The 134,243-nt window shown below is 41.3% G+C and overlaps 5 protein-coding genes across 8 annotated transcripts; 1 reads left to right on the top strand and 4 right to left on the bottom strand.

Moving 5' to 3' along the window:
• Positions 1 to 439: 439 nt before the first annotated feature.
• On the bottom strand, positions 440 to 5,276 carry ccdc169 (coiled-coil domain containing 169; the record flags this gene model as incomplete). The annotated part of the gene is made up of 8 exons (XM_080509550.1): positions 440 to 689; positions 1,386 to 1,462; positions 2,066 to 2,119; positions 2,638 to 2,736; positions 4,045 to 4,085; positions 4,665 to 4,775; positions 5,011 to 5,093; positions 5,200 to 5,276. The coding sequence occupies 8 exons, from the start codon at positions 5,274 to 5,276 to the stop codon at positions 440 to 442; spliced, it is 792 nt and encodes a 263-aa protein (XP_080365676.1).
• A 273-nt stretch (positions 5,277 to 5,549) lies between these two features.
• Positions 5,550 to 11,405, bottom strand: sparta (spartin a). 2 transcript variants are annotated; one of them, XM_080509548.1, is made up of 8 exons: positions 11,313 to 11,405; positions 10,328 to 11,090; positions 9,122 to 9,316; positions 7,966 to 8,122; positions 7,632 to 7,826; positions 7,309 to 7,470; positions 7,094 to 7,184; positions 5,550 to 6,212 (listed from the first exon to the last, which is right to left on the bottom strand). In XM_080509548.1, exons 2-8 carry the CDS (start codon positions 11,087 to 11,089, stop codon positions 5,909 to 5,911), a joined length of 1,866 nt encoding a protein of 621 aa, XP_080365674.1. In that variant the 5' UTR covers position 11,090; positions 11,313 to 11,405; the 3' UTR covers positions 5,550 to 5,908. The 2 variants fall into 2 exon arrangements, with proteins under 2 accessions (XP_080365674.1, XP_080365675.1); XM_080509549.1 differs by having other exon boundaries at positions 6,090 to 6,882.
• A 1,161-nt stretch (positions 11,406 to 12,566) lies between these two features.
• Positions 12,567 to 14,622, bottom strand: ccna1 (cyclin A1; the record flags this gene model as incomplete). Its single annotated transcript, XM_080508872.1, has 8 exons — positions 12,567 to 12,676; positions 12,778 to 12,911; positions 13,004 to 13,117; positions 13,224 to 13,428; positions 13,579 to 13,802; positions 13,949 to 14,061; positions 14,166 to 14,355; positions 14,464 to 14,622. The coding sequence occupies 8 exons, from the start codon at positions 14,620 to 14,622 to the stop codon at positions 12,628 to 12,630; spliced, it is 1,188 nt and encodes a 395-aa protein (XP_080364998.1). The 3' UTR covers positions 12,567 to 12,627.
• Positions 14,623 to 34,238: 19,616 nt separating this feature from the next.
• Positions 34,239 to 34,580, top strand: sertm1 (serine rich and transmembrane domain containing 1; the record flags this gene model as incomplete). The annotated part of the gene is made up of 1 exon (XM_080508359.1): positions 34,239 to 34,580. One exon carries the CDS (start codon positions 34,239 to 34,241, stop codon positions 34,578 to 34,580), a length of 342 nt encoding a protein of 113 aa, XP_080364485.1.
• Positions 34,581 to 37,843: 3,263 nt separating this feature from the next.
• On the bottom strand, positions 37,844 to 124,759 carry nbeaa (neurobeachin a; the record flags this gene model as incomplete). Of its 3 annotated transcripts, XM_080509256.1 has the most annotated exons (62): positions 37,844 to 37,934; positions 38,558 to 38,709; positions 38,789 to 38,985; positions 39,124 to 39,225; positions 39,326 to 39,496; positions 39,751 to 39,906; positions 40,296 to 40,367; positions 40,897 to 41,089; positions 41,896 to 41,985; positions 42,445 to 42,609; positions 42,720 to 42,872; positions 43,386 to 43,505; positions 43,601 to 43,741; positions 44,012 to 44,124; positions 44,955 to 45,070; positions 45,171 to 45,273; positions 45,458 to 45,575; positions 45,806 to 45,942; positions 46,248 to 46,280; positions 46,368 to 46,520; positions 46,605 to 46,729; positions 47,458 to 47,624; positions 47,863 to 47,971; positions 48,345 to 48,409; positions 49,782 to 49,843; positions 50,498 to 50,631; positions 51,444 to 51,563; positions 52,812 to 52,938; positions 53,797 to 53,951; positions 55,396 to 55,532; positions 55,848 to 56,248; positions 56,607 to 56,775; positions 56,884 to 56,952; positions 57,064 to 57,188; positions 58,384 to 58,564; positions 59,274 to 59,357; positions 59,776 to 59,799; positions 60,297 to 60,450; positions 60,578 to 60,795; positions 61,413 to 61,862; positions 62,069 to 62,755; positions 63,157 to 63,349; positions 63,474 to 63,597; positions 63,865 to 63,946; positions 64,033 to 64,141; positions 65,908 to 66,000; positions 66,643 to 66,740; positions 67,136 to 67,198; positions 67,681 to 67,760; positions 73,698 to 73,866; positions 75,568 to 75,720; positions 77,134 to 77,242; positions 77,970 to 78,103; positions 78,820 to 79,017; positions 84,055 to 84,201; positions 85,378 to 85,497; positions 87,092 to 87,218; positions 89,734 to 89,855; positions 90,123 to 90,218; positions 92,185 to 92,285; positions 95,449 to 95,680; positions 124,418 to 124,759. In XM_080509256.1, 62 exons carry the CDS (start codon positions 124,757 to 124,759, stop codon positions 37,844 to 37,846), a joined length of 9,231 nt encoding a protein of 3,076 aa, XP_080365382.1. The 3 variants fall into 3 exon arrangements, with proteins under 3 accessions (XP_080365382.1, XP_080365383.1, XP_080365384.1); XM_080509257.1 differs by lacking the exon at positions 46,248 to 46,280; XM_080509258.1 differs by lacking the exon at positions 46,248 to 46,280 and having other exon boundaries at positions 46,368 to 46,514.
• Positions 124,760 to 134,243: the final 9,484 nt, after the last annotated feature.

The raw sequence follows: 134,243 nt of genomic DNA, 5'->3' as shown, positions 1-134,243 counted from the left end.
TGAAAAATTGCAGTGACACGAGAAATGTCAGACTCAGCAGGCTGCTGCCACATGACGAGATGGCCTCATTACACTGAACGCTGCTCGTGGCCCCTAAAAATGTTTTACCTCAAAGCCAAGTTGTTATATTGAAATAAAGAAACACAGTCCAGATTTCATGAATGTAGAATTTTATAGCATCAATGTAATACTGGATTGATCATCAAAAGTGACAAAAAGTGATAAAAAACAACTGTCAGTGATATTTTGGGGAAAAAACAAAAAAAAAATTACATAGATACTAGATTATTTCCAAAACAATATCACATGCCATTGAGCTATGTGAACAAAAGCAAGTAAAAAATAAAACCGAATGCGTGGTGAATATAACCCCCCCAGTATGACCAAAAGAGAGAAACATTACCTATTTTTAAAAAAGGGCAATAAAACCCAGTTTCGGTTAAGGACTATGTTTCAGGTAGTGCTTTAGGGTGGGTAACCTCCTCTCTCTTTGGGATTTCTTGTCTTCTCTTCTCTCTGTTGTCCCTCCTCCTCCTCCTCCTCCTCCTCCTCCTCCTCCTCCTCCTCCTCCTCCACCACCACCAGCACCACCACTTCCTCCTCCTCCTTTCACATGCACTCCTCCATCTTCTTGTCCCTCCTTGCCTTTCTTTGAAACTGCCTCTGCCTTCCTGCTGGACTGTTTCCCTCTGCATGCAGAGATAGAAAACAAAGAGACGTGTGCCATTGAATGAAGTCACGATCTTACAGGAGATTAAGAAAATAAAAAAACTGAAGTGGGAGAAAAATGTATCTCTGCTTCATGGAGTTAACATAACTATGGATTTCCAAACGTTCTGCAACAATACAGAGGATGTTTAATTCATTTGCTATGTTCTGTATGAGATTGAAATACATGTATTCAGAGATAAATCACAGTATGTCACATTGACAATAACAAAGTTTAGAAAATCATTAAACTAGTTTGAGGCTGTTCCGTGTCAAGGAAATACAAAATATTCATTGTGTTTTGTGTTTCCTTTGAGGTATCAGCCGGCTGCTGTAACAAAAATGTAAATAATCAATAACATCACTTTTATGTTTCATCTGTTGGCATCATTTTGTCTATTATTCTGTTAGTGTAGGGCAGCACAGTGGTTCCTGTGTGAAGTTTGCATGTTGTTCCTGTGCATGGGTGGTTTCTCTCTGTGTGCTCTGGTTTCATTCTACAGTCCAAAAACAGGTGTTGACAACATGTTTGACAACATGTTTGTCAACACAATATGTTTGTGACACCTGTACAGAGTGTGACCTGGCGTTACCCAAAGTCAGGTGGGACCTGCTCAACCCCTGATGATGGATGAAACAAATGATTGATGGATTTTGAATCGCCGTGGCTCACGGACCTCATGTGTTTGGTCTCTGGTGCCCTCTGTGGCTGAGTCAAGTACTGTCTTCTGCGAGCTTCATGGGTAGAAGATAGCTGTGGTGGAGAGCAATTGAAAAAAAATTATTTTTCTGTGACCTTATTTTTATTTTCAAAAAAGAGAACATTGAGCCTAACGTCACAATACTCGAAGGATGGATGGATGGATGGATGGATGGATGGATGGATGGATGGATGGATGGATGGATGGATGGATGGATGGATGGATGGATGGATGGATGGATGGATAGATAGATAGATAGATAGATAGATAGATAGATAGATAGATAGATAGATAGATAGATTATAAACCCACAGGCCCCCTGAAAGAGAGACATTTTCTATTCCAATGTTTGTTAATCTTTAATGTTTTCAGAAGTGTGATATATTGTCACGTGACATATAAATGCAATTATTTGTTTCCAACGTGGTGTTAACATTTTCAGCTCAGTAGAAACTTGTTTTGTTGCAACAAACACGGAGACCTTGACTTACTTTTCCGCCTGAACCTACTTTTTTATTACATAACAAGATTATGAATGAGAAATCAGAACTAGAAGCAGTGTGTTCTTTATACAGTATACTCCTTATGTCACTGAAATCATCACGTCCTTAAATTATAGGTTAACATGAGAAATAACATTGTCGACACTTACTTACCTTTCCAATTTCTGACAGGTATGCCCGTCTCTCATCATTGGTTTTGTGAAATGCCTGATTTAAAAGAAATAGAAATTATCCAGTGACATTTTCCATCTGCGAACTAAAACTACATCAGACAGAAATCTGCCTGCTCATAGCCATAATGCTTATTATCATTGGAGTGTGTGTGCATTTCAGAAGCCTTCAATGTTAACGAGCAACAGATTAGAGCAGGGATTACTGGCTGCACATGCTGCATGCTAAACCTTTATTCAACTAATATCTCACTGTTGTGCAGAACAATAAACAAAGAACCAAGCTGCTAAACTAAGAGCACATTTAAAGGACAAAGGTTGAGGGCTGACTTTGTATCAATGGTTGTTGAAAATACGAATGTAAAAGAAAAAAAAAAACTGAGACAAAACAAAACTGAGGCTAATGATGGATATTTGTGACTGGGATATTTACAGGCTAGAAAAACTGCAAAGCAGCTTTTCTAAGAACTAATAAAACAGGACAAGCAGAAATGGTTACACTTATAATTGGCACAACATCCCTCTTGGGGTTTTCTATCAGCTGCAAACTCACACCTTTCCTTCTTGTTCAATTTGAAGATGACAGTCCATCAGCTGCCTCTGGAGATCAGACTTCTCTTCAGTCAGCAGCTTCAGGCTTTGTCTCAGTGTTTCCTGTGGCAAAGTATTCCCTTTAATTAGGAAATGTGTCACACTGTTCATGCCTAATTACAAATCAATTTGTGCTTGAATTGCGCAGCTCAGATCAAACAATAACAGGATAGTTAGTGTAGGAAACATGAGTACAGAGATGGATTAGGCTCATACATTATTCAATAACGAGGCAAACACATTAGTGCAGAGACAGAAGGCTGCATGTGAGATTTATAGCATAGAGGAGCGAAATTATCTGGTATTTTTTTGTATTTGGAGCACCTTCTTGCTTCTTACTGTGACATAAAATATAAACCTCTAATCGGCATAATGAACACGATAACACTTTAATACAGGGTTGTTGTTGTTGGGGGTTTTTTTTGTTTTTGTTTTTTACAATTATTGCAATGCTTTTGGATGACCCAACTGAATAAAATGCCTACAAGTACTTAACAGTTGGTTACATGATGCAGGCGAGGCAGGCATTTATACATGGATGTAAATATGTATGTATATCACTAAAACTGAAAAAGTTTGTTCTCAGGACGTCAAAGACACAGTGGATGGACTTTGTATTCTTTACTTTGACAGAACATGTTGGTGTCGCTGCCCAAATGAACTAATAATATATATTCTTCTCACATAATCTGTTTATCTTACTGTCACACTCACAGCTTGTCTTCTGATCTTCAGTTCACAATCTTGCAGTCACTTCTTGGATACACTAATGAGCATCTGTTAGTTCTGCCCTGCGGCACACGGTCACGCACACATTTAGACTGCATTGTGCGACCTTTTCAGCGTGTGGTATCTCTGTGCTTGTGTGTTAACGCTTTGTAATTAATGTGCATTACTCTCCCATGGTTTGTAATCCTGTGATTACAGTGTTCTGATTAAACTCTAGTTCATTCAGCTTGCATAGCTGAGGAAGATGGAGAGCAGCTGGCATCACATCTCTTCAGTCCTGTCGGCTCTTTCTGCCTTTTCTTTGTCTCGGGCTCTCTCTGCTGGTGTGCACTCTTTTTGTTTGTTTCGTTGGTGCTCTGTCTCTATCTGTTCTTTCTCTGTCTAGCCCTCTAACACCAGCTGGTAAAGTAGAGGGCCGCCAACTCTGAGAATGGTTAGGTAAAGGTTTCTCCCTTTGAAGGGAGTTTTTCCTTTTTACTGTTGTCTGAGATTTCTCTGTAAAAGTACCTGGAGATGACAGTTGGATTTGTATCAATAAAATGAATTGCTCCTGCCTTAAATGCAATTTCTAAACTGTGCATTGTTTCATTGTTGACTCTAACAGAAAAAAAATCCCATCAAATAGATGCCTTGTGAACTCACAATTGACATGTCGTCATAAGATCTGATAGACGCCAATCGATCTGTATAAAAAAACAGGAACTGGTGAGCATGTGGATGAAATCACACAGAAAACACTATTATTCTTATTCTCAATCTCAGTATCTACAAAGACACTTAATGGGATGGCTGCAGCCATGTGAAATGCCAAAATGATATTGCTATTTAATCTTGCATGTAATGCAACAAGCATTTAGGATGTAGGGGCTTAAGGTAAAACAAAAGCATGAAAAAAGTGGATTATTCCAACTAATACTTAAGGAAAGCTAGTAATCACCACATCCTTTACATAATATATTTTAAAACAAATTATAATTATACATGTATTTACCATTTGCTAATTAAAAAATGTGGTTACAAAACAAATATTATTACATACCACTTATTAATGTGGTTTGATTTATATCTAGGGATTTTATTTCACAAATTCAGCTACACTTCCAGGATACAGTGTGTTCTGTTTGTATTTTTCCATTTACACATTGTTCCAATGAAATTTACTCAGAAAGTGCGGTTCTCGGACCAATTTGAAGTACTAAGTTAAAATATACCGAGTTAAAATATGCGCTATGAATGTTTCGAGTGGCTCCATGGAAACTTACCCACCGGGTTTCCTCTTATGTCCTCCAGTCGCTCGTGAATGAGTGAGATCTGTCTCTCCAGTTGTCCATTTAGCTCAATCTGAGTCTCATACCTCGTCTTCCACTCATTCCCTAGAAGATCACAAAAGGAAAAATGAATGAATGAATGAATGAATGAATGAATGACTGACTGAATGAATGAATGAATGCAACAAGCAAATGCACACAAAGCATTATCATCCTAAATGATTCAGGACATAGTTCCAAGAAATGTTGGCTGCCATACATCTGTGAATACATTTAAGTGAATGAGAACGACTTCCCCTCAAAGTATACAGATCTATATTTAGGTATAATGTTGACCCACCTTCTCCATCCACACTGTGCAGTCTTTCTTGCAGTTCACACATTGTGCTCCGAAGATCAGACACCGAATCTTTAAGCATCTCTCTACACTCAAGACGCAGAACATGTTATTCATTCACATTTAAACTCATAGGTAATAAAAGGACATGCAAAAAAACAAAAAACAAAAAGCAAAAAACAAAACCCTTACTTCATCTCTTTTTCTTGCTCCAGTTCTGCCCGCAGCCGTGCGAAGTCGTATTTACTGTATTCACAGTCTTTAGTCATGTTTGAAATGAGAACCGTTTGTTGTTGTGGGTTACCATGGAGACCGTTTCCGGGTTTTGTTTTGTTTTTCAACATAAAGGCTCTTTGGAGGAATTTCTCAATAAATGTTATATTAATACCAATGTTGCCGTTTCCATTAAATTAGGCTCATCTCGTGTGAAATTACACTTGAAAGTAAATGTCCTAAGTTTGTAATCAGGCATCCACCATAAATGGGACACAAGGTCATTTATTGTCATCCAAAAAGTTTAAAATTGCAAAGGAAAATAAATATATCCACCCTTCACACAGAAGTCACAATTATTCCTTATGAAATATTAGTTCACAAAAAAGTAGAATTTTGCATTCACAACACATCATGTACACATTATTGGAAAGTTCCCAATTTATTGCTGAGGATACATGTTTTTTCTTCCTTCCCTTTTTAGATGATTGCAAATTAGATAATATGTGGGAAAGTCCTCACACCTGCACATAACATATGGGAATGTTTGACCTATGGAGACGTGAATAGCTAATCGGGGGGGGGGGGGGGGGGGGGCTGAACTGAACCTTTTTTATATTTTTCATACAAAACAAAACATGAACTTCACATTTCAAGAAGGGACTTATCAAGCTGTGAAAATCCTGTCTCATGTCTTCTTCTCTTCCTCTGTTTTCTTCTGCACATCCTTTCCATCAGTCTTTGCTGGAACCTCTTTTTTGTCCACATCCGTCTGAGCAGCTTGAGCATGAAGTTCTTGTTTTTGCGCTTCCTCCCCCTCTGTTTTGGCAGCTTGACCATCTGAGCTTTTGAACATGGCCTTGGCTGTCTTCTTGCCTGCAGTCTTCAGGAAGGCTTTGATGCCCAGATTGTCAATGTTGTATGCAGCCAGGCCAACATTGGCCACTGAGTGCAGAGCAGTGTCAGTGGCTTGGCCTGCGTCATCACCATACCTTCACCACGAATAATACACAGTTAGACAGATATTATGTGTTGAAAAGAAACAAAAGAAGACGAACATTTGGGGGGGTTGCACTCTTCATTCACATTAAAACAAGCCAAGAAAAACAAAGTCAGATCTCACTTTGTAGTAGTTTATTGGTAACAAACCAAAGGGAATAATGTCAATAGCAAGAGCTTCACCATGCAACACAAGCTCGCGGGACACACCCAGAAAGACACATACCAGAAGCCGTCATGCAAGCAGCACATTAGCCGAGCAGCAGCAACCCAGTTATGCATGTTCAGCCACAGTGCAGAGCGCATGGCTGCTTGTGTTTTCAAAGCACTGAGAGCTGAATACACAACGACTGCAGCTGTACACATGAGCATTTACAAAGGCTATGTAGACAAGGCTTTAACAAACAAAGTCAAAAAATAACTCATAAAAGCATAAATTATTATTCCAGCATCAAAGAATAATTGATATGAGATTAATAATGAAAATCTTGTTGGCGTTGTATTTTTACTTAATGTCATTCTCTGACTTTGCTTCGGTTAGTGGAAACTTAAACAAGAAATATTTCAGCAGAATCCATTGTTAGTTCAAAAGTCTTTGCCTTCAATCCCTCGTGTAGTCATATCTTTCTGGACAAATTAAAAAGACTTGCTAAGCCCCTAAATCTGAAAAGAAACAGGTGTGAAAGTAGATCAGTGCACCAACATACCAAGAAGAAAGAAACGCGGTTACTAAATAATATGCAGGTTTTTGATCGATCAAATTACTGTCATTTGAAAGGAGCGAACAGATTCAGGAAAAGCAGAAGAAGTTAGAAATACAATAAAGTAAATTAATTAAATAGCAATGGATAAAAGAGAGCAAAATGTAACTTACTTGTATGTCACTGTTGTGACAGTCTCCGATGCAACACTTTTGACAACAAGCTTTGCTCCAGTCTCCATGCTCGACCATACAGTAGTGAAACCTGGTTTGGCAAAAAATAAACAAATATTGACCCTCGAAAGAGAGCGAATACTAAAGGTGTACTTCACAATTTATGTTAGATCAAAGTGGCAGTATAAGCTCATATCGTAAAACATTGTACACACCTTGCACACTGCTGGCTGCTACATACTTGGCTCCATCCATCTTGGAGGGTTTGCCGTCTTCTTTCTTTTTCAGGGACTCTGGGATGAGCTTCGCGCCATGTTTCTTGACGTGTGGTGCGACCTTGTCCGCTACTCGTTCAGCCACATTACTAACACCATTTACTATAAAGCAACAAACAAACAAACAAACAAACAAACAAACAAACAAACAAACAAACAAACAAACAAACAGGGCATGCAAAAGAAAAAAGAAAAGGATTTCAGGAGAAAGAGTGAAAACAAAAATGTGAAGAACGATTTCATGCACTGCAGCGAATGCTTACCCAGGTACTTGCTGACTCGAACAGCACCGTCAGTGGCCTGTTTGGCCACATGCAGACTTCGATTGACATGTGGACTGACTTCTGAGGGAGTTTCCTCGGGTGTCATGTGGTCCCGAATCTTGGATGCTCCTTTTTGAATGACCCTCCCGGTAACCTCTGCTCCTTTCAATAAGGACTCACCCAGTTTTGCCGCCCCTACAGAGACATGATTTTGGGCAAGAGTCACAGTTTTTGTGGTGCAAAAATCCTAAACTACTTTCGGACTCAATTCTGTTCAGGAGACTGACAGTGTATTTGATCTCCTTTCCTATTTGAAACTCACTCACACGCTCACCTGATATGATTCCTTGGCCCATTTTCTCACTCCATCCAGGGAGTAACGGCCTTTCCTGTTCTCCTGCTGGTGCTGCCAATAACGTTTGTTTTACTGGAGGACCAAGGGGAACTTTTGTACTCAAGTTGATGACCTCTGACCCTGTATCTTCCTCATCCTGTCAGGGAACCCAAGACATTCAGAAATGCTATTATGTGAGGGAAAACAAGCACAACACATGTTTTCTTCCTCTTGTTAACTTTATTTCACTATAGTCATGTACATGTCCTCACACATCAAATCACTAGAAAAGCACAGATTACACGCTTTTGAAAAACTCTTCTTTAGTCCACAAACCTCAAGTGTACTACGTGCTTGCATCTCAGAAGTGAAGTACACACATCTTGATTGCCCTCTGCTGGCTGCTTGTAATATAGGCCAGAAACTCCCTCCACATTACGGACATGAGCCATAAAAAGGTCAAATAAACTAAATGGTTACTTCTAATACAACATATCCCTCCAACATAGGTTTGCTGACATTTCTGAGGTTTGCTTACTGTACACACTTTCTGTGAATATTATACGTGTTGCAGAATGAGAACATAAGATAGTAGGAAACAGAGGGTTGATCATTTCTTGCTGTAACTCACATGTCGAAAACAATGCTAATGTGCTTAGCTTAAACATAATCAAAACCACAGGAAAACAATATCCCCTTGTTTTTCAAATAACTATGTAAACAAACATTGCATGTAAATTAATTGGCATTGATATAGCCATGGATTTTATTTTCATTCAATAAAACTGTCTTTTCTACTCAATTATTATTTTTAATTCAGTGACACTTCTGCAATTCAGAAAAAGATTTAAATACTGAATATCATTTGTGACATTGTGAGAGACTTTACCGATCTGCAGTGACTCTGATGTAGCTAGAAATATTTGGTCAGGTCAAATGGAAATAACAGCAAAAAATCTTTATAATTCTCTTTGTACCCCGATTAGCAGACTATTTGGAACCTATTTTATGACCTGAAAAGGTTTGTGACCCTTCACCACCAGTTCCTGCGTTCATAGTTGACCTCCCCATGCCACACTTCCCTAATCTTTTGAGTTTCTAATATGAACCGCATGCCCATCCTCAGATTTGCTTCAGACTGAGGGGAAACACTGACCTGGATCTTGAGTTCAGCTAGCTGCAACAGGAGGTCCTGAAACATCTGACGGTCAGCGGCAGGCAGCTCAGAAGACAGCACTATCCCCAAATAGGAGCCTGGCACCCCTGACATGGTGTCGGGGAACATGAAGATCCCAGAATTAGCCAGCAGCACTGGAGTGTCCACTGTGAGCGGGTACAGCCAGTCACACACCTAGACAACACAAAGTCAACAGAAATCATGTGGGGAACAATGACAGCTTTTGATAAGAGATCATTATGACAAATTAGTGTGCAATAACTGGATTTGTGTCATTTAGTTTAATATTCTAACATTTTAGAAGACTGGTATGTTGATAGTTTGTATGCACTTGTGTTGTGAAGTTTATTGTGGGATGTATAAAGCCTATCTTGACTTATTTCAATAATAAGCAGGTACCTAAACCTAATACTATAACCAGCGCTGTTGGTTTTCCATTAAAATTCAGCGTATGGCTGGTTTTTAAGTCTGCTTTGCTTGTTTATTTATTTATTTATTTATTTTAACACATTTAAGTACTGTCAATTCCACAGTCTTCCCTATTTCTTCTGACCTCTTCTCAATAGATTTGAGCCACATCAAAAGCCGTGTCAGTTGTCCAAACGGACATAAAGCAGATCGGCTGCACGTTGGTGAGCTGCGTGACAGAATAGCTGTCTGGATACTGACCAGCAGCATAACAGAACCGCAGAGTCATCTGTTAATGGGACCATTGTCTTGTTGGGGAAACAAAGCAAGGCCAGAATACCAGGGAGCAGCCCACCAACCTCAACTGGTGGGAAACACGTGTCATGGGATGCTGTGAAGAATGCAGCCGAGCATAATACGCACTTTGTAAACGGGCAAAAACGTTTTGTATTTTATATTGATGAAATAAAATAAAGCAGCACCAAAAGGCTAAAATTCAACAAAAACAGGTTAAAGGCAGATGAAGAAATATTTTTGGATTGGTGGTTGTGCCCAGGAAGGCAATTTGAAAGGTGGGTTTAGAGACATATGAAGTCAAGACATAGTTCAGTGAACAGTCAGCGCCAGATCTACATATTAACTCCATGACTCATTGTTAGAAAACTCTATTAACAACAGTGTCTTCCCCGAGAGACACACCTACTCAGCTCTCTGACACACACCAAAAGGAGAGAACAAACATAACCGCATGATGAAAACAACATAACATATACTTACATGTAAAAATCCTGTGGGTCTTTCACCAGCGGCGTCATTCTGTTGACTGTCAAACACAAAAACACGGAGGTAGCCAGGATGGGACAGTGAGCTGACCTGCCCATTCTGTGCCACAAAAAATAGCTGTACCCCAGAGGGGATGAAAAGTAGCTCGTTTCCATCTCCTCCTGCTGAAGCTCCACTCGCTTTCTGTGACCCGAGCCCGTGACCATGACCGAGGCTGAGGTGCCCATCAGTGGGCTGCTGCGTGTACACTGGAGGCTGGTCCCCTGGATTAGACATGGCTGTGTTTTCTGATGCAGCTGCTGGGACTGATTCTGTGTGTGCAGCGGCAGCAGGGGGAGGAGGACGCTCGGGGGGTGTATGGGGGGTTGGGGCTTTGTCCTGAGCCAGAGCAGGTACAGTAGGATACAGATGGTGAATGGATGAACTGTCTGGAGGAAGACCCTTTAACAGTAAGGCCCTCTGCTCCGCTGTTGTCACTTGAGATGTTTCCAGGGTGGAGAGATGAGAGTCAAGAATGCTCAAAGTGTTTCTCATCCTCTGCTGAAGCTCCCTGGCTAAGTCCCAGTGTGGCCCCTGCCGCCTCTCCCCCTCAGTGGGAACTTCCACTCCCTGAGTGAGGTGCAGTTGACCCTTCTTATAGTACACCAGAGCATCTTCTCTGTTATCTGCCTCCTTGGCTGCCAATCCATGACTTAGAGCCTTGCGGGCCGACTCATACTGGTCCTTGATGACCAGCAGTTCAGCAGGTTCAGCCATACTGAGAAGCACATGAGAATATTCTCAGTTAAATGATAGAACTCGAAAATGTAGACAAAAAAAATTATTTAAAAAATCCTTCAGTGTAGCAATACAATCAATTAAGCCTTATTTTGAGAGAATTTTCATTCATAAATAATACAGCACAAAGTATTCATAGTGAACAACAGTATAAACTACAGTTCATTGAAAATAAAAAAGTAATAGAGTAAGAGTAGCTTACCTGTTACCAATGTGAGCGACGCCTGACCAGAGAAATGGTGTGTTTCATTCCTTAAACACTCCAACAGCACCCTCGGCAGCTCATATACCCTCCTGTGAAGCGTGAATTAGAGTACTAAAGAAAAATGTCAGTCATGCGTGTGTTCTTGGCAGCTGTGACGTGTTTAGACACATCCGGTTTTACCTGAAAAACAAAGTTCCTCAGAGACCTCAGTGAGAAAGCATACACATTAAAAGCCACCCTGTAGTTGACTTTTTCAAATATATTTATCAAATCTTCCAACTCGTCAGTCTATGTTAAAACCCCACAGATCACTGCTTGACCATTGCAAATGACATCTTTCAGCTTACAGTCAAACTTCTTTGTCTCTTTGTTGGAGAAAAACAAACAAGTGCATGAATAAATAGATATCGCGTTTCAGTTTCCTCAGAATTCTTTCATACGTTAAAATGAAATATGATACACCTTCTCAGCTTCAATTTCTCGACAATTCTACTACGTCTTATTAAACTGTACAGCAACGGCACTTTTAGCAGTTACACATTACACGACACGAGAATACAACTATTCAGATGTATATTTAAAGATTATGGACACACAATGAAAACAAAAATTCACACTAATTTTGAGGTGTTTTATTTTTGGAAAAGAATGCTGTCGTGATTTACAAGCAGCATCATTTTGACAATGAACAACTGATGACCTTTATACATCTCATACAAGAACTAAAATGATGATAAATCCCCCTCCACTTAAAAAAAAAAAAAGAATCAAAGTCGCTTTTTTGATATTTTATGTGTTGAACATTAAAGGGCTGCTGAGTGGATGTTTCTCAGTGCTCACTTAAAATGTAAGTAAGTGTAAGGCATAATTAGTGTCAATACCTGCTTTTCATAGTATTTCTATGACAGAGAAAACCGCTAATGTCCAGGTGATAAACTCTTGAAATCTATGGTGCTCATAGGACTGCAATTCTCCCAGTGTAATTTCTCATTTGATCGTTGACCTTTTTCTGCAGAATAAACACGCCAGACACCTAACGTTCAAAGCAATATTCTTTCAACATGTGTGGAGGGGGTCTCCGTGAAATCAAATTAATTTGTTTCAGTAAGTCATTCACAAACTGTTGTGTTTGCACAAACCAGACATGACATAAAAAAACAAAAACAAAACAAAAACAAAAAACTCTCAAATTAATAAAAGTCCCGGACGGGTGTGGCATAGATGGGACTGATTGAGGAACCTGCAGTGTTTGCTTTGCTCTGAGAGTAATTATGTTTTGGCAGATGCATCAGGAGGGTGGGGCAGTGAGTCACTAGAAAGGCAAGGCAGCAGGTGGAGTCAGCAGTGAAACTTGACAGCGCCTGTAAATGGAAAGATGAACGCTCTTACGACAATATCTATTTATGGTGTTTATCAAATAGTCTTAAGTTATATTTGAAAAAACACAAATCTCATTCCTTACCTGGAACTTCTGTATTTGTTCCTAATGGCCTGTTGTGGACGGCTGTCTGCACTGATGTAAAGTTTGTGAAGGTCATTCAGGCACGGTTTAATTTGATCCAAGGTGTAGTCCGTGAAATCCTCCAGAGAATCGGGCTAAAATATAAAATTAGGATCCATATTTAGTCAGTTAAAATACCCAAAACATGGAAGAATAAGTGCAAAATTATCAGACTGAGCAAATTTACCCAGAGGGATTGGTTTACAGTGTAAGCCGCCAGGCAATAGGCACCCGCTGCCACCAGAGACGGGGTGTACTGTTGGAACGGATCAATCTCCAGCAGGCTTAACTCCGCTATATACTAGAAGTGGGAAAACAAATAAAGAAAATGTGGTCAAAGAAAATGGAAAATTGCATTCTCTAAGGTAGTTTGCATAAAACAATGGCTACACATGTATTTTACTCACTTGGGCAAGGTTCTCTGTGTTGATACAGACTGAGTGGATGCACATGTAAAGGCGAAGGAACTGGTTGGTCGTGGGCGCTGCCATCATAAAGGACAGTATCTTTAAAATACCATACTCCATTTGGACTACTTGTGTCTTATCGTAGGTGTTATCCGTGATGTACACAAATTCATTCACATCTGGGGGGTCGATCTCCTCGTATTTTCTACAAGAAAAAAAATTATCAGATTAAATCTGATTTTAAGCGACCGTGTGAGTTTGACCTCAAGTCAAGCATGCTACTTCATCTAAAGGTGGGAGTTTGTTTTACGAGAGCCAGAAAACTGAAGCAGTACTAAATCGAACACATTCTTACGCGGCGATCAGTAATGCAGCCGTGCCAATCAGCTGCAGCTTTCCTCGTTTCATGAATACGGTACGGGACAGAAAGCGATCCAGGTAGTTGACAGCAAGGTGCAGAGTCTCAGAATGAAGTCCGTATTCCTGAACGACCTCAACAAGCCAGTCTACCAGAATGACCCGCATGTCACCGGTGATCTCTGGGTGTCTATGTAAATAGGGCTTTGCCCTAAGCTTCATCTGGCATCATAAAAAAAACAAAAACATTTCACATTAAACATGTACCGTGAAATGAGAAACAAAACAACACCTTTGTGCCTTAATGATGACTACAAACTAGCACCAATTTAAATACATTGAGCTTTTACAAACCAAAAAATGCGCACCTCATTTTCCCTCAAGTGCTGGTGAATACTTTCAGCATACTCCGTAGAAAACATTCCCTCTGACAGCAGGGAGTTTTCTGGTTCAGACTGAGTAGAAGTATCCTGATATGAACCTGCAGTAAACAGCAATAGGGTTAAAAAAAAAAAAAAAAAAAGACAACATGAAGTTAGAATAAAGTTTTGCAAGGTTGATATATTTTTAACGAGCTGAACTCACTTGAACTCAGATCCAGCAGGAGTCTCGCGTCTTCATTCTGCAGCGCATCGCTCTCAATCACCTCTTGACCCGAAGTTGCAAGAACAACTTCACAAGCCTCTTCGACATAAACGTTGAAGCTGGAACTGGAGTGACCGCCGCCAAAGTGAGAGCTGTCTAAGTGAGAACTGTGTTTGGAAAAGTGGCTGCCCTGAAGGACAAAACATTAAAGAAAAAGAAAAAAAATCTTTGGAATCATGATAGGCTCAAACAGAAATGAAAGTGTGATCAGTCAACGTTGACGGTAAATGTCACTTGCCTCACTGAAGGATCGACTGTGCTGCTCATTTTCAGACAAGACACCGAGAACTGTCCGCTGTTTGGTCTTCCTGGCATGCGGTGCATCCGTTTTACTTGAAGGTGGGACATTTTCTTTGTGAGAGAAATCGCCACGATGGGCATTGGTATCGAAGTTCATCTTGAAATCAGAAGATGGAGATTGACATTATAGATAAATATGTGGACAGGAAAGACATAACAAAGAAGAAATGCAAATTGATGATGGAGTTAAAAACTGTGATTAAGAAATTACCTCAGGAGAAAGGCATTGTGTTTTCTGATTAAGCCAGAGAAAGTGTTTAAAATATAGTAAAAAAAAACAAAAAACAAAAAAAACATCAAAATATAGAATAAACCATTGAAATTAATTGTTTTCCTGCCAAAGCACAAAACAAATCACTCTGATATCATAGAAGAGGCACAAAGTTGAGAACAATCTCATTTGAGGTGCATGGACTAGTAAATAGCTATAATATTGGGTTGAAATCGTTCGTTTATGAAAAACAGTTGTTTGACGTTTTCTGCCTTCTCTCAGAAAATATCACCGATAACCAACTGAAACACTTGTGTAAAAAGAAAAAGAAAAAAATAGCTGAGCAAGTATATGTCAGTAAAATACTGGCCTTTTCTTTACCATGCAAAAAAACAGCAAGATTCCTCAAAGCCTGATCCATCAGGAAACAAATGTGATGTGCCAACATGCAACTCTGCAGATATTCTTGCGCATGCCCAAAAGACATGCTGAGTAAACTGACAGTTTAAGTTCACAGGTCTGCAGTAATCCTTTCTGATATGGTAAACTGATCCTGTCAGAAAAAAAATGTTGCCATGGTAACAAGAAGCCGGCCGCTCGACCAGATCTAAAAAGAATAGTCACATAAATTAGGAAAATAAACAAAAATATGACAAATTAACACAAATCAGGTGGTCAGTAAAATGCACCACTTAAATTGATCACGCACTGCATCACCTTCCTATATAAAGGGCCTGTCTCTCTAAACGCACCTTTGTCAGGATAGATGTTGACAAACTATAACGCTTCAGGGTGTAAACTGACAACACGTGCATGAGGCTGTAAAAGAAAACTATGAAAGCATTTGGTTTTTACTGACTTGGACTGTTGTTTTCTTCACACTGCTCGGTGCAGATTTCCTGGACGGATGATGTCTCTCTGTTGTTGTTGTTGTTTTACCTCAGGAATTTAAGTCATCAGCTGTTGACTCAGGAGTCTCTGTCCAAACACGCGCCTGAACGCTCGGGCGACGTGTGACGTCATCGCGTCATCGCATTCGACGTACCTGCGCTGCTGTTTATGTATTAATAAAATAAAAGAAAGAAAAAACATGTTAAAGTACTCTTTTCTTGTAATTTGATTTTTATTCTGTGTCGTTTTGACTTTTTTCTTTTTTTTTTCTTTTTTAAGTTTTGCTTAGCATTGCTCCCCAAACAAGAGTAGAACAATAAGATTGTCGTCCATAATAACGTCATTTCTATAGTTTATTTTCCAGCATACTGGAATAGTTTTATAAAAAGACAAACAACAAACAAATTAAACTCTACCAATTTAAACATGGTCAATATCAGGGGTTTTTCTAAGTCAAAATATACAAGTGTGTACACAAATGTGATTAAAAAGAAAAAAGAAAATAATTGACTGGTAAAAGTAAAAAAAAAAAAAAAAAAAAAAAAAAGCTGATTCAACTTGTTTAAGAGACACAGCAGATGACAACAGATTCTTGCAACAATGACTGATTCAGAGTCTGAAATTGAATCACTTTCCACGTTCAAAGATAAGGAAGAAAATCAAACTGAAGCTACATAAAATAAAACATTTTGTTTAAAAGGTTCGTTTTGGAATAACTATAATATCGGAACAAAAACTGAAAAGCTTTGTATTCCTTCATCATCAATGCAACTTGATATTGCTTGAATGTGTAGATTTCTGCAGTGGATAATTTATGTGGTAAACGACTTTAGTTTTCGGCTTCTTTGTTTTAAATGGCTTAACTGTTAGACTTATAGTTTAATATTTGGATTGTGTCGTATTTTAATGAATCCGAATCACACCTAATACATAATACATATAATGAAACAATTGATAGCTAGATACTCGTTATTTTTATCGGTATCATCATTATTATTATCTCTCAAGAACATTCAAAATCATGAAACCCGGAATAGGATAAAGCTGAAAGGTTGAACAATTTGGAAAATGTGTGTTTTACTTATGAGTGAAATTCTTGCAAAAATTCATAGCTGAAGTTTCAGTAATCAAAGTTCATAATCTCAGTTATGTGACTATTTGAAATGTGTCACTTTCACACCTTAATAAACAAAAAAATACAGTGTGTCAGCTTTGTAATGTGAAACTCTCACATTAACTTCAGAATCCCTCATCATTAAAGAAGCATTGTGAAACATCTGCTACATGACGGTATTTGGGGTTTATCTGTTTCTCACATCAAGAGCACTGTCAGTGTTAATATTCCTTCTTCTATCTCCAGAAGATTAAAGACCTGTACCTGAGAAGGAGCGTTAACTTTTATTTCTCATACATTTTTAAGAAATGTATTCAGGCTGTCATGCAGGATGCACTTGACTGCAGGTACTACGCTTTTCTGTTGTTTTTTTTCTCCTTACAAAAAACACTGAGGGCAATTAAGGATGCCGTGAACGTTTTTTTTTTCCCCTTTGTGTTTGTCCTCAGCTCGGGTTCAAACTTGAGCTGCATGTTTTCCTGTATTTGTCTCCACTGTTGTCTTTGTTCTGCTTGAAGCTTTGGCTGCATCGTACATTGGTGAAAAAAATTTTTTTTTAACTTAAAGGCAGACACTATGCAGGACATAATCAAGCAGTCTGTGTCATGTTAATAATGCAACAGTAAAGTGCATCCAGCAGACATGATACTGATGAATAAATGGCACACTAAGAGCGGAGGAATCCAGAAATAAACAGCTTCCCAGATCAAAGACACTGGAGAGCAATAAAAGAAAGTTATGAAATGACAGTAAATAGGAAAATATCACCGTGTCAGCTGAAGAACGAGAGCCTGCAGGTTCAACTATGTCCATCAGATGGCAGAATTCATCTTCAGTAATATTGACGTGTGATCCAGATAAAGTTTAGATTTGGAAAAAGAAAAATATATAGTTGACCAAATAACATTATGATGCTTTTCTATATACTTTTACTAATCACCCCTCAGCTTTTACCCTCTCAGAAATAAATAAATAAGCACAGCAATTGTACAAAACAACAGCAGACAAGAAATCATTATTTCTCTGGCTGCTGTGGATACCTTTATTCCTTCATGTAATTTTTAATTATTGTGGTTCCTTTTGATTATCTTGTCATGATAAGAACTACTGCATGTCGGATTTGGGCTTAAGAGAACAGGAAAGGTCTACAACCATAAGATGCCATCCTGTTATGTTGCTGCTGAGAAGCTCCAGTGGAGCAGATATGGATTAAAGATTTCAATCTGTAACTTGGGTTGCTTCTTGAACTTTCAGCCAACCATTATGCTGAATTCGTTCCTGGCAGCTATATTTGATGGAAAACGCATATACTTTTAACAGCCCTGTGTCATAATAACATTTTCAAAAGTTTTCTTCTTATTAAATGTCAAAGATGATAACGCAGAATGGAGCAAATACTCGAGGAAACATGTCAATAAAAAAAAGTAAATAAAAAAGGTTTCTACAAAGTTTCAACAGGACCATTTTTGATGGCCTTCTACTGATGTATTACAAACAACTAAGTTACTGACATTCTCCATCTATATTCTATATTGCTTTGTCGGTGCAGACAGACATCAATACACCTGACAAGCATGTCGTTAGGTTGTAAGAGAAAACCAGAATAACACAAAGAAAGAAAGAAACGAGGAATTGACACCATGGTCTGGTGCTCTGAACGTGACATTGACAATACAGCTAAAGTCAGTTGGATAATATATCCACTGAACCAATAAACCAATGAAAACGTCCTAATATAGAACACAATTCACTTAAAGTTGTCAGAAGGCAGAGCTATTGTCAGTGCAACAATGTACAAAGTTAAATAAATTAGAATTAATTCCTTCTGAAATCCAAATGGAGAATAAAAGTAATTAATTTTGAATATACATAGACAATTCAGCGATAAAATAACATGGTATAGGGATGAAGAAGACATCAACACCAGTTGTCAATGTGAAGATAAATCAACAGAGAAAAAAAAGTGAGTTACAATAAAAAGCGGAAGTAATTTTCTCTCTGACAGGTGAGATGTATTGGAACTTTGTTCGCGCAGAAACCTGATAAAATATCCTCACCTATTTGGCCGAGCAGAGACGGGGATAAGGTTGCCTGCTGTGACCATTTTCTTCTGTCAAAATAAAAATCAATATGTGCTCACATTGCACTGAGATGAGGAGAGACTGCACCAACACACACGCACACAAAGAAAAATTACACCTGCTCAGGGGGGAACAAAGTGCTTCTGTCTTCTTCTGTCTCCTCATGCCTCTTCCTCATTTCCGCTCAGGCCCAAAGCAGATGCAGATTGTGTCTGACAGATAGCACTGGACCGGTGCCATTTCATTAGCGTGATGTATTGCAGGTGACAAGCTCGGGCCAGGCGTACCGGGTGGATAGAGCATCACCTGTAAAATACTGTGGCTTCCAGGAGACTCCGGGCCAAGGATGGACACATCTCATCAGGAAGCGCTCTCATCCCAGGGTGGTAGTGCTGCAGGGGGCAGAGCACTGCTGAGATTGTCTCGCAAAAGGCTTTGTCTGGACATTTATTGTACAAATTTCTTATCTGGGAAGCAAACAGTCATTCAAAAAAACAGTTGTTACATTTGTGTTAGTTTTTTGTTACACCTTTAGGTGCCTGAAAAGTTACTTTGAATGGTGGAAGAGTGGAGCAGCAGTTAGCATTCTCACCTTGCAACTGACAGAACCCCATTAAATCATCATAGTGAGGAGACTGTGTATGGAGTTTACATGATGTTCTTCTGCCTGTTTGAGTTATCTTCAGGACCTTACAACTTCTTTCCATAATTCAAAGACATGTGTGTGAGTTTAAATGCATAATTTGAAACCATAGGGAAGAAGTCCTTTGCATTTGTTTATTATTGTAGTAAGCAGTGATTCAAGCATGGGTCATACTGGGTTTAAAGCCTATTTTCCTCTTATTTTCCTGGTCCTGTCTAGAGGTTGGGGGGGGGGGGGGTTCTTTTTTTTTGTAATGCTGTATTCTCACGATATTTAGAAGTCATTTAGATTTTAGTATGGATCAAAGTATTTTATAAATAACTTAGATGTGGAACTTTAGTGCCAATCTCTATCATTAAAAAGCCCATCAGTGAAGTGTACCCAAGGCATTAACAGAAAATGAGTATGAATAGGAGCAGTGTTTTAATGCCTGTTTCTTTTAGGGGAAGGAGACTGTTGGAATCAGGACGCCATAACACACAAACTTGGATAACCACGGGGCAAGACTTTCTGGAATATTGCAGCATGTCACAACGGCATCAAAAACCTTTGATGAAACTTTAATCATTTACTTTTCGGGGTCTGGTGCCATTTTTCCTTCTATTCATTAACCGTTCAGAGTGATTTAACGAGGGAGTAAGAAAGAGGGACATAAAGTAAAATCAACCATTTGATATTCGGCGTAAAAAAAGACAAAGTGACTCGGTGATTATAAAGTGTTGCGTTTTCCTCTTGTATGAATAATATGATAACATATAGCCAGCTTGTGCATCAAATATCTCCCAGTCAGAACTACGGAACATATGAATTATGAATGCTTATGCTTCAGCCAGAACATGAAGGCATTTTTTTTTTATTTGCAATTTAAGGGCCCTAAATCTTTTGGCGAAATAAATTATTCATATATTCAAATTAATCTGACTTTGAGGACATTTTTTTTTCTTTCTTCCTCTCTTTTTCATGAATTTAGAGTATACCCTTTAGAGGAATAGCGAAAAAATTCCCAAGACAATTAGTGGTGAACGTTTCTAATGTTTTTCTAAAGGATTCAGTCTGCTGGTTACACCTTTTGCTCATGTGTTCTTGCACCCTGTTGTTTTTGGACTGTTTTCCCACTCATGGGGGATGTTTCTGAGACAGAGCCAATATCACATCGCCATCTCTCATTGTTATTCTGAACAAGTGCTTGCCTATCAGGCTGCTGTCCTGCGTGTGTGTGTGTGTGTGTGTGTGTGTGTGTGTGTGTGTGTGTGTGTGTGTGTGTGTGTGTGTGTGTGTGTGTGTGTGTGTGTGTGTGTGTGTGTGTGTGTGTGTGTGTGTGTGTGTGCTCTGCTCTGCTCGATGTCCTTGGATCTATGGGGGTCATTCTGTGTGGCACCCCACCTTGACAACATAAAAAGTTAAGCGTGCGTTTGGGGGGGGGGGGGTCTTTTTTGGCTTTCTTTTCTATTTTTGTTAAAGCAACACTGCATCAGAGGCAACTGCGGGAATCATGGAAGCACAAGCAAGAGATATTTTAGTTGTCTGTCATAGATAACAGAGGCAAACCTGCTGGTGTAATTAAGAGAAGACAAGTGAAGCAGTCTCCCTGTACTTCTTCTTGTCTTCTTTTTTTTTTTTGCCTTTCGTGAGCCTCTTTCTCCATGGGGTGCTTAATAAATTGGTTCAGATTACCAGAGAGATGTAAATCACATCAACCGTCACATCTCGAATTCACATAGCACATTAGCAGCTAATACCGAGACCCTCGTCTTATCTTTTACCTCAGAGTTTCAACTCATGTTCACATGGGTTTACCAGATTAAGCATGTCCAATCCCCAAAATATGAGCATACAAAATTCGGCCCAAAATAGTAGCCCTCATTGCATTTGCAGCCCCGTAGCTGCAGCAATACTCTCCCTCATTATCATTCAGTGCAGAGACTGGTGTCTTCACAAGGGCAGAGCTGGGATGGCATGGAATCAGAACAGGCCGGGATGTCAGGGAATGACACGGGATCGGTGGCCACTTCTTCGCCTTCTGGGATTAGTGACAAAAGCCAGTTGAGGCCAGAGCTCTTATCTCCATCCTTCAGTCTTCTCTCATGGTCACACACACACACGCGCACGCGCACACGCACACACGCACACACACACACACGCGCGAAACGCAAATTCACAGAAGAACGCTTGAGTTTGCACAGAGACAGCCGTACCCACACTGCTTTAATTAGCAAAGCCGGATATATTCCCATTTTAGGAAAATGAGAAGTATTGTACATGTGGAACAATCCCTGCGATGAGCTGGGAACTTGTCTTGAAGGGTGTAATTAGTCGAGTGGAGGTCAGGGAAATAGGACAATTATTGTTATAATCAAATGATATGCAGTGTTAGTTTCCTCTGTCCTTGACTTCTCTGTGAACACAGTCAACACCAGTGAAGCTGCCTACAGCACCTTATTAAAATATTTATCAACGTGTTTTTTTTCTTTTTCCTCTTGTGGGGCTGGGATTAAGAAAATATTCACAAATGGATAGGCTCATCCAGTAGTTTCGAAAACAACTTCACATAGCTGTCAAATCTTTTTTTGACTGAAGTACACATGAAAACCAGCAGCGAGATGTTATTCTGGATTTGGGCGTGAAATAAAGCCATCTCATCTCTGTTCCCCCTTTGCGCCATTCCTCCCTGGTGCTGGCGTCAGCGGGCAGATGGCAGCAGACAGGCATCTGTGCAAGAGGAGGTTCTATCTTTTTTCCCCTTCACGGAGCAGGGACAGGTGTCATCTGCTGCACAATTAACACCTTCATGAATATCATTGAGGTGCTAACAAGCTCATATGAAATTCAGAGTCATGCGCAGAATTTATTTTGGATCAGATAAGGCTCCACTTCCCTGAAGAGCGTTTCATTCCAAAGTGAATTACCTACTCTTACACCGTAAAAAAAAAAAAAAAAGTACAGATCTGTAAAGTGTTGGTTTAACCATGTACACTTTTTATTTTTTCTTTGAAAAACATGGTGTTCTCCGGGGATGTCGGCGCTACTGGTGACTGAGGTCTTTGATGAAGGTCATCTGAGGATAAATCCTCACATTTTTCCCTCCTTGATCCTGCATGTCTGCCTCCGGCATCCCATCTTCATGGTAAAATAGTAGTTATATTTAGAGAAAGCAAGTTATGGTTCCCTGGTTAGATATCTTTATTATTTGAACATCACACTCTAGTTCTCATCAAACTCAGGTTTTGATTTCTCAAGGACATCACCTCAGATAATGACATCAATTAATACGATGACTGCATAATCAGTTATGATTTTTTTCTCATGAACATGTTAATATTCCTGCATCGACATTCAACTTGAAGCACTTCTGAGCCTCACAGGTCGTCTTGCTTGATGTACGGTTACTGACCTGTGGTTGGAATGTAAATGTAGACAGATCAAGGCCAGAAGGAGCAGGGGAGCGATTTTAATAATGGGAAGACTGAAAATTAGACTGTAACCATGTTACTTTTGTCTTAATACCGATTGGCTACGAACACACTACTGCTTGTATCACAGTGACACAATATTTTATTAAGCGTTATAAACAATAGTCAAAAATCATGATGTTGGGAAAGTACTATGAGTTCGTAATTGAATAGTTTTTAAGTACTTCTTTAAACGTAGCTGAGTTACTTTACTATGTTATGATACTATGATGTTGTCTAATTTACAGTCCCTTAAACAGAAAAATAAGTAACTTGTGTGTTAATTTACCCGTCCGTTATTGAGGATTTTTATTTGTGTGACTCAATATAATGTCAGATTGACTCTTTAAGTTCAGCTGAAGTTACATGAGTTAGAAGTCAAACAGTGTTGAGCTTTTGTTAATTTGTTAATCAGTCATTCGCCCCCATAAGAAGGAAACAACTCCGATCTACCTGGGAATCATCTATCTGCAAACAATTCAGGAGCTCACATAAACTCCAATAAACGCATGGCTCTTGTTTGCTGTATAATCAGTTACAACTTTTTAAAAAAAACAATAGAAAACGATTTTCTTTTAACTGTAATTTCTGTGCATTAAAAGGGTATTTCTGCAGCTCAGTCTGTCCTACAGAAAACGGACACGGGGTGGAGAGGACGGAGGATCAGCAAAGAGAGGGGAGTGAAAATACAAGATAAGAGCTTTCAAAAGAAGAGAGGCGAGCAGCAGAACTGGGTTTCGAAACTGAGAGGTGTTAAAGGCTTTTCTTTCTCTGTGGGCTGCCCTTTTCCATTCATCTGCTGGTTTGAGGTCTCATTTGAGCAGTTCAGTGTGCTGGCACAACAGGAGCTGCTTATTGTTCACACTGGATAGTGTCCTCTGATGCAGTTTGTAGAGAGCAGAGAGGAGGTTGGGGCAAAGGCAGAAAAACACACAGGCTCATATTATGTAGCGATAATGACCAAAAGAGCATTTCTTTCACTGTTGGTGTATGTTTTTGAAAAAAAATGTGTTTCCAATTTGCACTCTGAAAATGAGCATCTGTAAGAGACCCATGGATAGTTTTCAGCATTGGAGGTGGAGCAAGCAGAGAGAGAGAGAGAGAGAAGTGGGAGGGAGGAGGATGAGCTCCACTACCTCACTTCTTTCCAGTTCAACCGTTCTCCTTTCTTCTTCACCAGTTTTCAAGGAGCAAAAAAAACAAACAAACTAAACCTCCATCAGCATCATTCATTAGTTGCAGCTTCCGTTACAGGCCGTTTGTATGCATGTGTGTGAGTTCATTGAGAGAGAGAGAGAGAGAGAGAGAGAGAGAGAGAGAGAGAGAGAGGGAGGGAGGGAGGGAGGGAGAGGGAGGAAGTAACGGCCAGGAAAGATCTCAGGGGCAGCAGATCTGGTTTGCTCGACTGAAAGCCCAAACGTGGGATGGATTTCTGTGCGACATGAGCGAGGAGCGGCTGCCTCACACATAGAAAAGGTCTGTAACTGTTCCTTTGTCTCTAATAAATCAATGTGTGCCGCTGATGCTTCAAGCTGCTTTTTATTAAATGCTTCAAGAGGGCTGAGCAGAATAACCTGATATTAACAAAGGGGGGAGGGGGGGGATTCCTGCTGGGTGCAAAGCGTCAGTATTCACCTTAAATAGATCTTTTCAACATCAAGTTCATTGACAGGTTTATCATTGCATGGAGCACAGGAGCAGAACTACTATTGCAATGAAAGGTGGCAAAATAAAGGCAGGCGAGGGAAGAAAAATGTGCTAAATGTGTTTGTTTGGGTAAATCAAAAAGAATTCATACATGTATCATTCACTGACTTTAGAAATTAGCATCACTATGTATGAAAGTGGGAACAAAAAAAGATGAGGTGTACGTGATGAGTGAGACAATTGTACATCAACACTAAAGTTATTTTTCATCTAAAGAGAAGAACATGGTTTGTTTGTGCTTCATGTGTTTGAACTGATACGTGACTCACTCTCCTCATCACAAGCAGAGTAAATGAGCCACACGCTGACACCGAGTCGGCGTCGGAATTATCGGCAAATGCACTCAGAAGTATCGGGAGTAATTATCAAATATGAGAATGAGGCGTAGAAATACACTTCACCACAGGGATGAACAACTAACAGAATCTTACATGCACACGCACGCACACGCACGCACGCACGCGCACGCACACACGCGCACACACACACACACACACACACACACATAGAAACATCAAAGCCCAAAGGTTCATTATCTACACTGGCCAGCCCCCCCTAAAAAAAAAAAAAAAAGAGTCCAACACATCCTCCTCCCCATAATGATCACCGTGTCTGATCGTCTGCTCTGATTTAAATTTGTTACCTGACCGGTGCTCATAATAAGGTCTTTTGCAACACATTTTAGATCCCGTTTCATTTTGGCCTTTTTAAAGTCCTCACTGTCATGCTCTGGACATCTGAGAGAATTGGTTGAACAGCTGAACAGCGATGCTCGACCCCGGGAGCAGCTTGGAGTGCTCTCAGGTGTGCTGTGAGATTTTCTCATTCAAATGTTAAAATGATGAATAAAAACATCAGTTTGTAGCTTCAACCCCAATTTCACTTGTGTTTCTTTTCTTTTTTTTTCTCCCAAGGTTTAGTTTCATTCATAAACGACTGGCTCATTTATATATATCTGTGATTTGAGTTTGTTTGGACATGAAGGTATATTAACATGTCTTGGAATAGTGGATAAGATAGGAGTATCTAATGCATATTGAAGCTTCCACACTTACTTTATGCTTTCATCAGAGATATGAACCATGTTTGAAATGCAGGCAGGCAAGCTGATATTTGAGCTGAAATTCTGTTCGGGTGTGTGTGTGTGTGTGTGTGTGTGTGTGTGTGTGTGTGTGTGTGTGTGTGTGTGTGTGTGTGTGTGTGTGTGTGTGTGTGTGTGTGTGTGTGTGTGTGTGTGTGTGTGTGTGTGTGTGTGTGTGTAAACTCAAAGTGGTATTTTCACACGCGATATGTCCATGATTATGAATGAATACTCCTGGTATTTCTGCTTTCGACTCAGTTTCCCTTTGTTTATTCAGGCATCTGTGAACACAGTATTAGAAAGTATGCACACACACACACACACACGCACACAAGAGAATATATCTCAAATGCCATGACATTTCACCACACATGGATCTCATCCGTTATTCATGAAGTGAACAGCTAAAACCAGAAGCGAGAGTTCTCACTGGGAAGTTTGGATTTCAGTAAATACCTGCTCATGCTGGATTAGTAGATTCCCACGAGTGGACAGCATTGTTTTCTGGCACTGAGATTTAAAGGCTTCAATAACAAATAATAGAGGATTTAAATTTGAAACTGTTTGTCTGTAAATTGGGAATTATGATAAGACGGATGACAATAAGACAAATTCCCGAATACCAAGTTTTCATTTGACTAGATACATATGAGCCTAATAAAAGCTAAGCCTCTACCAAAAGTAAACAACACTGGGCAATAACGATGCGGACAGAATAAAAATACGAATGCATCATTGACATTATTGAGACATTGTGAGATTACGATGGAGGGCGTCGGCCTAGTGACAGATGGAGAGAGTGGAGCAGAGGAATCTGTGCAGCACCGTGTCACTGGAGGAGTTTCGTACTCCACACGCAATGGATGGGTTTGTTCGCGGAGGGACTTGCAGAGATTGTACAGATAAAAAAAAAAAGAAGAGGTGAGCACTTTGGCACTCTGTCTTGAGATACAGAATAATGGGGCACGGAACGCATGCTCAAATCAAGTTCGAAGGGGCAGAGGTGCAACCGAAAGAGAGGAAAACTGCAAAAAGTCATACAGAGAAAAATATGAAAAGGCGAATCAGTCTGAAGAAAGTGCAGCAAAGAACTGTCAAAATATAGGCTCTTGACATAGCCCAAAACCTGTCGCTGCCTGGGAAAAAGGCTGAAATATATAATCAGGATGTAGTCATATCTGGGAGTGAAAAGGCAACACACTCCTTTAAGAACCCACTGAAGAGCTGAAGGCTGGAGGGCTCAAGAGGGAGCGGGGGAATAAGAAGCGTGAAAGTCAGAACAGCCTGAAAATACTCAAACTCCATACGACCCTGACTGGCAGTGAGGGGAAGAAACTTCTTCTATGTAATGTAGTTAAAGGAGTTGACAAGTGACGTCCAGACTCGGTCCGTCCTCTCAGAGGAGCAGCAAACCAACAGCTTGAATAGTCGTTGGACAGGCTGTCCAACGCTGGAGGCCAGGCGGAATTGTGAAAAGCTGCTCAGAGGGGAAGTGGAGGAGCTCCAAGATCCACCTGAGTGAGTCTGAGTGAGAAAGACTTCTGTCCTCTGATGGGAACTGACAGTAAGAAATGCAAGAATAACATCTATTGAACCTTAAAACCCGCCCCGGACTCAGTCTGTGATGTCAGGTGACGTGCCGAATGAGCAAATATCATCAAGCTTCACAGAGATTCAGTAGCATCAGATCGTACATCCTTTGTTACGGGTTTTATGCTTTTACTGCAGAACCTCATGCATAAAAACTATTGTGAAAATGTTCATGTTTTAATCTGAACTTTTAAGAAAGCAAATGTAGCTGTTTACATTAAATATTCACATTTATGGCATTTTTTCACAAAATCTGAATTTTTGTTTTTAAAATGACATAATCCCTTATAGGCCACTTCAATAAAGCCTAAGTAGTTTAGGGCAGTAACATGTAATAGAATGTGTTGTAAAACCTACCAAAGTAACTGTTATTAAGAAATTAAAAGTGATTTTAAAGTTAAAATGAAATATCATTGCAATGTGTTTCTTGCTGGGTTCAGCTGCTAAAAGTCTTTATAATGGTATTTGCAAAGAATTACTTTATTATTGTCACTAGAAATGTGCATTTTTGTATCTTTGCACAGCTTATCATTTAAAAAAATAGTATTTATCATTTTTGTTCATATTTTGAAGAAAATATAAGCGAAATAATTATCGGAATTTGTGGGATTAGTTTAAAGGTGAAGATTTCCCAATTTTCATCAATTCTCACCTACTTAAGACACACGTCTTAATTGTATAGAAATCTAATGTAGAACTCTAATCATTCAGTGATTGTTAGTAAGTTACTGTTTATAATTGAGAAGAAATATGAAGAAAGAGGAAGTGGCAAAACAGATTCACTTGCCAAATAAAGAATTAAACTCATTATAGGAACTCCTTCAAATATTTGCAAATCTAAAATGTGAAGTACAGATTGTTGTTCAAGGGTTTTTTCAGTGCTTCAAAAGTCTTTAAAAGAGTTTGAGACACTCAAATAAAACTGAATAAATACGCCTAAGAGCCATTTAAAACACATCGGAGGGAGAAATGACAAAAAAAATGCACATTACTTTCTATTTACTTCAAAATAAATCTCTAAATTGCACATTCTTTTCACTACATTTCTGTGTAGGATTGGCAACATACGACTGTGTACCAGTATTATGATTTAATGTGTTTCCCCCCAAAGAATACCCACAGTAAACATTTTGAAGCGTAAGATATTCGTTTTAAGAGCCCGTGTTTAAGCACACTTCATTATAACTCAAATGTTAAATCTACAATCATTAATTTGTAAGTAAATAGGGGAGTTACTATGTTTAATCACTTAATCAATACGAGGTTAAATGCTTAGATGAAAGCTGCTTCTCTGAACTATTAAAGAATACTTTCACACTCACAACAGAGAAAACTTCCAAATGTGAGGGTTATGCCGCAGCTGAAGATAAAACAAGGCTTTTGTTGGAGACTCGAGAGCAAATAACTTTACAACTCAGTGAAACAGAGACAAAACAAAGGAGGCACATAGTCCACAAGAGATGAAGTCGAGTCTATCGTGTGGCTGCAGGACAAACACAATGAAGAATTCATTGGACCCTGGTGTTATCATCCTTTTAAATAATTCCATGTGATGCTATTTCTGTTGCTCCCTGGTCCCACTAATTTAACCCCGAACGATCGCCGAATGTGACATTGTGTATTGTCTGGTAATTCGGCTTGTAAGGTAGCCATGTTACCACTGCAGGTGGAAAACAATGCTCCTTGGGTGTAATGAAGTAGACCTTGATCCTCGATTGCAAGTGAGTTATTCCCTCGGTTGTACAAAAGCGATGCAAGAGAGTTTATGGGCTGATATAACAAAAACAAACACAGTCAGCTCAGTCAACTGGAAGAAAAATTATTTCTGAAAACAGCATTATTCAATATTATTATAACATGTTATTATCAATGGTTCTGTTTTAACTGCAACTTTTTGTTGCACATTGAGAATTTATACAAAAAGTGCATTATTATTATTATTATTAAAGCGTGTTCAAATACAATATTATACTGAATTACAGGGAGATGTACCGTTACCGTTGTTAAAAATAAATCCAATAAAAAGCGCATTTTTTAATGAAATGACTCCAAGAATGGCAGTTTATTTTTTATTGATTTAAATTGGATTGTAATATCTGCATTCTCAGATAAAGAAAGCTAAAAAAAATGACAATGTCGATCTGAATATTTTAAAATAAGAACTGTATTTGTTATTTTGCAGAATAAGAAGGATTGAAATAGATTTTAAAGTTCTCAATAGTGACTTAAGATTTCAAAAGTATTGAGTGTAAATTCTATTCAGCTTTTGCCGACATCCATTTCATTACCATTCTACTCACTGTGGCATCGTTAATTGGAGAGGTCACACGGCTTCTTCATTTATATAAATCAAAGTCACCTGAAGACGCATGACTGGGATCGTAGTGACGAAACTTGGCATTGGCTGTATGATGAGGTGTTGATGGCAGCGCTCCCAGGAAGAATCCCACACAGCAAACCATAAATGACCTGTGTGTTATCCTGCAGCAGTGGTGGGTCTGCCAGAGAGTCGGCGTGAAGCAAAAACACAAGATACACTCTTCACATTACTCATGTCAAGCTGGACAGGGAGGGCTGAAGTTGTATCATCCCTGCCAGATTTGATGGTATTAGAACAAAGTTGATTGGTGCCGTCTGAACTCAGAAACACATCAAACAAGCAGGAGGACCATCAGAAACCAGTTTGACTGGATTGACTGTCACTGTAAGGTGTTGATTTGACTCCTTTATCTTATTTTAAGAGGTTATTGTGCTCTTAGCAGGTAAAAATATCAGCACAATTATCCCACATATGCTGCAACAGTGCAACCCAGCAAGCAGCTTTGTTTGCGATGTTATGTCAGAGAATGTGCGTCACACCGGCTGAACAACATGCTTTTTTTCCCCTCTTCTTTTAATCCAGTATTAAAAATGAACTGGTCTGGGGTGTGAACTTGACCTTCGTTTATCACAAGAATGAACCAAATAAAACTTGTAATTTATGGGAAAAGCATGTTACTGTGTGTAGTTCAGAGTTACCAGAAGTACACAATTCCTTACTGAAGTAGAAATACAGATACTTACGAGTAAAAGTAAAAGTAGAGATTCAACTTAATTACTCAGGTGAAGAAATGTATTGAAGGGAAAGTAATTATTATCCTATGTGCATATCTCATTTTAAGTGAAGAGCAGAGTTTATCCGGTTTCTTTGGTTGATGAATGGTCAGAAATGTCTTATAAGCTCTGATTAAATGCAATGTTTTGTAATAAAAGCAGAATAAACAGAGACTATGTTTTCAACTGGGAAAAAAAATGAATCAGAGGTGAAACCAGTGAGTGGTTGCTTTTGAAGGAAACGCCACAACACTTCTGGCCAGTTAGAGACGTAATTTCTTACAGCCAATATTTTGTCAAATGCAAAGTGTTTCTCTGTGATGGACTGCAATCATGAGGCCTCATATTATCCAGCCCTTGTCACTGTAACTAGAATGAGAAGTGTAAAGCAGAGGGACACGGGATTAGATTGACGGACGGCTGGATGGTTTAACTCGTGCACAAGACACTTTTATAATTCTTATGGTAAAGATACATTATGTTTTCAATTAGTCCTTATTTTCTGGGTTGCATTTGCAGCTAATTCCACAGAAACTATTGGTATTTAATGTGAGTAGGCGAGTGTGTGTGTGTGTGTGTGTGTGTGTGTGTGTGTGTGTGTGTGTGTGTGTGTGTGTGTGTGTGTGTGTGTGTGTGTGTGTGTGTGTGTGTGTGTGTGTGTGTGTGTGTGTGTGTGTGTGTGTGTGTGTGTGTCTAACCTCTTCAGACTCAGCAGGACTGCCCTCTTAAAGTAGATTAGCTTGAAAAAGAGGTGAGCGTACCTCGTTGCCTGGATACAAAAAGCGTCATTAAGCACAATTATCAGCCACTTCAGCTCACAATGAACAAGCCTGATCACGATTTCAAAACAACATATCATTAATGACGGCAACCTATACAGAGCAGGAGGGAGAGTAGGCTGGAAGGACACGTCGATGAGATGAGGAGGTGTGAGAGAAAAAGGGAGGGTGAAATAATCCGAGGAGGGGTCAGCGGGCAGGGGAACAGTGTCACATTCAGGGACAGTTCAGAGACGCACAAGTAGACTTCCAGAGTAAAATTACAACTGGAGCTCTCAAATGTAGTTAAAATACCAGCGATCCAGATGGTGAGATGATTTCAGGAGGGAAATAAACACCGCTCCTGTTGATGAATTGGTGTTGGCAGAGACAAACGACGAAGCAGAAACATTGGAGGGACGCAGCAGATGGAGGAAAGGGCAGAGCCTGAGCAGCACATATCAATACTTTCTCCAGTTAAAATTGTATTTATTTTTTTTAAAAGAGTGCAGAGAGACAGACAAATAGCAGGATGACCATATATTCATCTGGCTGGGATAGCCACTGGAAATATTTGATAAAGAAAACAGAGTTAAGGCATGAGGGCATGCAATCACAGAGCGACTGCTGCCTAAATAATCCCTCCTCATTATGCAGTACGTCCCCCTGAAGGGCCGTTGGGCTGTAAATTAAAGAGAGCAGAGTTCTTGTCAGATTTAGCATCCACCAAGAAACAGAGTTGAAAGAAGGGAATAAATAAAGAGAAAGTGAAGTTTGGAAACAGAGTCTTTTTTAATAAACTTTATAAGTCACACAAGAATTTAAGACAAAATGAAAGTTACTGTAACAAACTTGCAAATTGTTGTAAGACGTAAAATTAATGGATTAATGTAAGACAACGCAAGATGCAATCACATGAAACCGGGAAGTGGGAGATTACTGATTTCCCAGTGGGGAAGTAAACCTGAACAGGGAGTTGAGGGAAACAGATTTGGCATTGCTTACCGAGGCTGCATCTGCTCGTCTTCTTTAAAACCTTCATTCAACTCCAGGTCATCTTTGGGCCTGAAGAAGATCCCAGTTGACTTCGGATGAAGGCAGGACACAATGTGGACAAGTCACATTTACACACGCCGGCAGTTTGAAATCACCATTTAGCCTCAAATGCTTGTTTCTGGACTGTCATAGGAAACCCCACGCATACACTGCAAGAACATGCAAACTGCAAGCTTGTAATGTTAACTACTCATCAGTACTATTTCTGATCAATGGAAATACTCAAAGCATACAAATACAGAAGGGCCTTATATCCTAAACACATTGTTTTCATAAATGAAGTGGCCATTTTGTTATGAAACTTTAGAGGGTAGTCAGAGAAACTTGAGAGGCCCCTGTCTGAAATCAAACCTGGCTTCTTCTCACGGTGAAGGAAGGATGGCAACCACGGCTCCACTGTGCTGCTATCACATGCTTCAAGAATATACTGTATATTATGTACTGGTACGAAGAACAGTTTACTAAACCCTGACCTCTCGCCATCAACCTGGTTACAGTTAATGCATGCTTCACTTTGAAGTGTCTCTCTCCACTGCCACAGGTCAAGTCAAGACACAAGGCCAGTTTAACCCAAATACGACACAATCCTCATGCGGACTCGTGTCTCCTCCGTCTGTGTCCCTCACTGATGCAAAACCCAGTGGATCTTCTGATAAGACGACGCCCTCGAGTGTCGTCCAGTCAGCCGCAGACACTTGTGACGAAACATTATTATCAGCGTTAATACACTGCGGAGGAGGACTGGCTCTCAGCTGTCTTTGTGAAAGCTGATTATGAGGAGTTTAATTTCATCTGATAAGGACGCCTTCATTTCTCAACTGCACAGCCCCATGCAGGCTCAGAGGCACACAGGCACTGAGTGGGGCAAGTCCGCCCCCTGCTGGCCAAACATGCAGCTCCCACTCTCCTCTGTGTGAACTGAAACCCCCATACTGTCGTCGATGGTCTGTTTTCTGATAGAACTGCTGGAATTATTCACACAGTTCCATCCAGATTAGTTTATGATAAAAAAAAATGTTTAATAGTTTTTTTTTAAAGAAAATGAATATATTGTCAAACACAGAGTAAATCAGATAATAGACCACAGAAAACTTTCTCAGATTGATTTCGCTTGGTCTTTTTTTTTTCTTTCTTCACCCAGCAGTACCTCTTCTGTTGCTCACCGTTTGATTTAAAACGGAATTTCCCCTCGGTGGGCGAATACAGTCAAACAAGTGTATTAAGGTGCAGTTTATCTCAACACAGGAAAGGTTAAGCAAGACATAGGCAGCTGGCAACTCACAGGACATGTGAGGCACTTTTAACTGTGCTGTGCAAAATCAATCAATTATCACCAAGTACAAAGATGTATAATATTTGAATTAATTAGAGGCATCGGTAAGTCATTTTTGCATAAGGAGTAGCCGCAGTTCTCATATGTGGGAGAAATGTTTCATCACAGTTTTGCCTTGTGGTATTAAAGAAGTGAAAATATCTCATCGAAGTTGTCATATTTTGGCTCTGTGATGCTATACTTAAAATTCTGAGGCCCTCAGGAGGACCAAAGTGACACATCTGTGATTCGGGGCATTGCAGTATTTCTTCCGTGTGTCAGTAACAGCGTGTATAAGCCAATTTGGTGGTTCCTAAGTTTTCTCAAAGCCCCATAGGTTGTTCCGGGACGACCAAACAAATCATTATTGTTCACTACCGTTATTTGATAGAAGCCTGTTCGCCTCTTGAAGTGAAATGTTGGCCTGAAATCATAAAACCAGAATGGCTTTTTGTTTTTCCTCTAATCTCCAGCCAAGGCTGCTTTGAGGGAATGTGAGGATGTGGGTGAAAGCTCTTGTGTCAGCAAGCATCTGCCATGTTGACAAGTCCTGGAGGGGAAACGCCACATTTCTGGCAGCTTCAGCATGAGACAAAAGAGAAATTTAACCCACAAGGTTATTCAAATAATGAATGCTGTGTGTCTGTTGTTTCACAATGAATCTCACATATCTCGTCTTTTTTTTTTTTTCCTTCCTTTTTGATCCGGCGGTGAAACGTCAGCCAGGATGTCAGGGATGGACGCCCCATTGCAACGGAATGACACTGGAATCTCTTCAGCAGACAACGGGACTTTCCTCCGATTCTCACCGACGTCCGCCTCCACGTCGGCCGCCGCCGCCTCTTCTCCAGGACACCAGGGCAACGTCTATGTTTACGTGTGGCTCTTCCTCGGCCTGCTGGTGTTCCTGCTGACGCTGCTCATCATTTCCCTCCACAGGCTGAAGAACTTAATCTCCTCCTCCTCGTCGGTCCCAGACTGCAGCAGCGAGGGGGGAAGCTCCTTCACCAACATGGAGATCTGCAGCATCTCCTCTCAGAGGTCAACCATTTCTTCTCTCTCCACCTGAGGGGGACGGGATGGTGCACTTGAGCCGATAATGATAATGTCAACAAGGAAGACGTACTGAGACTCACCATGTGATGAAGGTGTCTTGAGGGGTGAAATTGACGAGACCCTTCTCAGCCATTCTTCCAAAATTAAGACAAATGAACCCGAGAAGCATTTCCCCTTCTGCGGGGAAAAACCATAACGAGGAAATATTATCTTCCCTCCTCGTTTTTGTGCCATATCTTCAACTGTACTTGTGCTCATTTAAGAAGAAATACTGTTGCATTACAGATATGATTTGTATTGTATTCATCCACATGCTATGTATATATTGGATAATATATCAGAACAAGAATTAAAGAATGTTGCTTTGCTCAGAGACAACTGCCGATGTGCAAAATTTGGGACTGGAAGGGTTAAACTGGTGCACAAACCTGCGGGAATAAATGTGCAAAAAGGTGATAACAGTAGCGATGCAGTGTGTGTGAAGGTGAGAATGAAACGAAGGATGCAGACAGTTGACAGACAGGCTCCCTGCGACAGCAGCTACAGACGCACCAGGTCAAAAAGGGCATAAATTACAAGATGAAATTTGAGTCCTGACAGACGAATCCACCGGCGTGACGGATTACCTCCTCTTGCCTGTCAGCTCACATGTCGGCTGATCTGCTTAAAGCTGAAGTGACGGCTGTTCCTCTTCAAAATGCATCAATTTTGTTCAAGTAACGTAGGGATGGAGTTTATATGACACTGTGACAAACGACATAAAACTCAAGTAAAGAAGGTTCAACTCATCTTTTTTCATACATTTTCATGAAACCCAATAAACTCTAAAGGACACAGTGGGAGGAAACAAACGTATATCTATCACTGCACAAAGAAATCTGCATTGTTCTCTCATTAATCACACAATGTGAAAATCCCAAAGGTTTTCTTGCGTGTAAGCTTTAAATACGTCGTCCCGTATGAGGATTTAATGCATATCTAATATCAGCGGGTAAAGAGTTAGCGTTGAAAATTTACCATTTCAAATATAATCAAGAGTGTTCTTTATCTCTTGCATGTTTAATATGTCAATTAAATCAACAAAATAACACAAAATGAGCAAATGTTCTGTCAACCACCTCTTGATATTTTCTCACAGTGGATCTTCTTCTTCAGATGCAGCTCATCCTCAGTTTCCCTGTACGGAGCCGATTCTTAATCATCTTAATCATCAAGTCAAAACATCTAAATAGAAAAGGTCCCATTTTTGCAACTGAATCCCAAAAAAACTGCTGGCAACAATGTATTTCAATGTGAAACACATTGAGGAAGTCCGGCAGTAAACCAAAACTGTTAGAGATGAAGATGCCAGCATTTGTTTCCCGATGTTTCGCCAGAACCTGGTGCGTTAATTGAGCCTTTGGTTGATTAAATTACCAAAATAAAATGCTAATTATACATATTAGGTTGTCACAATGAATTGCTGAAGAGTAATTAAATCTTTCAAATTCAAAGGCACTTTAAATGCTGTAGATTTTGTAGTTTCCTCCTTTTAAATGCCAGAGTCCACATGAATCATTTTAATCTGTAGTCTGAGAAAAAAAACAAAAACCTTCTTAATGGATTAGACACATCTTTCAGTTGAACAGCATTTGTGACCAATAAGAAGTCAAGTCATCAAATTCTTTGCATATTTTATTTTTCTTATCATGATTTTTTTTTCAACTCACACATGTCATATTTTACATCTTTGCAATAAAACATGAATACAATAGTTTTTAGGGTTTCATAGATCCAAAAATATTTAACCTTTTTTTGGATACGTAGGTTGAACCTGTCGATAAGAGTATGTGCATGTGCGCATTTGATCAAGATGGCTTCACACATACAGTACAGCTCACATTTCATCCTCTCTCCGCCCGCCCCCCCCACCCCCACCCCCCGCGCTCACCTCTATCAGCTACAGAATCATGATATTGCTTACAACTGTGAGGTTGTAAAACTTATAATCACACATGAGCTCAACGTTTTAAATACAAACATCAATGCACAAATAATCCCGTAGGAAAATGGACCTAAACAAAATGGCAGCCGACCAGAAAGAACCAAGCTAATAAATAATGACATGTGATTGGTGCAAAGTGCAAATACAAAACAAACTTTTACATTGATTTGATTCTCTCTTTTTTTTTTTTTTAAATAATCAACAAATGTGGGTAAGTGAAGGTTTCCTTTGCGCTTCCAGTCTTATTCAGCTGATTTAAGTCTCCCACCGAGCCTGAACCAAGACTATATGTACATATTTGACAAAACAATCACCAAATATACAAAGGAAATCATGTCAGTCTTGTGGTGGTCGTCCTTGGTGGCAATGACTACAAATCTTCACCATTCACCTTTCCGGGCAAAGCAATCACCATCCTCCACACCACTGTTATTACCATCAGTCTTGTCAACGTTATAATTATTACACAGTATTTTACATACAGCAAGTCATTAATAAATTAAAGGTGATAAGCGCAATTTGTGTAGTGAAAGAACAAGTGTAGACTCTGAAGGAAGCAGAGTCTTATTTACATAGAAATCAGAGTATAACCCCGCTGAGGGCAAAAAGAAAAGGAACAATAGAAATCAAACAAAATGAAATTATAACCCCCAGGGTCGTTTTGTTTTTTTCGTTTTTTTTTTCAAAGGTGAATTTAAGATTAAGCCAATAGCACCGGTTTCAAAAGTCGTGGGTGGGGCTGGTTCAGATCTGAACATTTCTAATCTGTTTGGACACATTGAAGGAGATTTAATCAATTGTGCACACAAATATTACCCACACTGAAGTCCCGTCAAATAAAAAGCTGGAAACACAAATTTGAGAAGGGTTTAAAAAAGAGAAATTAAAACAAAGCTTAAGTTATTTGTGAAGAATCAGCCATACCAGGAATGGGTAACACCAGTCCAGTGGGTGGTACGCCTACGATCGACCTCTACCAGGTCCTCTCGACTTGCTCTCTCCCTCCTCACTCTGCAGTCTTTCTATTTTATAAGCAGGTTTTGGTGTGTATCTTCTGGGTATTATGTGTCTGTGTGGTTTACACACATGCGTATGCACAGAGGAGGCCGTTTCCACCAGCGCTGTCGCATCCTCAAATCAAGTGAACTTCGCAAGGGAATAGAGCCTAAGGTCCGCTACTTGTTTTTCCTCTCGTCTCGGTACCTGTGGTTTCCCCGTGTCGCAGATACACAGCAGAAAGCACCACCTCCTCTCCCTCCCTCTCCGTCCTTCTCGTCCTGACACTGTCCGCCTCAGTACCTGTTCTGGTGTTCGTAGTGCCAGCGGTTGAAGTCTATGTTGAATGCCACAATGCTGCCGGACGCCATGCCAGTGATCAAAGTCCTAAAGGCAGAGAAAAACACAGAAATACATGCGGTGTTGGTGACACAACATTCCACACAGGCGTAGCTCAAAAATCACAAAGATAGAGAAATCAAAGACACATTGTCTCACAATATTTGAATATTTCGAAGGATCAGTCGGAGTCTATCAATATTGTGATATAAATGTTAAGCCACATGGTGGCGTAGTGTTTAGCAGTTGACTTGCAGGAAGAATATCCTTGGTACAGACTTGGAGTTGTCGCTGGGTGAAATTCTGGTTTCCTCCCACATTTGAAAAACATGGAATGCTTAATTAGTGACTCCGAATTGCCCGTATGTTTGAACGGGAGTGTTTCGGACAACATGTCTCAATGTATTTACTCTTTAATAAACCCAAGACCTGTCTAGGGTGTGACCTGTCTTTGCCAAATGTCAGCTGGGATTAAAGCAAACTCCTGAAACAATTATCTTTTTTTTAATTTTTTTATGTGCATCTGTGAAAACATCTTTATTAAACACATCCCATTAGCATGATTGGATTATCTTCACTGGCTCTGTTAAATATTCATGTATAACTGTGCTATTTCTGTTCTGCCTCTGGGGCTGATCAAGTTTCCCTCTGAGGCGGCCGCTTTGTTTTACCTCTGGTCATGTGAGAGGTCCATGGCTCGGATGCCCGCGTCACAGCCTGGATAGATGTAAAGCTGTTTGAAGTCGCACGCCTGCCACACCTCCACAACTCCGTTATCGCCTCCTGTCACCAAGTTCTGTCCATCGCTGCTCAACAAGATCGCCTGAGGAGTGCAGAGAAGCAACCGTGACGTGTCCACTGTGTTGGTCTACGCCGATTCTTTTGGTACTAGCTTGGCTTACCCGTGTAGAATCGTTGACCTCCATTTGTGCCAGAAGTTTTCCGTTTATGCTGAAGTTGCAGAAGCGACCTCGCTCGTAGTAGATGATGCAGTGTCCTTCGCTGGACACCGAGATGAGGCGCGGCCGTTGGCACAGCTCGGGACCCTCCAGGGCCCGCAGGAGGTCCCCTGTGATAGTGTGAACCAGGCAGGGGCCCTCTGACAGGGAGGAGGAGGAGGAGAAGGTATCAAAGATTTTATCCAGGCAAATAGCTCTATAATGTTAAATATTTCAGATATTTTATACGGCTAAACATCTGGATTTACTCTAATAAGACGTATAGCAGACAGACAAACCTTTGGCTCCACTGATCACCAGTCCCAGCTCCGCACAGACAGACACACACACCACCTCGTGGTCGTGGCCTGTCAGTACCGCTCTGGGTGCAGGGTAGTCGCCTGGGGAAAAAACAGATTGAGACACACCAGAGACGCATTAACACACACCTGAGCGGAGCAGACATTCACACATGCCACCTCTCATGGTGTCAACACTCACTGTTGTTGGGGTTGTCCCCGATTATGTGGTGCCGTCCGCTCCAGTACCACAGGAGAAGCGTGGCGTCTCTAGAGCCTGACACGATGTAGCAGTCTCCGCCGATGTACGACTCCGAGCGAGCCAGACACGTCACCACGTCCCAGTGACCGAAAACTATCTGGGTCAGCTTTCCTGTGCAGAGGAATTACAAAGACATTTAACTCACAATCAACAATTACTACAATTGTTGAAGATAATAAATCCTCTGACAAACACAGTAATTCTTTGTATAATGCAAATCTCTTCTCGGTCGTAAATATGCAAAATGAGACGTTAGACAGAATTTTAAATTTCAACTTCAATGAGGAGTTTAAATGAAAATCTCTTTATCGGGCTTCCTGCTCAAAAGTTCTAATCTGGCTCTTAGAAATAATAGAAAAACTAACCAGTTTCAGTGGAGTAAACACGGAAGCTCTTGTCCCAGAAGCCGCAGACCAGGATGTAGCGATTATCAGCAGTGACCACGAAACAGTGGGTGTTGATCTGGATGCTCTGGTCCACCAGGTCCGTTATCTGACGCTTGTTCACGCCTGAGTTATTTGCTACACAGAAATGTTGATGCATTAACGAGAGGTTACAGACTCGACACAGTTAATCGGTTGTCTCATGAACTCTGAACTTCCCTCATAATTCCCCCCTCTGGTCAGGCATTTATGTGCAGTTAGCCCTGTTTCAGCATTATGTGTATATATATCCCCAGTGTGTCATGTGACACTTTGACTTCAGTCCCCTCAGCGACCTGGTTGCCCCGCATTATCTGATTACACAAAATTATACCCCTAACATTATTATTACTGACTGCAATTACAACAGATACCATCATTTAAGGTAATTATAAGTCTGCACATTAAAAAAAAAAAAGTGCATCAGTTTTCTGTATTATTGGAGCCAAAGACAGAAGTGTGCATTGTAAAGACATGTGTGCACTGACCTATGAGAGGGTCCATCTCAATGGGGAGATGATGAGCCTGTTCCAGGGAGTATCCTGGAGCTCCGCGGAGGCCTGAAGGTTCAACAAGTGAGATATGATATGTAAATCAACATAAAACACAAACTCCACAACCTTGCATGTGGCTGAGTGCTCTCTGATGGAAGCACTGATAAAGACTTAAGTTAGAAATTCAGCACCTCATGTGATAATCCATGGCAATAATCACTTGATCTGCCCCAGGACGCACCATAATTACATGAACAAGATTAATTATATATATATATATATATATATATATATGATGATATATATGATGTTATGCTAATGAGGTAATTAATGCAGTTAATTTTAACTTTAATTAACTGATATTTCTAACTCAACACCAAGAGTGTAAACCTATAATTAGAGAAGTTGCTCCTTTGTTTTTTTTTTTACAGGAGTCACAACAACAAGCTATTACATCTGACACCATAGAGTCTCGACAGATGAGCTACATGCTATGACTTGGAATCAATTATAATTGGATTTTGACTGAGTTTGGACATTTCTGGGGATGGCGGACACTCGTAGGAAAAGACGCCCTGTTCTCATCAAAACTCACCGACTGTGTTGTGCCAGCGGTTTACGGCGAACAGCCGGCTACATGTGACGGTGACAGCGGCAGGTATGCTGAGGTGGGGGAGCGTGTTGGCCGCCACGTGCGTGACGGGCGAATTGGAGGGAAACTTGAGCACCATGATGACGTCCTGCTGCATCTGATCCTTAAACATCAGAGGGCTCTGGGGAAGGAAACACTGGTGAGACAGACAGAGAGAGAGAGAGAGAGGGGGGGGGGGGGGGGGGGGGCGGAGCGAGAAGGAGAGATTGGGGGAAGGGAGGATGAGGTAGATGGAGACAAAGGAAGGGGGAGAGACAGAACAGATGGGACAAAGGGAGGGAGGGGAGAAGGTAAATTAGTGGGAGCGCAGGGTCAGAGTAGGTACACACACTGAGGGTGGCTCTAGGCCTGGGAGGGGGGTGGAGGCACTGGTTGGTCAGGGGGGGGGTTTAGGACTGACGGGTTCGGGTTGACATGGAAGGCTCTGATGTGGAGACACGACGGCCTCATGCTGCTCGGGGCAGCAGGGAGGGCGGAGAGGCTAAAACGTCATTACATACACCTCCGTATGTAACAATATCTCTCATCACTGTCGGTGGAATATGTGAACTGAGATGCCTGTGAAGACTCAGCCATCCAGATCATGATATCCCCGTTTCTTGTTTTGAAAAGCAACCGGACTTAAATGTGTTGAGGACGCTTCATCTGGGATGAAGGATTAAACGCCTTCAAACCCACATCTTGTTGCCTTTTAAGACAAGAACTGCTTCTTCGACCAAAAATGAACTGAAAATGCAAACAATGAAGATTCTAACCACACTAACATTTAAAAGCATGCAAATCTGTCTCTAAACATAAAGCGAAAATATGTGAAAGTTCTATTTATCATTAGCTGAGGTGTGGCTTCTGGCAACAGACATTTTTTTTTCTGACAGTTTCCGTAAACCTGTGGAAATAAAACCTTCAACTGAACATCGTCTGATGCTGTGGACAGTCTCTCACCAGGTGCATGGCAGAGGAGCGAGGAGGGTGTGGCTCGATCAGCAGCTGCGACGGGACCTGACCACTGACTTGAATCTGGGTCTCCATAACCTGCAGTCAGAGAAATGATGTAACAGTGAAGATACAAAAGTGTTAAACACTTTTGAGAGAAACACGCAAATATCCTATATGCAGAATGTTAATGTTTGAACATGCTGGCAAAGGTCAAGGTGAATGGATTTTATGTATATTGCCGTTACTGTTACCATAATGATTTACCTTAAATCTTAATCAATGTCCTTTCTACAAATTGCTTAAAATGTGTCTTTTACAAAACATTCTTGACCCGGCATCTCTCTTTTAAGCTCTCTGGAATCCACTTGCTCTTGAGAAAGTTTTTGTTACATTCTTTTCCCCCAAAATGGAGTATTGAGAGCTGTTATTTGACTGTCTGACTATGAGGAAAACAATCAATAATTTGGCACTAGAATGAAGAGAGGGAGATTTCCATATCGTGATATTGTTCATTTGTGAATGTAATAAGAGCAACGTGTTTTCATAGAAACTGACCTCACGCTGCACAGAATCTAGATTGTCCAGGTTGACCGCTCCCTCGTAGGACAGAAAGTTGAAGACGTTGAGCGCTCGGACCGCCTCCGGCCCGCGCTGTTTGTAGCCAAATATTAGGTCGATCCACTGGTGAAGCTGACACGACACAAACTCGCTCTCCAATGCCTGGATGGAGGCAGAGAAAAGATGACAAACGCGTTTAGATTCTGTTCAGTGCATTCAATGGAAACACTCAGATCTGTGTATTTTAGAACATATGGAGTCGTTTCTTTCACCATGCGGTTAATGCGAACAAAATCTTCTGGTTTCTTGGCCCAGACTGGAAGCTCCACGTCACACACAGGAACCCCGTCATCACGCACCCCGAGCTCATACTCATTACTGTTGACAAACATTTCTGGCAGGTAGTAGAACTCTGGGATCAGCTCCTGCTCGATAGAAACAAAAAGCATTCATATATAAAACTTTATGACATCTTTCAGACTCTGAAAGAAACAAAACTACAGCTTGTCGGAGCTTTAAAATGTAAAAAAAAGGATAATGAGCAACATCTAATACTAAAGATACTTTACAGTCTTACATAAAACTCCCATTTATTAGAGTCTTTAATTCATGCTCATCTGAACAGTCTCAAAGCTGTATTGTTCCAAAAAGAAAGATTATATAAGACAGCTGTATATTACTGTTATATTGTGGGCAGATTGTAAACAACAGGTAAAACCTCACTCTTTGACTCTCTGATTTATGCAGACGCAACTTGGCAGGTTACATGAAATAGGACCGGTTTTCCCTACAGATCTGAATTCAATCCAAGAACTGACCAGTTCAGGAGGTTATTGAATATATAAAACACGAATAAAAGCATTTCTAGTTATACATCCTACACACTGGACTTTTAAGTAGTCCCTTCAGTAGGACGCTTCTTTGGTCTGCGAGGTTACCTTTACGTCAGCCGTGTCTCTCTGACAGTTCCTCCACGCGCGGCCGATACCGGAGAAGGCTCTCTCCGGATGGTCGAACTTACAATCGTTAGCATTGAGGAAGAATGTGGTGAACGGCTCCTACAAGCACAGAAACAGAGACATTTATTTAAGAGTGCACTGAATAATCTCCCGAAGGCCATATATTTTTTTCCAACTGTGTGTTGAGTACTCACTATTCTGAGCATCCACATCAGTGTTGAATGAGCCGTAGAGTACAAGGTCGTATAGTGGTGGGAGGGCGTACTGTCGTCGTCCCACGTCTCGTAGTGCTCTGCGTAAAATGCTGCTCGCTTGGGATTCAGCGCACCAATCGGCTGAAACATTGAAGGAGAAGAAGAATAAAGAATGCCATACATTACATATTATGTTTTTAAACTATCAGCACAGATGTTTCAGGATGACTGTTTTCTCTTTCTTTATGTGGCATTAATGCAAAAAGCGGAGATTGCTACTCAGCCTTGGTGTCATGTGATAGGTTGCTCTGCTTGACCTGTATTTTACTATGCATTTGGATTCGTGACACAATTAAGTTCCAGGCATGTAATTCCTTTGTAAAAAGGTGTTGTGTGTCTGAGTGCTCTCACCTTGGAAAGGTCCCGGAAGTTTCCAGGCAGAGTGAGATCAAGCTCCTCTGAGTCGTAGTTGGTCAGGACCCAGGGGAAGACCGGGTACTGGTTCAAATCATTGTAGGTTCTCCCTACAGGGCAAAAATAAACAAATAAAATAAACAATCAATATTTTACTTTAGGCACATCGAGATAGTTTCTGATAATGAAATCACATATTTACATGTTCTTTTCATATTTACATAATTTTCCAAAACCTACAACGACCAATCTGATTCAGATAAACCTTGATTAGTGAAGTAAACTTCAGAGTCAAGATTTAAATGCCAGACTGAGACAACAATTTCAGTGCAGAAACAGACAACCAAGCAAAGGAAACCAGAAAAAGTAGAAGCTGTTAAGAAATGTTAGAAGCCATATGATAACCAGGTCATTGTGCATATTTCATACAACGATAGAGCATGTCTACATCTCATATACAGATAGTTAATTATTAAAATTATTCTGGCCTTATTTAGTCCTGCATAACTCCTGCATAAGTTGCAGGCCTCACTAATAAAAACCACTCGCAGATTCATCTAGTTTAAAATCCCGCACTTTCTGTCTCAGTACTTTCTAATAGTCTCCTATAGATTGGCCATGAGCAAAATATAAATTAATAGATTTAAAAAAAGGCCCAAGTATGCACTTTGCTGTCAATGCAGTTATTTTTGAACAACATTGTGATTGAAACTGTCGATACAAAACAACCAGGGTCACATTTTTTCAGAGCAAGTACGAGAGCAATGCTCTGCATCACATAGGAGGAAAATATTTTCTATATTATGTCCCCCCCCCCGCACACACACACACACACACACACACATTTTATAACCTTGTGTGTTTGAGCAATAAACATTTTAAACAATATTTCAAGGGCAGGACGCACAATGCTTGATGGGAGCTTGCTGAACTCGTTTACCTGCGATAGTATTGAGGAACATGAGGTACTCAAAGTTGGAGATCTCTCTCCTCTGCCAGCGCTGCGTCATGTTGGACGATTTGAAGAGCTGACGCGGAGTGGCCAAGGAAATCCGCCTGATACAAAAACACGCAATCAAATACAATTCCTCTTATCAAACCTGGTCAGTGCCACTGTGACGCAGTGCAGGAATGACCGACGACGCCGGGTATTTACCTGGCCTGTGGCAGGCCATAACTCGTTCCTACGCCCACCCGTGGGAGGCTGTACACCACCCTTTTGACTGTGGCCTGGTCGGGGAAGTTGAACATCACAGATGCTGGACAGAAGACACAGAAGACATGCATGAAATACAGTCCAAATAACTCATTTGTTTTGAGCTGCTACTGAACAATATATTTACTTGAGCCATAATGAGACAGAGCTTGTGAATGAAATGAAGTATTTTTCGTCTTCAGAACAGAGAATTTCAGTTTCAATTTGAGAGACTTTCAAAGACTCACTTCTGTTTGCCATGAAGACTTCCAGTCCTGTATTCTGCAGCAGATAACGTCTGGAGAAGACCGCTCGGATCTCACTGAACATCCACTTCCCGTGTAAACCCTCCGAGTAGGCCAACACCTGTTGAGATGGACAGTAAAAATAATTTTCTCCAGAAAATACGGAAGAATGACTGAAAAACAAGAACTAAAAATGTGAACATGTACCAAATATGATCATCTCTCCAAAGGGTGACAAAGTCAATTTAATTGAGAATACAAGTGTGAGACCAGTGTGAGCAAATTTGGTAATCCAAATGATTCCTCTATTTGTGCATCCATCAATATTAAAGAAATGACGTTTTCACTCACTTTGGCGTCCATCTGCTTGAACGTTGGATCATCCTCATCGACTTCAAAGTAGATCTCAGTCGTGGTGATGGACAGAGTCCCTCGAGCCACCACCACTGGTGCCACCAACTGAGCAGGAGTGCTCAGAACCACTGGGCCTGGGATGATGAACATATTACTCAAATACTCCTACAGTCGGCATTTATAGCACTGAACTGAATACAACACACAGGAGATCAGCCACCAGCAGATTTGAGTCATGTGATGTTAGTTTAAATCATTTCCTTTTTGTTTGTATTTTTGTTTAGAAATAAATTGCACATTAGAAGTGAAAATCAGAGTAAATAGAACGTTTAGGAACCCTAAACTAACATCAGTTTTTAGTAGATTATGAATTGATCTTCTTGAGATTAATCAGCTGGATGGTTAGTGGAGCTGCAAAACTTTCAAATGTTCGACTTGCCTTTGGAAGTAAAAAGTCTCGGACGGAAACGTACTAAAAGCAAAAGTCATAAATGGTGTACCCTTTAGTTAAACTGTAATGTAGTGAGTGTTTGTGTGTCTTTCTGTGTTCGAGTCTCACCGGCGAGGTTATCGATCTCTTTCTCCTGCAGTAGGCTCACTGCATCGTCGTCTCCTTCCAGCATTAGCTCCGCCTCCGGGTTCTGGGCCACCACTGATTGGCTGCGGAAAGTCTTTTTCGACTTGGGCCCTTCCTCCTCCTCCTCCTCTGTTCCTGTGTGGGAGTGTTTTTAGGGGAATATGCATAAAGCAGGGGTTTATGGAGAGTAAAACCGTTCCGCGAGGTGACGTTACTGACCGTAATCTTCCAGGGCTCTGAGTGACATGTCGGCGTGCGTCGATCCGAAGGCATTTCGCACGAATCTCCGTCTCCTCCTCAGATCGTCCTCCCAGTAGTCTAAGCGCCAGAAGTCGTGCAGTTGACTGAAAACATAAAGAGATGTTAGTCATGTTAGTCATCATGAAGGAAAGTTAGTGAAACTTAAAGCGACATTTGACAATATTACCAGCAACTCCAAAAACTAATTTCCTAAAGCAAAAAAGTTGCTCATCACTGTAATAGAGGAAACCATTGGATCTCTTGACACTGCAATAACCTGCTTTTGGCTGGGAGTAAAAAAAAAACAAAAACACCCAATTAATAAACACAAGAACCCTCCAGAAGCAAAAGTTTTAATGAAGGAAAGATGTAAAATATAGGTTTCATGAGTCAAAGTTATGAATATCCTCAGACCAAGGAAAACGAAATGTGAATTCAAACTCATGTTTTATCTGAGTAAAATGTCTTGACATGAAGAAGACAGGCTTCTGATGTTTTACGTCACATGTCTTGGGAGTTACAGCACATGTTCTCAGAGAAGCTGGCAGCCTGGAGGCAGATCGGGATAATAAGCAACCACTGATTTAATGTGCGCATGTGAACGTGCTAAATTAAGGAGATCAGTCACAAAGTGCTTCAAGGCAGCTACGAGGTTAGAAAACAACTCTCAGTGTGAGCACAGTGGCTTTTGACAGTTAAATAAGTCTTGATTTGTTGTTTTATGAAGCTTCACCTTTCTGTTGTTTTATTGATGTTTCGTTGTCGTGTCAAGTGAATCCAAGACACAGTGACGGTCACATGAAATGCACAGTAATGTGGACACCCCTCTCACCTCTGTGACATTGTCCCCCACGCCCCGTGCTTGTTGGTCAGGATGTTAAGGATCTTTTGCTTCAGCTGATTCGCGGTCACATGATCTCTGTGCTTGGCGGCACTGATGAGGTGATCGCACATCTTCTCCTCCTCTCTCCGGTCAGCAGCGTACTGGGCACAGTTAGACTGAGAGGAAGACCACACGATATTATCAAAAATGCAAATTGAAAGAATATAAATGCAGAGAATTGTAATAATTCCTCGTTTTAGTTTACAAAAAGGTAGAACAAATATCTATAATCTGACTAAAGTGACTCAAAAGGTGGTTTACTTGTGTCAGTGGGGGAGAAATCAACACAGTGCCCTCTTCAAAAACTCAGTACAGACTGACAAATGAGAGCATAGGTGATGTTTGTGTGCGCACCTCGAACTCGGCATGTTTGTGTACATCCTCTGCTCGCTGTCTGTTCAGGATGAACTCTGCTTCGTTGGCCACACGCACAATGTGATCCTTCATTGCGTGGCACAGGAGTCTGACAGAAGAAGTGACAGATGAGAGGAAGTGGAAGGGAACAACATAACCTGCATGAGCCATCTTTAATGAGAGTGAAATCTCATTCATACAACATATGTGCCGTTTTAATCTTGTTCTGTTCCGTGTGACACTCCAATAAACATAAAGTAGAAAGATTACAGACACTGAAATGAGACGAGCACAGTCAGACGTAAACTTAATTGCAGTCTAATGGTTTGGCTTCCCGCTGAACACACATGGCACTATGCGGTTATCCTAGCAAGGTTCTCTTTAGGCCTGTATCACTCCCATTAGTTGTTAAGCACTGATGACATTATTAGTGCTAATTTGTGAATCACGGAGACTGCAGTGGTGTGGTGTGATGGATTTACCTTCCTTCATTAATGAGCTCGATGAAGGCTAGTCCGGCATTCTTCTGAATGGAGTTTTGCCACTCCTAAAAATGGTAAAGACACATTGAATTTACTGTGTTGAACCACAAATGGCAGCACCAATAAAAGATTGTGCAGATCATTGAAATTGGGGATCGAATTGAAAGCTGGATTGTGGGTGAAATAATCAAACTTCATATCTTATGTTAAAAAATAAATAAATAAATAAAATAAAAAATTGCCTCTGTCCAATGTCATTGTGTCATTGTGTAATACACACAGATATCAGTAGGTCAGTAAGTTTGACTGGGTGCAAACAGTATTCAGTACACGGAATGAGGATAAGAAAATGAGACAACACTCCAAAAGCTCAGAGCTTCAACGAATAAAGACCTGCACATGTGAAAGTGCTGTATGAGCATATGAAAGTGGATCAGGAAGAGAGTGCTGCTGAAAGCCTCCAACTATCAGAGCCCCATTAGCTCCACTAGCTCTTGAGGCTGTGAAGGACACGTGGGACTATCTCCCGTTACATCCTCCCTTCCACAGGATCGATTTCTGGGCTCGGGTTCGCTCTCTCGGGCCTCTAATGGCAGACGAGGCCGGAGCAAGTGGTAACACTATACATGCTGACGAGCAGCCACCCAGAGGAGCAGAGGAGACAGGAAAGGAAAAGGGAGTGGTGAGAGGAGAGGGCAGTGTGAGGAGCCATAGAAGATGAAAGCAGCTGCAGCTGAAGCACCGAGTTAAAATTGACCAGAAAAGCAGAGGTGACTACTTTTATAAGTGAAGATGTGTCTGAAAAAAAGAGATAAGAGAGGGAGAAGAAAAAAAAAAACACCGCGGCAGGGCTCAAGAGGGGAGAAGCAGAGTACTCTTCAAGAGTGAGAGGCCAGAATCCAACAAACGAGGGAGCAGACGGGAGACAAGCTTCATAACTTAAAAGAAAAAGAAAATTGTTCACCCATGTCACCTGAGGAAAGCTCTGTAATGGTGAGTCACACTGTCTTTTGTGTATTGCTGGAAACTAAGATGCTGACTGAAGGTAGATAAATAAATGATAAAATATTCTGCGTTCACCGAGATGCACTTTTTTTTGTTTTTGTGATTTGATTTAGTTTTTCATAGCTAAGTGCACATGACCCATATGGAAACTTTCTTTTTGTGGATGTCATACTGGGGGGGGTTGTGGTGGGAGGCTGCATTTGATCACATCTGCAATGCATTTATTGAATAGTTTGCCTCTAAGCAGATCAGCAGCTCCCCGACTTCTCGTGCATTATATTTTGACAGTCAAAACTGGTCGAAAGAAATACAATATAAATAAACTAAAAAGTGTTCGAACTTAGCTTGAAATGCCACAATTTCACATTTGATCCAGCTTTGACAAAATGTGTGAGAGAAAAGTGCGAGGAGACCGAGAGGAGAGTTACCAACCTGAGAACAGAGCAGCATTACAAGCTCCACTACAGATGTGCTCGACTTCATACACACTAGACCTGCAGCACGGAGACACAAAGCACAGTCAGGAGCCTCACTTTCTCTGACGCACACACACACACGCACACACACACACGCACACACCTGCCAGACAGAAAAATACCATCAAAGAAGGCATTGTAGTGTCAGTGGTTTTTGCTATTGTATACAGTCACCATAGTCAGATTTATAATAAGCATGCTACAGAAAAGACAGGAACAAACAGCAGAGGAAAGGATAAGGCAAGAGAGAGGAGCAGCAGGAGGAGGAGGAGGAGGAGGAGGAGGAGGGAGAGGGAGAGATCAACACTGAGACAGTGGATCACACAAACAGGACGCCAGGAAGCAGGTGGGCAGAGGGATGACTGCAACACATTGAGCACAATCTGTATTAAAAGTGAGTTTAAAAGTGATCATAAGCTCATCTAAAAACATTACATATCTAGCTAGCTGGTTCAAAGGAGTGCGATATACTGACTTCATACCTTTTTGACGAATGAGTGACGCAGCCAGCTCAAAGACACTCACTCACTCTGTCACACGTTCACACCTCCGTTCATTTACTCACTTATTTCGGATCTTTTTCACACACCACACACATCGCAGTGAGGGACAGTGAATGAGGAGACTCCACAGAGAGACGCCAGTTAGAGAAAAAGGAGCCGTGTACAGCACCTGTACCTTCTATGAGCAGTTCCTGCCCATGGCTACCCAGCAGCGTCCTGGACAGGAAGGGGGCAAAGTCCACAAAAATCTCCCTCAGCAAAGGGGCCACCTTCTCCAAAGCACGCTCCAACTTGGTGGTGATACTGCAGAGTGGAGAAAAGAAGAGGAAAAAAAAAGATGAGGAAAACAGTAGTGAAGGGTTAAAAGGAAATAGGCAACATACAGATGAGTGTTCTAGTGTGTGAGGAAAACCTCAGGGGATGCAGAGGAGGAGCAGAGGGGAACGAGGAGAGCATGCATGACAGAGATGAGTAGAGAAGAGGAGAGGAGAAAAAGCCACAATGAATGAGAAGGGTGAGTGAAATGAAAGAAAATAGGACACAAAACTATCGGAATTAAATATATAACGAAAGTTTGATATGGTAGCACTGTCTGTGTTAGTGGTTGCAAGAGATGATTGATTACACTACAGTTTGGAGAACTGATGCAGGGAAAACCTAGAGCTATTCAAGATATACATTCCAGCTTGATTTGCTTTGTAAATTTCCAAACGTATGCCTTTAACTTGAGAAATGGAGAAAAGTGAGAATGTGAAATAGACCTGGGTCACTTAATGCACAAAGCACAAATTAGCTTTAACCTAATCTGAGCACAAGATGCAGAAAGGAAGTTTAAAACAGCTTGAATCATTTCAGATCTGGAGGTTGGAGTTAGTGTGAGTAAAGGGCCATGCAAGAAGTGACAGACTGTTAAAATACAAAGCCATGAGCTGCCGACAGAAACACTTGAATCGATGCTAACTTGACGTCGTTAGCATCCCGCCACAGCAAGGCGGGTCTGTCTTTTCTTGCATGTGGCCTGGGAACATTTAGTAGTGGCTGGGCAGAGCAGAGGGTGTGTAGTGGGGGTTGGGGTCAGAGGAAAGGTCATGGGGACACGACGAGCATCTCCTTGCCTAAAACACTGTCCTGCATCTCGGGGGGCTGCCTGGAAGCCTGCCAGAGAGCTAAAAGACTTGAGCTCAGGGGGCGTCTGACCGCTGCGCAGCGCACACTGCGCCACTTCACAATAGGCACTGCAATACAAACCACACACACATATATACAAGAACACACACACACACAGACACACACACACACACACACACACAGACAAGCACACTGATTAAGGAACACATACTCACACACGCGCCCAACCCACTCACATGTGTGTGCACGTTTAGAAGAACAATTATCTGCTAACAATTCGAGGGGAAAAAGTGCATTAACATGAGCGTTACAGTACAAGCTGCTTCTATATTTACATGACAATACAAGTTATTTCTTCTAGTAATGCTATTTCCTAGTTAGTAACAGGCTCGAATTGCAAGTTGGCTTAGATTTTATTAGTGACACCTACACAGCATGGGGAGAGAAATAAAACACATGTTAATGACAATTCCATTTACATGTTTTCAGATATGTCATCTGAAATGCATTAAAATATTGAGTTTTAGAAATGATCGAGATGGATTAATAGACTTTCATACTCCACAGCACATTGTAATTTGTAACATTAACCCAAGATCTACGATTTGTTGTATCCCACTACATTTATTTTCTCCCTTTAGAGCCCAACTGGGTGAGATTTCGCCGTCGAATACATGGTTTCCTGAGGATCACAATGCATTTCATCAGCCGTCGTCTTAATGATGCCACAAGGGGCTCGAAAGGGAGAGTTGTGTAAATGTTGCTCCAGGCCATCATGAGTAAAATTCTGAGTGTCAAGTCAGTGAAGAGACTGAAAGACGTGCCAGTGGTTTGTGTGCATGACAGCAAGAAATATGTGCAACTAAAAAGACTAGTATTAGTTGGCTTAAAGCAGAGTTATGAAAAAACTAATCCAACATACTTTTAACAGCAGTTGAGTCAATCTGGAGCTGTTATATTTCTGACTTAACTTCTCCTGATATGACAAATAATTTGACAGTCACACTAATAGCTGAAGGATGTAATCTGTGACGACATTGTTTACGACTCTACACTCTCAAACAGCTGCTAACGTCACATATAATTTATCCAAGTCTCGAATATAGCATGTTGTTGCCAATTTCAAGCTAAAAATAGATTGAAGACTTTAATGTCAATTTATGACTGTGTGAGTAAACTGCTGATGAGTGATGAAGGGATGAGAATGAAGCGGAGAAGAGACAGACACAGGAGAGAAAAAAAAAAGAAAGTAAATCAACATGAAAACAAAAGCAGAACAGGACGTAAAAACCAAGAGTGGGAAGAAAGTGAAAGGTTAAAGCAGTTGAGGGCTTCATCAATCTGAGATTTCTGACCTCATGTTCTCCATAGTGTCTTCTGGCATCGGAGCCACCGTCTGCACCGCAGGCAGATTCTTACTAGTTGCGCCATTGACAAAAGACGAAGAGGAGGAGGAGGAGGAGGAAGCAGAGTCTGTGGCACCTGAGCAGCACAGAGAGGCAGGACACAAAGTGATGAAAAATAAGACATGCATTACAGCGAGGTGAACCAAGGGTGGCCATGATCTATATGTCAGATAACGACACAGGGAAACGTATTAATGTTACAGATCAGCCGCAGCCCAATTCAATTTGAATTGTATTCCACTGGACATGCTGAGGCTTGTCTTCTGGTAATCGCCCCCGTTTGTGAAAATAGCTTTGCAATCAATATACAGAATCCATTCCCAGGAATAAATATCTCCCTCGTCCATTATGCATGTCTGATACTGTACAATGTGACAGGCCGGAGTCTAAATCCAGTCTGCTTCAATGGATCTGCTGAGTCTGACAGAAGTTAGATGAGACACTGATATGCCTATTCGCTAATGTGTATTTAATTCACATGCTGTCATTCTAAAGTTGTTTCTTTTGACCATTGTATCCGGGTAGAAAAACACTTGATACTAATGTGATCGAGGGGACAGTCACAGCGTCCAGCAGGTGAGCAATCTACAAATTAACCAGGTCACGTGCGTCCTCGTTTTAACTTGATTCTATTGCTCCCCCACTTAGCTTCAACTCTAGTTGCTTCTGCCTGTCAAAGGGCAGTGGAGGAATGCACCGAAGGTTCATAACAAGGGGAGAAAGTCAGTCTCGCTTCATCAAACAGCCTTTTTGCACAAACACGTCCATCATACTGCAGTCACACGCCTTCCACCTCGACTTAAGTGTACGTTGAATATAGCAATTCAAAAACTATATGAGTCATCTATTAACCAATGACTGATGTTAAAAGGGTGCGGGTGTGGGAGGAAGTCACGCGTCTGTACGTAGATGGCGTTTGTGCGTCATCTCTCACCTGTAGTGTTGATCATGCTCTTGGGTGTGGCTGTTGCAGCAGCAAAAATGTTGGGTGTGCTGCCAGCGGTGACTGCTCCACCAGAGGTGGGCGTGCCCACCGTGTTGACTGACAGGCTGCCGGGTGGGGGCTTTTTGACTGGTACCATCACACTCCTGGAAGACACAAAGACAGGCAAACTTATACGCACACACGGTGACAAACTGGTGGTTTGATCTTGTTGGAAGCAATCACTGAATCCACTTCGTCATAAATACATGTAATATGTGTTAAAACAACCGCAGCTTCTTTCCAAACATTCCTAAGACGCCCCCTGATTTTGTTAAAGTACCAGATGGTGTCAACTCACTGCGAGTATTTCTGGAGCTAGAAGCAAACTTTAACCTGAGAACATTATTGGGAGCTGTACCATGAGCACCATATATCTTTTTTATTTGTACTATTGAATCGCTTAATAAAAGAAAAAAAAATCAGTTATGATGTAACACAGTCCATGTGTTGTGCTGTCATCATGAACAATGAACTCCCCAACTGAAAAACAAACTGCCAAAACTCTGTCAGCGAGTGTAAGAACTGGACAAAACACAATCTGGGTACTGCAGTGACTCACTGCTGCCACCTAACATGCAATGTAAATTTTACGGACTGTACCTTTAATGTCAATCATAAATAAATGTTTCCCAATTCAATCTATACATGCATTCATCAACACAAAACTCAATATGCTGTGCTTTTTATTGCATATATATATATACATGCATATACATACACACACACACACACACACACACACACACACATATATATGTGAGCTTTTAACATTCTGAAGTATGTAATGAAACTAACGCATCTCAGCTTAAAATGTTTGCCAATGAAAACTAGTTTGTTTTTAACTTCATAGTTGTAATTTATAAGAGATGATGCATCTATCTGTCTGACCTATGAGGATAGGATTGATACCTCTGGAGGACATTCAGGGGATGGATATGGAGCTTTCCATGATCTATTATGCACAACATGTCCAATCAATAACTTTGCTCTCAGGTACTGCAACGGAGCAGGATCAAGGAATCAAGGAGACAAAGTGATGCCCAGGAGATATTAGCAGGTCATTACTCAGAAAAAAAAAGTCTATATGAAAACTTGATAGACAAGAGCAAAACATTTTAAAGGGTTTGCAGACTTTGTTTATGTGATGTCATAGATGATAACTTAATCATTCAACAATATCTCAAAAGGTTTAAGGTCAGTGTCTAAATTTAATTTAAAAAAGAGGACAAAATATGAAACCAGTAATATAATCTCACCTCTATTAAAACATGCAGCCGTTTTGTTGAATTCTTACTTTAAAAAAAAAATAAAAAAGCATTTGTAGGCAGGCTTTCGGGTTTTAGTTTCACTCCAAAAATGTGTATATTTGTAAATTGCCACAGAAAATGTTCAAACACGCAATATTTAAAACAGTATACAGCTAAGTGATTAATGTGAAATCACAGAAATCAGAAACATTCTGTGTCTCCATGATGGATGCCTACTGCCACATGTACAGCGAACTGACTCCACCTCTTCTTTGTAGGTCAAACGGCGACAGGGACTCACCGGTCAAAGGAGTGGAACTGCATGGGCAGCATGGGGTGGGTCTTCAGGGCAGGATCGGGGTGGTAGGGCGTGGGGCCAGACTCCGGGCCCAACTCTCCACCGTCAACGGGAGCCGCCACCAAGCTTTTTAGTATCTCCTACAGTTCAGGGAGAACAGCCAACACGATGACGACAGTGTCGGAAAAAAGCGGCAGGAGGTGTGAGGAGGATCATTAATCTGAAATTAGGTTTTTTTTATGGTAGTTTCTTCATCAAGCTATAACATATTATTTAATACAATATAGAGATACATAAGAAAAAATCTTGCATCATTATTTGAAAATGCTAATGCATTTCTTGAGACCGTTTGATTAGATTTAACATTTGAGATGCATTCAGAAAAGTATTTTTTCTAATGAGCAAATTTCCATGTATGTAAGCAGCAGGTCTGAAAGAGAAAGTCACAGGTTCACCTTGACATTGATGCCTTTGTTTGTTTGGCTGATGCTGGAAATGGAAGAAGGCGGAGCTTGGCTTGAGTTGGAGGTGGAGCTGGGGTTGTGGGGAGAGTCCAGAAGGCTCTCCTGTGACCTCCTCACGTCAGACGACAGACTGCACAATAGATCCATGCCTCCCCCGCCTCCACCTCCCCCTCCCCCTCCAATGTCTCTGTCTCTGTCTCTGTCTCTGTCCGTCTCTCTCCCCACCAGGCCGAGCCCGAGGCCCAGACCCATCTCCGAGCCGTTCAGCGATCCCGCCACGTGGCCCTCCTCTCCGATGCCGGAGTCTGTGTGGGGGAGGCCGGCTCGAGGGGAGTCATCCACAGGGGTGGGGGTCTGCTTGTCACGGTCGGAGAAGGCTGTGGATGGGTGCTCTGTAGGAACAAATAAAAAATGTCATGTGATTCTAAAAGCATCACCAGTGACATAATTGCACAGAGACAATGTCTTTGTGCAACCTGCTTGTCAGCTTATTGTCTGGATCTCACATTTATTTCTCTGCAATTCTCTCGTGCTTCGTTTTTTTTTACACTCTAAATAACACCCTTCTTTTTTTCCCCCCCCAGTCATTTTTCAGCCATTGATTTCATTTTCTTGAAAAAGGTATTGTTGGACTTGTTGTCTGTGCGCCGTATTCACAAAAGCAACGTTGCAATGATGAGTCATCTTCGGCTCACTCAGAATTACACCCAAACATTGAGGCTATTGCAGCAAAACACAGTCAAGCTTCACCTGTACTGGTTGGGGAGTTGATCTCGTGACGGATGCTCCTCCCTGATAGGCTGGTGGATCTGCCGATCTCTCGCTGTGGTTCCAGAATGTCCCGGTATTTAGATACCATGAGAACCGAGATAAAGTAAACAACTGCCAGCGCCAGAAACTGCGCCTGCTTACTGTCATCCTGCAGCAAAACAACATAAGCACACAAAATTATTATTTATTATTAAACTCAAGATATTTTCCCCTGTATTATTTACACTGCATACACTATAAATGTGCTCACACATACCACATCTCTGAAAACCACAGCCCGAAGACGGTTAATGTCTACATCCTGCAGGAGTCTGTCTGGATCCTGCTAAAAATGTGGCAGAAAGAATAACAAGCGTGTCGTATCATATATATGCACATTTCAGTGTCAGATTTCAAGAGTGGAAGGATGTGCTTTTGATCTGCGTGTTTCTGGTACCTTGCTGACGGTGGAGGCACTGTGGAGGCTGTCCTGTGACTTGCTGCTGGTGAGAGAGGACTTACAACTTCGATCTCTCTGTCTCTGCCGGCACTCCAAGCAGTTCCTCACCGCCACGCAGCAAACTGACGGAAACAAAAAGGTACAAGGAAAATATGTAAGTACAAGAAGTGAACTGAGGCTTCAACAAATCACTGCATTTTTGTCAGGGAAACCAACAAGTTTTTTTACTCATTTGGGCTGTTTAGCAATACTGACGTACGCAACAGTATATATTTTACTAGTAAAGACATTGACACGTGGTTATTAACCACACACAAAAAATCCAATATAAATAGCATACAAAGCTGTATTGCAATGCTTAGTATATTGGTTAATTAACTATATGAACTCAGTATGTGTACGAAGCATTAGAACACATTTAAAAAGGCACAATTATTGTATCCCTTGTTTTTATTGTTTTGGGTTTTTGTACAGGCCCAAGCTTTCAAAATGTGCTACTCACTTAAATGCACGGACATTAAAAGCAAGTTGTTTTATTTTAAATCTCTGAGTTTGAATGGTCATGGTATTTGTCATATTTTTGTGACAAAAACATGTATATGATTTAAAATAATTTATCAAACCATAGAAAAGTATATATATAAATATATATATATACATTTATAATATATAAATGTTCCAAATGAGGTTTTTGTCAGTGTGTGCAATACTTATCCTGTGGTATTTACTTCTCAGTCCTGATGTGTATCGTGTTATAGATTAAATATAGTGAAATGTCTTTCTGTACTTTTGAGCAGGTTTCAGTCTCCATAGGTTCTCTTACATATTTGAATGTAGAAATGAGAGATTGAGATAATGGACAGAAGTCAACAAATCATCCACATTGTTCATTCAGCAATCGGTATTGTAAACATATTTTGTATTAACGAATGACTCGTTATCAATCATATATTACCCATACTATCCAAACTAGCCTGCGTTACAATATATATATTGTTATTTATATTATGTTTTGTATAGACGTAGCAAGTACAGTGATATGATGGTAAGTATTCTCTCCTCACAGTAAGAATATGTCCTGTTACTCTTTATGTGTATGGGTTTTCTTCAGGTACTCTAGATTCTTTCCACAGCCCAAAAACAGACATTTAAGTAAATTAGTGATTCTGAATTACTGTAGGTGAAAATGTGTGTGTATGCAGTGTGATTGGCTGGCCACCTGGTGTTCTTTGCCATGTGGGATAGGCTCTAGTACCTTGCGAACTTCAGTTTGATCAACATGTATCGAAGATGGATGGACAGATTAGAGATACACACCCAGACGAAGGCATTGCCTCATGAGCCCTCCCGATGACATGTTCTTCTCCGCTTCGATCTCACTGAAGTTGAGCGAGCTGGCAAACACCAGCACGTCCACCATGGCCATGAGACGAGACAGGAACGTGACCGCAGTCTCTGAGGACATACCCTGTGTGGCCTCAATGTTCTCCAACTCCGTCTGACAAAGGGAGCAAACATACACAGAAGCTTGCCAGTTAACCAGTGATAATCCAGTATACACGCACACTGTAGTCAAGTCCGGTGGTGTCCTGTTATTGTTAAACGGTAGTGAAAAACCTTTTTAGAAATGGATGCATCCGGTTCTTACGTGAGCAAGGACCGCAACAGTCATGGCCAGTTTTATCAACAGACACAAAAAAAAAAAAAAAACCCTGAAGATCATGCTGGTTCAGTGAAAAACACTTGTATGATGAGCTCTGGCAACATGAGGTGTTCTACACAACGCAACAGGAAGAACAGCCCGATGACACACAGGTGATGGTAACGGTGGGATTGTGACAGTGGCAATATGACCTGTGAGCAGTTAATACTAGCTGTGTAGACATTAAAGCTAGCATTGAATACATTATAAGACAATCAGACTTCCTGTTAATTAAAAAAAAAAAGATTTATAGTCAAGCTACATTGAAAAAGAACATCTTCAGGCAGGGATAAGACCAAGTGCGTGGTTAGCGGTGTCTCTGCTTCAGTAAGCAGGATGTGCGAGGCTGCGGAGAGCCAACACAGTGCAAGCATCTGGAGGCTCATCAGAGCCAGTGAGCACAGACATTTGGGGAATTACAGACACACAAGGTGAGGACAGAAGGGCTCGGGTTGGTGCTCTTAGCTCTTCTGGTGATGATGAGAGTCTCAGGCTCTTTACGCACCTCTCCCCCCGCGCCTCCTCCCCCAGGAACAGGGGTCACCTCCTCTCCCTTTGACCCCCTCTGGGGTCCGGCTCCTCCTGCCTTCTTTAGTGTTGATACAAATGGGAAAGGCTTAGCAGATGCAACCCCCAAGGACGTTTGGAAAACTCTCATGCGTTTCTTTTTTTTTATTATTATTGTTTTTTTAATATATGATGTTTTCACCTCTAAATAAATACTTTTCTCACTCCTGTTCCTTCTCATTATTAACTCACCTTTTAGCTATTCATCACCCAGAGTGAGAATATTTTATGTTTAAGGGTTAAATCACGCTGAGGCAAAAAAAATCAAAGCATGTGCACAATAAATATAAACAATATATGGTGGAGTTGATTAGCAGCTGAGGTGCACAACAAAGAGAAACACTATGGATGTCAGACAGGCAGGGGTTAGTCAGTCACAATGGTAAATAAACCAGAGATAAGTATTAGTAAAATAGAAAAAGTAAGAAACTGCAACTTACAGTGTTGGCACTACTCTTAGAACTCTGTACATGCAAAACAGACAAAAAAGACAAGAAAATACACAAAATACATATAACACAGAGAGGAAAAGAAAGATTAAAATGTAGAGATGGCTGAAAGAAATAGATTACCAAACTATCAAATCAAAAGTTTAATTGATAGGAATAGAGGAAAGTTCAAAGAAAGGTAAAGAAATATACTGTTAGAAAGTCAAATATATGAAGATACTATTGAGAAGAAACCAGAAAATGTTTGTGAAAGTTTAATTAGTTTCTGCAGGTATAATTTCAACCTCGTATGGTTATTTTTTGACCTCATGTTATAAATGCTTTAGAGTTAGAAAATGTAATGGACACATAAAATGGTAATAAATCCCTGCTAAATCAGAAAGCTGCCTCGAGCATGGTGGAAACAGGTTTATGAAGATCCTTCAAAGTCCGCTTTAAAATCTGGGTGCCAGGTCTATGAGAGGCCTGCAGTTTCCCCTCCCACCACAGAGGGGCGGAGTAGAGCCACTTACAGAAGGGGAGGTGGCGGCAGACAGGAGAGGCAGGATGCCTCCACAGGCGATGATGATGTTGTCCACCATCTGAGAAATGAGGTGGATCGTGTTGTGGACGAAGATGATGTTCTCATTGCTGTTCACAAAATCCATCACTGACTTAGTTGAGTGGCTGAAAAGACAATTCCAATATTTAGATGACTGCGTGATGAATATCTTGGAAAAAAACATAATACTATTAAAAAAAAAAAAAAAAAAAATCGATTTGGTAAGAAATAGCAAAATAAGGCTTCACTCACCTCCTCCACACGTGCACGTCCGTCTCCAGGGCGAACAGCAGGTCAGTGAGCAGCCTCTGATGCATTGGAGACCACTTGAATTCTGGGATGCGGAACATGGTTGTGCGTGGGCCGGGGCTGAACTGACGCCGCTGCTCCTCCGTCATGGGCATGCCTCTGAAACCCAGATCGACGCGGAGGTCCCGCTCCAGTTGGGCTGCAGTGCGACCGTGAAGGGCCTTGCAAAAAGAGAGAAGGACAATCCAGTCAGCCATCAGAAGTCTCTCAGTACATCACTTTGTATTGGTCTGACATTAAACTTGGCACAGATGCAATTCTAAAATGTGATTTCTATTTGATAAATGATAACAGAAGAAAAGCACAGGGAAGTTTTTAGGCAGCATGCAGATAGAGGAGCTCTGCTCCTTCATGCTAATCACAACAGCACTCAACCACAGGTTAGAGGAGCAGGAATGTGACTGGCGGATCGACTGTTCAATTCCTAATATATAATGATTAATCTCAAATCTGTGATTTGAATTCATTTTCAAGCACAATATTAGGTGAAATTACAACCAGAGCAGGAATAAATATTGGTCTGGCGTTTCTTATGATTTTAAGAAACTTCACATTATTTTATCAAGTTTCATTTAATGCCTTTAAATGCAGATTATATAACCTTACAATATTTCTTATAAAAAGTCATGGATGATCAATAGTTTACTCTGAGTACAGTATGTACTCTCGCTTCATGGCGCCATTACTTTGCAATCAGAGTGACTGAGCAACTCAGTGTTGGTGTGAGCACAGCATGAGAGGCTTCCTCCTCAACAGCTGATCATTAATATAAACACACCTGAGTAGTTGCAGTAGTTTGGATCTTCTTTATGTCCTTGTCTTTGCCATCATCCGATCTCTCTGTGTCAGAGGTGGTGCTGGCTGTGTCCCCTCCCGTCTTAAGACCCGCAGCCTCTCCCTCTGTCCCGGCTGGCCCCTCCCCCTCGGGAAAATCAGGTCTCGAGGCTCCCTGGGCCTGAGCTTGGCTCTCGGCCTCAGCGATTGAGCTGATGTCAGCAAGCGGGCTCTGGATCTTGAAGAGGCCGTCCTCTGGGAGCTCTCCCGAAGTGTGACTCTGGGTTTGTGTTAAATCTGAGCCGCAGCTGGTCATGTGGGCCAGCAGGCTGAGGTCATCGCTGGCGCTGGTGGTTGAGTGAGGTGGGACCGGTCCAGATGGAGTGGACTGCTCTGGACTTGGCAATACAAGGGGGTCTGTGGATGCGAGAGCTGGGAGGAGCTTCTCATCAACCTGGGCGAGATGATGGATAATGAAAAACATTGAAAACATTAACACACACAAAGCAATCTGCAGCGACAGCCTAGTTTTTAATCAGGTAGATAACAAGGGCAAGGACAGGAAACAGCAGGGCTGTAATGGTGATTGATGGTGAGACTAGTTCCTTGGTCAACAGGAGAAGATATGGCTTCACTTAATCAGTGACTTTGATATCTTACCTTGCTGAAGAGGAATCCATTGTTGCTTGGGACGCTGTCTTTTTCATCAGCTAATGTGATGAGTGGACCCATGTTTCCATCATCCTCCAGACTGACTCCCGAGAGCCCCAGGTTTGAACCAATTCCTACTCCTGAGCCTGTTGTGTCCTCTTTGGGCGCTAGATTCCCATTCAAGTTCTGAACCACAGAGCAATACGCACTGTCCAGGAGAGAGTCCACCTCCACCAGAGGTCCGTTCTCCATCCCTCCGCCATTTCCTCCGCCTACACCCCCACTAAGGCCTTCTGGAGACAGATCCAGGTCGTCCAGCTTCACCTCTGTGGCTTCTACTTTTTCTGCTTTAATGTCTACCAGGAGATCGTGGACCTCCACCCTCACCCCGGGGCCAGCGTTCTGCTCCCCCGGTGTCAGAGCTTCTCCATTCGGTCGCTTCACAGCCCCCTCTGCGAGCAGGTTACGTGAATCTCCACCCGCCCCCTCGCTGTACTCGGCCTCGCTCTCAGGTGTCTGTGTCTGGGAGTTGTCATCAATCTCCAGGTTTCCATTGACGACCGGGGCGGGAGCGGCAGACAGGCCAGAGATGGTGGACACGGAGCCTTTCTTTCCTTTCTTCATGTTTTCTTCCTCCTGACGCTGGTATTCTTCATACATCTTAGCCAAATACTCCTTATGGGCTTCATACGTCACCTGTGACAGATGGTGGAAACGTACTTGGTAATGTGATCAGAAAATAACAGAAGTTAACCGTTATATCAATAACCAACAGGTAGTCTAAGGGGGCCTCATATATCATCTATAGCAGGGAATGGATGAATAAAACTGGGACACCAGCCTCTCCAGGCCATTGGTCTATTATCTCTAATGTCCCATCACTATTACAGTTTATGTTACAACACTGAACAGCGATAAAAGATGTGATCACTTATTAAAAATAGTATCTCCTGAATCATTTTCATGAGTGCAGATCATCTCACTAGTAATTACTTTTGCAGTGATTAATGATGTTTTTGGTCACTTTTAGATGCGTGCGATACGTCAGAGCTTCTTAAAACAATATGATGAAAACTTGTTTTTATGAAATAACTCACCTTGGAGTGTGCGATGGACAGAGTATCGACCCAGACCCTCCAGCCTCCCCATTCATATTTGATAGCGTGGTAGAGAAGAATCCGAAAAATGTTGTATACCATCTCGGTTATTTTCTGTTCTTCGGGGTTCTTGGGATTGATGTATCCGAGGGAAAACATCCAGTCCTGCCATACAGAGCACTGCAGCAAGCAGCTGGTACACAATAAAGCATGTGAGTTAGGCAAAAGGATGAGCTTTAACAAAAAAAAAAAAAGAAAAGCGAATAACTGTAAGAAGCAAATTTCATGGTGTCGAATAAATGCTGGTGTGTTTTTACCGTCGGTTTTCACGGCTGTTACTGAAGAGCTTGATCATGTCAGAGAGGAAGAGTCGCCTGACTTCCATCAGCTCAGCACTGGGACTAGAGTTTTTCAGCAGAGTGGCCACTACTTTTAGAATCACTGGGGTAAATAAGGTAATGGGGACAGAGGCACAAGATGAGAGACGAGGTGAGGCGAATGCATAAAACAGCATTTTTGAATAAGACAAGAGAGTGTGAAGCAGATCAATAAGTGAAAGATGGCAGCAGTGGTGGCAGAGATAGCATTTCAATTCAGGCTTTGTTGTTTGTTTACTCTCATTTTTAAAAAAAAGAAAGAAAAAAAAACAACACTGTGTTATTGGCAGACCAAATAGCACACAGAGATAGAAAGTGTTTCTGTGCTCACTGGGATTCTGGATCTTGATAGTGGAATCCGGCTCAGGGTGGGGTTTGTGAACCACCTGCGTGCAGACCTGCTCCGTCAAAATCTGCATGGACAGAGGGGAAACAGGCGTCATTGGAAAACACCAATTATTCAAAAGCAGAAAGTCAGTGCGGGCAAGCGGGTTCTTACCTCGTACAGAGTGTTGTAGGTGGTGATGGAGACGGTGTTGGTGTGCATCATCAGCCGTTCTCCCAGCAGTGTGAACAGACTGTGCGTGTGCATAATCTCAACCTTCCTCCTGCGGGGGGGGGACATGCAGGTTCACAGCAGATTTACAACAGTCAAAAGTGACATTGATTGTCACTGACCAGATGACAATTTGATATTGGCATGTGGCACCATGTGGCCCTGTCACTCATGATGGAGCCAAAGAGGATAAGAAGTGAATACCAACAAGGGAAATTAAGAGGTGGTATTAAAGCAATGACAACACTGCAGGGGGCTGCATTTTCATGGAACTTTAATTACTGACCTTGCTGCTAAGTGAAAATTGGGTTTTAAAGAGGCTTTTAACCTGATAGCCTTGAAACTCAGGGTTGCGCAACTTCAGTATAAGTTTAAAAAGGGGAGAAATTAATGCTGCTTCAAGCGTTTGTACAATCTTGAATAAATAGCCTCTAATATTCAATCATGGACAGATGTTCCCCTGAAAGCTAGAATACATTTAGCCTCCATTATGGTAATTTACATGAGTTTCTAAATGTAATTTTTTTTTTTTTTTTTAAACGAGAAATGTTTTTTGACCATGATGACTTGTTAAACTTCTAAACTTATTCACACTACACCATGACAAGTTAATAAGTCCTGAAATGATCAACTGTTACCCACTGATGGATGAGAACATGATGCTTGGCAGGCTGCTGTGACAGGTGTTAAAGCTTTACATTATCATGTGGTCTAAAGGGAAACAAAGGTCATCTGTCATTTATGAATAGCTGTAATCTGACTTTTATCTAATGGACTGGTGTTAATCACAGTCCACAAGATGCAGCTCATTTTCCTCGTGCCATCAATTTCATTACAACAAATCATTTGTTGTCAAGCAGATGCACGAACCCGGGAGGCCGTTTCACTTTGCTTTCAGTTCAAAGTGAGTGAGAAGAGTTGACATTAATGTATAGATGCATATATTGTGACATCAGTAGAAACTGCGATCCTTACTAATTGGCTCACACAACATGAGGTCATGCAGGTTTTACACTAATTCTTTGAAGCTGATCTTCATATAGGAAGTACTCTTATATAAAATATTTCCATGACAACTACCTTGTAAAACCCAGTGAAGACTTTTATGTTGTATTTAACTTGTGTGACCAACTAACTGCCTCTGTTCAATAGAACAGATTACATGTATTGAAAATGTATTCATAAGAAAATCATTTTAGCTGTACTGGGCTAGCTTTTTGGTTCAATATTAAATGTCTGAGCTTTAAAAGGCCATGTGAAGAAAAGAGGTGGCCCTACAGGATGTTGGGTTTGAGCAGATGTGAGTATGATGTGTGTGTGTGTGTGTGTGGGGGGGGGGCGTGAGACGGAGCGGGGCTCAGGTGCAGCGTGGCAGCCTGCACTCCGTCCTCGTGCAGGGAGAGTCGTACATGTCGCATGGGGATGAATAAATCCCCCAGCATTCATTGCTGCTCATCAAGGTTCCACCTCCCCACCAGTGCACGCTGTCAAAATGATTATTCCGCCTGGACGTGATGATGGGGACATTATCCTCACATACACACAAACAAACAGTCCTTCTGAGGCTCGCTGGAGACGACTCCGCTGTCGTTTTCTTAGCTTTTACAGCGGCATGTGCCCTCACAGTCAGGTGTACAGTTGGTGCCTCTCAATCTCCCCGCTGTGAAGCAGCACTTGTGTTTTGGCATGACAGATCTAAAGATGTGCTCTTCTAGGAATATTCTAGGTGCTTCATCATTTCACTGATTCATCATATGCTGAATACGACATCAGGGAGGGAAGCGAGAGAGGCAGAGAGAGATAAAGGGAGGTACTCACTTGTGACCGAGGTGCTTCAGAAAGTAGCCAAGGACTTTGAGGGCCTGGACACGAATGCTCTCACTCTTGGAGGCCAGGAGTTTGCAGATAACTCTGTGACATGTCAAACACACAGCCGCATTGATCAGTTGCCTCAGGTCTAAGGATACGGCAGGTCTTTACTCCTATTCCTGGAATAGGAGTAAAGACCTGCTGCCTGATACTCAGCAGACATCCTCAAAGTTACAGTAAACAACACGTGCACTGACTGGAGCCTTTTCTGCAAGAGAGTGCACACAGAGGGCATGGAAATAAAAATATAAAGAATAAACGGAAGAACAAAATGCAGTTTGCAACTCGCTGTCTCACAACAGAAAAGTTGCCATGGTAACTAAAAGACATCAAGGTGTAGTTGTGCTTTAGGGGAATTACCAACACAGTCAGAGGTCGTATTTTCTAAAATCATATTGCTTGGTACAAGCTACCCTTTTAGGATTCTCCCCCATTCGTGTTACAGCTTGAAAATTATTCATTGCTGTGAAGAAACTGCAGAAGAATTCCTTTTGGTCATTTAGGAAACAAATAATACAGGGATAGAAGGTTTGCACAAATAAATCTTTTTTTATGTATATTTATTTAGTTCAATTTGTTATACTATACTGAATACATATTACCAATAGATAATGAGTTTAATTCAAATGTTTTGTGCATATCTTCAGCTCTGATTCCATGTTTACACGTGAACATGCAAATCACCTGATGCCATTTCTCTGGTCAAACGCAGGGATCATGGATGCAGGGTGTTCAGACATCAGAGCCACCAGCAGCTGCAGCACATCGTGAATATTCTCATCCTGCAAAGAAAAGAGGAGTGGGAAGAACAGGTGAGGAGGAGGAGGGGGACGCCCAGAATCACACAGGGTTAAGAGGACAAAGAGGTAGTTGTAGGGGTGGACATTGTTGTAGAGCAAGGGGGGTAGCTGCAGACCAGATGGTATTTCAGAGCAAGAATAGATATAATTGTTACAGAACAGTACATTCTGTTCAGTCCATTGTTGCGCCATTTTTCATGCTGTCACAGCACCAAAGCTGACTCACACTCTCGCTCGTTTAAGTGGACCATAACTCCAACCCACAAATTATAATGCACATTTTTCCACCCGCTCCTCTCGAACACTCTCGCCATCTCGCTGTCACAATTTCTTGCCCCTCGCCGACAGTCTATTCTCTGAGAGATGTTAGCGTTTACCTCGTGCATGGTCAAAAGATAGTTGAGAATGCTCTGCAGCTCATCCTCCTTCACACCCCGGTCCTGTGGGAAAAGGAACAACATTCATGATCCTCTGTTGTTTTTGCTTTTTTATTAACCTCAGATGACTTCATTAATTCCCTTCTTGGTTAATGCGGTTCTACTGTGAAGCAGAAACAACCTCAAGCACATAAGCATGCACGAATCAATACAAGTGCTCCAAAACACAAAAGCAACACTGAGGCTGCTGATCTATAATGGCATTCTACGCACACGCACACGCACACACACACACACACACACACACACACACACACACACACACACACACACACACACACACACACACACACACACACACACACACACACACACACACACACACACACACACACACACGCGCGCGCAAAACACACATATTTTAGATTAAGCCAGCAGCCCCAAGGAGGAAAAAACATCTGAGAAGATAACAGGAAAAAAAAGTGATTTTTTTGCAGCTTAAACTATGTGATGACGATAATGATAATCAGTTCTTCTTGCCGTACCTTCAGTATGAGCTGTTTGAGGAAGAGAAGCATGAAGGCTCTGAGTGAGATGATCTCCTTTTGGGATGGCCGCGGTCCATCTGAACAAAGACACACAAAGCAGAAAAAATTCACTGTAGAAAAAAAAAAAAAAACAATTTCTACACCCGATAACGATCAGCTAAATAAGTCTGCGGCTCAGCTTGAGTGAGCCCGGCTATTTACTGACACTTGGTTTTATGAGGCTTCCTGGAGAGCGGAGTAAAACATGTTACCACACACACTCCGACACTCCGTGAACTGTAAATCACTGTCATTACCTTCAGTGGTGATGTGCCAATGTGGATATGTTATAGTTGAACTCACATTACGTACTACGGCAAAGACGCAGTCATTTAGAAAAATGTGATTGATGGTCCACATGATCCAAACCAAACAACCACTGTAATCCACCCAATCTACTCCAACGCTCTGGCACTCCATCAGTTGTTTGCTGTGGTGGTCGGCAAAGAAATAATCGAGCTAAAATCACAAAAGCAGCTGACTCATTACACAAATCATTTCTCATGTGGGTCTCAAAATCTTGTGTGTTCTTTGAAACAGTCAGCTTAATTTTGGAGCCCTTCTGACTTTCATTACACTGAAACACATTTTTCCGACACACATTTCAACTAATGTACTTGTTGGGTTTTGTATTGAGCCACATTTTGCTTCATCAGGGGGCTACACGAGAGCACTTTGAAAATGCTTAGGACGTAAAAGTGACAAGTCAGATGTTGGCAATGTGTTTTCATTGATGTAAATGTATTTCATTTATTTCTGAGGTGTTTAATGTGAACGTCAGATACACTGGAAGCATACTGCCTGTGATGAATCGGCTCAAAACAGCTGCCAAATACCCCGGCTAGTGGAAAGTGGAGCCAAATGGTCGAAAAGATGCATTGATTCAGATTAAAACCAAAGTGAAATAAGATCCAGTCTTTAAAAAAACAAGGACATTTTTCCTCTAATGGCACCACTGCAGCCAGATTTATTTACACTTTTTCCTTCTCTGCTTTTCTCTTCATTCGCTAACTTACTCCGCTACTAGTATCATTAACCACTGCTCACAAGCAACACAATAAACCTGCGTCTCCCTCATCATTCCCAACAGAGGCCCGTTCGCTTTATAAGGAACAATAAACACTTATGATTGCCGTCTTGTGTGCATTTGCGGCTGCACAGTTTGCTGGGTCAGGGCGCTTCACATCCTCTTTATTCTATGTATGCTACAGAAGGGAGAGTAATGCAATTGCAAGCAGCGTTTATTGTACGCTAAATAAAATGCACTCTCTCCTCTCCTTTTAACCAATATTTGACCCACTGCTGCTTAGAAAGAAAGCCAAGGGAAACAAACGGCCACGAACGTGAAAGGAAGAATATATGAGGCTTGTACCTCGAGTTCTTTGTCACGCTCTGCCGCCCTTGAATCATACCTGGTGTGTGTGTGTGTGTGTGTGTGTGTGTGTGTGTGTGTGTGTGTGTGTGTGTGTGTGTGTGTGTGTGTGTGTGTGTGTGTGTGTGTGTGTGTGTGTGTGTGTGTGTGTGTGTGTGTGTGTGTGTTCACCTGCTCCTCACAAAGCCAAAAACATGACACTGAAGCCAACCGCTGTGATCCATCATCCTTATCTGTCAAGCTGGTACATGTTGCTTGGATGGCGACACTGACCATCCATCAAGGTTAGGTAGCAGCTCTGCAGTCGGTGAATACGTGCGAGTATAACCCCCCCCCGCCCCCCCTCCGTTAGCGGAGGACATGGATGAAGGTTATAGTCATCCACACTGTCACCAAACTCCAGCTCTAATTATCGACTTCTGCACAGGAAAATGAATTGTCATCCACTCGGGCTTCTTGTCTGACTCAGCAGTTTCATCAAGTTGTTGTGATAAATAGGAGATTTTTTTTTTTTTCCCCTTCAGCACACTTTTTTTTCGGAAAGAAACTTTGCGGTCTGTTTGACAGTGTATGTACATGAATGTGATTGATTCATGGGATCCTTTAAAGTACATATTGTATATGGTGGTTTATTGCACTTTTCTTAATTTTAGACTCTCTCACTAATGGAAATGTAAGATTTAAGACCAGTTAAAACCTGTAATATTGAGGGACATATTTCATTACTTTTAGGATATATTAATTTCCCTAAAAGCAAATATTAATAATATTGGAGTCTCCACTGTTTCTGACTTCATTTCATTAGCTTCTGCTGTTTGGACTGTGTTTAGACCAGGCTATAAATGTTTTTTGCTATGTTTATACTAGTTTATGGCTCATTTTTAAGTCGAAGGGACTTGTTTATAACTTGCTTTTGGTTATTTTGAACTATGATGAGACTAGTTTCTAACTCGTACCTATGGTTAGTATTTTTGTGTGGTTTTTGAGCTCATTTCTGACTGTTTAATGGTTTGAGAATGGGCCTGTAATGAAATATAAAATCTTGAAGCCGTTTGAATTTCTGACAAGTTCAGTTCATTCAGTGTGAGAAACAAAGTTAAGGCTCTCCATACCATAAAAATAAATGGAGCCCTTGTGTTATTAATTTGTTTCATTCACTTTTTTCACTCAAAAGCAAACAGTCAATTATTATTTTCATTATATTATAATTCAACTCCAGAGTTCAAAAGCAATGTAAGCGAAAAAGACCTGAGGTGTTTTTGTTGGGTACAATAAAGTCTGCTTCTTTTTTTTTTTTTTTGTGGCATTCAAGGCAATTCAGGCAACACAAAAAATGGAGTTATATGTTAATATGAAGAAAACTCAAAAAGGAATTATGTATTTATAACAATATTCAAAGCAGACACAGCCTAAGAAAACACTATTACAAAAAAAAACAATATCGCTACGACTTGGATTCGACTGCATTGCTTCGGAGTGACACACAGTGGAATGCATTTTTATCCGCAAAGCCCGTGGTGTGATCAAAATATCCTCCCATTACTATGTAAATGAGTGCATATCACACCCATGCAGTACAGTGGGGGGCACACATGAGCAGACTTTCAAAACACGAGAAGCGTCTTTCAGCTTTGAACGGCAGTTAGCATGCGTCTGTGGCTAATTGCTACTGTACTGTTATCAGTGGCTCTTTGTAGGGCTGAAGTCCCAGCAGTCAAACGGCAATATCGCCAAACAGAGAAGCCAGACAGCCACTTGATTAGAAATTCAAAAAGCTCCCTTTGGATGTGCCAATCAAAATGTGTCTGTTACCATGGCAACGCATGATGCGCACTCATAGTCAGCAAAGGGTCCCGGGCAGAAGAAGAGGTTGATTAAAGTGAAAGGCCTGCACCGACCTTCTGGCGCGCCGCTGCGAGGCAACAGTGGCAGCGTTAACACGGCTCTCTGTTCTGCCACAAAGGCTTTAGAAGTGTGAAATCTGCTTTGGCACAGCATTGTGACTAGAATACGATGTGCTTAATAATTTCAACTCATTTTCAGATAGGGAAAAATCTTTTTTTTTTTTTTTTTTTTTACATTGTTTCCAAACATGCTTTATTCACAGCAAGCCTGAAAATACCTGCTTACATTTCAGTGAATATAAAAGCTTTTCTAATGAGCTTTGAACACAAAGAAAAAAGAAAAGCCTATTTAGAGGTAAAAATAAAAGTTCTCTTCTTTCATAATGCAGAGCTGCTCGCATTTTCCATATGAGGACCCAGATGATGGGCAAAAAGGGAAAATACAATAATCCATAATCCATATAAATATTTGCATGCACATAATAGTGTTGCACTAAAACTGTTGTCACATATGAGGGCTTGTTTTTGTTATGGAGACAAAATGCAAGTCCAATGAAAAAAAAAAAATTACAATTTTAGATGAAAACTTCTTTTAGTGTTCACCAGTGAACAAACCCATTTCACTTCAGGAACCACCTACAGACCCATTTGATGTCAAATGGGTCATAAAGCAACCTATAAATGCTGACGCAAAAGTAATGTCACCGTGCAACCGGCTGTAGACAGTCTGTGAATGGCTGGTACTTGTATGGAAATATTGCTATTGGAGGCTTTTTGTTTTTGTAATTTTCGCAAATTGCAAAGTCACCATGTGGGCCAGACTGCACAGTCCATCAGGCCATTGTTGGCCTGCGGGGCCGCACGTTTGGCAGCCACGCATTAAAGACAAATATACACAATGTGTGTATATACTTGTTGGAAGCGAGGAGGCATGCCTGTGCAACTTTTTCTTCGAATGGTTCCAGTGAACTGACGACACCCTTCTATAAATGTTTCATTGAAGCAGTTTGAACTTTTCTCATCATTGCCTCATACAGAAACTGAACTCTGCAGAACAAAAACAGACTGAGCGGTCTGGTGAAGATCGTCAGTAAGTCCACAGCAATAAATCAAGTTTATTTTACTGTTCTGAACAAAGAGAGTTGATGATACTCTGAGGAGCCTCAGGTTTTCTTATTGATATTGCCATGTTGTTCATTCCTCTTAGCTATGTTGCGTCGTTGGAAACAGTACATTTTAATAGTAATCCTATGTGTTTAATAAAACACAATCTGTTTTGTTTCTAATTTAATTGGCTTTCAGAAACTTGCACCATTAGATTGTTTGTTTTTTTCTGGTTTAAGTAAATATTGCATATTTTCTGATTTCTTAATATTTCCATGGCCCTGATAAATGAGCATCTACATTTCAGCCAAAGCTGTAATGATTTGCTCTGGTTTTGAATAAGGTGGTATGCAAATGTGTCCAGCCTTAAAAGAGTAAGTTTGCTGTAAATTTCCTTTAATATTAGACGTAGGCTGGACAATAAGTTTGCAGCTACAGGAAATGATCTACATTAAGATCTATTAAAGTAGCTACTCTAATGTACACATTAATCAGTATAGAACACAACACATTTGACACAGGTCTCATTTGATTTATATAAATAGAGGTAATGCAGAGGTGAGATTGAATGAGACTAAATGTGGTGTTTTCAGAAATGTGATCTTATTTTGCAGTGTGCATGTACAACATGCAATCTGTGGAGTGCAGCACTGTGGTTTGATCCAAAAAGGCCTTACAGGCTGAATTTGGGGGGATTTGAGCTCTCCTTTTCAACAAAAAAAAAAAATGTTTAGGAAAAGGAAATATTACTGTACATTACACCAAAACACTGGGTTTAAACAACATTTCACACACTTTGCCAGCATGAAAGGTTAGACTTATGTAGCACGTTTCCCCCACCTGAGCAGCACTGAAAGCGATTCCCACAGTTAATCACAATCGCCCATGAACACACACTTACACACCAAGGCACTCAGTCCATCACTGGGATCAATTTGAGGTTCAGTGTCTTGCTCAAGGGAGCGGGGTGGGGGGAAAGGCAATTCAACTGGCAACCTTCCCATTAATAGACAACCACTTTACCAACTGAGCCACAGCTGCACCACTTAACCTCCGATATAGAAAGTGACTGCAGAACTGGAGTCCGACTGAACAGGATTGAAGCTTTCATCGTGTGTGTAACAGTGATCATTCTTGTGTAATTGAAGCAATATTGAAGATTTAAAACAACATTGTGTTGTTAGTGTATGCCTTTAACACCCTCTACATCTCTAAACTGCAGTTAAGTTACTTTCTTATTAAAAAACAAACAAACAAACATGAAAAAACAAAGGCACTTTCAAATAAAAACTAATAATTAAACAAATGTAAAATAAATAAACTGGTGTTTCATTTGCACCTCCCTGTTTTTTGTGATGGGACAGCCTCCAGACACATCCTTATTCAGAATAATGCATAAAGATTTATTGAAGATAAACGGACAGGGAAAACTGAGGGATGGCTGAATAATGTAGATAAATATTTGATGCGCGTCACAAACTGACATTATATCAACAAGATAAATGCCTTATTAGAACTTGGCGACTGAGTACTGTGACACTGTCAGTACTGGAAAACAGACAGAGAGAAAAATCGAGTGTAAAGAGAAAGGGCCAGAAATATAGAGACGCAATGAAACTCAATAAAGATGTGTACAGATACACGTGTGAACATACCGAGACCTTTGGGGGTGATCCCGCTGCACTCTAAGGGGTTGATGGCCCAGTAGTAGTACTTCAGCGTGTGCATCAGCTGCAGGACAGTGCCGACGCGGCGGATGGTGGTGTAGATGGTGGCGGTGCCAATGAATTCAGATGACAGGTATGTGTAGAGGGAAAGCTGAACCTGTGACACAAACAAAAATAATTTACTCATACAGAATTCATACAGTCGTTGACAAACACGAATTGTCTGGGAAGAAGGGAAAAGCGTCGGTGTGGTTTTATGGCGTTCAAACCACAAACACTTCTAATTGTGCCGAGACGGCCCCGGGAGAGCCGTGCGGAGAGATCCCTCCTGTCAACAGCACCAGTGTTTTCTGCTTTGTGTTATTTTGGATGTTTCTGCGCCTGAAGCCATCGTGCCTCGTCTGAGGAGCTCCTTACGGGTGCTGACATTTAGGACAGCGCTCTCCAAATGCTCATTTGCTGCTTCCTTCCTTCTGCTCCCCTTTTCCCTCTGCTAATATCCATCAAACCAATCACTCCCATCACCCGCGCACAGATTCAGACCCACTCACAAATCTCTGGGTTCATTACAGTGACCACGACACTGAGGACCAGCCCTAATGAGGTAGCTCTCTTTAAGAGGATGAAATTAGCGGAGTGCCGCTGCCTGACCAGCACCACATCACGGCTCATCTAGAACTGCCGGGGAGACCATGCAGCTGACTTAAACAGCCTCCATTACGTCACCTTTCACACACCGAGCCGTTTATCTGCTGTGATTTTACCACCAGTTCGGTGGAATCCAAAAACAGAAATGTCTTGATTTGAAAGAAAACTGTTTGGGTTTGTCCGCATTCCTCTCTCGCCTTATGTTTACCAGAAGAGGCACTTTATTATAAAAGTTTAAAGCTGTGGGGTTGAAGATAGAAGATGCTTTTTAAGGTGTTGTAGTAAGTCCTGCATATGACCGAGGATACTTTTGCCATTGGTGAAGGTAAAATCATATCCAGAAAAGTGTATAATAAAGTGCAGAGGGTGAAAAGAAATGGTGCAGGAGAAGTAAGATTACAAGATTAAAAGATTTCTGAGTTGCTGCTTAGAGGATTTATCATGCTCGCCTTGTTCCCATTTAAACACTGCTCAATTGTTTTCATGTTTGCTACATTGTGACCCAATTAAAGGAAAATCTGTGATTATATAGTCCAGCGGTGACAACTTGGATTGATTTATTAATGCGGTGTGAGATGCCGGCTTTCATTCTCTGCGTATTTTCCTGGGAAGCATCGACGGCTCGCACGTGTCTGGCTATTTTTTTTTTTTTTCCCTCCAGCGTGGCCTGGAGGGCCACGCAACTGCAACCAATCACCTCTTCGGGGTCAGACGGGACAAGACAGAAAGTCAGTAAGTTCTAAACTCATGGAGGCAAGCGCTGACTGGCCCCACAGGAATGTCAGAAAGGCTCACGTCTGCTTGAAAGAGAGAGGGGGAAAAAAAAAAAAAAAAGAGGAACGACACATCTCTCCCTCCTCCTGGAGTCTTTTCAAATGTCACATATTCTCTTTGTATCTCTCACTCGCATGTTGTGTCCTTTTCCTGCGTGATGTAGCAGCTCCTCCCTAAATGTCCTCCAACGTCATTTATTATATTATTGTAAAGGGTAATGGCCACTGAGATGTCAGTCCCACCTCGCTCTTTGTTTCATTATCCTTGTGATGTCAATTCTCCTCGCAATTTGACAAAACCTCCTGGACACGACCAGTGGAAAACTAACACAGATCTTCCCGCCCCGTTACGTGACTTATTCAGCCCCTTCCGTTTTGCGGCAAGGTCACACCAACCACTCACACCTTTTTCAGGAGATGTACAAAAATAAACAGACCTTGGCAGGGGTGTGGATCCAGATGGCCGCGTTGAAAAGGACATGGTCGCAGAGCTGTTTGAGGAGCGGCGCTCCATGAGGTAAACCATCCAGATACTTGGCGAAGGACAGGAACTGCTCAAGTACCGCCCTGGTGATGTGAACTCGTGACGACTGGGTAAAGAAGCACAAAATAGACGCTGTGAATAGATGAAGCTGTGAAGTCGCGTGTCATCACGGCGCCTGAGCAGAAATACAGTAAAAAGAAACTGCCTTCTTTTTTTAAATGTTTTAAAACTCAGGCTGGCAGAGCATGAGTGGAGTTTCTTTAAGGTACAAGGGAAAGCTGAATCTATAGACTAAGTCACATAACTATAGTTTTGCACCAGGAAAGGACAAAACAGAAAAGTTGTGTTCATGTATGTTATGAACAATTTAATGAACAACAATCATTACATTAGTAAAGTAGTCGACAGCACACTTGCTTCACAATCAGGAGGTCCCCGGTTTGAGTCTGGGTTCAGGTTCGGTGGGGCAGTTATGAGTGGAGTTTGCACGTGTGTCGGTTTTCTCCAGACAATCGAGTCTCAAACACATATTTTGTTTGGACTGTGGGAGTGAATCTAAATTGCTTGGATCAGTTCCAGCATCTCCAACCTTCATTTAGATACAGTATAATCAAATATATACCACTGTTTTTGTTTGTATAGTTAATAAAGAAATTATGCCTTTTTACAGTAAATGCATGCAGCTATAGCTGGATATGTTGAATCACCTGCTGTGTAATGGCTTCTAATTTAGTAACCTCACGTGTCAATGCTCACGTTTACAAGAAGTGTTAATTAAATAATTCACACCAGCAGTGAAGTGCAAAGTTAGAAAATTGTCACAAGTTCTTTCCTTTTTGCCACTCTTTTTGTTTCATTTTGTATTTATGTCTGCTCCTTCTTACAGAAGGTACAAGAAACAACAAATAATAGCGGTAATTACCTTTCAGTTTATAATTCAGTTTTCAAATCTCATAAACTTAACAAAGTAAAGATAATTGAATTATCCTGTGTTGTGAAGGATATTTGATGTTTTGTTTGGTTTAAAGTGTGCCAGAGAGACAAGAGTGACTCAACTGTATTATGTATTCGGAGGGACATACTGCATTTTGCGGTGCGAGAAAGACTGTGTACATTGTATACAAAAGAGAAAACTAACAAAACACCCGGCTATTTTTGAGCTGTTGGATTACTCTGGATGTTGCACATAAACATAAATATGACTAATAATAATAATCAATGTTAGGATAACATTTACTTGGATAGAAAATACAATGATAGTCTTCCACTTCACGTTAAAGTAATTTGAGCAGTAAATTGGAAGTAGGGAGTGAAAGGAGTGTCTTAAAGAAGAGACATGTATGGCCTAACTTAGCCTTACCAAGAAGAATGTCCATCAGTATATAGCAATCCTTGAAAAAAAAACCTAACAAAAACAAACAGTAAAAACCTGGAGGTCACAGTACAAAATGAAGCTATGCTCCTTATTGACACAACAGCACAAAAATAATCCCTTCACTATGGAGGCTCTTGTACTGACCTTCTCCAACAGGTATCCAATCACCAGGAAGCCTTTTCCTCCCAACATTTGTTCTTGCATGGCCACTGAGCTTTTCAACAGCTCCACAAGGAACGCCAGCAGGGTAGCACTGCAACATACACAATGTACACACACTTATCAATCGTGCTGCATAGAAATCATCGAGTGATTCCAACATGTATGGCGGAGCCCTACATGAGTGCAAGTTGAGACAAAACGAACACCGCGTTGTCTTCACCCGCAATCACCTTCTCCATCATCTATTTTTAATAAGCTGCTTCATCTCTACCGTTATCCCCCCCGATCATCTTCCTATTTGATAAATAATCTGTCTGCAGCCAACATGATGTAGAGATGCTTCCTGATATATAACTGTATTATGGCTCATATGACGGACTGGTATCAGGCAGATCTTGGGGCAGGCGGTGCACAGGCGCTCTGACTTCCTCAGCATCGTTCATTGCATCAGGGAAAAACCACCTCACCCTTCTTCCTCCCCAACTCACATATCCAGTTCTCAATAATGAGGAATTTTGTGCCCTGCACCATAATTGTCTATACTTAGTTTTCCAGATGGACGATAGCTCTCAAACACAGAAGACTCGTCTTTATTTAATGTCACTCACGGCCTCTTTCATTTTCACCGTTTTTGCTTTTCCACGATTCATTTCGTGTTCTCTGCCAGGATCAGAAGCAGCATGTGTTGGACATTAAACAAAACATAGATTTTGGGATATTACAGCCCATCTCCTGTGCTAAAAGAATCATTTATTCTGTTGACACCGCTGTTCTTCCGGCCCCTGCTGAGAGTTCATTTATTGTTGTGGAATACTCACCAAACTGTGGTGTCCACACTGCTGTCATTGAGCTGTTTGTAGTCCAGCTGAGCGAAGAGAGGGAACAGGACCTGGATGCCTCCTATAGAATGAATGGCACTGTGGATGGAGTGGGTAACAATGGCCTTCACATCCTGCGGATCAGAAATAGACCGTTACTGCTGACGAAGTGTTTTAGACTCATATAAAATCACACACTGCTATTAAAAAGTAAACAGCTCTCACTTGCAGACTCGGTGCAGACTAAATAACTACACCAATAAAACACAATATGACTCACTGGCCGCCGTCATAATTGTAAATTATTGTGATGTCTCCCTGAACTGTCGGTGCAATTTTCTTTCACTAAGCAAAATGGAGAAATTCCTCGAAATCGAGATAAGATGCTGAAAAAAGAGCCACCACTAACAAAACAGTCCCACCACTCATGAGTGAAGGATGCTCAGAAAGATATTTCCTTCAGCACAACTTCAAACCAAATCCTCTAAACATGAACAAATGAGAGCCCCAGAAAGAGAAGTAGTAAATAAAAAAAGCTGTGAGGTTCATGACATTGGTATTTCAATAAAGTGCTGCAGTACTTATCTTTTATAAGGTGCATTTTGTGTGAATAACAAGTACAGGCTCTTTTTATGGTCAATTAAATGTCTACAGCAACTCTGAAACTAAATATTGCTGATTTTTCATAATTACCATACGGATGAGTGTGACTCAGCCTGTGACAAAGCAGCTCGATGATCAAACTGAGCTGTCATTTCAGAAACACTTCAATCATTCATTTATGCATCACTGAACAAACCAAAGAGATGTGGGTGGTGATGCAGAGGTTTAGTGATTAAACCAGACTCACCTGTAACATGAGTGCGTGTGGAGAATGGACGAAAATGGACGGGTTTTCCCTGGGCGACGACTCCAGACAGAGCTGTGCGTCCGTCGCCTTGGCGTTGTAGGTGAAGGAGATGGAGCTGGCCAGCTTGCCATCGTACAACACCTGCTTGTGGTGCTCCGCCAAGTGGATGTCGCTCTCCGACTTGAACTTGAACGTGCTCTGCGGTGCGGGGGCAGAAGATGAGGATGTACGAGGTCGGTTAGAAAAAAGAAGGGGAAAAAAACAAACTTGGATTCAGAAAGACAAATGACACGAGAGAAGTGTGATTGTTCTGTCCAAGGGCACAAGCTGAACACCCAAAATGGAGACTGCCTAATTGCAGTACAAGCTGTGTGTAAACAACACGGCATTAGCTTAATGAACACAGTGCTAACCCAGGCACTAATTCAATTAGGCCAGAACAAGAGATGGAGACGGGGGTGCGGGTCTGTCAGCGACAAGTGCTCCAGATCCAAATTCATCTCTTTGTCTTTTTAGTTTACCAATAAATAAGACATTAAAGACGACGTTGTGGGCTGCACAGTGGTGTTAGTGGTTAGCGCTCTTGCAAAGTGAGAGAATTCCCAGTGTGAGTTGGGTTGTGGACATTTCTGTGCAGAGACTGAATATTCTTGCTGTGCATGCATGGATATTCTCCGGGTGCACAGATTAATTTGTGTTGCTAAATTGTTCGTGAGTGTGAGTGTGTGTGGCTGTCCATCTCTGTGTGTCTGCACCGTGGTGGACTGCTGTACACTGCCTTCACCCATAGTTAGGATCAGCTGAATAAAAGCTAAATGGATAGATATTAATTTGTTTTATTCTGTATAAATGTCAAGTATATTATTTTCTTCTAAATAAAAACATGAGGTCCAGAGTGTCCTCAGATGTTAAATAATAAAAACAAACAACTTGATGGTGTTTTCAACAGACCGCCTTTTTTTGTTATTGAGAACGAACGGGCAAAAGACATTTCTTGCTCTGTCTGCTTCGTCTGCACAAGTCAGTGGGTCCATGTATCCCACGGCAGTGCTTCTCCACATGTAAGGCAGACAGATTGAAGGTTTCTCTGCAATCATGTGCGGCAGTTCCAGGCGGTGGTCGCTCTCTCCTTTAAGCAGCAGAGTCCCCAGGTGCCTTGCTCAGCCTTCGCTGCACAGGAAAGCCCCGGGCTTCGAACAGACCTGCAGGCCCCATCTTCCTGTAAACCTTTCATCTGTAGTCTTGAGTAAAAAAGATATGCCCTGAGCAGTTTTAACCATGCAGCACAAAATGTAACATCCTTATCTCCATCCGAGGGCTGCATATAAATGTAGTCTTTATCCTTAACATTCTCCGTTCTTTCAATTATCAGATTCACAAAACCTTACTCCGAACAGATTACCAAGACGATCCCATCGTGATGGATAATTTGTACCCAAAGTCACCTTCACTGAACACCCACGTATGCGCTCTTGACTCAATATATTATTTGCGAGAGTGATTACTGGTAATTAAAGCATGTCTACATTCATATTTTCTAACTTTAGAAGCAATTGCTTTGGTGAAATATAGAAGCCGATGACCCGGTGTTTAAAAGCCTCTGTGTTATACAGCATGATGAAGAGCTTATACATTAAAAGTAACCTAGAATTCTGCAGCCCTGCACAAGAATAATAAATCACAAACATAGATTAATCGCTCTCTACTTTATCCCGAAGGTTAGTGGTTCTGTGCACGAGAAAAAAATACCAAACAACCTGAATGTAAAATTAATACACTTATTAGGATGCACATTTTTTGCTGTGTAAGCCCATTCATTATGCAGCACTTATGACATGTGTGCATATGTATTGATGTAAAGTTGTGTTAACTAGGCCTTGCTGAGCACGGTGGGCCAGTTGCTGAAACGGTAAGAGACCGTTGCTTACTCTTTAACATATTAAGCTTTTTTTTTCCTTTTATTTTTTTTTAAGCATATGGAAAGCCTTTACAAAACTGTACTTTATGACATGTGTGTCGCTCATACAGAGGAATGAGAGCAAGGGCTCACGCCTGTCTTACACCTGACAGCTGCAGATACGACACTGGCCTGCAGTGATAAGAGCAGGAACACGTCTAATCCATTCAGCTCAGCCTGCATCTCCCTACATCTCCAGACAGTTTGCTGAATAATGGCCAACCCTCCAAGACAGGAATTTCAGTGCAAGACAGCAATGTTGTCAAACCTATTTTAGCAATTTGTAAAGGTTATTAAATAAATAAGTACATCCATGAACTGAAAATCAAAGTCGAAGAGAGTAAAAAAGTTTGAAATCCTTGAGTTCAGTACCAATACCAAAGAGAAAAAAAAAAAAGAAAGTGAAATAATGAATGATTAATTTCCCAAAGTATAATAAAAAAAAAAAAAATGCCTGACACAAAATTAGAACCATTATAAAAGATGACAGCTGAACCCATTACAGGTTCAGGAAGGTTTGCATGTTTCATTAGGTATTCTGCAGTATTGGCAGTGCCGTGAGGACGGCTGGACCTCTGGAGGGGAATGCAACCAGTGACACACTCAACACGTGAGTGTCTGGATATATGAGGCACGGGCACATTAACGCACTCGGGAGAGATGGAACAAACATCGACCTTTTATCAGACCAGAGTCCACAAAGCCAGGAAAATAAAAAAGAAGACATTTCAGTTCCATCTTCTGCTGTCATTAGGAAAGGACTGCACAAACTACAGACACTCAGCACACACAGTGCGTCGGCCATCATGAGCGACAAAACGAAAGAAGCTGGAGCTCCCTCACTGCGCTGAAGGCTTGCTTAGCAGAGCAAGAAGAGTGCCTGTCTGCCTTTTGCTCCTCATTACTGTGCAGCACCAGTAACGGCTAAATGAAGCCGCACACATGTATACGACAATGTATGGATATAGCTAGTCTCCAGATGAGGCAACGACCACAAGCACTCATCATACATAAATTGTCATCAATGTGAAGCCACAAGGACAAGAGTCTTCTACATTTATGCTTAAACAGAAAGCTGTGTCACAAGCAGAGTCCCACTGGCGTCCTCCTTCAGTCGACCGAAAAACCCACGCACTCATCATTACAATACCAGCGCCGAGGCCTGCAGCTTTGAAACAACCGAGCCATTTAATAGTCTCTTCTGGGCATCTGAGGAGCCCATTCTACGCCATGCAGAGAGGCAATCATCTGACTGATCTGCCTGAGGAAACTGTGAAGCTGTGACAGCACGAAAAATCTGTATTCATAGCGGAGAAACAGCAGACCCCAAGTATGTGGTTATGAGGAGGTGCATCTATGAAGAGCTTTACGTCACATCATGTGAGAACGGCTGGTTATGACAGAAAGCAAGAGGTGCGAACTTCACATGTATGATGAGGCGCTCATAAATGAGACAAAGCGCCACCTCATGCATTTGCATGAGCACTCTGAATGTTCAATGTGTTTCTCCGGCGGCCGTGCGCCGAGAGCATCTCGCCAGTTGAAAGTTAATTTCTGATTATGCCTCGGTTTTTTTTTACAAGTCGCCACTGAAATTCCAGCAGCTGTTTGCACATCAGCACCCGGATATATGTGCATTCTCATGGTGCCGAAATCTTGACAGCTTTGGACACCTTCATAAACGAGTTGCAAGTGGCCTGGGGCGTGCAAGTCTGCCAAAACAAGAAGCAGACAGCTGGCAAGGTGTCGCGACATCTCGGCTGTCACCCACAGCCAGGCCAACAGGCAGGGATGGTGATTTCTAAAGCTATCAGTGTTCAACACTCAACATTCTGAAGCCTTATTTGAATAATTTTTATTACCACAGGAACGCAAAGTTCTGTCCCAACACTCGAGGTGAACACACAAACTCCAACTCCTTTCCACTTTCTGTTTTTGGATGAAGTTTTGGCCTTTTTCATCTTTGAACTTTAGAAAGCGACTTCTTTTGTTTGCCATCAGGCACTTCTGTACCCTCCAGAGATTCAAAGTGAACTCTGAAGTTTCTTTGCGGGGATTTTAATCTGAGTGGCCAAAACTGCAACCAGGCCTCTCAGTCAATGTCTGCAACCTGCATCAGATTATGAACCACAGCTACAGCAGCAACTCTTTCTGTAAATAATAACCAAGAAGTGGAGAGTGAATTTAACACAATCAATCAACCTGAAATACGACTGCGCCTTTTCAAATATGTCACTGAAAACAACGTCACTGTTTACAGCTTCGCTTTGGACAATAAAAGGTTTCGCTTTGACTTTATAGAGGTGATTTCTTTCTTCCATCTTTATTGGTGCTGCCTCTTGTGCACTAATTTAAAACCTGTAATCTTCCAAAAAATAAATAAGTAAACAAGTAGTCTTATACATGTGATATAGCGCCTGATTCAAATCATGAGTGATCAAATGAGCAGTAAAACGGCAATAAAAGATAGAAAAATTATGACTCAATTAAGAAAATTAAAATGGGTATTTATTTGTATTATTTTAAATTACTTTGTTGGCTTAAATCAATGAATTTGTGTATGTTTAAAGGAGTCAGCTAGCAATCACTAACCAGCTGAATTTGTAAGAACTAAAACCTGCTGAAATTTGAGCTCACTGTCAAACAAACAGAAATGAACGGAATAAAAACTATTATGAAAAATTACTGGGAAACAATGGTGAACAGTGAAGCCTCACAGCAAGTATAAAAAGGTTTTATTCTTGGCCAGAGGGCAAACTTTGCCGTTTGCCGTAACTCTAAACAGGCTTTAATCTCATCTGGAAGAGACTTGTGTAAAACAAAGATAGACATACGTGTTTGCATATTCGCATACTAGTTTTCAATATGATAGAATCAGCTTAAATATGATTGTGATGTGAAAGCAATAGGATTGCATGCGGGGCTATTAAGGCACATCTATAAAAACATGTTGGTGTGCACTGCCTGAAACCAAAGTGAAACCTACTTTTCTCTGACATAAAACCGAGACCTCATGCTCCATAAAAACTCCACATTATAAATAATAAATGACAACAAAAACCTGAAAAAGCTACTACACAGTCAGCAATGTACTGGGTATTTTTGCATTGGGCTTTTCTGCTTATAGTCAACGATTTGAACAAGAGGGAACGTCCATGGGAGAAATTGACAATTAGGGACAAGGACAATGCAGCCTCCAAGCTATCAGGACACACAACACATTAAAGCACAGGAAAACATGCAGTATATGAGGGAGAAAAGGCAGAGTGTCGTCTTACCTTGTATCCTGGGCCAAGCTGGTGAATAGCAAAGATCTGAGCTGGGTTAAGAGCTTCACTGAAAACATAAATAGCTCCAAGCTGACCGCAAAACACTCTGTTCGCGTCTGCCGTCTCCGACGAGCCGAGGAAACACTTGTCATAGCTCTGGAGGAAAAGAAAAAAAAAAACAGAAAAGGAAACATCAAAAATGTTCTGAGCTTTCATCCAAAACGATGGTGAGCTTGTGGAGGTGACATGATTTACTTTTTTTTTTGTTTGTTTTTAATCATTTGCACTCAACGTAATTCAATCAATCCATTGTTTTTCTTAATTTTGTTTTCCAATACTTTTTTTTTTCCCGAGACAAGGTTTGATGGCCTTTCTGTGTGGCGTTTGACGTGTTTTTCCTGCATGTACAGGAGTATCCACCAAGTCTGGTGACTCTTTGTCAAGGTTTTTTTTTTCCATAATGGGCTGGCCTCCAGTGATTCTGTATAGTTTCGGATTTCCGTAAAAACAAGCTAAAAGAAGATGAGGTTAATTCCAACTTACTTGGTTGACATTTTCAGGCACCAATATGCGTGACACAGAGAGGACGCCACATCTTAAGTGTTTAGAAACGTTTTTCAGGGAAGAACATGGTTTCTGACCAACACACACTTTTGATAGGTGCAGGTTTCTAAAGACTCAAGTGACTTGCTTTTTCCTGTCCACTCGCTTTTCATCAACTGCATCGCACTGATACCTCATATCACAATGCGATCTTCAATCTCCTCTTTGAGAAATTATTACTTACGTTTTATTTCCAGCCAACTGGACAAAACAAACACTGATAGCATCAACACGTTGGAACACTCATTATTTCACTTCTGTGCAAGTCATCCTGTGAGTGGCCTGAACTGTAAAACATTTAAGGCCAGGTAGTTTCTTCCAAGGAGTAAAGACCAGCCCTCGGTAAGTACGGCAGTGTCAAAAGCTGCAAAAGGAAGAAGTGTAATGAAGGTTGTGCCGCCACCAAGAGGTCAGACTACCTGTCCTTTGCTAAATGGAAAAGTTGGAAGTTGGAGTTTGAGCGAGCTGAGCTGGAAGCAGGCCCAAGGGCGACTATGCTGCTGCAGCTGACAAATGCAGAGGGCAAACCTCATAAGTTTGCCAATATCGCAGTATGGGGGAAGTGTGAAGCGAAGCCAAAACAATACAAAGATTCCTTGAAACTGATCCAGAAACCTTTTTGAAGAAAAGAAAAAAAAAACATGAAGCTTATATTTCTGCCCAATCATCAAAGTTTAAGTAAATTTTGAACCTAAAGAAAATCAATCAAGCCAGCATGTGTGCACTCACATCATTGGTGTTAACGTGCCAGGCCATATCGCCGTAGGACACCAGTTGACCGTTGACATAGCAGCGGATCTCAGAGTTTCTCCAGCGGTTGTAAATGTGGACGATGCTGATCATGTACCACTGGAGGGAAAAAAAAGAGCACACTGTCAGACAGACACCAAAACAGACATATTTTGAAAAATAAATGAAGCAAGGCCGCGAAGTCACACAACTGACTCAATTCACTTTCTCACTTCACACATAGCAGACATCCTGGTGTGTTTCTGCTGAGATCCATAAAAAAGATTTGCTGACATACATGTGTCAGAAGCGCTCAGCTTGAAGCAGATAACACGTCTGCATTTATGCATGCGTTACACTTATGGCACTATAGTTTTCATTGATATTTATCTATTACCGTGAGCAGTTCCACCAGTGTGTGTTTTAGTTAAAATATTATTAGTTTTACTCACTCACCTTTTTTTAATCACAATATCTTCTTTCAAGAAACATCTTCCAATTGGATTATTTCTCAAAAGATCACTTTAATTTCATCATTCTTTTTTATTATAGATAATGCTATGTTCAAAAATCTTTTTAAGTTTTTCTTTTGGAACACAGAGTTATTGGCTTGTCTGCCTCAAAGTATCACGTATGGTTGTTGTTGTTTTTTATTCTGTATATTGACAGCTGGCTGGTGGCCAAATACTTAACTAAAAGGAAAACAAACCTGTTAAATCCTGTGGTGAGCAAAATGTGTTATTGGCATCTGTGAACTTGTTATTTAATAATCATAAACTATTGGAGAATACTGCCAGTGGCGTTCTGCTCAGTGATGACTCATATTAGACTTTTTTTCTTCTTTTTTTTTTAGTCTGCAACACTATGTTTGAATTATGGCGTTATTCTCCTTATTAATGTCAATTCTGAGCATACTCCCCCTGACAACCTCACTCAGTGGCTCTCTGGAAAGCTTTATGAGCATTAGCTAACCTAGATAATTACACTGCTGAACTCGCTCAGGAGCTTTGTCTCTACCTTTGCTCACTTTCAAATTGTATAGCAGAAGCCGTGCATGTATGTGTGTGTGGCTGTGCACGTTTGATTAGAAAACATTTTTTCCTGGCGGCAGTACAAGCATCTTCCCTGGAGGAGAGACTGAAATTGAGAGTACGGCGGCAGGAAGGAAGAAGGTGAAGAAATGATGAAAGGATTTGTGCCCAGATAGCTGGAGAGTACGCAAACTTTCACGTGCATGTAAGCACTCCCGTCTTACGCACGTTAACGCATGCAGAGGGAGACAAAGTGTGGTGAGACATGGTGGCTTATGAATTGATCAAATGAAACCACTGGGAACTTTGTTAGGTTGTGCAGGGATTCTACTGGGTCAGCAAATCCTGCAGAAGGCCATCTCATCAAGTGGGTGTGTGGTTGTTTATGTGTGCATGCGCAGGTAGGTGTGTGTGTGTGTGTGTGTGTGTGTGTGTGTGTGTGTGTGTGTGTGTGTGTGTGTGTGTGTGTGTGCGTGCGTGTGCGTGTGCGTGTGCGTGTGCGTGTGCGCGTTTGTGTGGTGTGACAGCAGCATAATGCTGACAGTGCAGTAAAGGGGCAGTGTTCAGGTCTTAATTGACAGACCTTATCTAAACTCATACAGTTTTGCAATGAACAAAGCATAAACACACTGTCTCATGTAACATGTGCCACAGGATTCCCGAGCTCTGTACGGTTCCCTTACCTTGCGGGGTTGGAAATCATATTTCACACAGTGCTGAAATCCTTTTCCTTTTGACTTCAACGATGTCACGATAAGACAGTTTCCCACAAAGTGAGCAGAGTAACCAATTCCTTTACTGGTGCGAAAACTGCAGAGGAATCACAAAGAGTAACAAGGTTATCAGCTCAACATCTGATTTTGAAAAATTTCAATTTATTCAGATAAAAAAATGGGGGTTTTCGAAGAGAAACATGCAGCATTCAAGTTTCTGACTTGCTCCTGTTTAACATGCGAGTCAATGAAACTGGAAGAAAATGTATCCAGTAGAAATGCACCAAAAAAAAAACCCAAAAAACTGAATACAAACAGAGCAATTTTACACCCACATATCACTTTATTTAAGAAAGAACCAGTCGCAAAAAAGCAGGATTTTAAAGTGCTTTGCTGCAGCAGCAGGGGTCCAAGATCACAGGTGTGTGAGAAACATCACTAATCTTATTCTCTCCGTTTTTCCCTCCATAATATTTCTCCGCCTCCACTTGGAACTTTCACGTAAAACCTTGTCTCACAACTCGGCTTCTTCCACCTAATATAGTCGCAGAAGGATGTCACACACACACACACACACACACACACACACACACACACACACACACACACACACACACACACACACACACACACACACACACACACACACACACACACACACACACACACACACACACACACACACACACACACACACACACACACACACACACACGGCAGAGCCAGGGAGAAGATAGAAATCCCTCTCAAGTGAATCCCTGGTACACATTAGGAGTGCATGCAGAGTGTTATCGGGGCCTTGGTGCAGCTGTGGAGGCCAGTGTCAAACAGGCAGCTGGAGTAGCAGCTAAATGTGGGGGAGGATGATAAGACCAAAGGAGCCAAAGGAGAAGAGGACACCCTCCCACCCTCGCACCTTAGCTTACCACGACAACCTGACAAACCGTTACTAAGGAAACAAGATCAACATCTCAACACTTTTCATGATTTCAGCTAATCTCTGCGATGATATCGGGAGGATTTACAGATGCTTGTCTTCCTTCCTGCATGTCACAAGCTACCTGATTCCTTGGAGAAATCTTCCTGTCGATAATGAAGCAGAGATCCATTCGGCGATAGGGGGTGTGTGTGTGGGTGTGTGAGTGTGTTGGGAGGTGGCCTTCGTTAGCATCGCGGAGTGAAGAGCTGGAAGAAAGAAGCCAAGTGGTGGCGTAAAGGGGTTCAATTAAATAAAAGGTCAGAGCTAATGAAGCAACGCAGTGGCTAAGGGCCTGCACTTACAACACTAACGGTGAGGCCAGAGAGGTCCGGAGTTGCACGGAACTGGAGGCATCTACCCAACACTGCACTCATAATGGAGTAGCCTGACATTTAAAGTTACGTCTCAAATCATTATCCATTAACTTTACTGTCTGTATCATTCAGTGTGACGTGTTGAATGTTTTTCATCTGAGGACCTTTGGTCAAGAACATCTGGGCAAAAAAAATGTTCAACTTCTTGTTAAGATGGAAACTGTAGTCATATTAAAAAGTTTGCTCATAATTTGTCTAACCTTTGTAATATTTGCAGGCATGTTGAATGAAGACATTACAAGTATTCATTGTGGACTTCTACCAAGACACAGCATTCATTAAAAAAAGGGCGGATGAGATCATAACGCCCTTGATTTTGGGGACACTGAAATTTAATCAGGTCATTCTTAAGTGAGGGTAAATGTGTGGCCATTCTTCAAAAAAATATTCTCAAGATGTTGAACATATGTCATGTTGTCCATGAGTTTTGTATTCTACCTCACCACAGTGTCTTGACGAATCCAAAGTGTCTTTCCGTCGAGGTAGCATGAATACTAATGCGAAGCACGATTCTTAACAAACGCATCTCTTACTCTTCATATTTTCTTGTGAGAGAACATGTTTACGAATAAAGGAGTACACAGTGTCCAATTGAGGTCCACCCAATATGATCTCATCATCATCCTCCTCAAAACCCTTCAAATAACACATAAGGTCATAATGACCTCTGAAATGTCAATCGTTGCGCAGAAAATGTCAAGTTTGAAGAAATGACTTTGAAACAAACAACATAAAATCTTAGCTGCCTCTGATTGTTTACAGCACAGAGGCACAACAGCACATGCTCCGGAAAGAGCAACGTCCTGCTTTTCTCAATCCTCTTAACCTTCAAACCAACACCAAGTTAACCCTCGGTGACCTAACACATAAGTATTTGTTGAATGGTCTTCATACCAAATGTGGGAGATTATTAAGTTTTGATAGTGGTATTTATGCCTCTTTTAGTCGTCTTTCCTCTTGATGACTCATGAAAACACAGAAAATGATGAACCCCGAGTTACAAACTTCAGCTCTGTGATCCAGAAGGACTGACACAAAAACCTGATTCACATCATTAATTTTTCAGATCCCTTTTCTTTAATTAAACCTCTCTGAAACAGCACCCACAAAAATGTCAGTGTGACATCGGTAGGTTAATAGGATGTGTAAGAAAAAAAAGGAAATTCCAAGTTTTTAGATTTAAGTTCTACAAAGTGCTGATTTATACGAAACTTTTAAAGCACTACTCGGGACATCCGGAGCAACTTTGAGTGACTCACCAGTAGAGGTAGGGTTTATCTTTATCCACATTGATGTTGTTGAGAGGATCCTGTCTGAACCAAGTGTTGATGGTGAATCCATTCTGGTACGGCCATTTGGCAATTGGTGGCAACGCTATAGCCTGGAAGAGGATACACACATCAGTATTGCTCTTGCCAATGTTTACACCAATCAATATGTCATGTCAGTTCCTTTTCACCATTCAGCTGCTTGCACTAGGGGAGTAAAGTGCCAATTAAGATGCGCTGACTGACAGTAAACAGGAATGGCATGAAGAACTCTTTAGTAATTTGAGAGCACAAGGAATGAATTAGACTCATTTCTGTGAATGCGATTCAGGTGTATTTGAGTGTGAGGCTGTGTGCGAGGGTGTATTGGTCAGTCTCACCGCTGCACTGCGTCCTGGGAAATTGAAGAAGGTGTCAGGACCGTGTCTTTGAGGCATCTGATTCAACACGGACAAGAGCTTGATGGCGTGTCTCGGCTGGAGAGGAGAGGAGAGGAGAGGAGAGGAGAGGAGAGGAGAGGAGAGGAGAGGAGAGGAGAGGAGAGGAGAGGAGAGGAGAGGAGAGAGTGATCATTATCATCACGTGACATACCTTCGATTCTGCTGGGGGGGAAAAAAACACGGTGTGACATCACATCTCTACCACAACACCACTTGGATCGATAACTCTTCAATCACTCCCGACAACCCCTCATCAATACCATGGCAACCCTTAATCGATCTGTCTCCGGAGAGGGCTGTTAGAGGAGGAGAGAGGGTGAAAGACAGGGATATAGGGGTACGGTGGATGGTTTGGCTCGAGATATTAGAAAGAGGAGGCACTAAGAGATGGTTAAAGGTACGGATGAAGGTGCAGATATGGTCCACTGATCAGTGGCCAAAGATCGTAGAGGGGAGATTCATGAGACATGATACTGGTCTGCTGAATCAAATTACCACAAATGCCTTGTGAACCCCACAGCAAGTACTGATGTTAAAAAGGAAGAAGTTCAGCCTCATTAAGCTATCCTATATCGTCACAGTTTATACTATTATTTACCACAACAAACAGAGTGAACACTGGGCATATCAGAAAACTACAGGGGGCAGTTCAGATCACAAGAACCAATACAATTTGAGTCTGTATTGAATTCTGCCCACTCTAATCTTATTAATAGGCATTGGCACTGTAGCCAGAATCTAAAGTAATCATGAGTCAGCTCATGTAGGAACTGGATTTTAATGAATAAGTTTGGTGAAAAAATGAGCAGTGTGTGGTTTCTCTTTAAAAGCCTGAAGCAAACGGGGACACGAGGCGCTCATATCGATGCTTTGGGAAAATGTAATAATCTTGCATTCTTTTCAATAATCTGCACCCACTCGCAATACCCAAAAAGAAAGGCCTTTTTGGCAGCTTTTTGACAACGAAAGGTTATTTTGGCTGACTTGGAATAAGTCAACAATATTTCAAATGCAGAGATAGAAGGGTGGAAAAACAGTCTAAACAAGGAGAGGAACGAAAACAAACCTTTCAGTGGAGTATTAAGAGCAGCTGCTGTGCGATCAGTAATGATGAAAGATGTGTTCCCAGAGTGCACATACATGTACTAAACTGCACATGAACTCTTTCACCTTCACACTTGACCACACATGTTTTTCTTTCACAAATTAACAAAAGTAACACATAAATTGAATGTATTATTAATGAAGCCAATTACAGGGAACTGTTCTGAATGTGAGCTGAATTGCCCTTGCCTTGTCATATCTCCACAATTAAATACCACAACATACACACACTTACTTCCTCCATTCCTTTCTGTTAGCGCAATCATCCCATTAACTGGCGTCCAGATTAATAGAACACAAACAAACTCATGCTGAACAATTAATCCAGTACAAAATAAATAAAGCTTCCATTACTATTATTTGTGTAATAGTGACATGCCAAAAAAACTACAATGTCTCATATATTTAGCAGCAGACACATCAGTGAGAAATCAAGTCTATTAAAAAGAATAATAAACAGATTAAAAAAAACTGTTCTACACAGCGGTAAAAGGGTTTTTGTGTGAAAACAAACAAAAGCAAAATTATGTTTTAACCAGAATCAATCAGATGTGAAAACAATTGTCAGTGTTTATAGGGGAAAAAATGGATACTGAAAGAGGGATCAACAAGCAAAGCCTCTTCAGTCATAAGAACTACAAAAATGAATGGACAAAGTCAAATATAACACGGACCACCAAAAGGGTCCACCAGATTAATATACTGCTGCAACTACTAACCAGGATTTTAGTAAGATCAATATAATAGTAGTAGTAGTAGTAGTAGTAGTAGTAGTAGTAGTAGTAGTAGTAGAGATAAAGAAGAATTCAACACAATATCTGAGCCACTGATATGTTAACCCTAACCCTAAGAACACACAAGCAATCTAGAAATGATTTTTTGTTAAGGTTGAACTCACCCAGATGCCATTGTCTCCCCTCAGCATGCTGAAGAGCAGCTTTAGCTCTTTGACTGTGATGCTGTAGCTGGCCATGACTCCCAGCATGTCCACCAAAAGGTCTGAGAAACAGAGCACAGATAAGCGGCAGGGAAAAAGACAATCCGAGCGTGTGTGTGCGCGCGTATGTTTTGTGAGTCAGCATTTGGATGGCCCTCCGCTGACATTAATCTGATAAAATATGTCGGGGGCATAAAACAGAGACAGTTTGTATACCGTCTGCGATGAAGGATTTATCCTTCAATGCTGTCAGAATTCAGAGCCGCACTTTCTACTGTATGAAAAACACACACATTCTTAAATCCCCTCAGCGACTTGTTCTGCACAGCATTCTCCATACAGTGAACTCATACAACTTTGTAAAGTCATGTTGTGTGCAGTGATCCGAATACATCAGATACATGAGGCCAAACAAACAGATGAGTCTTCAATCCAGTGACAGCTTCACTTATGCTGCACATTAGACCCGTTGACTGAAGCTAATTTAGCTTCACTTATGCTGCACATTATGCGCACAAATAATTGAGTAGAAAACATGAACAAAAGCATTAAAATGAGGACTTGCACTGCACCAGCTTCACATAAAATACAATCATATAAACACATGGATGATAGTACAGTTCAGGAGCTTATTTCCAGAGTTGGTTGGCTGCTTTGAGAATATATATAATGGTTAAAGTGCTAGAAAAGTCCTATTTTTTATGAGAAGTTATATTTATGTTCCCTTCTATCTGTGAATTTATCCTTTGAGTATTTCATCAAACAAGACATTTTGGGCTTTGGGTTAGTATACTTTTACATTATCTGACATTTTAAAGAGCAAATAACTGATTGAATATTGAAGAAAAATATTCACAGATTAACCGATCATAATTGTTAGCTGTAACCTTTAGAGATACAGACTCGAAGATATTTTTTATTATTAGAATTTGTCCACTTCTTGATGCCAAAGAGTTATGTTTTCTAAATGTCACTTAAACCCCTCTGGATGTCAGCCTTTAATATATTGTGGGGGTGTGCACCGAGTTGTGTGATCAGTCTTAAACAAAAGGCATCTCATCTTGTTCTAATTCCAACAAGCAGCAGTCACTTTAAAGGTCTGTCGTTGACTTCTTCAACGCTGCACAAGAGCTCTTGTTTAACGGCTGTTAAACAAGAAACTATAAATGTAATTCCCTCTGAATATTTTCATATATGAATTAAATAACACAGCGGGCCGATGGGATTGTCAAAATGACCTTCCTGCTTCATTGACTTTCACTTTGCACAGCAGATCGGTAAGGATATGGCAGAGGAGCTGCACGGCCTTCTCAGAGTGAGGCAATCTGCTTAGAAAGGCTCTCCTTTCCCATTAGGCCTGCTCGATATGAATAGAGTCTTCCCACAATATTTCATTAGCCAGTGCCCGGCGACAGGGAATAAAGCAGGAGGCTGGAGGAGGTGCCTGGTGTGAGAGGGAAAATGCAATACACAATGTCCTAGATTCAAAACCCCTAAGCTCTGTTTTTGGCACGATCAATCCATGTAGGTCATTTTAAATAGTTTTGGAAAAGTGTTGGGATCACGGTTCAGTGAGGGAGAGAGTCTGTGAGAATCGGCACTGGATTGATCCAAGCAGGCGTGCGCACTGCTGTGGCGAGCAGTAATAAGTCAAAGAAGTTATAAAACACATTATCCTGCGGCTGTAGGTAGGACAGAGAGGACGCAGGGTGCGTAGGGGTGGGGGTGGCGGTTCACTCTGAGGCACGATTAAAGGGAAGTCAAGGTCAATGTGATCACTGAGAAGAAAGGACCGCGTATGTGCTGTTTTGCTATCAAACGCATTGTAGAAACAGCAGCACACACAGAAATATCCTGAGGTCATTACTCTGCTTCTGCTGCATCGGGGGGTTGTTATAGATGTCTGACTGCAGGGCAAACACATGAGTATGTGGAAGGTGTCTTTGTTAGAAAGAAATAGGGAAAAAAAGAGGAAGGCAGCTAAACATATCTTCAGTTCCTGGTTATGATCTAAAATTACCCAAAAAGCAGCAAGAGTGGAGTATTACATCAATAATGTAATGTCAGATATTAACCACAAATGAAAAGGTTCAACACAACAAGCAATCTGAAGATACGTGATGTTTTCAATGTGGCTTGTGGTTTTCCCCACTCCTGAATGCAGGGGTGTTGACAGACACTTGTAAGGGTGTCTCTTTCAGCCGGGTGAAATCACTACCTTGGTGAGGTAGTGCTGGAGACGAGTGGAGGAAGCAGTCGACCTTAAGAACAACCAGTGGCGCATGGTTTCAGTTTTTTTCTACTGGAGTGAAAAACACATGACAATACGGCACAATAATAATAATAATAATAATAATAATAATAATATAAAACTAATAGTGGGAACTTTGCTACAAGCCACCAGAAAGGATGACCAACAGAGAAATGTATGGGTGTTATAGTCAGACAGTAATGCTGTCATAGATCAAGTTGTGATTCATATGCGATGATTCCAGTTAAGGAACAACAGATGTAAATGCACACATGTGGCAAACAGCTCATTCCATCACTGGAAACACCACTACTTTATGCAGCAACACTTTTGGGAACCGATTATTATTCTTATTATGAAATAATGACCCAGTTAATGTAACTTAACTTTCGAGGAGCTCGTTATGAAAAACTATGAGGAGCTGTTGTCTCTCTCAACCCCATTCTTTCTAACTAGCTGTTAAATCGTGTGTAATTACATCCATAAAAAATAAACACAAGCATACCTATGTACAGTATAGCGTTTATCTCAGGTGTTTTTGTGGCTGCTTCTTGTCATTGTCATGAGTGTTGTATTTTTCAGAGATTTGTTTTCTTCTCTTCTTTTTTTTAAGTAATCAAAAAATGGAAATGGGTGTTATGCAAGATTGTGCTACATGGAGCGCTTGTGGTTTAAAAAAAAAAAAAAAGGCTTTAATAATAACAGATTTACTCAAACCGAACAAAATAATGTTTGTGCAAAATCGTCCAACTTCCAACTGACTGATGTAAGTTCAGTTGAACTTAACGAGCGAATCAACACAATATTATTACAATTATGACATCAAACTCAGTCACCTCTCAAATGTAGTGGTGTAATCATACAAACAATCGAAAAACAATAAAATTAAACTGTGGAAAATTTCAATTCTCTTTATTTTCATCTCTCGTGTATTTTTGTGCACATCACCACTGGCTCATAAACACACGTCTCACCTGCAATCATGTCGTCCACACTGCTCATCTTGAGCAGCACCTGCTGGATGAGGCCCACCTCGGTGCTGGTTTGCAGGTTGCGCACGCTCTTGCGGAGAATGGCGGTGAACATGCTCCAGATCTCGGCCTGGCATGTCACCTCACAGTGGGACAGCAGCTCCACCATGCAGCCGATGCTCTCCGCCTCCTGGATGATGAAGTTCATCTCCAGGTCGAACTCGCCGCCCACCAGCTGGAGGAGGAGGAGGAGGAGGAGGAGAAAGATGACGGGGGAAGGATGAGGGATGTAATTTGAGGAGGCAGGGTAAATATATAGGCGACCAAGGTAGATGAAGAGGGAGAAGAGGTGGGAAGAAAAAGAAAGAGAACAAAAAGAGTGAATGATTTAGTGAAGCGTTTAACCTTTTGTCTGCAGGAGAGGTAAGTCTGGCTTCTGATGGATGTTGATTGTGGTTAGAAAAGCATTTCTTCTGCCAGGGGCCACACATGCTGCAACAAATAAGCGTCCTTCATCTGGCAGACACACAACCATCTCCTCTTCGGCTCTCTCCTAATGCGAGGACGGCAGCACTCTACTCTGTGAACTACAATCACTCTCCAAATACAGCAGGCATAAAAATGGCCCCCGCTGCCGCCTCAGAGACAAACAGCAGCGGGCGAACATGTGCAGCTTCACACAGGAAGACTGACGAAAAACATATTTCGGTGTTTGCACCATGTGAAGGCAAAAGTCAGAGGACAGCATACAGCACGAATGTCCTGTCGCCTAATGGCTGAAGCACTGTAATTGCTTTAGTTTTCACGTAACAGCGCCTCACTCATGCACCACATGAAGACAATCGTACCCACACAGTTCATCCTCAGCATACTGCTCTATCCAGGAAATGGTAACCATGGAAACCAGCAAGCCAAGAGTGCACCATTGAGGGTATTAAATCAGATGGAACAGGGATATGCAATGATTATGAGAAGCTAGCAAGACATGGAGAGGGATAAGCGTTATGATTTTTGTAGCCATGGTCTATCTGCATGGTGTGCGAGAGAAAAAAAAAAAGAAGAAGAGTTGATTTTACAGCAAGATGAAAAAGAAAAGACTGTCCACTATTGTCCACATTGTGAAGAAGGAGAAGAGGAAACATGCTTGAAAGGTTTATTTATGTTAATTCAAGGATTCCTTTTAGTCATTTAATACAATTAAAATAGCAAAACAACTAAATTCCGTTTAAGGTTAGAGAACAGTGCCGTAGTGGTTGGCACACTCACCGAGAAGTAAGAATATATCCTGTTTAAATCCAGGCTTTGGGGCATGTCTATGCTGAATTTGCATGTGCACACCTATTTTGAGTGTGTGTGTGATTGTTTGATAAAATAAATACAATTGTGAAAGCTTGTTTTGGTTGCAGGCAAGCAGAAAGTTGCAGATTGTATTATAGTTTTTATCATCTCAACTCATAAAATAAGTGTGGGGAAACAATGTTATCAGCTCTTTCGTTAAAAAGATGTTATTCAAAGATAGTTTTTAGGTCGCTAGTATATAATTTCAGGTGTGAGGCCTGTTTTAGGACAAAAAAGCACTCGGAGATTGTTGAAAGCTTTTATTTATTGGCACGTCGTGTTTTTCAAGTTGGGTGACTTTTAATCTTTTAACACCATAACCTAATACGATTATCTTTGAGTTTAAATTTTAGGTAAAAGACTTTCAAGGTGATGCCAACATGATGCATTTAAAAATGTGGGACAAAGAGAAAGTCACATTGACCTTTCACCGTCAACATTTAAGTCTTTTCATCTACTTGTGAGTGTCAACACATTGGCCTAATTTGAAGAATCTCAAATATAGTGAGGAGGCGTCCACCTACAGCTAGTGACGGCACTGAAGCCTGAACACAATCTTGATTTTGAACTTCGAGACAAGTGCTGCATATCATCCAAAAGAAAGGGGGGAAAACTAAACCGAATCTGATAAAAACTGTAAAATGACTGTGAAGAGTAAGACTTATCACTTCAACTGCTAGAAATGGTTGCAAGTTAAAGAAAAATCGTGGTGCCATATATAATGTTGACATATGACGGACCATTAGCTGCAGCTATCATTAGCTGAACATTTATTTGTTATTCGCAGCAGCACCATCAACGGACCATCTCAGGCCAGGCGAAACCTTTAAGATTAAGGGTTAATCCTTGGGAGTTGCTGTTTCCTTAAGATTCACTGCCGTCACCCTGTGATTGATCAGGTTTCATATCTCAGACTGTGTCATTAAAGCAGCTCATCTCAAAGTATCCAATCTCTATATTCCTCTACCGGCTTCTCATCCCGCTGCTCTGCTCAGTCCAACCAGCTCAAGCTCTCGCTCTTTCTCAGTCCCAGTGAAGTGAATTGATCCAGTGCACTCCGTGAACGCATTAGCACAGATTAGAGAGGACCCCTGAACGAGGTATGGAATAAAAGGAGGAAGGATTAATTCATCCGAGATCGAATTTTCCCCGCTCCTCTGAGGTTCCCAATTATAAAGAGCACCAGGGACCACTGTGTCCTACCACATCTATACAACCTGCCAGTCTGAGGAGTCTCGGTGCACTAAACAACAACAGCTTTGCGGGGCACACAGTGCATAGTCTGTGTAGATACTTGCTCGTTGATAACACAGCCACTCGAACAGTGGATTGCACACATCCCAAGGGTATACCTACACATGTTACAGCGCAAGCATAATCCCCCCCTCTGCTTACACTTCCCACCCGTGCCAAGAACATCACAGCAAGATGAGAGGGGTGATGCAAACCACTGCAACAAATCAACTCTCGTGACAAACAATATAGCCTCACAAATAAAAACCAAGTATGAGCATAAGAAACATGCAGAGAAAAATTTATGTCATTATTGTATGATGTCTTCCCATTGAAAAGTGTGATTAAAAGAGCCTCCTGGACCGACAACATATATGGAAAAGAAAACGGGGAATTCAGTGCCTAAAAAAATGGTGAAAGGGAAAAATTATCAAATCAAATGCATCTTCTCCATTTCATGTGGCTTCAATAAAAGTGATGGATGCTTGAGCCCATTATTTGCTGAAATGGGGCTTTTAATTGATGTATAAATAAACATGCTGCCTAAACAGCAATAAGGACGATCACAAACAGCCCGAGCACACTTGAGCGCACTCAAGCACCATCGCCACCACCGCCATGCACACTGACAAAAGATCGCTAATTAGTTTTATGGGGAAACATGACTCTTTTTTGCATAAACACTCGTAACCTTCAGTCGCTCTTTTCACCCCACTCAGCCGGCCCACAATGTCACTTCCCACCCATAATGGGAGCGCTCTTAGGGAAGGGAACCGGCAGTCACATCAGTGAGCACGCACAAGAGGCGTTTACTGCAGTGGTTAAACAACACATAAACACACGCGGGGATCCAGATTATGGCGCATGCCTCGGGACGAAGGGGCTTGGCAGCGCTGCCCTCGCGCTCTCCTACAGTGTTGACCTCACTGTCGGCAACTTGGCAACTGGTTGAAGACGTTTGTTTTGGCAGCTTTATGACAATGATTGCTCCCCAGGCGTGCCACTTGAGGCTGTATGTTCCATTCTCTCTGTCTTACACACACACACACACGCACGCGCACAGCAAGGAAATCGACGGCTGAGTCAACAGCCAGTTGTCAGCCAGTTGCTAAGGAAGTAAAAGCTCATTTCCCACGATTGATGTTCCCATTGAATCCCTGACAGGTACATATAAGAAGCCGAAGCTGGTGCATACAAGTCTGCCTGTTACATGCCTACAGGACCTGGAATATACAGGTCAAACCATGGAGTAGGTCACGTCTAACCTTGTAACACAATCAGTCAGTGTTGAAGTTAGAAATGTAAGAAGACCTCTCGCTGGATTTATCGCTGATGACTAATCTGCTCATATTGTGAGTATTTACAAGCCTTTGAGAAATCTGTCTGCCAGAGTGGTTGTGACACGATTCAGATTTTTCTAAAAGTTAATTTTCACGTAAAGCACCGGCTCTATAATTGCTCATTTATGCGTGACCTCGTCCTCCCTGTTCTGCTGTTTTCTATTTCGGGCCGTTGCAGCACCGCCTCATTCAGACCCCTGAGGAAGCTGGCACTCAGCTTGGCATCACTCAGGGAGGTGGGAGTTTGAGCTGGGGGGGGGGGGGGGGGGGAGGAGAAGGATGAGGAGGAGTGGATGGGGGCCACAAAGAGCTTATATGAGCAGGCTCCAGAACCAGCCAAAAAAAACAGCTCTCATAGGGAGGTTGATGAAACAAAGTCCCTGTGTCAGTCTGACCCTTTCTCACCAGCTCCACAGCTCGCACAATCCTGAGCTGCTTCAAGGGCAATCGGCCTTTTTCCCGTCAAACACTTCGCAGTGGCAGAAGCACAGGAGTAAGTAATGCAATTCAATGACAGCCCGAGTCCTGCTTTTCTTTATGAAGGCTCTCTGTCACGCTGTCATGGCTGAAAGGAACACTTGAGAAGAATAAAGCAATTGTCCATATAGTTAGCATGGTTTGTGCATTTCTGCTGAATTCAGGAAATAATAAAGTGTTATCTTGAACTGCACACACAAAGTGCACACAAAGCAAGACAAGGTTAAAAGCTCCAACATGACTGGGGCCAGGCATAGACAGACTTTCACCACTGGGTATACCAAAAGTGAAACAACAGTAACAGTAAGTTTTCTTTTGAGATATTACATCATGGACAAATTGAGGCCTGTTTCCCTGAGCACTTTTGAAAAATAAAAATACAACTTTGACCTCACAGACGATGGAAAAATCTCTGACCCAGAACAAACCCGACAGCCTATGCACACCACATCTGGGACACGGTATCTAACTCTGAATCTTGACGCTCACAGAGTTTTAAAAATCTACATGTGCCTGTGTTACTGACCATAAGAACGTTTAAGCTAATAATTGCAGGCATATTTACAAAAGCGAAATAGCTTTTAGCCCTGTGAGAGAAATATATTGTACATCTTATGAGGCCTATATTTTTTCATCCCCACAGTTGAGATAAATCAGTAAAATTGTATCTGAGGTTTTAAAGCATGGGTGTCAAACACATTTTAGCTCACGAGCCACTTACAGCCCAATTTCATCTCGAGTGGGCCAGACTGATAAAATCATGCCATAATAACCTAAGTCTAAACTTAAAATGTTTTTCTTGTGTCTAAAAAATGTCTATGTAAAACCAAACAATTACTACCAAAAACTACGACAACTTCAATATAAAGTACATTTTTAATGATACCCACTCGTGGAAAGTACTGTGAAATGTTCCTATAACTGTTTCATTATGCATATTTATACAAACTCACTCTGACAGCATGACTTTGAGGCTAGTTTTAATAAAGATGAGGGAGCGAGCTTACATGTCTCCATCACTGATATCTCAGCTCGGACATCAGTTTTGCTGAATTTGTAGAAAGAAAATTGAAAATGTTTACCATTTTCTTGGGAGTTTGTCCAGATTGGACCCTATGGTGGGTTGGTATTGGCCCATGGGTCATATGTCTGACACCACTGATTTAAAGGATCTTCCATTATATACTCATTATATTCACTTTATACCTGTACCTTTAGGTCTGTGACCAACTAAAACATTGGCTGCCAGCAAAAAATCAAATCACTATTATGTTAATCCTTAGTTTCTTAAAATGTATGCACATATAATCATCAAAGCAGTTAGTTTAGCTCGGACTATCAGAACTATCAACATTCTGGTTATAATTACATCGCATTAAGTTTTTTGCCAAATGCTTGTGTATTCTGAAAGGTGAAGCATTAATCACAATAGCAATTATTTAGTCAAAAACAATCTCTCACAGACCCATCACGATCCATTATGTAGTGCTGTGATGGCACATCAAACAAGTGATTACACTGGCTGATTACTCTGACTGACTGTTGAATATTGGATGATGATCGAGGCCCAACCTGGCAAAAGAGGCACCTGTTGCTCATTACAGCCGTCAGAGATGACAGGTCAGAGAAGCGAGCGGACGGTCAATAGCTACCTCTTCTGCTTCTACACATTCAATTGAGCCTTTGGAGCCACCATCATCAATATGCAACTTCAAAGCCCCTGGGAGAGGTGTAGTGCCGTCTGTGTGTTTGTTTGTTTGACGTGCTCGTGCGCGTGTGTGCGCGTGTGTGTGCATGTGTGTGTGTGTGTGTGTGTGTGGGGGGGAGACGGGGGTGGTGGCTCATTACTCATTTGTGTCCCCTGAGTGAGTCGCGGCCATTCAGCCCTTTGTGCACAGAGTGAGAGGAGACGAGAGGCCCATCTAGACACGAGATCACAGATTATACACTTAACGCTCCGCCAAGAGGGCTCATCGGAGCGCAGGAGAGCGAAATTGAAGGAGAGTTGGGGGGGGATGAAAGGGAGAGAAAAGCAAACAAGAGAATGAAAGGTGCGAACTGCAAAGGGGCAAGAGGAAGCTGGTTGTAACAGAGGAGAGGACGGCGATGAGGAAGAGTGGGACTGAGAGAAAGGGAAAACGAGGGACGAGCCAGCGGCTGAGCGCTATTGTGCTTTTCTTATCAGGACGGCAGAGCGATTTTATTGCCCGCAGCCTTACAACGTGCAGTGGAGGGTTTAGTGCTCCAGTGATGACCATAGCAAATCTCCACAAAGATATGGATTACACGAGAGCTAAACTGGCCACTAAACACTCAATAATCCACACTCTGTTTTCTGCATGACCTCATTTTTTTGGTAAACTGCATTGATAAGAGCAGCAGTTAATTTTATCACCAGCTCAGATTCATGAGATTCAGCTGAGAATCAGAGGATAAACCTCTTTTACATCTCTTTATTTTTTTCAAAGCTTTAAGTTGAGTATATGCAAGCTCATGGACTTTAAAAACATAAAGCTCAATTAAACAGAATAGTACAGCTATAGTAAGAGTCACAACAAGACTGAAGCTGATTTATGTATGTGACTTTCACAGAATATTAAACACTCACTCGATACTTGATTAGTCAAAACGATTATTATTACAGCTGCTCCTTTGTGAATCTCCAGACAGTTAATCTGAGTATATCTTCTTCACAGGTTCCCTTTGTTTTGTAGTATTAAAAATCAAAAATTGTTTGAAACCTAGTCCAAGAATGGACACGTTTTAACCCTTTAAAAGGTAAATACAATTTTATTCACCATTTCTACCAAGGAAATCATCTAATTTGGATACACTTCACACTAATTTCCGATAGAAGATTGAGTAACACTGCCCCACCATATAATGTAATATATGTCCAAGACATGCACATAAGTAGCTTGACAATTAAGACACAGGGAGAAATGGGAATGACGCCTCACAAAGACATGAAAATTTACTCAATCATGTAGAAATCCTAAAAATAACAGCTAAACAAATTAATCACGATCAAATGTGATTTGTTTTGGAACTTTTAGAGAGTGTTTGTGAGGAGAGGATGCAGCAAAAACATTTTTTTTTTTTATGTTTAAGGATGAGGATATCAAATAAAAAAACATCAATAATGACTGGCAGTTGCCTCCAGACAGACGTTGGAGGCAATCGCCCCCTGGACTGCATTTCCCAGGGGTCCATGTACCAGTGAATGCACAGATGGCAGATGGGATAAAAACCCCCACTCATAAAACTCTATTCAGAGCGAAAAACGTCATAATCACAGTCAGCAGACACACTCACTCACTCTCACACACACACACACACACGGGAACAAAATAAACATTATCAGTCTTGAGTGAATGGAATATCAATTGGAGCTGTTGCGCTTTCATTTCAGACTGTAAGGAGGAAGGGCAGGACAGAAGAGAAGAACACTGCAGAAATCACAGCTCAGGTCAAAGGGGTTGAAGATCTGATCCTAGGAGCACACACACACACACACACACACACACACACACACACACACACACACACACACACACACACACACACACACACACACACACACACACACACACACACACACACACACACACACACACACACACAGTCTGTAATAAAACTAAAAAAAAATTAAATCACTAAATTGCGATGGGATAACTCCCTTTTGCTAAAAAAAAATATTTTTTTAGAGATGTAAAAAAATTGCAATTTTGGGTGAAATTTCGGGGAAAATATAGCGAATAAGCACAGACTAGTAGGCTGTATATACAATATGTGTGCATGATGTATTAAATATGTTTTATTATGTAGCCGCTATGACACCATCAGGGCCAATAGCATCTTACTTTGGTTGTGAATTAAAAAAGTGGGCAAGTTAATACAAAATTATGGTGTTGATGCATAAATTGATTATAGCCAATCGATACGCCATTGTTTTTTTATGCCCTTTGCTCATAAGCTCAGAATATATGAACAGACACATATATGTGATGTCAAGCAGTACAGGCTTCTCAGCCCTTTACTCCCAAGTCACCAATTGTTGCAATCAGCTAACATCTGACTGTCTCAATCAGTTGTCTGGGAATCACATCCAACATGTCCTTTTTGTTTTTTGAGGCCGTTGCAACGCAGAACACCCCCAGGAGCTGAGTAAAATGCGAATTTTACACAGACACAGCACCCTCTTATTTACCCCCCCCCCTCACTGGGTGTATTACGGACACTGGAAATGTTGACCTGGCTCCATCGTGCCGTCAACACATCGTTGTAATCGTCAACAGAGAAGCAGCCAATACCAAGGAATGAGTTGATTGTGTTAAATATCCTGCAGAAAAAGCACTGAACTGGCAGGGCAAACTGATCCATGGAGGGATTCATCACCGAGTCACGGAGACCGCGTCTTGACCTTTGTTTATCTCGTTGTGTTCCGTTGCCACAGTGACGATATCATCAACGGGGTAACATCACAAGTTGTGCACCAGATGGAGCGGAGATGAAGAGCATTTTCTCTTTGATTTGAATCCGGGTCGGCTGTGCTATACAGACTCAGATCTGTTCACTCAATCAGCACAGTCAGTCAGGTTCAGTGTGAAAGCAGTGTTGGACACCAAACAGAAGACATCTCCACTTCTTTTTCGGACCCATTTCCAAGGAATAAAAACAAAAACGGTCTTAAACTCATACTTGTACAACATTATTATTGTGGGTTTTGACATTGAGTAAAACATTATTGGCCCAGCAGTGGCAAAAACGTCTTTTACTTGACAATCCTCTATTTGATTTTTATTTTTGCAGTGTATCACGTGACAAATTGCAAATTGCTCTGTCCACAAATGCATACTAATGGGAATAATTGCTATGAATTTGTCACAGTTGTATACTGACTGTAAAAAAATCCTCCTCACTGTGGGAGATCACATGACAATAACGCCTGACTTTAAAAGATGTGACATTTGAGTATAGTGTTGCATCTTTACTTGAGTGTGCAGAAACGGGTTTTCGGGCATCAAGGATGATAACGTGCCGTGTTGACTGACTGACTTACTCCGACTTGTTTTGGCCACACCTGAAAAAGCAGCTGAAAAAAACACTACATTTTGTGTGAAATTTCAATTTTCATTATGTCGATGGTGGAAAATCTGTTTAAAGCGTACATGACAAAGGCATCCTTAACTAAATATTACCTAAATAATAGGATCTATTCAGTGTTACTCACTTCTCGGTGGTAAATAAATCCATTAACAAAAAAAGGTTGAAAATGAGCTAGATGTCGCGCGCGCATGCGTGTGTGCGCGTGCGTGTGTGTGTGTGTGTGTGTGTGTGTGTGTGTGTGTGTGTGTGTGTGTGTGTGTGTGTGTGTGTGTGTGTGTGTGTGTGTGTGTGTGTGTGTGTGTGTGTGTGTGTGTGTGTGTGTGTGTGTGTGTGTGTGTGTGTGTGTGTGTTACACAGAAAAACAAAAAAGATCAGGATCACACCAAAATGTGAATTTTGCTTATATTGTGATAAATCATTTTGCTACAACAATCCACACTTCAAAATAGAAATAATACATGCTGCAGCAATATGCTATAGTGTGGGAATTTTTCACAGTATAATGTGATTACTGGGTTAAAAAGTAATACATGTTTTTTCAGCAGTGGTTTCTGTGGCAATATCCATTTGTGAACTGTCTAATTGTCACATTATAAAAGATTTAATGACAGCTAATCTTTTTATGACCCTTATTGTTAGAGTGGCGCAACCATTACATTCAGATGTTGATTATGACTGATTCTGACGTTCAGCGGACAAATTAGTGCTCATAACTCGGATGACCTCTTAACAATTCAACAATGAAACCAAGATTTCAATTTGCTGAAGGGCTTTTGAGGATAGTGATGAACATATTGAAAAAAATACCACTCAAAAATAACATTTACCTTAAAGCTCAGCCATAGTGGCATCAAACAGCAGACAGCAGGCTTGGTCTTATCTTCTAAATGGGACTTTTTTTTTTTCCGGGGGAATAATAATTGCACCACAGTTCAGGTAATGTGTATCACCCCATCTTGGGGTTTCATTTTAAGTGTAACTGACAGATCTTCAGCGGACCACTCTAAATGATTGGACTGAGACTAATAGGCCTGTATCGCACCTTCTTTCATCTTCCCCCATACACAACACTGATACTAGCATTTGTAAGCCACCAACACAGGGGAAGAAAACATGCAGAAAGGCAACAGAAACTAGAACAAGCCACACAGCGTGTGCATAGCAGGGTTTTTTTTGTACACACGCACACACACACACACACACACGCACGCACACATACACACACAGCATTTTCCCAGCAGGAGAGTGCAGATGGCAGATCATTTCACGCTGATACGTCAGCCACATGAAGCAGCTCTATGCAGCAACCACACTTCCCTCTCTGACATCAACACTGTTCTCATCCCTCTCACTTCTCTCTCAGTCGTAAGCCATCCAATCACAGGGCCAATGCAGAGGAAACACTAGAAAATAAGCTGGTTGAGAGGTTTGATTTAGAGCGCTTATCTGCTGTTTTTTTGGAACACAGTTTGCGACTTTACAGTATCTCCCAAACAATTGTTTATCCCATAGAATGGGCAACATTTATTTGAACATTGCTTTAAGCACATTTGTGTGTCACATCAATGTATTAGACATTCAGTAATTGCACCATTTCATGGCTTCATGTGCTATATGGAAAAAGCAATATATGCATAAACATTGTGGCCCATGGGCACAAGGGGGCTTATTTCCAATGAGCTGGTGTGATGCTGTCAAGGGCGCCAAGTGTGAAAGGTGATCATATCCAATCAAGCAAACGCAACATCCAATTTACTAAATAAGTGCAGGCCAACATTTATGTTTTCAGTGCCAAGAGCCCAGCACCTTGGGCACCTTCACCACAAGAAAAGACATAAACATGCATGCATCTGTACATACATCAAAAGGAGAGCGATGCTATTGAGTGTTCCCATGTATTGGGGTTGTCAGTTACTATTAAAGCTGCCAGAAAGCTAGGAGAGGGAGCCAGATGTAAGAGGAGTGAAAGCGGGAAAGATGAGACAGTAATACCTGCTAAGATCTGTCTTTATGGAAGCCTGCAGAAAGTCTCCAGTTCGCTGCAGACCAGTTCAGTGTGCCTTTTCCCGCCTCCAACATCTGACTCAAGCCTTGTCAAGAGCAAATTTAAAACACACTGTGCACACGGATTGAAAAGTGCAACACACACACTCACATACACTTGACAAAGTCAGCCAAAATATACAAACACACACACACCCACACACACACACACACACACACACAAGCACACACTCAAACGCTGCATTCAAAGGGCAAAAGCCTTTTAAACAATTCATTGCAAAGAGTCCTGTAGGTCTTAGTCATTCGCACTCTCGCTCAGTTCATCACTAACACAATCATACATGCTCTCAGGGGCAACAGCAGCGATTCACATGAATGACAGCATGAGTAAACATAAAATGAGGAGACGAGAGAGGAGACGGAGTAAGAGAAGTGCACCGATGCAGAGAATCATCCTGAAATAATTCAATAATAATGAGGCTAAATTTCATTAGCATACGAGTGGCTTAAAGAAAATGAGTTTGCTTGAATGGAAGTAAAAAAGAGCAGAGAAGAAATGCATCGCAGAAGATAATGGATGAGGGGAAAGTGGGGGCTGCAAGTAGGTGACGTCAGACGTCGCAAACGGGGCCGACAGGAAGTGCAGAGTAATGGTGAGGGCACAAATGTTTGCTTAAGAAAGCAAAGAGGAGTGACAGATTAACAGAGAAGACTGACAAATGCAGCAAACTCTTTTCAGCACAACGGACAGCTCCTGCTCTCTGTGCCGACAGATACACCAGCGGAGGGCAGCTCGGAGGAAATCCTCTGCTAAGGCTGCAAATTTCATTGAAAAACAGCTGAAGCTGCAAACCCCACTGATTGCTGTATTAAGACCGTCAATATTTTCAAGGACTAAAAGTCTGTGACAGCAAAATATGACTGACATGAAAAGTTAAGGGCGAGTTGCTGTTTGTAGCCACTGCAGCTTTAAAAAAAAAAAAAAAAAAAAAAAGAAAGAAAGAAAGAAAGAAAAAAAATATACTGAGCCATACTGTTTATAGATGATTTTCTCAGGGGGAAAAAATGAGGTCAGGAACACATGCACATACGTACACACTGCAGGGACCGAGGACTGCCGCCAAGTGATCACAAAGCTGACTTCATCCAACAGCAGTTTAAAATGTCTGCCACCTGATTGGCCAAAGAGGCTTAGTAACGGATCTAGCAATAAGCCTCGTCACATGCTATTGGGTAACAAACAAAAAAACTTTCTTTTTTTTTCGCTTTTTGTCCCACCATTTGCCACATGTCCCTTTCTCTCACTCACACACATGATTAAGAACTGTTTACAAAGCTTTCACTATTGCCAGACTAGATCAACAACTATTAACACATCTGCATGTAAATCCTCATTAAGACAACTTCAACTTGTCCCAGGTTTTAATGGTTTGGCCCCATACTGTTGTTTTATTTTTGTAATAAGGTCTACTTTAATTCTATCCTTTTACAATAAACACAAACATGCAGCCTGTGGTGTATTTATATGCAGATTATGCCTATTTTTTAAGCGGTGAATTAAATGGAAGTGCATGGTTATATTGACATTACATGTCTGTTATCTGCATGTAATAGTTTTTCATGAAAATTTAGCGAGTGAATGTATGCTTGAGACTGACAAGAGCTGAAGTAGCGCGTAAGACCGTGCCTCTCAGCTAAAATAATAAACCACTGCTCTTTCTCATGAATAAATTTGCATCTTTCTTCATGCGACACTTTTTCGAGCTATAGCCAACTTGATCCACTTTGATCTGCTGTTAGTTTGGTCTTCGGCAGCGGGGGGAAATAAGCAGCACAAGTAAAAATATGCTGAAATAAATCACAGACAGCCATAGCTGATCAGACAAAGGAACTCTTTTGTACAATTCTGACAGCACTGAGAGCTGGTGGAAAAGCACAGTACAGAAATACCCCAGGATCTCCACCAAAATATATTATATAATGAACTTTTGATAATCCAACACCCATCTTATATCCTGCTATATATAAAACTTAAGGTTGCAGGCTGCAAGCAAGGGAAAAATCTATAAACAGACAACAGCATTTTTTTTTTTTTCAGTGTGGAATTTAACCAGGATACCTGGACTTGTGTTGGTGTGTAGTGCTGACCACTATACACCATCTCAAACTTAGAATACAATAGAAAAATCTTCTCTTTACCAGGAAGGAGCCTGGGCGTTATGACAATAGAGACTGTTGTGATTTATGTGTCGAAGCATTGAGATTTATCACTACGAAGGACTCCGCCTCACCGTGGGACGAAAGGATGTCAAGGAGAGGAGTAGGAGAGAAAACATCTTAAGCGGCGTCGCTTCCAGAGAGAAAAGAAAGGAGAAACAAAGAGGTGGCAGGAAAAGGAGCATGGTGGAGAAGCAGTGGCGGAGAGCTGAACTGTAAGATGGAAAGAAGTTAAATGTGTTGGACACGGAGGGCAGAGAGAAGTCAAATGTTTGAGGATTATGCGATTCAGATCATTTTTACCAGACTACCAATTTTCCAGAAGACAAACTTAGCTTTCTTTTGCACAAGATAGAAAATGACAAAGGCAACACGGTGAGTTGTGTCAGAGGACAGCGAAGAGGAAACACTCAATGCTCTGATTCTGCACCCGAACAAAGCCTTGACACCTCGTCTACTGATTTGACTCACATGTGCTCATTTCAAAGGGACTTTTAAGGAAGCAGGATCCCTACAGGGCATCCTGTATGTTGCTTACACCACAGCGGGCTTATCAGAGAGAAACACAATGACAAGAGAGGGTAAGTTACAGACCAGAGAGCTCCGACCAGCTGGAAAAGCAGCCAAATTGTATCATCAGTGAAAAAGAGGCAGCATGAGACAACAACATTTCTGTCCTGAAGATATGAATGATAAACTCGTACACATTAGATAACGTCTCAAACAAATGTAAAACACAGTTGTCTAATCTGCCATTTTGAGTAACAATGCCATAGAAATGTCTCCAGAATATTTTGTTACCTTTTTATCAGTTTTGATAATAATAACACAGTTCTTGGTTCAACTCCAGCTTCCTGTGATAACGGGAGATAAGGGGCTGAGATATGCACAGTTAACAGGTGGGAATATCCCACTGCAATGTCAAATATTGACACATCTTACCTTATAATGTGTCATGGAATATTTCCCATTGGATCAGGAAAATTTGCAACGAAACATTATGGCGTGAAAGCAGAGACTGCAGCTCACTGACCAGAAAGAAAATGTATCATTTTGGTAACAATAACTCCCAAAACACAACGTGGCAACTCAGCAGGTATGTAATGTTTACTTATTCACTGATGAGACATTTCAAAATGTCTCTATCGGAGCCAATAGGAGTTATCCTATAAACAATGTTGTCACACAGGGGAAACTGTTGAGTAGATGTTCACTTGATGCCTGTTCGAAATAATGACACTGACAAAACAGGAGATTTAAATTTATATCTCTTAAATGTGGGTCTTAGTATTTTTCGTAAACTATAATGCGTAAGTGTTAAATATTATTCACAATATGCAATTAGTTGAAGTCAAAGCTCTTGTTCAAAAATCTTTCACCCCTCTTTGTGTGATTTCTATGAATGACTGAGACATTTTTCATCAAATGCGTCCGAGTGTGTGTCTGTGAGACCAGGCAGGTGTAGACTGGCTGATGTTAAGTTCAAAGGTCACCAGATAAGCCCTGCAGACCTGACTCAGACCAAGCTGGTGGCAATTCAGAATCACTCATCTGTTTGTTTGGTTCAGAGGAGTGTGTGTGCTGCGGCAGATAGGACGTGTGCATGCATGTCTGTCAGTACTCAAACACACACACACACACGAGCACGCTCCGTCTGTGTGCACATTCACCATCCATAAAAACAATGGAGAGTACTGTTCCATTGAGCCACAGTTGATGGAGGATAACAGAGGCAGCAAGCAGCTCCAATGAGTCCGAGTAATCCATCATCATAAGACAGGATCGGGAATGACACACACGCGCACACATGCACACACAAAATAGGGCTGAGGGTTTAGCAGGGCATAGTGCACTTTATGTTGTTGTACAAAAAGGTATGTGGATACAATATGAGACATAGATCAAATTAAACACCCGCAGAATGCAATTTACAAAAACTCAAGAAGCAAACCTGGCTCTAAAAAAAATTGTTTTTTGGTTTTTTTTCTTCTTCGACCAAACCTTTTAACAAAAGGTTTGGTCTGCAGCAACTTCAACTGCTTCTCTGTCGAGGTGTTACTGTCACTATATCAGCTTCGCTTCAGACTTGTCGTCCACACTGGACAGTGGTGAAGACGCTGCGTTTGAAGCACACATCGTTTGAAGTGGAGCAGACGCGGCAGGAACAACAGTGCAGCAGTCATCAGATCCTCTCGCTTTGGAAGTAAAAACCTTGAACGAGAAGCGTCTGAAGGTTGCTTTTGTGTCGATCGACTGAGATTAAAATCTCCCCATGTTTAGTTGAAGGCTATATTACACAACTCTTATTTTTCACAGGAGCTTCTTCAGTCTTACTCAAGGAACCTCATCTTATTTGCATGGGGCCTAAACGTATGAATACTTTAAATCTGAACGTTCATATCGATTGAATGATCAGACATGGATCAAACGCGGAGGGTTTTTCCACACAGCTAATGGTGAAATGATTGACAAAAGTATACCAAGTAGATTCTTAAGATTTGTACATCTGCTTCAGAAACTTTAATTAGTTCAACTCTAAACAACAATAAAGTAGAATAAGGTCTGAAGTATAGCCCATGCAAAACTACATGTTTACTTTTTATTTCCTCTCAGACGAAACCAAAGTGTAATGGATCACTCAGGTTCATTGGATTGACGTAAAAATACATTTACAAGAAGGGTATTATCTAACAGGTTCTTACACACAGCTTAAAAGTAGAGAGTTATCAAGGTAGTTGCCTAAAAAAATAAAATTCTGTCTCCCTAGATGATTATGTCAAATGTCAAATTCACTCAACCAACCAAAAAAAAAACCAAAAAAACAATTTCCTATCAAAAGGTCATATCAACACAAAATCCATTCTCAAATATCACAGTGCAATGCCAGCACGCACTTGCAGCCGAGGGAACCCACTCCCTCCCAGAGAAGGCCAGACACTCGTAAAAGACAATAAACACATACGGGGGGGGAAAAAATGAAAGGACTGAAAGATAAAGATTAAAAAAAAATGAATGTCCCCACAAAACTATTTCAGGAGGAACAACAACAGTGAGTGCTTCCAAAAACATCCACACAGGAAGTTCATTAATCACATAAATACATTATCTTGAGGGTTGGATGTGAAATATATTAACATAAAGAGTGAGTTCAGTCCCTCAGGCAAGGAACATGATTTTATCTCCAACACATACGACTGTAATAGAACACAAGCGTGATCCATAACCAAATAATCTCATTAACACTCATTGATTTGGAAAGGTTTATGAGACGGGAGTGAGACCTGCTATGACATGTGGCAGAGCTGGAGGTGGCAGACGGGAAGACGCTGAGATTGTCATTGGCAGTGACCGGGAGAGGACGGGATTAAAAATGAAGATATCAGAGAGACGACGATGGTTTGGAGCATGTGCTGAGGAGAGATACTGGATATGTTGGACAAAAGATTTTGGAGATGGACGATCTCAGAGGAGACCGATGGATGAAGAAACGGAGGACATGGAGGCAGGCGGTGCAACAGGCAGGGGAGAGATGGAGGCAGATGATCTACTGACAAAGAACAAAGGAGACACATTTCACGTTGACACTGCAGGGAAAAGTGATCCAAATCATGTGGCCAGTATTTGATTACAGTCTGAAAAGCACAAACCAAATCAAACTTAGTGGAGGATTTTCAATGTGACCTCAAAGAGTGATCATGTGAAATTTAAGAGGGAAAACACAAGATCACATTCAAACAATGGATAAAACTCACCCAACCAATTAACCAAAGAAATTACATTCTACTTTTATGCAGCCACAAAAACTGTTTTCCTGCAACCATCCAGTGCTACGGGAGGGTTGAGGAAAAAGGAGCAGAGTCGCCATGTTTGGGGGTTCAGGAGGAATCGGGAAGCGGTGAGTCACCACCGCAGCCAGGTATCGGCTGTGAAAACTCTCCCTCCACAGTCTGAGAGTGTGAAAGTGTTTGTGGAAGGTGTGAGGCTCAACCCTGGCACGGTGTTACGAGATATCCATATCATTTGTGCCGCTGAAAGCTAGAGGAAAAAAAAAAACACAAAAAAAAACCCAGATGATGTAATACTTGATTGTAGTTGGAGCCACTTTCTACACTGCAACCTGTGAATTAGAGCTGTAAAGAAATAGCACAATAGTTTAAGATATTTTAGCTGGATTTCATTTAATGACAGACTACATACTAAAAGAAAAAAAACGTTCTTTATTATTCCTACTAGAATTTTTCAAAATTGTCAGATTTTGATTGACGCATTTAATCCAAACTGAATCAACCAAAAAAAGGACAAATTACAAATGTAATACAATCAAACTCAATATGATATTTCCAGAATGAACCAATTATCCAAGTAGTAGGTTTAATGTCACTGCACCAACTAGTTATTACAGTTAAATTTCTCTTGATTTTGGAGACATGAGTTGAAACATTTCAGCCTATTTTTACTTCGTTATTCACTGTATGTGCTGACTTCTTTCTGCAAATGATCTCTACTTTAACACATTAGTGATCAGACTTATTACATAAACCTGTATGAGCAATATGATTATGAATAACAGTAAATCATGACTTGTTGATTATGTTTATCTGTCGCTTTAACCAGCCCCCACACCAGTTTTTTTAACGTGCAGGTGACGCTATAAAAATATCTCATATTGTATTACTACACCAATCTTTGCACTATGTTTTCATAACTATATACAAATGATTTTCCATGGCACACATATTCATGATGCCCTCAGGATACAGTTGAATATTTTGTGAAACTTTCTTTTGCGCGTTAGCTCATTTTACTGCCAAATACTGATCGCACAAAGATTTCAAGCAAGTTTTAGCTGTCCTCTGTGTTTGGTACAAAATGGTAAATGTTAGCATGCGAAGCAACAACATAAATATATCCGTATACAATAGTTGCTGTGCTCCAGTGTAGTCTCACATAAACCCCAACATGTCTGTTCTTTCTGAGGGCTTGTTCAAACAACAAACTAAGCAAATCCCTTCCAACACCAAAACAACACCACTGTCAACACTCCTGACTGACATCCAGCCCTCACACTGAGCGTTATCGTCAAATCAAGACCCAGCATCCCGCAGAAGATTACGACGCCGCTCTTATATCCCTTTCCAATATGAAGCAGACAACATGGACCTATCTTTTATTGTGTGCCGAAACCAGAGCCGTTGCATCACGTCCAGAGGAAATGTTGTGTCGCTGCCTGGCCTGTTTAACTATTATGATGGATAAAACATTACCACGGCCCTTTTCTTATCAAGCTGTGAAGTGGTATGAAGCTAAAAACAACAACAACAAAAAGAAACTTGTTACCCCTCCCTTTCATTTACTATCATTAGTGAGTGGATTTATTAGATGGTTTCCTTCTGGGATATTCATCTGCAGCGGCTGGTTAGAGTCTAATGTAAGCGGGGAACATGCAGTACTCATACAGCTCACAGATGGAAGTAACCAAGAAGCTAAAGGAGAAAATGTTTTTTGCCTGATCCAGAGCGTGGATCTACTGACCAGACTAATGTGGTGTTAAATGACTTGTTACAACTACCGACACTGTTTTTTAGGCTGCAGGGGATCCAGGAACAGAGCTGGGAGATGTTGGATGTCTAATGTAGAGCACTGAAGTTCTACACGCACACACACACACACACACACACACACACACACACACACACACACACACACACACACACACACACACACACACACACACACACACACACACACACACACACACACACACACACACACACTACAAAGTTGGTTATAATCAACCCTCAGCAACTGCAGCATGATGAATAGCTCCACGGTTAGCTGTACGCCCAGTAACACAGGTGTGTGTGTGTGTGTGTGTGTGTGTGTGTGTGTGTGTGTGTGTGTGTGTGTGTGTGTGTGTGTGTGTGTGTGTGTGTGTGTGTGGAGCCAAGGGAGCAGAGCAAAGTAGGCCAGCATGAATATAAAATCACCCCTGCCAGGCAATGATGTGGGCTACAAGAAGGAAGAGAGCAGTGTTTATTTTTGTGTGTGCGTGCGTGCGCGCGCTGGTATTGTACAGATGAAGGTGCTGGAGACTAAAGGAAAGGGTTTGTAGGGTCACTCATTCATCAACTCTCTGGGATATTGGGGGCACGTGCACTCACCAGCACACAAACACCAGGTAATTCTAACAAAGCAGCCAGTTATAATTTGAAGATTAACTACATTTGCATTGCTGCCAGACAAAAAAGCAGTTATGCACAAACATATGCGCACAAATCAACATCAGTGTATCCACAGTATTTTTATCCTCATATTGTGCTCGGAGATTCCTCAAAAGCCACAGACATACAGTAAACATGTACCCCACCTCTCCACATCATCCCACTACAGTCACACACAAACAATACGCACATTTTGAGGGGGGAAAGAAAACATAAAAGAGGCAGACACAATAGGATGAACCCAGCCAGACACAATGGTGTAGGAATAAGAACCACAGAGAAAACAGACAAAGACAAATATCTTCTCACAGGCTTTATTATATGAAACTTCAAAAATGAAGACTTTATTAAGGCCGGAAAAAAGAATAAAGGATTTAATCATATTGATGAAATTAGTAAATAAGTAGACTTCTGCTTGCAGTTTTAAAAATGATGCCGTTTGCATGTAATATGATATTACCTACTATAATAGACTTAACCACAACAAATGATGGCAGGATGCAATTATTGCAACTTTTTTTTATCATGATGAGAAAATAAATGATGATGTCTTTGTGGAATACAATAATGAAGGACTATCGATGACCGTGACAATTCATCATTGACCACTTAAACCAGTTGTTTCATCAAAGAAACAGTTTGTACTTTGAATATTTACAGTTCGACAAGCTGAACATCATAACATTGTTTTGGCTTCAAGTGATATTTTTATTCAATTTCCTTACACATTTTCTCTGAATTATAATCAAGCCTCTCGGTAATGTAGGCTTTTAATTTCAAAGAACAATCTTTATACCATTCTCATCCATATAAGAGATAAACCCCCGAAGGGAATTGCAGAAAAGACATGAATATTAGATCAGCGAAGGTGAAATATCATGTTCCTCCAGTCTGATTTTCTGTATTTTTAAATGACTTTAAAGCCGGCCTGTCTGCTGCATGACTGACATGTCTTTGAACCCAATGATTCACTTTCTTTTGAATGCGAGACATATAATATTGCTCATTGGCCTGCATAACTGATCAGAAGGAAATTATTTTCAGAAAAGGACTAATTCATAAACTGAACTTAACTCTTTACCCTTTCACAAATAATAATATATTACACAAAATTCAAAAATGTGTTGCTAAATATATATATATATATATATATATATATATATATATATATATATATATATATATATATATATATATATATATATATATATATATATAATTTGCCCCATGGTCTGCTTCATATATGGTTTTACTAAATGTACAAATAAATAGTTATTGATTAATGTCGCAGAATTTCAAGTGGAGGCAAATGAAAACAGAAAAAAGAAGACGCTGATTCACTCTGCTCCAAAATTAAAATAAACTGCCTCCCTCTCTACTATTCCACACCTCAAGATACATTTTAAGACCAGAAATTCCAATGGCAGTTTTAGTCTTTTTAAGGTTTGATGGGGATTCTGCCAATTTCAAAATTCAACTTGTGTAAATGATAATGCAGCACACGAGAAGCGCTATGACAACCTGAAGCTTGAAAAAGCCCTCAGGTGCCGCACTGCTTAGTCCTGCAACCCATTTCTTTCACTGTCTTTCATCAGGGAGAGGAAAAGCTGGATCTCGGGGTTTTGTCTCATCTCCTGCTGCCCTTCTCCTCGGCTCTACATCCGCGCTTTAGAAAGCCGAGCTACAACCGGCAGGAGGTGTTGGCTGACGTACGGTGAACAACAGAAAGCCTGCCTCCGGACTTCCTTCGCTTAAAATTGTGACAAAGATGAGTTAAAGGAGAAAGAGTGCAAAGAAGATGAACCACGGAGGGACGGCACGGCAGACAGCTCCATTACCTCCTCACAATAGAGATCATCCACATTCATCCAACAGGCGCCTCACCCGGCCGGGGGAGCCGGGGTGCGGGGGACGAGATTACACCCAGGGGTTAGAGGGATGGATGTGCTTAGAGGAGATAAAGAATGAGCGATGAAGGAAGCGACAGAGACGTAACAAAAGGTGTTGTTAAGCAAGGAGGGGACATTTTTTTTCCCCTCCACTGCGTTCACTGCGTTCCCAGAAGGAGCCCTCGCTCCAAAATCTTACAGGGCTTAGCTTTGGAAAATCCTGCGACTGGAAATAGCAACTAACGAAGGATGAGGAGGAATTTAGAGATGTGAAGCAGGACTGAGGCGCTTTAAACACGGAGAGGTGAACGGTTTAGCCTGGGTGCCTCTTACACGCGCATACAAATCACACCAGCAAGGGTTAAACACACACCATGTTGTAAGTCGACTCCAGAATGCTGAAGCACAAACAATAATGAAACAGGAGGAGTCAGCATTACACCTCAAAAACATCGGAGCGAATGAATACGGGGTCGCTTGTTGCTAAGAGGATTTAGAAGCAACAAGGTTTGAGATTTCCTCTTTTAATTGGGTGTTTTCATTTACTAAATGTTTGTCACAATGTGGAGAAAGTCTGTGGATTTGTCTCGCACGCCACAGTTAGAAGAAGATGAATGCCAACAATGCTGATATGGCGGTACACACTCATCCCCCTCGCGTGGAAAGAGACTGATGAAGAAAAACTGGCAATTAACGCTCAAACTGCCGAGTAATCCCTGACAGATTTCTATGAAAACTGTGCAAACTCTCCAATTTACTCAGGCATATGGATCCCCCAACAGCATTCCACTGCTCAATCACTGAGAGCGGATGAGAGAGGAGGGCAGAGATACCCACAGCATGATGAGGCTCCACAGGGGGGCCAGAACTCATCAGACCCCCACAGAACACCTTACAGCCGGACTCGTGCTCGACTCGAGAAGAAAAGATCACCTGAATGACAATCACAGACTTTTCAATATTCCCTCCAGAACACCCCCCCCCCCCGCCCATTTCCTTTTATTTCTCCACCTTTCGCTCACCATCTTTCTCGACCTGGCTCTCTCTGCAGTGAGGACGAACAATTTTTCACATAATATCTTTTTCCTCCCGTCTTTTTACTCTGCCCGTCTCACTCTCCGGCTCATGCAGGGGTCAGGAAGACCCAGCTGAGTGATAGATAGCAAAGTCATTCATGACCTTGCAGTAGAAGCCACACCCTCTGTCCTCCAGCTCTTCGTGTGTGTGTGTGTGTGTGTGTGTGTGTGTGTGTGTGTGTGTGTGTGTGTGTGTGTGTGTGTGTGTGTGTGTGTGTGTGTGTCACCCAGTGTAAAAACATTTTCTTGTGTCCCTTGGGTCAGGACCAGCACCGTTGTCCCCGTTAGCCAATGTTTCTCCCTGGCTGTAGACCTCGGGCACAAACCGACTAAGCTCCTCTGCAGCTTTATGACAGCTAATCTTTCGCAAACATATCCCCCAATATCATCTGGTAAAAGACTGTAAAAAGACACACTGAATGTGCATCCTCTTTCTGAGACTCTGGAAACGTTGTGAGGTTTTCTCAAAATATTTTTGTTTTTGTTTTCCCTTGTAGCAGCGTTGGCCATTATGTCTACAACTCCACTTTAATATATAATGTTTGCCAGGACTATTTGAAGGGTCAACTTGAAAGAACAAATGCGTGTAAAAATCTGGTCAAATATTAATGAATTAATTTGTTTCCCATTTTTAACAATAGGCTTTTCAGTTGTAAAATATGTTGATTTTCTCTGTTTACTACACAGCTAATCACACTACAGAAAAATTTACCAATTTTAGGTGAATCGGGCAACATTTTAGTATCAATGCTGATTTTAAATACATCCTAAAAAGGAATGAGGCATTTAAACCTAAAATATTTTCTAAAATCTTACTAAAATACAAGTGACATGGGAAACCACACTAATAACTGGGCTTCTTGTGCCATAAATGAAAGTGAGGTCAAATCACCTCGACAACAATAATTAACATCACAATAATTATGTTTAGGTGTGTTCTTCTAGCTATAATGGGTCACTGGTGTTTTGTTTTCTTTTGTTCTTTTTCATGTTCACAGTTAACTTATAATATGCAAATGTGAAAATAAAGAGCCACTATTATGCATTTCCGTGGGCTCTGCAGAGTGGGAGTACAGCCTTCACAAACATTCAGGATGGTTCTGGCTCAGCTGCTTAGAGCTTGTTGTCCTCAAACCCTGCAGGTGGCTCGATCCTTCGCCTTGCTCTTTGCATATATCAAGGGTCGAGTACAAGATTCTCTTTTGCATGGCAGCCATTGCTATTGTTGGGTAAGTGTGTGCATAATTGTGTTTATGAATGAGTGAAGGTGATTAATGGCGTAAAGCACGATGAGAGTGTCGGAGCGTTAAAATACAGTGTGTAAGAAAAGGCCATTTGTTATTCACGGAGAAAAACACAACAAAGGAAAGCAGCGTGGATGCTGCAATGTTTGTTTGTTTTCTCTTAAGAACAAGGTGCTCGCTTCAGAAACTGATGGTAAAGCTTGTGGGAGTGAATCTTGCATAGCGACTGTAGTTTTATGAGTCAGTAAAATTAATGCTAAGCCATCATAACTCGTAAAACTAAATACAGCAGAATGGTTGACAATACCGCATTTTGAGCGTCTAATACGGTGAACACAAGGATTGCATGGAATATTGTTCTCATTATCCCCATTGTGCAACTAAAAAACGTAAAATATAAAAACGGCATTAAACTTATTTTAAAGGAACATCTGTTGTGTCATATTTATGCCAAGGCTAATTTCAGCTCACAGCAGCAAGGCTGCATAGTATTTATTTGCATATTTACATATATTAGTGGAATGCTTGTTAAGAGACTCATCTGCATGGCTGTGCAATCACATGATGACACATTGTTTTGGGGTTTTTTCCCCCCGGCATGGCTATGCAAGCAGATTACAGTGCTGCGGGGAAATAGTTAGCCTTTGCCCTGAGCCTGCAGCCATGGGGCAAGCTTGAAAAACAGCTCAATTAAACTGAATTTTTACTGATGCTTCAAATCGCCTGCGGGAAAAAATAACATGCCACATAACATGGGTTTGGAAATGGGAAACTTATTATTTTTCAAAGTCTATGAGGTATAAATCAGCATGTCAGTGCAAGTGGAGGTTGTTTTCGTCGTGATGAAGCATTAACTAATATATTTTGTGATGATAACTTCATTTTGTCTTCTCTTCTTTTCATTTCTTCTGATCTTTAGTATGATTCAGACATGCAATGCGAGTAAATAGGAGCGTTTGTCAACAAGAGCTCGGCGTAAACATGTGCATCAGAGCCATGTTGTGCTGACTTGGACTGGACTTGCTGCGGAGCATCAGGTGACCTTGGTGACTGTGGATTGTGTGGACAAGGATAATGAGACATTAGCAAACAGGCCGCTTGGACCGGTATTCATGCTGCCACACAATAATGCATCTGGCCAAGGTGGACGATGAACGACGAGAATATAAAGCAGAGTCCGGATGTGGGAAACCAGTGGTGAGACAGAATCTGTCACCAATCGTTTCCTCTGCCAGACAAACGCACTGTTTTGATCCCAAAAAAGCATTACAAGCAGATAAAGCTGTCTATAAATAAGCACAGCTGGTGCAGTACTGAGACAGAGGGACTGACAGCACTGCCTGTGGTTGCATTCGAAAGATACATCTCAATTCTTCAATTAAAAAAAAACAGATTTGATAGTACAAGTTCAGATAAATAAGTTGCATGTCGGCTTTTGTTGTGTCAACGCACACGGTATCTAACCTTGCTCTCTCTCTGCCCAGTGACCAAAATCACAACGTGTCAACACAAATAACCAGTCTTGCAGGAGACCATTACCTGGAAAAATGTGAGGTTTCAATCCACAGGAGCAACAGTACAGTGACAGAAAAGAAAGAAATGCCTCCCGAAGCAATGACACCCCCTGGAATTGGGGCATAAACTATCCTGTCCTGTAAAGTGTCATGTGTAAATGTGGTGTGGTGCCACATCCCGGAGCTGAAATGACAAAAGTCTGCGTCACAATCTGAATGTGCCCAATTCCGCCAAACAGAATAAAGGCTGTTGGATTTTATATGAGCCCTGACATTGTAAAACCGCTCAGCGATTAACAAGAAAACAGACCCAACATATGAAAAAAAGAAAATATATATAAATATACACACACACGTCTTTTCCTCCTGCACTGTTGAACATCTCATGACCTCTGAGAATTATTTCACAGCCTCCTGAAAAGTCCTCAGCTACTGACCTGTGACATCGAAATCAGCCAGCTTGATGTGTATTTATACACCGACACTGACAAAAAAGGTGAAAAGCTAAGAAAACAGGTAAATAAAAACACACCTACTGTAGATTTTAGATAATGCTCTCTGAGGAACAGAATTTGTTTGTTTGTTTTTTTTAATACAATCAACCTTACGGGACAGTCAATAGAACAATCATTTACTCATGCAGACATAAAGAAAGCCCCTGTAGTGATGAAACCTGAGCATCATGGTTGAATTACTGTGCATCTTCTCCGATCCTTTAATGCTGTTTAGGTCGATGTTGCTGCTTAGTATCTATATTCAAATCAGATAAACATAAGCATACGAGACAAACAAAAGGAGGTGTACGAGAGACTGAGGATTTTGGGGGGGGGGACCGGAAGTGGGAAGCAACACCAGGTGGTCAAGCGTCTGGATGCAGGCAGTCAAAGAGCAGTGTTGCCTTGACAACTGTGATGCCTTGGTGATGATAATAGCAGAGCACCTCGCCACCAGCAACGCACACAGAAAAATTTCTATCTGCATGAATTACTTTCATCTTTACTTGCATCTCTTAAGAAAATAAAACGCCGTCATATAAGCTCTCTGCCCCGAGTTGATTTCAAGCACCATCTCATTCTTTTCTCCTCTTTCTCTCTACAAATCATCACTCGCCAAAGGCCAGCAACACACTGTATAGAAGAGGGAGTATATCTGATACAACCGACAAGCCATCTGTTCACCCAAGCCGCAGTGGGATCTGATCAATACAGCCAGGGAGGACAGAGAATGTGGCCGCTGTGGTCTCCCACATTGACTGGAATAATGGATCAGCTCTTGGGTCACAGTGGACTCATTGTACCAGCAGCATGACCACTGAGGTTTCCTGCCTCCACACCTCTTTGTTTCTACTCTTTTAATTAAGGAGCTGGGCAACAGAATTCCCTAACAGGCTTAGCTATTGGCAGCCTTGCAACCAGGACTGACTGTTCAATTCAGGATTTAGCGAGCTTTGTATGACCAACACATACTGCTTTAATTTGTCAGAGTGTCAGGTCATTGTGTGTTAATGCATCAGATCAGCATTCAGAAATAAAAATAAACAGGTATACCTGAAAGCGAGCATTTACATAAAACAGTGGAAGGAGCTTTTCAGCTGAATGCTCTGATGAGCTTTCACTGATCTGATGTGGACCAATCCAGAGTCCTTTTCCTCTTCCGCTGCATCAGCTGGTGATTTCTGAGCACATAGCCACTGCAGCATCCTACCACCTCCTCCACTCTCTCTTCTCCTCCCCCACTCTCCCCCAACCCCTCTCCACCTGCTTTTAAATGCATGGCGCTGCCCTGCCAAGCCAGTCTATGCAGGCAGCATCAGTCCCACCAGAGTGGAGGGGGGGGGGGGGGGGGGGGCAGCGGCAGTTTACCGGCCTGTGTAACCCAGGGGTTGCATTAGAAGGAGACAAGGTAGGAGGGAGCCTCCGCTCCCCTCTCCACGTTGTGTTCCAATAATCAATTGAGAGATGAGAGGCATCCCGAATCAGGACGACTCGCTAGTCTCGCTGAGCGGAAAATGGTTTAGCCCAACTGTAGTCTGTCCAGCTCCACACATCCAGTAAGTAAATAGGCCACAGGCAACATGGAACACTGAAATAATCAACCCCCAGAAAGCTCTGCACTGGAGTCAGGCTAAAAATGTGCCAGTGTGGATGTGTGTGGGTGTGTGTGTGTGTTGCTCCACTTTCCAAATAAGAATCAATAATGATCAGAGCCTCTCTCTCCATGACAGATGTGTGTAGTACAATGAATGCAGCACACGCCACCGCCTGATGCATGGAGGAGAGAAAACAGCAAGCACACCAGTCCGACATCCTGCAGACCGACGTTTGGCTGTGCATTTTGCTCATCTGTTTCGTAACGGGACACACGAGTCATGTCAAAACCCCCAGAGCTGGATTAAATCCCCTGATGTGCTGTGTGAGGGTAGAGAGGCCCAGCATCTCCGACACAACCTCGGATGGAGGGGTGAGGATGAAAGGAGGAGAGAGGAGAGAGGAGGGTGTGGGGGGGGGGGTATATCTGCTCCATAAATAATGGCCTGTTCGAGTCACAGTAATATAAACCACTAACCGCTTCAAAGCTACCAATACATCACTCCTCTGCGCACAGGATGCAGGGCCCTGCCTCCAACAATAGGCCTGTGCATCATTTCAACCCATTCTCATACACACACATATGGATTGATAGCATGATGCTAGTCGGCCTTTGTCCGCGTTGGATCGGCGTGTTTTTTTGGGGGGGGTGCTTTTTTTTTTGTAGGGGTGTCATATATACCTGCATGATTACGATCTTTAAAAAAAAAAAAACCCAAAACAACAACAACGATTTTACGCCGCTTGTTGTGCGCCACATTCTAGCCCCTGACTGTTGTTACAACCTGCCTATGCATCACTCAGATGTACACAAATAATCGCCTGTATTTACTTCTCTGTGTCCAGCGGCACTTTGACTCGAGATGTTTTTGTTTTTTGTTTTTTTTTTTAATCCTTGTTGCACCGCAAGCGGGTCATTTAGTCAACAATGGCTCGAGATCAGACGAGCCTCGGTGCTTTTGGTGGGGTCACATGCTTCATTCAGCTTTACAATAATACCGCTTTTATTCATATCCCACCCTCCCTGCCTCATGCAGCCTCGTTTTAATACACACACGCACACACACACAAATATAGAAGGAAACAACAAATCGATCTCCCGAACAACCAAATGACATCATCACCCCCAGAAAGCCACACAACCAGGGGAGCGAGGGCTCGTAAATAAAACATAGCGGGTGAGGGCGCAGTGATTCTATGGCTCCTCTCTGCCTCCAACTCACCAGGTTCAGCACCGTCTCCACGATGTCCCTGTTGCTCACCTCCCCGACCTGGATCAGGCCCACGAGCACGGCGAATTTCATCTGAATATTCCTGATCGGCACCGCGGGGTTGATCACCCCGGCGGGGAGAACCATAGAGCCGGCTGCAGACACCATCCTTTCCCCGGTGGAGCCCGAGCCAGCGCCCGCGGCGACCTGCTGCTGCTGCGGCGGCGGCGGCGGCTGCTGCTGCTGCGGGGCGGAGGAGCCCGGCGGAGGAGGAGGAGGAGGATGGTGGGAGTCTGTGTCCGTGAGCGAGGAAGCAGAGCCCGGCGGTGCTGAAACCGGCTTCTCGCTCGACATTTCCCCTTTAGGAAACAGGGAGGAGAGGAGCGGTCGCCGCTTGTCTCTCACACCTGCTCTTCAAGCTTCGGGCGTCTGCTGCTGCCGCTGCTGCACACAAAAAAAACATCCGATGCGCAGCAACGGAAAAATAAATAAATAAAACAAAAAAAAAAAAAGTGATGCTTTAAAAATCCTCAGATTTCACCCTATCCTCCTGAAAATGTGTAGGGATTCATAAGGCTAGAAAAAAAAGGATGGAGGCTTGGTAGAATGGTTAGCCTACGCTTCTCTCTCCCCCTCGCTGCCTCTCTCTCTCTCTCTCTTCTCTCTCCCTCTCTCTCCCTCTCTCCCTCATTGGCAGGTTGCAGTCAGTGCGGTCGTGGAGGAGACATCGCCATGTTGACGCCCCCTGTCTGCGGTAGCGCGCTCCGACCGCGCATGCGCACCGCGCTCTTATCCTGGGAGGGCGCTGGAGCGGAATAACATGAAGCCATGCATGCATGGGTTCATACACAGAACACACACTACCAAACATCCGCCTCTAATTGTTTTGTTTCTAAACACACCGCCGTTCATATTTAATGAGTGATCTCTCTGAAGGTGCAAAAAAATTAAGAAGAGCTGAAAATAGTTTATAAGATTGTACACATGAAAAGGTTCCCGTGATGGGGGTATTTTGGGTGCAGATCAGACAGAGTTCATGCAGTTTCTGGTGTCTGGTTTCCAGACAGAAAGTGTTTATATATTCAGAAGCTATCCATCTGCCCTACTTATTGCTGTCCCAAATTTAACTCTGGTACCTTTGCTTTCTCATTAAGCATCCCAGGATTGCTCTCCTGGCATCAATCTCTTCTGATATGATGTACTCAGTTCTCCGGCCCCCTCCACTCTTTTCCCCTTCCGGCAATAACTTACACTTTTGCTAACACCTTCTTACCCCATCACCTCTCCCATCCCTCTTGTGCCTTGTGGTTTATAGAGCACTATCCCTTCAGGCACTTGTGTGGAATGCGTTACCCAAAATTGAACTGAGGTCTTTGTCAGGCAGGGGGGTCTTTAAAAACACACACACTTTCCTCATATCTTACTGTTTTCAGGCCAAATATACTATCTTATTGTAGAGTTTGGTAGGATAGCTTGCTATTTTGTACTTATTTTGTTACTTTTACCCTTCAGAAGAGAGGAAGAGATTTTAGCTGCCTGCTGCGGGGGTCACCAAAGCTGAGCATGTAATCTGCAGGTTTCAACTGAGGTCTTACACCAAATTCCCATTTTGGTGCAACTTGATCATTTGTGAGCCTTGCTCAGGGACCCACAGTGGCAACTCATCTGCAGTGAGAATAAAACCAGCAAACATCTGGCCACAAGCTTGTTTCCTCTAACCTGTAGGCGACCACTGCCCCACTGTTTAGAAGATTGTTTAATTAATACAGTACACAGTATGACTCATCTCATTATTCAGTCCATAAAGTTTCAGGACCAGTTAAACAAAAGCTCTTTATGCAGCCCAACTTGCCTTCACGTAACATAAATTATGTCTCTTCGTTCGAGAAAAAAAATCCACAAAACAATCTCATTCTTAAAATATATGGGACTAATGCAATCAAATTAACAATCCCTTCAGAATGTTTGAAAAATGTAATTTTAGGTCAGACAAAAAGCTTGATTTAGAAGTGTACTCCAACTCATCGTATCTGAATTACACTCTTGTATCACTGATTGGCAGATTGTTGAAGAGCTGTGCATTAACTAAAGGCTCTATAGGCAGCACCTCCCAATGTTAAAGTCTGTAGGCTTCAGCGATATATGATCATGTTTTTTGTCTTTTTTTTTCCTGAAATAAAAATTCCAAGTGATTTATTTTTAATCTTTCTCTGTATATTGTGTATGCCATCTTGTTTAAAGCAGCAGATTGATTCAGTGGCTCAATTAGACTAAACTAGAATTGCACATTTACCATTACAATCGCTATTCCCGCTCATCTGATTCACATCACTGCTCAGATGCTCAGCTCTGCTAATTTAATTATCTTGTTTTAGAGTATGTGTTATTGTGAATTAAAAAAGCAATACAGTAAAAAAAAAAAGCAAAAGAGCTGCATGATGAATATTTTTGCTTTTCAGAAATATTTTGCACTGTAAAATGAGCTATACTGACCTCATACCGGATGTGATGACATTTTGTTTTGTGTGTATAGTTTAAAGTCATTATAGTTATTGACATATGCATTGGTTTATTTGCAGTTATCGGGAATTCTACCTATTCTACAATGTCCTGCACACTAGTGACCCTGTCTGAATGTATTTATTTTAGGTCATGCGTTTATTTAACTGTCTTTGGAAATGCCGGTCCAACCAGTCAAAAACAAATCTACAGTATCCTCTTGTGGTTGCACACACCAGGGCTGCTGGTCCACAACCTGCCTGCTGCGTATATAAGCCCGTTTCACACTCCATGTGTTCTTTCAATGGGGCACATCTGGCGGGCAGGATTTCCATTCACAAAGCAGCCACAGATCTGATTTGTTACTCTGTCTGTGCACGTCTGGATGGGTTCTTCTTTTCCGCCACTGATGTCACATGAATGTCTCGGTCCAGATTTTTCTGTGATGCTGACTGTTGACAGGGGCAACAAGCTTGAGACAGAAGCAGTGGGGACATACATGGGCAGGGCAGTTCTTTGTGTGCGTGCGTGGAAACTTCTCTCATGAAGATGCATGCGCACAATATGAAAAAAAACACACATCTCAACTACAACTACTAACGCTGATTTCATCCTAATGCAAGCCTCTTTATATATCCTCATTTTAAAAAAATTAATCATGATTTTTTTTATAACATGAGTAATTTCTGTCCTTACTAGGACAACATGTCCAAAGGGGTGATTGTGAGCAGATTGTGTTAGCCAAATACCTGCACAAACTGCAGTGTTTAATATTGCATTGTTAATATTAATTTCCTCCAGACTCACTAAGTTCACATTTAATATTAATTCAATAATCTTATCTTATCCTTGAAATATGCATTTTTTTTCTGAAAATCCCTCACTCACTCTCTCTTTCACACACACACACACACACACACACACACACACACACACACACACACACACACACACACACACACACACACTTTAAGAATTTAAGAAACGCTATTTCTCTAAAGAGTATACAACATCAAGCTTATAAGTGCACACATGCACACGTGCATTTGAGCCACACAAAACGACAACAGCAGTCTCCCTCACACACAAACACACTATTCTTTGTTTTCAGACAAAGGCCTGCCTCTGCAGCTTTGTCATGATTTCACAAAAGACTTCTTTAGGAGAAAGAGGTCTTAACTGGGATCTGGCTAGTGATTGGGTAAAAGCATTAACATTGTTCTCTCTCTCTCTCTCTCTCTCTCTCTCTCTCTCTCTCTCTCTCTCAGTCTCTCTCGCTCTCTCTCGCTCTCTCTCTCTATATATATCTCTCTCCCTTCTCTCGTCATGTCTTTCTTTCCCTTCTCTCACCTCCATGTGGAGGTGCAGTACTCGTGGCCATGCAGCTATTTTCTCCTCTGTTCCAGCGTACCTCTGTCGAGCATGTGGAGGTAGTGTCAGCATCCTGTGTGGGCTGATGATCACAGCACAGGAGCTTCAGAGGGGACTGGGACTCCGTGAGGATCAGGCAGAGAAAGTGCAGCAGAGGTGACGTCTGTCAGGAAGGGTTTGATCACTGCCTACTGGAGAAAACATAGTTTGATTCCCATGGTTTTTTTTTGTGTTTTCTTTGTCAGTGTGGCAGCTGTGGCTGAATATGGTTTTGACAGGAACCGACTATGAGCTATTTATGATTTGAAAGACTGATTATCAAGTCCGTACAAAAGGAACACAGTCGTTTTTCAGTGTGAAAACAGGCGCAGAGATTGACTTTTGAATGTTGCTTTGTTCTGCAGCCATCCTCGCACAATTAGGATCACTTGAGCAGTTGGCTTGTACTTGTATACATGGGAACGCAGGTTATAATGTCCCTTCTTTCACAGACAGATGTGTTGCCGTCGGGATGGCTGTGCGTGGGTGTGTTCCTCGTGTGTGCTCTCATGTGTCTATTCATGTCCATATCTGTGATTGTGTTTGCATAAGAAACAGTGTGATCGTGATGTGAGAGGGAGAGAATGTGCACAGTGACTTTCTGTCTCAGACTGTGTCATATTGTATGTCTTAGTCTTAGCGGTTACTGTACGCTATCAAAATTTAAATACAATCAGAAAAGAGCATTTTGCACCATCACAAAACGAGTGAGACTTAAAATATAATGATTTATTATATTTTTCCAGGATATGAGTAAAATAAACCCATATATATATATATACACACAATGCTACAATTATTATTCAATAGCAATTATTATTCAATAGCACAAATCTTTAGCAACGCTAAGATTCATATTGAGACTAAAATAAAAATCTGTCTCATACATATAATATGTTTAAGCAGGAATGTGCACAGGTGTTTCAAATCCTGTCATAATAGAAAGAAAAAAAAATCCTAGTTCCACTAAGTGTTAGTCTGTGTCATTACAGTGAGTCAGATTGCACGATAAGGGAACTGTGGAAATAAGCTCCCCTAAATGGAGTTCAGTATTTATTTATTTATTTTTATATGGAAAGTCAGATCAGACTGTCTACTGTGAAAAAGGTTTGAACACTTCAGTCCCCACACTTTTTTCGAGGGGGACTCTTGAGACTAAACACTTTCTCCATGCAGGTTTTCTCTGCTGAATTCACTTAGTTGATTCAGTGGAAGGATTACACACCCTTCTTCTCTCTCAAGTTAAGAAGATTAGACTTTCTTTAATTTTAATTCGTTTAAAAACCTCTCAGATTGAACCATTAAAGTATGATGCGCAGTCTTGAAGATGAACGACCTTACAGTTGAAATTTCATATTTTACACGCAATGCATTGCCTTCATTAATTCTTTTTTTTACTAAAGAAATGGCAAGAGGCACTGTTAGTAGTTATTCCCTCACTTTCGCTCACAAAGGACCCAGTGCAGATGAGATAGTTTCCTCATTTCGATTGGGAATAAAGCCTGAACAATGTAGAGCTGGCAAGTGAAGTTCTGGACACGTGTACATGTGAGAATGGCAAACTATGTGCAAATGTGTGTTTGCAGCATCTGAAGATCTACTGTCAACGTGCGCATGACAGTGATCCAGTATGGCTTAATCTTTTTTACACAGTGGAGCCTGAATTCCCTGTTGAGGTCGTTATTATGCACGCTGGTGTTGCTCAAACCCTCAGAACTTTATTAGAAATTCTACTCAAGATTTTCAGAGATATCACATCTGTCATGCTGTATTACAGCCTTACCAGAAGCACAACTCAACCGGATTTTACAATGGAATAAAAGATTCTTAAAATAAAGGCATTTTGAAGTTTGGCATTTTACTGATGTCCTGTGAAAACTTTAGAACAGGTTTAAAAGGGGTCAAATAGACCCCCAAAAGTGTGTTGGTGTTTTTAATAAACAGGCTCTAATTTTGTTTAACCGGTACAACAAATAATACAGCAAACTCCTATTGTTTGCAGCAACTTTCTTCTCCTTTTTCCAACAACCTGTCCTCCTTCAGCAAGGGAAGGAAGGAAAAAATGAACTCATATAATAAATATAAATATTTGACTTATACGGCACATAGACCAACAAAAGAAAAAATACACCGGTTATTAAACATAGCAAACATAATAATAACTGAATGAGGCTCTAACAATTCCATTACTGCAATAAAAAAAAACAATGTACTGCTTCATAAAACACAAAAATACAAAATAAATGAAGTAATAGAAATAATTATACCTCAACTTAGCATAAAAAGTAAAAAATGATAGCTTGTTTGTTACTCAAAACAAGTATGAGTACATTCTGTAAATGTCCACAGACAAAGCACTTTTCACAAAACCTATGATAACCATACTAATATAACTTAATAACACTATTAAAAAAAGTGCGATCTTATATCTACTTTGTGTTACTATTCAGATTGTTATTTCCCAGGCCGGATGATTTCTGCAACCTGCGGCGTGGATGTTCTCACAAAGTCCCTCATCTATCCATCCTCCTTCTGTACTGATCAGCCTCCTAAGCTGCTGGTCTCCTCAACAATAGGGTGCTTTATAAACGGTTTCTGCTTTTAATTCAGCTGTCCAGCTCAACTGTTTAGCAACACTTCACCACTGTCATTGCAATTCAAAATGATTGACACTGTTGCTCTACAAGAGGCCAAAGATGCCACAGTTTGTCTCATCAGGTCAAAGGCAGATATGATATTAGTTATATATAAGCTAGATTCAACTGCATACTTTGCAAGCAGACAGGAAGTCAGAAATACTTTTTCAGAGGTAATGTTTCCTTGCTGATTGTGGCATCTTCCGAGCAGCAGCGAGCTCAGCTGAAATGCTTTGTGGAGTTGTTGTTATAGCTGTTTGTTTTTCACAGATAATTGCAGTCTGTGTGACTCAACTGCACCGGTAATACATGAAAGACATAGAGATGGGGTAACAGTTTGTTGTTTGCTGCACTGTAGACTTCATTACAACAACAAATACACCTGTTAGGTGAAATACAAACTCATCTGAAACACATGTAGCATAAATGAAGAGTGAATGCCTCTTCGTTTTTCACATTTGCCAAATTCACATGCCGTTTTTTTAAAGGTTTCTCTGGATTAGTATGTGTATGTATGTATGTAGCCTATATGATTGTCATATTTCTGGTGTTTTGTCTGTATTCAAATGCTCTGAATTCTTGTATCTTACATGCTGAGTTTTAATGTCAAAGCCAGTTTTAATATCAAAGTGGTTTTACAGGTTAGATAAGTGTGAGGAAAATGCATGCAGCCATCATTGATGCTATTAGGTGCGCCCATGCTTTTACCGCCATTATGAGTTCAAATGTCAGTCATTACCACAGGGCCTTTATCGGGTGATGGAATGAATCCATCAGGTTATTATCAGCGTGGCCAGTGTTTCTGTGCAGATAATGTAGATAAACGTTCACTGCACGGTGTCCAGTATACTGCATTTTTCCAGGATCTTCTCTCCTTTGCTATTACATAAGACTCACCCCAAGCAGAAGTGTTCAGATGTGAAGGAAGAGAAAGACAAAACATTTTGCATACAAGTGAGAGCAGTGAAGAACCCCCCCCCACAAAATCACATTCGTCATCAAGCAGTATTCATCAGTCAACACTACAAGCTATGCTTTCAGGACTAAAATAAAAACACAGAATCTGGTCAGAACTATTTAAAGCTACCTCAACAAACTCCCCCAAGTTGAGTGAAATGGGATCGCCCCGTGCTTCAACAATTTTTTCCTCAGTTGCGCACAGCTTGGGTTTTCACTTGTCAACACCCAGCCATATACTCAAGGATACTGTAAGCACAACTACCAACAGAGTTCATTAATAATTCATTCAATGGATAATTTATTCATCAATGACCTTATCTTGGTTGTCTTCAAGAAGACAGTGGATTAGCCAGTCTCCAAGGATATACATCTGCTTTTTTCTTTCTCCATCCTTGTTAAATTTTCATAAAGTAGACAGGGTGATTGAGCAAAAATGTCAAATCACTGCGAACCCAACTCCTCGGATAATTTAAATCGTGGTGAGTTTAATGACTAAAGAACAATATCGGCGCAGTTTATTTTATGTTTTCTTATGATTTATAGTTTTCTCTATATTCGTATGAAATATTGTTTTCACTGGTTATCCAAAGCGATTTTGAAATCAACGAGGAGAGAATTGCTGCAAAATGTGTCACAGACGCATATTACAAGGGATGGATCTTTGATATTGAATAAAGTACTTCAAGTGATGGCAATACAGTATAATGTGTCAAAATAAAGGCAAAAACCTCAGGTGCAAATTATACTTGAAAGCCATAAAACAGAGGGTACTGTACTATTTTGTATTTTGTTTACACCTCCCAAAGACCCAATGTAATGGGATATGTTTTTCAATTTAGAACACAGTTATCCTGAAAAACAATATCCAGACTAAGCTAATCTTTATCACGTTATGCTGCAGCAACATTACATAAACCAGAGTGCATAAATCCCTCCCCTGTGATGCACAATGATGGAAAAATTGAGATGTGCAAATAAAGTGTGGATTCCAGTGTTGTAGAGGTGAGCATTCTCACTCATTAGCAAGAAGATACTTGGTTTAAGGTTGGGTTCCTTCTACAGTTCAAAAACATGCACCTGAGGCTCACTAAATGTCCTGTAGGTGTGATTGTCTCTCTGTGTCTTCCCTGGTGGGCTGGTTTACCTGTCCAGGTGCCTTCACACTGTCCCTCAGGCACGCTCGGCCTCATCAGACTGCAATCTTAAGCTGGATAAAGCGGGTTGGAAAAGGCATTGAATGAAAGTGTGTCTTCCATACACACTTTGCAAAGGGCATGCTGGAAACAGGACAGACACTTCTTAGTTTCGCCAGAAGAGGTCACTCTCAAGTCCTGCTGCAGGGTCGTCCTGTGTGGAGAGAAAATGAAGTGTTTTAAATTGATCTGCTTTTCATCTGCACACTGTGTGCGGATGAAAAGCAGATCAGATCAGATCAGATTTTGTAATCTAAATGTACTTTCCTTTGCATGGGCCTCATTGTAATTTGCTCAAATATGGCTTACAGTCGAAAATTCCAACTCGCGTATATAAAGTGGAGATATGGAGAAATAATTGACTCACCTTGTCAGGTTTTTTTTTTTTTTTCATTGTCTAATTTTCAGCACGATGTTCCTCATTTGTCAGAGCCCATGGAGGAGAGGAGCTGGAGTGCTCCCACGGCGCAGACGATCATTGACATTCAGGAGCTGTAACTGCTTGCCCTACTTTCTAGATAAAAACCACTGACATGGTAAATGAGGCAGAAGTTAAAGTCATGTCTATGTGCTGCCACGAAGTGAACAGACGTCCTGACTCACATCAAGGTGTCTGTCTTCACCTTCACTGTCCTCTGCCAGGTCCCCGTCCTAACATAACTAGTGCAGATAAATGTGATTGGGTATTGATCCGAGCATTGGAGGTTCACTCTTCAGTCATCATTTGAAAGGACCCAAGGAGAGTCATCACAGGAAATCCTGTGGCGATCCTCTGACTGCTCATTTACTCAGTTGTCTATTTTTTCTTTCCGTCACACTGTTAAGTTTCATTACAGGGAGGTAACAGCACCACTCAATGGACATCAAAGTGCGTAACAAGTAAAAGATTACATGCACAAACACAAACTCAAAATCTTTATGCTCTTGTCTGTTCACACGCGATACAAAACAAGAAAAGGAATGGATGCAAGGTATATATAACTTTGGTGCATTTTTTTATTTTTTTTTTACTTTTGTATAATTTCCATGTGTATTTTTGCACTTTTAAGTATGTTGGAATGACATTTCACTGCTTGTGTTTGTCTTCCATCATGCAATTGGCAAATTACTCTTAAGGAAATAGTTTTTAGACTGTGCAGC

The sequence above is a fragment of the Blennius ocellaris genome (genome assembly GCF_963422515.1).
Source record: "Blennius ocellaris genome assembly, chromosome: 14".
Classification (NCBI taxonomy): domain Eukaryota; kingdom Metazoa; phylum Chordata; class Actinopteri; order Blenniiformes; family Blenniidae; genus Blennius; species Blennius ocellaris.
Note: the sequence above shows the minus strand (reverse complement) of the source record. Positions and strands in the feature narration are given on the sequence as shown.

Bases quoted from the DNA above. Each gene is read 5' to 3' on its own strand.
- sparta (XM_080509548.1), bottom strand. From the start codon at position 11,089: ATGGCTGAACCTGCTGAACTGCTGGTCATCAAGGACCAGTATGAGTCG. The intron at 8,123-9,121 runs GTCAGTGTTTCC...GTTCCCTGACAG, and splicing joins TAGCTGAACTCAAGATCCAG to GATGAGGAAGATACAGGGTC. The intron at 7,471-7,631 runs GTAAGCATTCGC...GTTGCTTTATAG, and splicing joins TCGAGTCAGCAAGTACCTGG to TAAATGGTGTTAGTAATGTG.